The 102266-nt window shown below is 39.1% G+C and overlaps 1 protein-coding gene across 1 annotated transcript; it reads right to left on the reverse strand.

The window, feature by feature from the left end:
* Nucleotides 1-15123: 15123 nt before the first annotated feature.
* Nucleotides 15124-50652, reverse strand: ALKAL1 (ALK and LTK ligand 1). The gene is made up of 5 exons (XM_051612703.1): nucleotides 50310-50652; nucleotides 24994-25047; nucleotides 21155-21235; nucleotides 18864-18940; nucleotides 15124-15773 (listed from the first exon to the last, which is right to left on the reverse strand). Exons 1-4 carry the CDS (start codon nucleotides 50650-50652, stop codon nucleotides 18876-18878), a joined length of 543 nt encoding a protein of 180 aa, XP_051468663.1. The 3' UTR covers nucleotides 15124-15773; nucleotides 18864-18875.
* Nucleotides 50653-102266: the final 51614 nt, after the last annotated feature.

Raw genomic sequence — 102266 nt, forward strand, 5'->3', positions numbered from 1 at the left:
CTCTCCAGGCCTCTGCGAAGACAGCTGAGGTATGAATCTAGTGAGTACGAAGCCTTAACCTTATTCATCTTTCACATTTCTTATATAATCAAATTGAGCTCTGCAATAGCATGTGTGATCTTCAATGTCTATTAACCAAAATAAAGAGAGCCATTGCTTTCCAACTGTGTTTTCCCAATCTCCCTCAGCTCAGCTCTGCACCATCTGTCTTTAAATCATAAATATACTAATAACATTTATCCTTTCAAGTTCTAATCGCCTAGGCTTGTTGATCTTTGTGTTATCTTTGATTATTTTTTGACATAGCATGTCACCCACTCATCAACTGCTGTTGGTGGACTATCACACAGAAAATAAAGAAATGTACATTAAATTAATTAATAGTTCACTGGATCCCTTATAAACTCACATACATTTTTGTATATTGCATATTCTATTGACACCCCACTGGCTTTGAATAACCCTCAGATCATAGACTTGTGCCCAGCACAAGTCCACTGCACAGATCAGGTGCAGCAAGCAGAGATAAGCTCTGCAAGATTTTTTTTTGTGATGAGACCTACTGAAAGCAGAATATGATTCAGAAGCAATGGCTTTTAGGTCAAGAGTGTTCCCTACAATATCCTTTTCTAAGTAGATTTTTTAATTAAAATTTAAATATGCAAGCAGTAAGGCTTCCAGTGTATTTCTTGGGAAATTATTCTACTAAAATCTCTACAAAATGAAAATCTGAATTGACTCAGTTCTCTATTTTCCTTCAGTTTCTATTTTTTCCTCATTCCCCAATTTGAAACAAAAGATGCTCATACAAATGCTAAAAAATGTATGAGGTATCTGTGTCACTCAATGGTTTTAACGATGTGTTTTTAAAACTCTTCACCATCTACTGTAGCTCCAAGCCAGCTTCTGAAAAGAGGAACAAAGCAAGAAAAATAAGAGTCTGAAGAATGTCAAACAGAGAAAATCCTCTTGGCCACTTTATACCCTCCTGTCAATAATTCTAGGGCCAGATTTAACACATGATTGTTCTGAGAAAGGCTGCTCCTCTCATGGTAATATTTCTGTGCAGATACATGTGTAGGGACATACACCTGCATAAGACAGAAAAAAACAGTGTAGATATCCTAAAGTAGAAAGGACAGAACAAGCAGAGAAGCTGGAAAGCTGAAAGAAGACTGAAATAAAAAGCCAGAAGACAGGTTAGCCTTTGCAGAACAGACCCAAATATTTATAGTAACTCTCTATGGAAAAACACATGTTGCATCCTCCTTATTCAAAATGAAGCAAGTGTGTCTTTTTTAGCATATGTGCCCACTTATCATCTCCATGATAGTGTAAGCAAAAGAGATAGCTACACAAAAACAGAAAAGAGAGAGTAAACGCAGGGTAATTCTCTCCCTACTTTTCAAGCAATTCTCTTTTCACCCAGTGAGGCTGCAGTTTCAGCTGTCTTTGCCAGTCCCTGAGCTTGCTTTTGGTGGCAAATGTAGATTGCAAAGAGCACTACCAAAGCTGCTGGCATGTATTCTTCCACTGTTTTCCATAGGTAGTATTTTAGAATTGTTTTAGAAATGTTCATAAGCAGAAAGGCCTATTTAGAAGACCCTGTTATATTAACTAGTGACACAATATTAAGACAAATGAAGAAAAGCACTGATGAGTAAACAGCAATAGAAGAGGTGGAAAATGAAAGAGAGACCATTGCCTGGTATGTGTGAGAGTCTGCTCACATTTACTATGTTTCTTTTGATTGATATTTTATACCTTTTGAATGTTTGAAAAGGAAAACCTTTTTTCCCCAAAAGAAAATGTAAGACCTTAGTTTTATTATATTTGAAAACATTACTGTTATCCCGTTTTCACTGTATTAACTTATTAAATGCTCAAATGCTTATTCTGGTATTATTAATCCCCTGAGAAAGAATTAAAGCCTCTAGTACTTAGGCAGATTTCAGATTTATATTCTTGCCAAAGCAATTATAACAGTATTAATTCAAAGCCTGGTTTCCATGTCTGAATTAGAAGAGAAGACAACCAGTGACATGTGGTTCAAATAAGTCTTGAGATATACACGCTATATTTTGCATCAAAGTCTAAATTTAATTCCTCTGTACAAAATTAAAATTTGAGTGTTCATATATTATTTTCTTATGTTTTTGTTTCATAGTCTGAAAGCTATGGAACCAGATTCAAAACCATTTATCCTGAAATCTAAAACTCTCCAACTTTTAAACATACTTTCAGTACTGAAATTTTAACTTCTGTTTCACAGGTCTAAACTGCCCTTCAGTTTCATTATTTCCTGTTCTCATCAGCCAATTAGGGCCTGACTGATCTGGGCCTCCCTGACCTGACCAGAACAGGCTTTCACATCACTTTTGGGAAAGGTCTGATTTGACACAGTCCTACACAAGGCCTGGGAAAGTGCTGACCTAACACAAAACTTCTTCCCTCCCCAAAGACTATTCCAAACTTGATATGCAGGTCTATGCTTTTCAAATTTGTTAGAGGAAATGGTCCTTATACCAAATAATTATCTTATTTAAAAACTTTGCAGAAGGCAAGAGGACTTTACAACCAAAGCTGGCATTACCAGCTCTGCAATTGTCTTTCCATCACATAAATTGGTTATGACAATAACATAGAAGCTTTTTCCTTCTATATAATGCATGTTGAATTGTTGGCCTATACAGATTACTCTTGAGATTTGCCATACTGTTAACATTATTGAAAACAAATTCTGCATCAGTTCTAAAATATAACATAAACTGAAAGAGTACAGTTATGTGATTTCTTATTCTGCCTACTAATTGAAGCAAGGCTGAGATAACAGGAGTTCAAAAAATGCTCAAGTACCAGGGGTGGCAAATCAACCTTTCTAGATAGGAATACATATTTCTAGTTCAGTCTAGTGATAATAAAATCATGACCAAGGGAAAAAAAAATGAGAAAAGGCAGAAAAAAATGATGGGGTTGTCTCATGAAACAAAAAGTAGTATGTGTCCAAAACCAAATGTATGCAAAAAATCCAAAGTAGAGACATGTAGTTGAGGACAGTGTTTACCAATGACAGTTACATTTCCTCTCCTTCTTCCCTCTACTTCCTTGTGCAGTGTAACATGGGGAATGGCTCAGTCACATGAGAGAAGCAACTGCATGGCTCTATGGCCACCAATCCATACAGTGGCACCCAGTTCTATGGAAAATGGGACCATGAGACAATCTCCATTGTGAGAGCTGGAGTTCAAGTGTCTCATATGTCTATCATATGGTTCAGTCTCCATTTCCCATGAAGCATCATGCTTTTTGTCCTCATTGACCCACTGAAATTCATCATAGAAACCAAGTATGCAAAGTTCAAATAAACACTCGATTTATCCCTGAACTACTGAATTTGCATATTTTAAAAATTATTTTTATAATTCAATATATTTACCATATATGATGTCTATCTGGTGTGTGTATGTATACTATATATAATATATATATATACTTTTGACTCTCCTCAATATGTATTTTTTCAAAATGTTAGCTCAGTAAAATTTAAAGTGGCATGTAGCAAATTTCCAGATGTTTATGAAGTCATTAAGACACACTGGTGATTTACTTTGTAACATTAGGCATGAAATGCCATGGGCCAGTCTCTTTGCACTTCCTCTACAATGGAGAGAAACTGCTCTAAACCAACAATCAGTGGAACTTACCTTTCTCCCTTTACCACTAAGGGAACCTAAGGTAGGTATCAAGGGTTAGGAAGCAGAAAGACTCCCAGTAGACTTCCTACAAAACTGCAGTAAAGCTAAGGGTTGAAAAACTGGACGTTATCAAAAAGCAAGCAAAAGAAAACAAACCAACAGTGATGTCCCACACAAGCCCACTGAAGAACGTGACTGAAACACTATGCTACAATAGAGACTCGAAACCACAGGCCCTTTCCTGGAGTCAGATTTTGCCACCAGCCTATTCCTTTCCGTTACCAAGCACACAGTAGTAAGCAAAGGATACATTTTTATCATGCTCAAATAGATAAAAATGCTGTACTTTATACACAATATGCCTTCCCCTCACCCCCCCCTTCTATATTCCTGATTAATTTTTCTTACTAGATTTTAATCCATTCTTATTGCTCACAGGGATCTTTCAGTGTGGGTAGCTTTCTCTATATATTTGAAGTTACTTCACAACACAATAAACTAAAACAGAGTCATAGACTCAGAATCATAGAATTATGGAATGGTTGGGGTTGGAAGGATGATATAGTTCCAGCCCCCTGCCATGGGCAGGGTTCCATCAGACCAAGTTGTTCAAAGCCCCATGTAACCTGGCTTTGAAATAGTTGAAATAGGCCTTGAATAGGGCTTGAATAGTTCCTCAGGATAAGGAAAAGTAACTATGAGAATTAGCCAACAATCCAGGCAGTTGCTTTGGGTTGAGAAGTGAGATTAGTCCTCCCATTAATGATAATTTAATATACAAGGTACAGCAGAGCCTAGTGACAAAAGCAAGGTACTGGGACATGGGAACTGTTGCTTCAGGTCTGTTTTCCAGATCAGCTCCATCTTTGAGCTACAGATATACAGCATTAATGGAACAGTATTATCATTGCTTGCTACAGGTATTACATTAGGATTTAGGCCTTTTCCAGGCTTAGCAGATTCATTCTAAGTACTATGTGGTTTAGTTCACAGGATAGATGCTATTTGGTCTTGATGGCTATGGAAATATTGTGAGGTGAGATTTTATGTACCTCAGAATTATACTAATTTCCAGGTACGGCAGCAGCTAAAAAGTGACTTTGAGGATTTAAGGATCAAATATAGGCCCTTAACTCCTCATTATTTCTGAATTTCCATTTTTCAGAGGTGTAATACAGTTAACACAGATTTTCTACCTCTAAAATTTAATTATGAGGATGAATAAATTAAAAACTGACTAGTACTCAGATGCCACGGTAAGAAATAAATGTTTCAGTGTGCTGCAAATAGGTTCAGTTTTGTCTTCTCCATTTAATTTAATTTGTAATGAATAAGCATCTGGAGCAGGAAAGCTGGATTGTTCACATGAAAAATGTTAACTGCATTTCTTTGTGAGGAGCTGGACTCTAACAAGAAATACTGTATAAAGTGATGCCTGCAAGATGAAAACTCAGTAAAGTGATGTACATATGGCAATGTAAAAATCACAGAAATATTATCTGGAAGGACCTTCTGTAGGTCTAGTCCAATATCCCAGAGCTGGGCTATTGCCAACAAAAAATCAGATCTGTAAATATACAAGTCAGATCACATAGATCACATACATATCACATAGAGATGTGCATATATATGTATATGCATTTGTACAAAAATAAGCAAGATTACTAATGGAAAAGTATGCAGAAAACACATAGACAAGAAAGGAGTAGGATATGAAGGATGCAAAGGCTACAGGCAGAACCTGTTTTTTCAGCTATTTCCCATGCAGCTCCCATGTGGACAATATGCTGGAACACTCCTGGGTGCCACGGAGTGACATTTCTGCAGCCTCATCATAAGCTGAGATGGGCTGCGGGGGTGGGACAGGATGGTGGCCTTGCCAGCTGCTGTCATCAATAGTGCTCAGTGCTCTCCTTGCTTTTGTCTGTAGGTTCAGATGGCTCTCACATCATCCCCTCACCACCTGTGAAAACTGGACCTATCTTGTGATGCCATCAGCAGCTTTTCCTGGCTTCTTATCTTGTCTGTCATGGCCAGTAGTTTCTCATATCCGATTCAATTGGCTTTCCTTCCAGCAACTTAGCTGCTGCCCAGGAGCCCCAACACAGCAGATTGAAAGAAGCTGTAGTGATGTTCTACTAGTCAAAAGAGATCTCAGAAAATTCTACATGAACCAACTACAGCAGGTTGCTGCAATTTCAAAAAAAACAAATGTGACAGAGGTTGTCTACAGTGTCCTCACTTTAGACTCATGAAAGCCCGACGACCCAGGTGCTTGCCTTCCAGAGACAATAAGGTCAATTGTTTTCTTGAGGAAGCCAAAACCAAACTTCTTATTTTATATATTTTTTCTAAATTATGTTCCATTAAAAAAAAAAAGGAGACTAGTGAATACTATGGCAAAAAGAAATACTAAATTTCAGACAGCCACAAGAATGACATTTGCATTTTCTAGTAATAAAATAGGAATAAAAAGCACAAACAGTATTTTATTTTAAGCTGCTCCATCCTTAAGGAATAATTAACCTTCTGGCTTTGGCAGACTTACCCAGAACAACTGGGTTTGGATATTCCAGGCTAAAATGACCAAGATGCACCATACAGCTTTGCTTGGCTGCTAGAAAAATCAGTGTGTGTAATTCTGTGAGTTTTACATACCCACTTAGCCCAAGCAACCATCCACCATCATTTATTCTATTTAACAATTGACCTAGAGCACACTGATTCTGTTAACGCCAACTCTAATGTGGCCAAGATTGTATTTTACCAATATCATTATGTGTCAGCCATGAATTTTTCACTTAGCAATTAAAAGTTTTACTTGGACATACTAGTGTTTTCTTTTCTGAGTTGTTCACTTAGAAGTATACATTCAGAGTGTCTCCTTACCATAAACTGTGAAAATATCTTCTATCTTCCAGGCTGGCTTCCCAGGCAGGTTCAGCAAGTTCCAAGGCCATCGTCTTGTACTCCTCTTTCCCCTTCCCTGTCCTATGCCATCATCTCATTCCTGTCCCAAAGAGTTTCTGCTTCCGCATTTCCCACCCCACTGGAAACACACCATTTCGAGGCATTTGGTTCTTTCTCACCTGCTTGAAAGCTGATATTTTACTCAGGACAAAAAGAAAAACAACAAAAATAAAAAACAAAGAACCTCCATGAATACCAAAATAGAACATGCCTTACATATACAACTATATCAAATGGCAGCATTAACATAACCTTCTCCTTCAGTTCTCCAAATTGAAACAGTTTGCTCCATTGTTCCATATTTTACAATATATTATATTGTCCCCTACTTCCTTCACTTAGGAGGGAGCACTTCCATAGCAACCCACAAAATGACTTTTTTGATACTGACAGTAACTCTCCTACACAGCTTTAGACTCGGCTCTCCTATACTTCCCTATGAAGATAGGCTGATGAAGTCAGGGTTGTTCAGCCTAGAGAAGAGAAGATTCTTTGGTCACCTTGTAGCAACTTTCCAATATCTGAAGGGGGGCCTACAAGAAGGCTGGGGTAGGGCTTTTTACACAGGTGTATAGTGAGAGGACAAGGGGTAGTGGTCTGAAGCTTAAAGAGCGGAGATTCAGGTTGGATATTAAGAAAAAGTTCTTTCCTGTGAGGGTGGTGAGATGCTGGAACAGTTTGCCCAGGGAGGTTGTGGATGCCCCCTTCCTGGATGTCTTCAAGACCTTGAGCAATCCGATCTGGTAGGAGGTGTCCCTGCTCATGCAGGGGAGTTGGAACTAGATGATCTTTAAGGTCCCTTCCAACCCAAAACATTCTATGATTCTATGATACTTAATTAAAGATACCTCGAGACAAAGTCTCAGGATGTTAAGTTCTGTCAACTGTTCCAGTTAATCTCCTAAACTTCCATACCACTCAAAGTAGACTCTAATCTTTCATGGAATCATAGACAAGATCATCAAGTTCCAACTTCCCCCTGCATGGGCAGGGACACCTCCCACTAGGCCTTGTTCCACAAAGCCCCATCCAATCTGGCCTTGAACACTTCCAGGGGTGGGGCTTCCACAACCTCGCTGGGCAACCTGTGCCAGTGTCTCACCACCCTCACAGTAAAGAATGTCTTCCTAACCTAAATCTCCCCTCTTTCAGTTTAAAACCATTACCCCTTGTCCTATCACTACATGCCCTTTTAAAAAGTTCCTCCCCAGCTTTCTTGTAGGATCTTTCAATTTTCTGCTATGATAAATCAGGAAAGTACTCTGAGCTGACCAGATAAACCTACAACACTTTGAAAGACACATGGTGCCTAATGACAAGAGTTTATTTGGAAATAGCAGCTAGAACACTTAGCATTGTCTAGTCCTACCAGAAGAAGAAAATCCTTCCTATAAAAACAAGGGGGAATACCTAAGCAGGCACAGGACTTCATTTCATGTACTTTACATTCTTTCTAGCAACTCACTAGCATTTCATTGATCTATTCTGATGAAGTAAAAAAATTGCATCATATGAACTGTTGGAAGCAAAAGGCCAGTGGTGATCCTTGCTTGAGAACATCACTACGAATTGTGCTCATATAACTGGTTTGCAATAGCACACAAGGCACAAGTACAACAGAAAAGCACAAGTTCTGTGCAGCTGAGCATAATAGGTAGAACTACTCATATATTACACATAAGGTTCTTAATAATGTGCTAAAATCCACACCATGTTCTCATTTTCAGACTGACTACCTGTTTTTGCAGTTTTCTAGCACGTCAGAGTAACCGTCATAAGGAAAGCAATGCAGTCAACCCTAGTGATCCACTGGAGTGATCTGTGTAACTGGAGTACTTGGTTTCAAGTCACATCTGTGCTACAGAATAGAGCATTTTCCTAAGTGATTATCTAGATGATTATCCTTAAGATCAAAGGGTCAAGATACATGTTTTGCTCTTGCAGAACAGGTCTGGCACAGTGAACGTTGTGGACAAGGGCTGCTGAGTGACAGATGGCATAAACACAATGCTAATGCGATATTCTTCTTCTGCACATGACTGTAGCATCACACTCTTTGAAGACACACACCACCGATGTGAATTAGTGCAAATCTGCCCCCTGCAGCCACAAAGCCCTTGCGAACATGACCTTCATGTCCCTCCTCATGTTTTATATCAGCTGATCCTTGTCATGATTCAGATATACAAAGGATATATGGTGCAGATCTCTGGCATGCAGGGACTCAGATTTGGCCAAATGGGAAGCAGGCCATGCGGGACACAGAGAGAAGGTCACTTTCATCTCAAGCCAAGACTGTGGGAACTGTTCTAGACATTAGCAGACCTTTATGTAGAAGAAGTTCAGCATGGAAGAAGATGCATAGCCTGTTCAAAGACAGCCAAAGTAAACAGTTTTAGCCGGACTCCCTTGTTTCTCTGTTTTTGTACTAGACATCAGAAACATCTGCCCAAGTGATGTTGACATATATAAATTCAGTGCATAAAATACCACCTTGCAATAAAATACCACCATTGACAATATTTTAATATTGCCAGTGATTCTCTCCTGTAGTGATTAGTTGGGTAAAGACTCATACTACTTTTTCACTTATGTTCCATTAGGTGAAAGCAGGTGGTGAAAACAAATCAAAACAAAAAAATCAAAAAACTCCTCTAAAACATGAGAAAGGTTTGGTTTTTTTAAAAAAATATTGGGTTGGCAGTTTTAGTCCTAGCCTGGTTTTTATCCTCAGGCAATTTAATGTCATAGTACAGCAAGAACTCCTGGGTGTTTTGTCGTTTGGATAAGTCTAGAGACCCTGTCATTCCCATTTCTCTCTCCATAGCAATTGTACAGGGCTCACATAGCTGCTCATAGTCAACCAGAAAACACACACATCGAGTGAAGCATTAGAATAATGTTGGGAAAGCATGGGAGTGTTTTAAATATTTTTAAATAAAAAAGAAACATTCACTGTGTTCTGTCAACTTCATTAAAAGTTAAGTTACCCAGAATAGTTGTTTCCTCTATCTGATCTCCCATCACATAGCCACCAAAAGGGAAAGCCAAAACTATATGATGTATCATATACCTATTAAATCAGTCATATAACAGTGATACTTGGCTTGTTTGTGTCTGTTCTGTGCCTAGACCAAAGCTTTCAGGAGAGATTTCATTTTAATAGTTTAGGGAATAGGGAAAGATAAGTATAAATCAAAATACTTTTTATTCTTTACCCTGGAATAACAAAGTGGTTTCCAACAGAAGTGCCTTTGCATCTGAAACTTCAAGTACATCAAGGTTATTTGTATGGTTTCGGTATCAATAAAACTACATTTTCTTGTCTAAAAGGGCAGGCCTTTTCAATGTAATTATAGGGTATAGCCATTGTCAGTCTCCCCTTGAAGTCCTATTTAGACGGTAACAAGCAGAGTGAAAAGCATAGGGTTTAAGGGCAGAAAGGATCTTTAGATTATCCAACTTTTCATGTGCTGCAGGCCAAGACATCTTAATATGTTTAGCTACTTAATAAGCCTAGTAATTTATGAATTAATGTAGCACATATTCTAGAAAAAACTCCATCTTTAATTCTTTCCTGATGTTTGCAGAGAATCCAACATACTTTAGCAGATTAACTTTTTGAACAGATGATTAGTGATTTAGGGCCATTCCAAATTTGAATCTGCATAAAACCAGCTTCCAGCTTTTGGTCTTTATTGTACTTCTCCATATAAATTTATGAAGTCCCTTTGTGCCTTTCCCTTGGGAAAGCAGTTAAACATGGAAATCTATTCATTACTTGGTAGCCTTTAAAAATTAACTAGGCAGACTGAGGACTTTAATTCTCTCATTCTAATATATACTTTCCAACTCCCAGACATTTGTATTCCTTCACCACTCTCCATTTATGCAACAAATCTACATTGGAGCTATGCAGATAAGCTACAGGTACTGATATTTTTGTCTCTCAGTAAAAAGCTTCTTAGCACACCTAATATGAACCTAGAGTTTTTCCTGGATTTTTCAGGATATAGTCTTTAATTCTCACGACAATGAGCCTTAGTTTTGCTAATATTAAAGCAGGTGTCTTAAAAATAGTCATAAAATAGCCCATATAATGATTACATGTTTGTGATTACTTAACATAATTGTTGCCCACAATAGCTTCATATTCCCCAATCATAACTAAAAAATATTGAATAGGCTTTAACAGCATTCATTTCTATGTAGTCCCTTTTCAACAAATCTCCCAAATAATAACAAATTGTCATTGACAATTCCCACAAGAGCAGTTTGCTAGCAGTTTGCAACCTGTCTAAATGTGCCTTTGGATTCTGCACAGGCAAAATACAGAATATATAGAACATGGAAGAGGAAGTGTAAGTGATTTCATTGAAATTATAAAGTTTGTTAAAATGACAAAAAGCACAAACTCTCTTCATCAAGAACAGCTGCTTGAATTGACCCAATAAAACTCATATTGACAAACGTGTCTAAAATTTGGGGGGAAAAAGCATTAGTGAGAGTCCTTACTTCATGTTATGTCCCTAACTCAGTCAGTCTCAGGATCTCGTAGATTGCAAGGCAGTTAAGTGAATAGATTTGGTCTTCTCCCACTTGTAATCTCTATTTTTCCAGACTGGCAGCCTATTAAAACAAGATGCTCTTCTCACCTTTTTCACATATCTGTGTTTGCACCTGGAGATGGTAAACAGGTAGAGAGCATATATTATTTTTAGCAAAGGCTACAGCCAGAGAAACACAGTGCAGCCTGATACTAGAATGCACTTCCTAAGACATGTGGTGGAATTGGAGTATTTTGGCTAAGAGCTGTGATGCTACTGATTTTGCTGTGCCTCAGCAAGTCTCGTATTTTTTTCCCCATTCTCCAGGTCCCTTCTTTCCCATGATTTTATGCCAGAAGGTAAAATAAATTCACCTAACTTTTGCCAGTGAGAGAAAGTGCTAAATCTTGCAGGGAATGAGTCACATCTCAAGATCACTTCCAAGTATTTTTGTTACCATTGCATTTTCTTTAGGTAACAAGTAATAACAGTGATAGAGTTAGCATATAGACAGATTCTTCTACTGGAAGTTTTTACTACAGCTCATGTTTCTTGAGATATTTTGCAAATATCATGTTGCAAGCTATTATTAGACCTTTCATTGATTTAAAAATAAAAATTCCAAATGACAAAAATATTACGGTACATGTGCCTCCTCTGGCTCAAAGCTAGCAATCATCATGATGGAGCAGACATAAGTTATGAGATTTCCATGAAGGAAAGAATACTGGACCAGTGAGAGAATGTTATAATCCAGCTGTAGCAATAATTCCAAGCAGTTTTCGGGCAGTGGAGTCTTAAACTTGAACACTTGTATAAGTTAGATTTACTGAAGCAGCTTCACATATTGTGATTCTGGTTTAGGGCTTTTTATTCTGGGCAGAGCCCCAGCTGGTAAGATGCCTTGGAATACGCAGTTCCTAATCCACTGGAAAGTCTACTAAAGACATCATAGACCCTTTCCTCTGCTCTTACCTGTTCCCCCACTATATGTATTACCAATCTGAAATGATAACATAGTTCACCATCTTATGCTGGAAAAATTGAAATTAAGACAAACAAAAAGGACTGTGTTTTATTCACCTGAAGAGGATGCATGTTACTGAGTCTAAGTCTGAGACAGCTCGTTTCTGACTCTTTCCATGTGGGCTTGCCTTGAATACCTGGAATAGCTTTACAGTCTGGCTTATTTCTTTTTTTTTTTTTTTTTTTTTAATTATGAAAGAGATAAGTATGCTCTAAATTTTGTATCTGCATACTTCATGATACATTTTGTCACATTCATGTTATTTTGGATTCCCCTCTTACTGGTTTAGAACAATTTGCCCTATATTTCTCCCTTCAGAGTTGTAGGATGGCTCCTATTTAGATTTTGTATTTTAGTCATCTCCAGGAGCTTTTGTAATTTCCATGATCACTTGCTCTGTCAAGAACATAGGCTTCTTTCCCCATCCCTGACTTACTCAGAGTTTTTTCCATTGGCATCTGCATTTTATTTCTGTCAAAAATTTAAAGGCATATAATTTCATTTTGAGAGTTCTAAGCATCATTCTCTCCTTTCAAACATACACCAGTCTGGAATTAATCTCTATTTTTTCTAATAATATTTTACACATATGGAAACAAAGCTTACTTTTCTTTCAAAGCACATTAGTCTTCACAATACTGTAGGGTTTGGGGATCTCCTGAGTCCAGGGAGATTCTAGCTCAATTCTTGTCTAATAAACTAGAAGCCATGCCTGAAACACCCTGCTTTTTCTCATGCTGATAAGACTTCAAGTTCCTTGTCTCTTCTCCAAAAATCAGTATTTTGATGAAAAGACAGTGTGACTCAATCATTGCTTCTTGTTGTTATTCAAAGTGAATTGTAATAAAAATTGTAAAGAAAATTCTCTCAGATTGTTACTATTAGTGATGCCTCCAAGTTTGAATGAAAAATAACTAGAAAAATCTTTCAATTCAGCCTTCTCTGAGCAAAGCAGTGACAATAACTCTGCTACTCTCCATTAAATTTGCATTGGGCCAGTAGAACTGCTATCCATCTTAGCCTGAGGATATCAGAAAGCAGAGGACAAGCTCGTTCCCTCAGCAGCGTGGCACTCACTTTGATGTCATCCTTCAGCCGTGTGCATGGATTAACTGCAAGAATTCAAGTGATATCACATGTGCGCTTATTTTACTTGGGAAAATACAATATACCTCCATAAACCTACAAAGTTTCACCAGTCTCACCACGAACAGTTCAGTAAGGCCAAATGTCGGGTTCTGCACTTTGGCCACAACAACCCCTGGCAGCGCTACAGGCTTGCGGATGAGTGGCTGGAGAGCTGCCCAGCAGAGAGGGACCTGGAGGTGCTGATCAACACTGGCTGGCTGAATATGAGGCAGCAGTGTGCCCAGGTGGCCAAGAAGGCCAACAGCATCCTGACTTGTATCAGAAATAGTGTGGCCAAGCGGAACTAGAGAAGTGATTGTTCCTCTGTACACTTGGCACTGGTAAGTCTGCACCTCAAGTAGTGTATTCAGTTTGGTGTCTGGAGAACAAGTCTTATGAGGATCATGAGGGAACTGGGGTTGTTGAGCCTGAAGGAGGCTGAGGGGAGACCTTATTGATGTCTACAACTACCTGAAAGGAGGCTGTAGCAAGGTGGGAGTTGTTCTCCTGAGTAACAAGCCGCACAATGTGTTTCTGTGTGACCTGCCCTAGGTGATCCCGCTCTAGCAGGGGGCTGGACTTGATGATCTCCAGAGCTCCCTTCCAGCCCCTACCATTATGTGATTCTACAATTCTATGACAAGAGGAATTGAACACAAGTCGTGCCAAAGGAGGTTTAGATTAGATACTAGAAGAAACTTCTTCCCTGAAAGGGTAATTAAACACTGAAATAGGTTGCCCAGGGAGCTGGTTGAATCACCATCCCTGGAGGTGTTTGAAAGCCATGTAGATGTGGTGCTTAGGAACATGGCTTAAGCACTGGACTTGAGAGGATTAGTTTAATGGTTGGTAGAGCTAGGTTATGGTTGGACTCGATGATCTTAAAGGTCTTTTCAAACTAGAACAATTCTATGACTCTGTGATTCCATGTTAAAAGTTCAGTTTCTGACCCTTACGAAGCTTTTACACCATCACTTATTGCCTATATGGGTTTAGAGTTGGGTTTTCCGGTTTTTAGAAAAGCTTCCAAGCTTCTCCACTCCAACCAGAGTCTTCATGGTGGGAAGAGTTCCTTATAGCAGGAAACAGCTGTTTTGCTGCTTGCTGTCAAATCTCTGAGTTATGCCTTTAGACAACTCACAACAGAGCTATTATTGTAGAAGTTAAGGGGCTCATGAAGCCCACACTGAGAGAAAGGACAGAAACAACATCTAATCTGAGGAGATTAGTTTGAATAGTCACAAGAATTACCATTTGGGCATAGTAATCAATGTGTGTTGTCAACTCCTCTAGGCCTGACCGCAAAAGCCTCACTGCATACTAGGTTCTTTGTAAAGCAATCATGCAAGCTTGCGATAAAAGAGCTGAGACAAATTGGTACCAAATGTTATCAGCACAATTTGATTTTAAATAAGAAAGATGCAGCAATTGTGCTTTACATTACCTCTAAATAGGTAAATATTATGTGTCACAAACCAAATGCCTGCATTACACCTCTTGGTTTTATGATATTATACTTTAAAGTATTTTATCTTCTACTGGGATATTTTATTACCTTCTCTTCATCCTCACAGGTTTCTGTTTTTCACAGTGGGTGTATAACCACATGAAAATCAAATACTGTAAAAAACTAAATCCACAAATCTGAAGTTCTCAGTGGAAAAATATTTCAAGTTCACCACACACATTAAATTGATATATTAAATAAGTAGTCTCTTAATAAACTTAAATAACCCCTCCTGAAAAATATTTTAATGTTCTTTATTCCACCAAAACTGCATTGCAGTTTTCCAGTCTTTATATTTACATTATTTGCAACTCTTTCCATAAGTGCCAGTACAAATGTAACTGATGAAAATCCAGAATAGTCAAACAAAATGTTCCTGAAAGCAAGGTGCATTTCTGAGCAAAGTTCTTCTGATGCGCAATAATATATACGTATATATTAACAAAGCTTCAAAATATAAAATATCTTCCATGGCAAGTACAACTTCCCCGCATACAGCTTATTCAGATTTCAGTTACACAGACTTCTGCGTTTCAAGTTAGTGCAAATAATGAAAGTAAGAGCCTGAGCAGAACTATGTAAATACAATGGAACAAGAGAAACCGCAAAATTTTACCAACTCCCTGCATATGGTTGTAACATGTAATCAGTTATATCATTAGCATCCTTTATATACAATGTATTTAAATAATTGGCTTGTCTGAGCTATAGGCAACAAATTTACACATTAAAATAAAATAATGTTTCACACAAATATGGAATGTCCGACAAATATATGAAAATAAAATGCATCTAGTAACAAAATGTTGTAAATCAGAAAGGTAAAAGATGTCTTCTCCGTCTTGGAAAATTTCAAGGCACTTTCTTGGCAAATCAGAATTCTCTCCTTAGTAGAAAGTCTGCAAGAGAAAAGGACACGCCATTTCACAACTAGTTTCAAAACACAGAGGCAGACTGCTTAGTATAATTCCATGTATAAATCACAGTTCCCTGTGGATTGCATAAATCTTAAGATTAACTCCGGAGTGCCAGCCGGTCTTGCCCTCCTGTGAACACTGATGAGTTTTGCTGTAGCAAATCCTCGGCGCTGATGCCAAGAGCTTTAGCACACAGCCCTCCGTGAGGCTGCATCTGGCAAGGAAGGTTCCCATGCACGGAGTCACGGGCGTTTGTAGATTCTGGGGTTCATCAAACGCTTTATTTTGATTTGCAAGGATCCCAATTAGGCGGGGGGGGGGGGGTGAGGAGTAAAAAAAAATGAATTAAAAAAAATAAAAAAACTCTCCACACCTAATAAAACAAAAGAAAAGAAAAGAGAAACAAAAGGCTAAGAGCCGTAGGGGCGAGTAAAGGGCTGGGAAGCGTGATTCCCGCACCGTTCCCGCCGCCGCGAGTCCCGGCGGCTCCCGGGGCGCCGCCCCCGCCCCCTCGGTGCCCTCTCCATGGTGCTGAAACCCAGGTCCTGCGGGAAGAGCGGCTTTTCCCGGGCAAGACTTCCCTTCTAACAGCAGACCACGCCTCTTTTTTGTACCCTGCCGCTCACAGGAGAGGGAAGAAAATATTCGCATAATAGCGGTTTGGGGTGGGTTCTTATGTGGTTTTTTTGTGTGTGTTTTGTTTTGTTTTGTTTTTATAAGAAATGCAGCCTATTTTAGTACACGCAGGAGAAAAACTTAAAAATAGTTGTCAAGCCTTCAAGGCAATAGAGAATCTCCAAGACTCTCTCAGATGTTAAAGTCAAGGCAAATTCCCTTAATGGTAAACAAGAATTATGACCTTGTCCTCTCTAAAATACTGTGAGGGTGGTAAGGAAAACACATTCTCAGTGCCAAAAAGTGGAGTAGAAGCAACTAGAGAATCATGCTAGAAATGCATTGTTATTGAGGGATGGACATAAATGACTCTTGTGCTGCCCAGTTCATTTGGAGGGAAGAGAGAGTGAATTCTGCCACCCTTCATTCTTCTCAGGGAAATAGTTCCATTCCAATAAGATATTGGATACGAGTAAACATGAGGGCCTGAGCCCGTCTTATCTCTAGTGGAAACCAGCTTCTCTGTCTACTTTGTGGAGGTAGAGGGTACAGGAGCACAGAGGCAGCTGGGAAACACTTATACCATAGCTCTGCTTTTTCCTATAATGTTTTTTCTCTGTTTTTAACAAAGCAGAGAGAAGTCAGCCTAGATAAAACTTCAGTGCACATAAGCTGCTAACATTGCTTACCATTTAAACCCTCCCTTCCTCACGTGTCAACTCTTTTGAGTGTATTTTTGGCAGGCAAATTAGAACACCTGGATTTGCAAATCATGGGAAATTATTTTTTTGATCCTTTTGTATTTTAAAGATGGAAATAGGATGAGATAGATGCTTCTGTACTGTGGATATGGAGGCAGATCTTTGACTCATCCTCTTTAAAGAAAAGGAATAAAAAAATACTGGAACAACCAGAAATCTTTCTGGAAACCCTGAGCCATGACTCCAGAGGTGTAAAGGGATAAAGATGAGGGAAAACCACAGACCAAAGAGGTGAAAATGCAGGAAATGAGAAAGTGCTGGGATGTTTTAGATAGCTGAGACTGCAGAGAACGTTCAGAAAAGGATTCCTATCTTTCATCATGAAAAGGAGATTCTGGCAAAGTAAGGAGATCTCTAGTCAATTTCTGGATCAGTGTCCTTGATGTATTCACAGAATCACAGAATCTTAGGGGTTGGAAGGGACCTCAAAAGATCATCTAGTCCAACCCCCCTGCCAGAGCAGGGTCACCTAGAGCACATCACACAGGAATGAGTCCAGGTGGGTTTTGAATGTCTCCAGTGAAGGAGACTCCACAACCTCTCTGGGCAGCCTGTTCCAGTGCTCTGTCACTCTCACAGTGACCATCTGCAAGATCTGGAAGGCAAGAGGCTAAACAGACTGAAAAGAGTTAAAAAAAGAAAATAAGAGAAAGAAATTATGTCATTTCTTCTTAGTACTGCAATATTGCCACATTCTTCAAAGCATTTTCTCACAGTCACCAAAATGAATCCCACCTCCACTTGGAAATAAAGTCAGCTAACACTGACTCATATCCTACTCTTCCTTTCTTATTCTTGATTAGTATGAATTGAAGTCTTAAGGCAGGAAGAAGTGACATACAGAACTCCTGCAAACTCCAAGCTTGCAGTATTTGTCAGAAGGAGGTGGTGAAAGCAAACCACCTTTGAAGAAATGTTAGTAACATTAAATTGACTAATTTCATATATTTTATTGGTCAGTAATAACCATTGCAGTTTCTCAAATTACTTTTGGAAGTGTAAACATCTTACTGATATTCAAACAACTGGAGAAAAGAGCTCACTTAAAGATTTTCCTTTTATCAGGGACAACAATGTTTAATTAACAAATTTAACATGCTATTCATAAACAAGAATGGACTTGATCCATTCCTGGGCCTGTTACGTGAAGCTTTTAGCTTTGTTATACCTTTACATTCAGTTTACTTCCAGAACCATGAAGTGGTATTGACTTCAGAGAAATTCTCAGGAGACAATGTGGGAATGAAAAGTGGGCCCAGAGAGCAATAAAGTGACATGGTGTCTATGGAGATCACACTGGCAGACCTGAGACCAAGACATTCTGCTTCTTCCATGGATTAACCACAAAGCCCTCTTCTGAAAGGCCTGAAATGAATGTGTTGATGGAGTTCTCATACATTTTTCTTTCACCAACTAGACTCCTTACCAAAATTTTGAACAATAAGAGGTCATTCAGTCCATAATTATGGACTCTGGTACCACCAGTGACTTGTACAACATTACAGTGGGACCTATTAGAGATATCTGTGCTTCTGTATATTTTCATGAGAAACCAGTCAGTCTTTAGAGTAATGCCAGAGCTGCACTCTGTTAATATCATATTTCTATACACATGCCTGATAACAAAGTACAAGTGTGAAGTAAATCACTAGAGCATTCAACAAATAAGAAAATTAGTGGGAAAAATGATACTTACATAGCAAACATCCTAGGACTGTGTACACAAAGGGCTCATTGCTAATCTCGTTAGCAACCTTGCACACCTTTTATAATCTATAAAACAAAATTATGGACAGCAATAGTGAATCTCAGTTGCCAGATAACCTCAAGAAACTGCGTAAAATTAAATGCAGAATTTTTACTAGAATTCCAGACACTCTGTAAAGTGGAGCCATTCTCTGATAGAAATTCATAAAATTATGTGTGCAAGATGCAAAATTAGATTATACCTCATCCTATGGTTAGGAAGAAGAAAATGTGAGTAATGGTAGCAATTAAATTTCTACCAGGTAGTTTCCTCCTAAGATGTAGAACACCAGGTTTCACTCCCACCTTTACTTGAAAGAATTTAACTCATCAACTGGGAGGCTGCTCTAACCAGCAGACTACGAGGTAGTTTGAGGTCAGGCTCTTTAAAATTTTTTTATTGTTCCACTTAGTATTAACATTGATGAACATCCATGTTTTCCATATAGAAGTATGTCTCCTAATCTTCAGACTAGAGATATTAGTGTCCTGCTTGCTATGTCTCTCTTTGGTGCCCTTGGTTCAAATGGACAAGTGGTTCAAGTAGACCCTGAGCCACTGTCACCTTTTCTGATGGAAAGATCTAACTATTTGGTGACCAGGAATGCTTAGGTGCAATTATCTTTTCTTCCGTTACGAGTATTTTAATAAAACTTAATAGAAATTGTGCCAAACAGCAAGATACTGAATGCTAACCTGGGTTCAGTTCTGCAGGGAATGTTTGTACAGAATATAACCATGTCAGCAGGAGAAGTAGTAACTCAACCTTAGATGGTAGTAAAGGTCAAGGTGTCCCTGAAAGAAAAGATCCTGGCTATGATCAGCTTTTTTTTTCTAAACCCTGAATGCTGGATAAAGTGGAGACATTTCTAAGGATTTAGATTGCCTTTTTAGATCAATAGGTTGAATTTCTTTCTGATTTAATAAAACTCACTGTCTGTTTTTGGTTCGGTTGACACAAAGGAGAAAAAAATTCTGCTTTCATTTTAATTGCACATTTTATCTTCCATTTTGTTTTCATCGTTGAACTTAAAAATCAGTTCCACACACAGTCCTAGCCACAATCTTGTTTTTAAATTTAGAGAAAAGCTATTTCATTAGAAGAGAAGTTAGAAGAGAAGTTCATTAGAAGATAAATATTACAACAGTGTTTCTCCATAAATAAAGTGAAACATCCAGGCAATACAGGGGAGTCCAAATAATATTCATATACTCTGGACCCATGTAGCAAGGTACACAATATGCAACATGTATGGGGGTTTTTTTATGCAGCATGTAATAGATATATGTCTAGCCTACTCACATGTTTACTTACAAAGCTATATGTGTATCTTTTGAGGATCAGCCATGGATTTCTACACTCCAACTTCTGATCAGTGTAAGGGCAAATGGAAACAAGGGCTGCTCCAGCTGCTCACAAAAAAATGTTTACCATCTTTCTAAATGATGCAGACAAGAAGTGTCATTTTTCATGTTAAATCCTGACAAATTTCAGAAGTCCCTTGATCCACAGTTTGTACTTACACATAACTAACAAGATTCAACTCTTCTAATTATTGCTTATCTTCCACACATTTTATTTGAACTGTCCATTACACTAGAGAATGTTGAAGTAAATTCTTTCAAAGGGTTTCCATTTTGCTTGTTGCTTTTTGGGGATTTTTGTTGGTTTGGTTGGTTGGTTGTTTTAGTCATTTAATAACATCTTAGGACAATTTTATTTTTCAATCTCAAACAAAATTACATATCAATAACAGAAATGTTGAATTAATTGATTTCCTGTTCTTTAACAATACGCATATAATAGAGAAATATCATCACAAACTGAAATATACTCAAAAACCTAAGTATAGCCATACTATTGTATGTTAAGAGAATCATGGAATGGTTCAGTTTTTATCTTATTGCACAAGTTAATAAGTAAAGGTAAAGGGAGCAGGAAGGAGCATATGGCTTCATATCTGCCCTCTGCATAGGAATGCCCAGCTGGTTTTTCAGAGTGTAGTTTTAATTTCATTTATGTTAGTGCCAGTTTGAAGAACTCCAATTTAAGCAGCTGGCAGCAAGTGCATTGATAGAAAATCTCTGTATATTAGAAGATCTTGGGTATTTTTTGTAGCATAGTGCTAAAGTAAAAAGCAACAGTTACTAAAGGACCAGCACATCAAACAGTAGGAAAAGTAAGTTGCTTTTAAGCAAGTACCACATCTAGCATTATAAGGTACTTTAATTACTACTTACAGGCTGGTGTTGAGCAGTCCCTTGTGTTGTGATACAGTCGGTGAAAGTGCTTGCTACACTCTGATGAAAATGTGACTGGCCCTGTTTGAAAGTAAGCAGGAGTTAACCACAAGCTTTCAGTGTCACTGCTTTGCATCTTCAATGTATGACATCATCACAAAGAATTCACTTCTATGTGTTTTGAAAAACTTGTGTTTAATTTTTACTACACTTTAAACAACTAGGATGCAACACAAGTATAATAATGCTACTGAAATGACACAAAGAAATACTTTTGCTATGCTGTTATACCCACAACCTGAGTAACAGCAAAATGGCCCTTGGAAACAATGAACTTGCTTAGCTTTGAAATTCCAGTAATTCAAAATTAAAAGTAACATTTCTTATATGGTGAAAATAGAAACTTCATTTCTGAAGATATATAAAAGCAATATTTTGAGCAAATGAATGAAGTACTAATGCTTCGAATTTTCACATAGATGGTTTATGAAGTTCTTAATATACAATATGGGTGTTGAGGGGGAAAAAAATGCCTGGTGAATAGCATCTAGGAACCTTGATGTCCTCTTAAAATAGTACTAGCAGGTAAGGACGTATATGTGCAGAGGGCAGCACGTGTTTCAAAATTTGGGTGAGGCAAAGTCTTGTGTGCTCGGAGTGTAGTGTGCTGTGTCTCCGTTCTTCCAGCCTGTACTTCCTCCTCTGGATATCAGCGTCATCTCTCCACATTGATATTTGATAAGAAGATACAGTTAGTGGTCTCCAAAACATAGGTCAAAGGTAAGAAGTTGCCAAAGAGCCCTTTCATAATTGCTGATGGTCCTGGGAAGGTATTACTGATGGCATCCAAATTGAAAACAGAGAGTAAAAATGTAATATCTGTATCATGTAATCTGCTTAGTAATACTGTCACTGACAACTGGGGATGAGTTTCCTGTGATATGGACAAAAAACACTGACATAAACTGATAAATGACACTAACTGAACAAGACTAAATTTAACTTGTATCCTCTAAATTCAGCATGAAACGGAACCCTGAGTAATAGGTTGTTTCAAGCAGTGCTAGAAAAGGATCCATATGAAGCACGCTGCTTTGACTAACTTCCCTGTCAGAGGAAGACAGTAAGCATTTCTGGGCAAAAAGTATTTATTTCACAACTTGAAAGGTGGTTTATCAGCCTGGTAAACATACCAAGCCAATTCTGTCTGGATAGTGGAGCCAAACTTCCACAAGCTTGAGAGAAGATTCCTCTCCATGACAGTGAACACAGTTGAACATCAGATACATTTTACAGCAGTACGTAGATTTTATGAGATTTTTCCAGCTACAAATAAGCTTTTCAATAAAGTGACAAAGCAGCCTTTGTAACTGTGAACTGGAAGATTGTTGCCATCTTTTATCTACGTGAGCAATTAGGTGCAAGAGAAAGTATGTAATCTGAAATTATCGAAGATATATGGAGATAACCTCAGCTTTTGTCACTAAATAAATTCCATGTCCCTTAGATAACATAGGGTTTTCTAGCTCTCTTCCTTGCCATCAGAAATAGGCTGCCAATTTTATTTGTGCCTTACAGAGCACTCTGTGTCAGCTGGCTTTTCAAGCTGAACTGATAGATAGCTTTATGACTCACAAGATTATTTATGATTTTTCCTATAGTCAAGGACTGTTACATATGGTTCTTATTTGGCTTTAAAATGTGTCTACTATTCTTGGCATACTGGAAGGGTACAGTAATTTTCTTAACCTTGAAGCTGTAAAGATAATGGACTGTAAAGATAATGTTGATTTCACTCTCTCTCCTCTTTTTCACAGTTTCATTAGTTTAGGATGTTCTAACTCTTGATCTATTAAGGTCTGTACCTGAACAGTTTACTTAACTAAGGCTGATAGAAATGTATGATTATGATTTGAACAGAATAAAAAAAGTTAGGCTGTACTTTAAGAAAATGCCTGTGGATTACAGTACCTAATAAAGCTGTGGAAAAGAAAAGGCAGGGAGAAAAATCCACCACTGAAGATGTTAAGAGCATAAAAAAAAATAAGGAAAAAAAAAAAATGTAGGCAGAAATTCTGAGCCAACAAAGAAATAAACATTAAGATTACTGGAATGAACTTGCTTTCCTTATTCATTCCAGCTAATGTTAGTCAAATAATTTCAGCAATTTTTATGGCAACTCCTCATGCAATTAATTCAGTGAATGGCTCCAGAAATAAGCCTTCAAGTATTTTTTGCTCTTTTTCTATGATTTAGTATTCTCAAAATACCTTATTTAAAACTCATGGTTGCTTTTCACTGTTGTTTTTGAGTAATGAGACTTGCTCTGTATTCATTGCTTAGCTTCCCCAGATTCTTACGTTGAGCTTTTTATGGCAGCTAAGCAGTTTCCAAAGTTAAAAATGAAAAGGAAATTGATTATTTATTAATATAAGCAAATCTTTCTTCTCTGTCCTCCCCAGGAGAGTAATTTCCAGTATTCCTGTGCTACATAGGATAGCACAGTTGGATCTATATATTTTTTTCATTTATTTCTCATATGGACTGAAAATGGTAAGGCTTATAATTACTCTTGTTTACTGTACTAGTGAAGGGCCAGCTGGGTGTAGCACGTTTCCTGTAGATGCTGTTAGGCTGCAGTTAGCTGTTGGCAGAAAGATTCTTAAAGCTGTGCTTATCCTGAAGTTTTGAGGACACTTTCCCCATGCAAAAGAGACAACAAATTATTTCCTTTCTTGCCAAGGCCTGTCTGAAATTTCCAGCAAAGAGGAAATGCATAATTATTTCCAATTCTCCTTTTCATGCTCCAACTGCCAACTATTTCTCTAGTTTTTAGTTTTACTAATCTCAATAACATTTAAAAATCAACTACAGATTTGCAGTGTCATACTCTGAAACCTTCAATTACAGAACATTTGAAACCGGAGAGAAAAGAACCAGTGCAAACATCTCACTGTTGACAAATCTTTTTGCTTATTTTCAGAAGGTACCACATGTTTCCAGTTGTTACAAAATAAAATTCCCAAAGGTAAGTGCATTACACAACTCCATCTCAGTTTTTGAGTTCAAGTACTTGATTTTAATCATATTAAACTTTCATATTTGAAATAGCAAATTATTTTCCTGATTTACATTATTTGATCCTTCCTTGTTCTATTTGTTTGCCTTGTTAAAATAAGCATCCATACGTATACATCATGAGGCAGAAGACAGTATTTGTTTCCCTAGTACAGGAAAAACTTACATGGCCACATAAATATGTTTCTGAAAGATATATGCAGACCAACGAGTTGTTTTAAAATTAGTGAACTTGAAAACAAATATAATAGGACTGACAAAAATTATGGAAAAAATACATGTATTTAAAATCTAAAACGTACTGAGTTCTTTCATTAAAATATTACTTGGCAGAGATTGCAGATAGGTGCTCATTTATATTAAATATTTAACACCATACTGCAAATTCTTTGCACATAGATATACAATGCAGTATCTACAGCACATAGACGTATATATTCAGCACCTACAACTATCAAACTTCTAGTGTAGCTGCAAAACCACAAGCAACAAGTGCATGATAAAATGAAACAATAGGTTTTAAACCATGAATGTTTTAACTTATTATGCTTTGAAAGTTATTTTAGGCTAGATTATTCAAAGAAAGATTCAAACCTAAACGCAATCAGAGTTCTTTAAAAACTTCCAGTCCTAAACAATGCAAATTTAACTGCACAAAAGTTAACCTTGGTGCAGAACCTCATAAAAGCTAATGGTTGTGACTTTTGTGGCTATTTTGAATATGCATGTGTAGGTAAATTTAGAGCAAGCAGTTGCCTTACCTGTAAAATGTTTTATGAATTTGTCTTTTAGACTGGAATCTCTTGGAAAAATTTCTGAGGAGAGAAGAAAAAAAACACATGTATGTAATACAGGAATTGGAATAAAAGCTCTGAAAGCATAATATGCTGGGATGTCGGCTGTAAAGAGACCAAATAGCTTCCTAAACTAACTGCAAAATTAGTTTTCAGAGTTTTGTGTGTGTAGACAACATTGTGAGATGTTTCAAGTAATTCACAGATTAACACAAAATGGTCATCCTGCAACACACTCTATCAGATTTTCTGACAATCATTTCTACGCATCTAAAGTCTGACTTGAGTTATAATTTTATAAATACTTATATAAATAAGTTACCAAGTTATGAGAAGTATTTAAGTTCCTGAACAAATAATGTAAATTACCCAGGTAAAAACAAATTAAATACCATGTTTGGGGTTTTGAAATAACAGGTGCTTGAAGAGAAAAGTCTCCTAGAGACTAAGATTTGTATGTTTTCATTGCACTATAAATCAAAAAATAGTACTTCTCTCTGTGAAAATTGCTGTGGATTTTAAATATTCCCTTTCCATATATGGTGTTTCTTCCAATACGTATAAGAGAAAAAACAAGTGTCAGAACAGCCAAAGGAATCACACAGAACAGAAACTGGAGCTAAGACAAAAGCTCTACTCACTGCTTTTTTTTGCCCTTTTTTTTTTTTTCACCTTTTTTTAAATTTTTTTGCAGTGCTGCCTCTGGCTTTCAGCAGAAACCTTTGATAGAAGTAAATACTCTCAGAATGAGCACAGTTCCCTGCAATCTCATAAATTTTCTACTCAAAAACTTAATTTCAAAATTCTTAGGTAACCAAAGTTATTATTGCAGACAATGACTGTATACAATAGTTGTATGTTACGTTAAATACAAAAGAATTGCTTTGCTTAGCACTAATATAAGCAAAGTGATTAACTTACAGCATTAGGACCTGCAGCTAAACATATATATTCACTAAAAATATTTCCCTACCACTAGTCTTTCAAGTCCTTTTATTCTCTGACATTTCTTTTTTTCAATTCCGCATCTGAATTAACTTTTACCTCAGAAGCGAGGTCTCCTTTCATACCACAGGAAGATGTTGTTTATCTGCCAAAATAAATTCTTACTCCTAGCCACAGGCAGTTTCTCAGAGGTCACAAGTGCATTTTAGGCCGTGATTTTAAGCTAAAATGCACAAGTCTTACTGCAACTCAGAAAGGTTATGGGACATAATTTACTTAAAAATTCTCAAAAATCTCAGTTTTAACCAACCTGTTTCCTTATTGCAAATGAAATACCATCCCTTCTCCATTAAACTTAGAATTTTACTGACATGAAGTGTCAGGTAGTTTAAAATTATATGGAATGAAACATATGGAAAACCAAAATAGTGAAATGAGTTTCAAATGAGATGTTTCAAGTGCCCTAGTACTGACAAACAACCAAAGGCTGGTGAAGACTGAACTAAAAACAGGTCATTCTCACTCTGAAAAGAACATTTAGACCCAGGTCCTTTCAAAGTCTATGGAATTTGCTGTGAGAACAGTAGCTGCCTTTTGCCCCGTAAAATTCTTCAGGAAAACTGTAATACAGCACACAGCCAAAATCCTAACCTTAAATGCACAGAAGGCAAAACAGGATAAGGGATTTGATGCTCCCCCAGGGAGCTAGGCATTGCAAGCATAAAATTGGAGATGTAGCTGTGTCAGTAAGCCTGAGCAGGAATGCTGCAGGGTCTGCTTCCCAGGAGCAGGAGCCCAAGGTTCTCACCAGCGCAGCTACGCCTGTCCCAGTAGGGAAAATTGGGTCAGTTGTGCGTTGGAAAGTGGCTGAATTATATTGACTGCTTGCCTGCTCCTCCCCTGCTGCAGCTGCCATCCCTCCAGGCACCAATCAAGCTTTTCAACACGTCCCCTTGTTTCAGCTTTCTTCAAGAGTTCCTTTTCTTAACAGCACAGTGCATTTGTTTGGTAAAACAATCAGTGAGCCCCGAGCCCTCCACAAAGACAACCTAGGCTCATTTGTATGAAAATCACAGGCAGCACAGGTTACTGGAACACTTCTGTTCGCTGACTCTAACAGGAGGGGCAATTCTGCCTCAACTACAAATTGCCCAACACAAGCACAGTGTTTTTCTTCAGTCTTCCAGCAGCGTATCCAAGCCTTCCTATCTGCACACAACTGTGAGGCTCAGGTCTCAAAGGACTTAGTATTTAAATCGAACTCATGAACATCTGTTTTGAAGAGTATGTATCACTGACTCCCAACCAGATCACACAGCAACCAGAAGGATCTCAAGTCCATTCAAGATGCTTTTATAAAGACATTGTAAAATTATCACAACAAAACTTCTAAACTGGCTTCTTATACGCTCTTAGTTACTCCAGTCATATCTCATATGTTATCTATCACTATTAGAACAGATAGCTTGATATCCATTCTCACAACGTACCCTCACATCCTCACAATGCAAGTTAAAACTCCTCCGACAAATTTATTTCCCCAAAGAAAAGCAGAAACATTAATATAGTGAGAGAGATTGGCATGCATGATTAAAATCAAAACACTTGAAAGTCACACTGGGCAAAACCACAAAAGAAACATGAAAATGAAGGAATAAAGACATTTAAGTGTGAAACCCACATGAACAGGAAATGTTGAGTGTAAAGTGTTTATTCAATCCATTCTTGCCTCAAGACCATGTTACATAAAGAAGTCAAATACAGCCAGTATATATCCCATGGGACAGAGTAACTGACTGTTATTAATCAGCTGGGAGAACATTCAGACTGCAGCATTCTTGTGCCCAGGCTTACAAAATCTGCACTGCTCACCAGAGAGTGTACATCTGAGTTAAAAGGCACTTGATGCTATTGACCGTGAGTTCATCCTCGGTATAATCTCAATTTATAACCATAAATAATCTTAGTTCAAAGATTTCTTATGTATTTAGATTGGGACTTCTATGTGTGTCCCTAGACAGTTACTCATCTGGACCAAAATGCTGTCCATTCTACACAGCCCTTCCACAGACAGCAATGGCCAAGCTATTAAAGGGTTCTAGGACAGATCTACTTCTGTTTAAAATACTAGTATTTATGGCAAAAATATAGAGACAAGACAAATTTAGAGGGTTTTCCAGCTCTGATTCACATACAGAATGGAGAAGTTTGTACTGCAAGTTTTGTTCTAAACCATCCATACTTCCCAAGCTGTGAAACTTCACAGATCTTGTGACTTCAGGCAAAAGATGACTCAATCTGCCTGAGTTTTGTCCCTTGCTGGGATAGATTGGATGATGGGGGGAGCTAGCAAGGTCTGAGCTAAGAAGCAGTGAGCAACAGCTGCTCCAGCCACTCTTCAATTTTGTTGGAAACTTCCCAAAGATTATTCAAATCACTATTGTTAAACTAATTCCCTAGAAAATTGTTCTGTGCACTTTTCAGTTGTTTTTCAGCACCTAGTAGCTGACAGGAATGTTTAATTTTTCACTAATTTGGACATGATTACAGACAGGCCAAAGACTAAATAAGCCACAGCCCAAGGCATATGTTTGACCTGCAATATATGACATAGTTTCTTTACCTTGGATCAGTTTTTTCATCTTTCTGTGCTTTCAGTCTCTCTGTCTTTTGTCTGTTCAGACCGCAAAGCTGTGACAGCAGGTGCTGATTTTTACCCTGTGTTTGCACTCTCTCCAGCACCCCATCACCTGGAAAATTCATGTCCTGCTGTAGTATAAAGAACAAGAAGACCTATGCTTGCAACACTGAAATAAGCCAAATCCACACAACAGTTTGTTGACTCGGGGCATGAAAACTCCACAACTTTGGGTGATACCACATCAGTGGAAAAAACTGACATCTCAATTTGCTTATGCTTCCAACAAGCAGCCTTTACTTATATTTAGCTTATGCAGAGAAACAGCGTAAATCAGACAGCAAAAATTACTCCAGATCTTGGCCTACTCGAGGTCTACACCAGAAGGATCTACAATGTCTCACTGCAGGCTGTACTGTGGGCAAGCACAGAAAATCTGAAGTAGAAGACCTCAGGCTGTGCTTCATTGGCAAACTCCTTTATTTTTCTCTATAAGAAAAAAATGTCTTCATCAAGAATCATAATCTTCTCTTTTTACAAGAATATTCACACATCTAAAAACCAAAAACAAACCAAAAAGAAAACCAAAACCAACAGTAAAATCCAATGCAATTTTTCCTCAATTACTGAAAAAATAACAAAAAAAATCAACTTTTAAAACATCTCTGGGAAACTTCTCTGTAACAAGTAAATGTTTCATAAAGACATAAGCACATCCAGCAGAATATAAAACCAGAAATTATGTTAATTATCACTATACCTTTGTCTGCCACCTAAATGGTATTTGTCAGGTTTACATATGGGTGCCAAAGTACTCTACACAATGCACTTCAATTACAGTATTTAAAGCTTGACATCTTTGGCTAGGTTTAATAATTACCTGTTTTCCAGAATATTCATTGTTAATTTGGAATAATCATTGTTAATTCGGACTATCCACCTTTCCTTGAAATGACCTGTCACATGATGGAAAAACAGATGTTTCTTGGTTTTACATTGTTCTGCACTTCAAAAAGTCACTTAACAGAAAGAGGCATTCAAATATTTATACCCTCACAGAATTATTTTTTTTTACCATACAATACATAATCCAAGATACAATCAAAGCAATGGCAAATACATCTTATTATATCACATAATGCTTACATGACCCTGATCTGCTTTTTATTCATTCTGGTAAAGCCATTTTGAGTTAATGAAATTGTCTGTTCTTCAGAAAGGGCAATGTTTTAGAATTATCCTTCTTGCTTTGCTTTTTATTCTTCTTTTTTAGTCATATTTTCTTTTAAGTTATAGGCCTTTTCAGGCCAAATCTATTTTAATACAGAGCATTACATTTCAAAAGGTTTTGCATTACCAACCTTATAAAAAATTTTTCATAGTCTAATATAGATTAACCTAGATTTTGCACAACCATCATATGATCTTATGAAAAACTTAATTTCTACACATTTTGTTTAAGGTTATTTTAAAACTATAGAATTTAGAAAACAAAATTTTTATTGTGTATCTTCTTTTTTGCATCTGTGATACAGTTGACTCTTCTATTATAAACACAAATTGACACTTCTAAAAATGTTTTGGCAGGGAAATAGTATGTGATATCTTTTTTTTTAAGATCGTTTCATGTTGTGAACCTGCTTAAAGCACAGTATCTGTCAATAAAGTTTTAATGAAAGTAACATTTAGAAGAACAAGACTCTTCAAAGTTTCAACTTAAAATCTGTACTTTTTCATAGTAGAGGAATAAATCTTGGTTGAAATAACATGTTTCTACAAATATTGGAACACTGTCAGCAAAGCTGTCTCAAGTACTTGTTAAAACCGACAAGTCCCATTTATTTGGATGGAGCTTTTCTTTACTAGAAACTCCTGATTGTGCCTAAAGCTGGCAACCCTTGTCTCCTGTGCCAGTATTACAAGGTGGACCACCAGTAGTAGTAGGATTTCAGACACTCAGCAATGTCAAGATGGATTTAGTTTAGAGAAAAAAAAATATATATCTGTGGTAAAAGTGACAGTAAAATATTTTGATTGTAAATTCAAAAATAAATGTACAAGGTGTCAGGAGAACTTAAGCAAGAGAGATGAAAACAGGCAGGAAGGAGAGAAAAATACTCAAGCAAAGCAATTTACTAGAAACATGAGTGAATGAAATGACATTGCAAAGCCAGGATGAAAGTATCCTCATAATGATTGTCTTAAAAACACATGAAACATTTACAAAAGCAGTACTTAGAAAAAACCCACACACAAAAGGTATTCAGAAACCTTAATGACCCAAACCATCCTTCCTCTGTATGTCTTAATTTACAGACATAATGATTTCTACAAATGTTAAGAAGACATCTACAGCCTCAGTTAACAAAACAAAACTAAACAACAAGTTTTGCTCAAAATCAACAATTAAAATACGAAGCAGTGCAAAGATAAGGCATCCTAGTGGAGAAAAAAAAAAAGTGAATTTCAATTTTGGTAAGATTATATTATGGTGTTGAGTAATGCATAGGTGTTTGACTACAGTGTGATATATGGCAATCACATGGTAAAATACCCTGTGAATAAATGCCACGCGAAGCATTTAGGGACCTGATTCAGGTATTCCTTCTACATGTAGGCAAAAATATGTGGTCACCACTGTGGGCAGCTGTCACAGGGAGTCAATCCCACTCCCTGGCAAGGGCATTTGCCACATCTCAGTTCCACAGCACTCAGAAGAAAGGCTCTCAGCACAGCCCTCAGTGGCAGGTGATGTTAAGCAGACGTGAAACAATTAACATATCCTTCTTTCTACAGTACCTTGACCAATCAAAAGGTCTGAATTTCCGTCTTTCATTATGATATTCTAGGTGTGACCAGACTGCACAAAACTCTTACTTCTGGTCCCATGGCTGGACAAAGTTCTTGCCTGCAAAACAGAGGATTTCCAGCATCTTTGGTTATTCTGGAAATGCTGGTTTATTAATGCTGCTATTCCATCTCTACCAGAATACTATTCCTTTTTGTTCTGCAAACGATAGCCATCTTATTATAGATTGAAATGTTGCTCTGCATCCTCATGTGGTGTCTGGTACAGCAGTGAAACAGAGTATGCAGTTCTTTGTTGAAAATGTGTGACATTTGTATTCCCTACTCAGGGACCACCAGTTGATTCTGGGCCCTGTCCAAGAGTGCTCAAAATCCTTCAGACAAATTTGTGGTTGTGTTACAACTCTATTCACAGGCTGATATATTTAATGCATTTTCTATTGCAGTTTCCCATAGGGAGGCAAGAAAAAGCATTGCTTTGTGCACAGAGGGCAACTCCTTCCATCATTAACAATAATAAATCTTAATTTTCTATTATTTATTTATTTTTTATTTATGTTAGAAATAACTGCCATATGAGAAAATATCTACTTACATGATGTAATTTAATTATCTTAGCCTCATCATCTGTGGTTTCTACCACATAAACTGTATTTCTGCTTTTGTTTTCTGCTTCTTCTTCCAGTTGTCCATAATTAAAAGCTTTATAATAATTTCTAATTGTCTTACTAATTTCTTAGCTTAGACACCCGCATCCCACTCTCCCCCAACAATTTTTCAATTCATTCCTTTAGACAAGGGAAAATACCTATTTCTGTGCTCAGTATTCTGAGACTTCACTGTGTTATGACTTCTGTTCAGTAACACACACAGTTCCCACTTACTGAATACTTTTATTATGAGACCTTGATGTGTACTCACTAAGTTCCAGGGGGCATGGATGGAAAATGAGTCAATGCTCCAGACAGATGCATTCCTTTCTGTATGCAATGCCACTATTTGAAATTCAAAACTTAACCAGATTATCCCAAGTGCTGTGTAACGAACATTACAATAAATTAGCAATGTATTTATTTATTTATTTATTTTTCATTTTCTATCACTATCTACTCTATCAGGTGAAAAATTATCTGTTATATTAATATTTAAAAAAAAAAAAAAAAGAGCTTCAAATAAGCCCCCATATCAACACTGCTTGGATTCACAGAGATGAGAGCATCTGCTCAAAAGAAAATCCTGAATTAGTCTACAACTGCATACCAGTGCCATCTACTGAATGTAGAATATGCTGAATGTACTCATCCATATCTTTCTACTTTGAGGGGGGAGTTTACTAGGCTCCCCATTTACTTCATCTAACAGGAGCCCTTTCAGTTCTCGCAATACAAAGTGTACTCTAGAGCTTAACGGTTACAAATAGAGTGCAATTAAGAATTCATAATGGATGACTCGGTCAATTTATCTTCTGCCTCTCCATGAGTAGACAAACAGTATTCTAATTTCTTTGGACTTACTTGCTGTCTGTAAAATCTATGTTCAGTATTTAAACTTTATTTATAGACAATATTTGGAACTCACATATTGATATATGATTGTACGTCATTAGTCAATGGTAGTTCTGCTCCCACATCAAATAAATGCTTCCATGCCTGCTTACAGGATTGAAATGGTGCTTCTAAGGACACTTCAACTAGTGACTGTTTACTTTTCCTGATATTCATTCCAGTAGTATTTCTCTGATGTGAGCACAGCAAATAATATCCCTTTTAAATGCTGAGTAATTGATACACTAGCAAATGCTCTAAACTTCAGTTATGAACATCATACCTGGTGTTATATACATAAAATGAAAAGTTTTTATTCTGTAACTTTCATCTGAATCGTCCAAAAAAGAGCTTGATAATGGACATTCTTTTCATAAAAACTATCTGAATCCATAAGATGTTACTTACAGATTTACCATAAGTGCTAGAGATATGGCAGGAACTTGAGACATTTAATTTCTAATCTTTTTTGGATGCTTCAGATTAGAAAACACTGTTGTGTTCATGCAAAGTACTTAAACTTTGGTGCACATCATGAGACAGATAACTTTTGAAACAGGTTTTTTCCTAATTTCTCTTTTCAAAACACCAGAAGCTCAATTGTGATGCTGCCTCAGAAGGCGTTATGTGCTCATTTGTATTCTAAGTATTCTAAATTTGTACTCATTTGGATTCTAAATTTTCTTCACTCCTGCAGTTTTCTTTCCATTCATCCATGGTACACAGTGAATGAAAATGAAGTTTGTCCTCTTTTTTAAGAAAACAAGACCTCTAGTCCCATAATCATTGCACTTCTCTACTGGATCTCACAGGACATAGCGAAAGTAGAGTGTCCATGTCAAAGCTCCTGAGCTATTACTGCTAGTATCATGGTCCCCTTGCCAGCACAGTCCCTCCCAAGTACAATCTGTGGGAGACCTGCCTTCCCTCATGCAACTGAAGGCATGTGAACTGATGCAAACTCCTCTGAGACCTGTGTCTCCAGAATTTTTTTATGCTCCAGGTGAAATCAGTCCTTCAACAGAAATTCACAGGAAATCAAAACTGTAAGAGCAAACAAAGTAGATACACATTAATTTCACTTGAGTTGGCTCTTTTTTATTTTATTATACTGCTACTTGGGAAGGATATGGAAATTATTTCCTTTCTAGTCCAACTTTCTGACTAGAACTTACAGGACCACCTTTGAGACACCACAACTCCTTACGTTCTCTCAGTTTCTCATGTGATCCACATTACCATCTTGTACAAAAGTGAAAGCATCTGTGACAGTACAAGAGAGAAGGCTGGGAAATGCATCCAGAAGTAGGAGAATAAGAGAATAAAAGCAAGAGAAACAGACATGGAAGCATTTGGTGTTCATCTCGTATCACTTGGAGGACCTACACAGGATGCAAGGCACAAGAGGACACCTACATATCATTCCCTCCTTCACCCATACGTAGGTCAATTCTGCAGAAACTATGGAGGAAAACTACTTTTAACTAAGCCCCTCCAGTAGTCTTAGCAGCAGAAAAGATTGACTTGCAGTCATGGGAGGGTGGTAAAGACCTGCTCACATCCAAGGGAACAACCCAGCCAGTCTTTGCTCCCACTCTGCCCGGCTCATGCCCTACTCTTGACCAGCCCTTGCACTTTGCCTTCTCTCCTCCCTTGCAATCCAGTTCGGCTCCTCGCCTTGGCTGGTCTCTGTTGAGCTGCAAATGGGAACAGGGAGTGACAGGAATAGTTAGCAGTGATTGTTGCTATGAAGACAACTAACAGCATGAACAGTAATTCCAGGGAGGCCTTCCTACCTCAACAGAGCAATGACTATTTACAGCCTGAAAGAGGTTGCCAACCCCCAGTTCAACACCCTCTTATGGGCAACAGATTATCCCTAGAGCTGGCTCCTCTGAGCCTGGGCACTGAGCTGTGGGAAGGACATAACCTGAGGCTGGAGGGAGCTAACTCACTTGAGCTACAGAAGAAGCATTTAATCCTGTCTGAAGTGTCAGGACAGGCAGACAGGGGATGGGGAGCATAGTTTTGTCTGCTGTAAACTATTCAGGTTTTTCAACAACGGTTATATTACGTTCTTCCTCTTCCCCTCAAACTTTGATTTTTCCATGCTTATCTCATAATTTGTGAAGGGAAAGTAATTGCTCACTAAGTGCTCAGACACCTAACTTTCATTTCTCAGAAAAAGAAATCACACTTCTTTGCTGCTTAAAAGACTGCAATAATGGTATTATCATCATGAGCTTGGAGAGGCTGAACCCTGGCTGGCCAGGGGACTGAGATGCTTGCCACACTCTCATGCCCTTTGTGATGTGAATGCAGAAACCAGCACCTAAAAACTGTCCTATTTAAATGAGAATATTTCCCACAGTATCTTCCAAGTATGTCCAGAAATACGATACTAAGTATTTTTTCTATGCTCCATTCATTTATGTCATCAGTTACACGCTGTACCAATAGTCATTCATCATCCAGCCAGAATTTGTAGAAATTTGTAGATCTTTCCAAACATTTTTTTTCTGTCACCTGTGTACCAATATTTCACTCTGACAGTAGAATTATGTGAAGACTCTTAGCCAGGTAATAGAAATGTACCTTCAATTGCACATGTGAAGCCTCTCAAAATCTTCTTCCTGAATGTAAGATTGTCTGTCAGCTCCAAGTAATTTAATTTGGGTTATAACTAAAGAATAATTTCATGTTTTCAGCTTCCATTCTCTTTCTTCTGATGGTTTCCTTGCTCTTAGAAAGCCTTCATGATCAAACATGAGTTGTTTTGTTTTCTTTTTTTACTTGAGAGAATTTTAAAATGCTAAAGAAAACATGCATTTGTGTAATAGTACGAGAAAAAAAGTTGCATTGTCTTTTATTCATAAAGGTAACAAGCATCTCTTATATGTTCATTAAGAAAGAAAGAAAGAAAAAAATCACCATAAAATTATAAGGCTTTCAGAACTACAGTTTCTGAAGGGGAAATTTCTAAGCTAATATATTTGAGACAGGGCATAGGTCTAATTCTGAGACTGTCAGAGCTGTAATCTGAGACTGCCTTAAAAGGAGGAAATTACATGTACATCTTGTATCACTTTTTAATTGGCTCCTGTCACAAACCAATGTCTGAACCTGGAGTTCCAATTTCCATGGTTACTCAGATGCCATTGTTTGCATGTCAAACTTTGAAATAACAGCAACTAAGGAAATCTATTCTGTTTAGAGTCTTAGCTTATGTCTACAGTAATAAAACACAAAGCAGTTGTGTACTAGCAGCTCTCTAGATTCCCATCCCAGATAAGAAATTATTCTAGGAGCTGTCATGCTCTCAACTAACAGAGTTTTGAGGGCTAAAATACACTGGAAGGAGAGTATGTTCTGATTCTGTTCTCCCCAATTTCAATAGAAGGAAAAGCAGGTCCTCAATCTGTGTGTAATTCACATGATCTACTTAGCTAAACAATTAAGTCACAGCTCTGACATCTGATATTTATTTTAAGTTCTTTGAGCCAGATTCTCTTCTCTGAGCCAATCCTTTTTTTCTATTCTAGTGGCACAAAGGCTGTAACAACCATGGATTTCCTAGCTGGAGATTCTCCCAGCAGGAATAAGTCTTTACCTGTCTGATAAAACCAGCTTCCATGTTATTTCCTCCTCCTTTGCATCCTCTGAAGCCTCACCATCTTCTTAAGTGAAAGAGTACAAGGCTTGGCTACAGCCCTCATTACCTGATTATCATGCTTCAAATATTCTTAGCCTGAATTCTTGCCTCTTCAAATTAAAGTGATCTGGTTAATTTTAAATAACCCAGAGGCTATTGTAACTAAACTGAAAACACAGTCTGCTATGATGCTCCTTCTGTGATATTCCATGCTCCTTCTGTGGTATTTCAGAAGACACAGAATTAAGGACCTATCCAATGAGACATCTCAAAATCTCTGAACCCTGACACCACAGATCACTCCCATCTGTGCAGGCCATGCTTAAGAATTTCAGCATACTGCAAGGTCAGCCACAAAGAAAAGACCCTCAATACAAGCAAGCCAATTTTTTTAAACCTCCCTTTCCCCACCGTGACAGCAGAGGCTGTCTTAAGGGGTACTCCAAAGAAAAATTCAACTGATAAAACCCACAGTTTGATCAGAGTGTTTGTTGACCATTGCCTGGGTGGGGAGCCTTGTGGTTAATGGCTGCTTTTTTTACGTTATTTTAGGTGATATATCCAATGAAAAGGTCTTTAAATGAAATTAGTTTAATGAAGATTTAAAAAAAACAACAGGATGTAGTTCATCACTGCCCTTATTTGAGTTTACTTTAGGCTATGTCCCAGCGTGGAAATGTTCCACTGGGAAATGCGAATTCTAAGCGAGGGATTTCCCCTTAAGTATGCTGTGGGAAGCAGGAGAAAAATGCTATAATACTGTGAAGACAGCACCAACTACTCTAACTTACTCCACTTCTTTGAATATATATACTGTCAAGGAATTGGTTAATGTGACACCCATCTACATGAAGGGCTGAAAGGAGGATCCGGGGAACTACAAGCCTGTCAGCCCAGCCTTGGTACCGGGAAAGCCCATGGAGGGGCTCATCTTGAGTGAGCTCCCAGGGCAAGTGCAGGGCACCCAGGGGATCAGGGGCAGCCAGCATAGGTTTATGAAAGGGAGGTCTTGCTTGACCAACCTGATCTCTTTCTGTGACCATGTGACCCACTTGTTGGATGAGGGGAAAGCTGTGGATGTTGTCTACCTAAACTTTGTAAAGGCCTTTGACACCATATCCCACAGCATTCTCTTGGACAAACTGGCTAATCACGGCATAGATAAGTATACTCCTCACTTGGTAAAAAACTGGCTGGATGGCTGGACCCAGAGAGTTGTGGTACATGGGGTCAAATCAAGTTGGTGACCTGTCACCAGAGGTGTCCTTCAGGGCTCAGTTTTGGGGCCAGTTTTATTCAATGTCTTTATAAATGATCTGAATGAGAGGCTTTGAGTGCACCCTCAGTAAGTTTGCAGATGATAACAAACTGGGTGGGAGTGTTGATCTGCTAGAGGGTAGGAAGGTTCTGCAGAGGGACCTGGACACGCTGGATCAATGGGCCAAGGCCAGTTGTATGAGGTTGAATAAGGCCAAGTTCCAGGTCCTGCATTTCGGTCACAAGACCAGACAATGCTACAATGCTGGGGAAGAGTGGCTGGAAAGCTGCCTAGCAGAAAGGGACCTGGGGGTGCTGGCTGACAGCCAGCTTAACATGAGCCAGCAGTGTGCCCAGGTGGCCAAGAAGGCCAACAGCATCCTGGCCTGCATCAGGAACAGTATGGCCAGCAGCAGTAGGGAAGATCATGCTCCTGTACTGGCACTGGTGAGGCTGCACCTTGAGTACTGTGCTCAGTTCTGGGCCTCTCACTAAAAGAAGGACATTGAGGTGCTGGAGAGTGTCCAGAGAAGAGCTACCAAGCTGGTGAAGAGTCTAGAGAACAAGTCATACAAGGAGTGGCTGAGGAAACAGGGGTTGCTTAGCCTGAAGAAAAGGAGGCTGAGGGGAGACCTCACTGCCCTCTACAGCTACCTGAAAGGAGGCTGTAGTGAGGTGGGTGCTGGCCTCTTCTCCCAAGTGAATAATGACAGGACTAGAAGAAATGGCCTGAAGCTGCAGAAGGGAAGGTTCAGATTGGATATTAGAAAGAATTTCTATACTGAAAGAGAGGTTAGGCACTGGAACAGCCTGCCCAGGGAGGTGGTTGAGGCACCATCCTTGGAGGTATTCAAGAAGCATGTAGATGTGGCACTTCAGGGCATGCTCTAGTGGCCAAAGTTGTGGGGTTTTGGGGGAGGGTTTGTGGGTGTATTTTGGTGGGGTGTGTGTTTGTGTCCTTTTTTTGGTTGGTTAGTTTTGTGTTTGTGTTTTGTTTTGATTTCATTTTTTTGTGTTGATTGTTGAACTCGTGTCTCAGAAGTCCTTTCCAACCATGATGATCCTGTGATTCTGTGAATTAGTCAAGGATCTAATGCCACTCTCAAGATGAGATGCACCCACATCCTGATCCTTTACACCCCTCCATGTTTTTCATTACCTAAAATTTGGAGCTCTCTGAAAGTGAAAGCTCCAGTATATGCTGATACAGAGTGTAGGCCCAACCTCTCACTCAGCAACCTGCAGTTGCCCAAGTGTCAAAAACAAGTATTTTCACATTACAGTGTATAGACTCTTGCCACGGATAACTGAAGAAGCATTTTGTCCAGAAGCAACTGTAAGCAGGAAGCAAGGAGATCCACGAAACAGAAAAAAAAAAAAAAAAAATAGGGGAGTAAATATGGAAAGTGTGTCTAGACTTAGCCACCCTACTTCTTTCATTGTATCCCCTTTAGCTACAACACAGTTGTGCCCCACTTCTGTACAGAATCCTACTCTAAGGCGTGAGCTTCAATGAACACTTATAACCTTTATTAATTAGCTACCTGTCACATTTGACTTCCAGACAAGCACTGGAATATAATAGCCCAGAAAAGTAGGCTAACAGCTTTGTCTATCCAGATTTTTGGTCAAGGAAATTAGCCAACCTGGGAGGTAAACATCAAAGAGAGTAACATTCAGAATGCAGTGGCCCCTTCTGAGTCAATGCTTTCTAATCAGCCACTTTCCAATAATTCATTAAGACTTGAACAAAGAGATTGAAATATTGGCTTCTCCTAGGGCTTTAGCCAACCATAATGAAATTATAACAGGATGTATTTACAAGGTTGAATATCTTGAACTCAGCTATAATGATGTTTATTAGTAATTCTTCAATAGCTGCTCAGAAAGCATATTTGTATTAGTTAATCCTTGCCTGTGGAGACTTTTGTATTTGTTTGGCAAGAGAACATTAAGAAGCATGGATTTTTTTATTTTCCTCCCTGTAAATCCGTTTCCACCAGAAAATATTTTGGGATCAAGAAATAAGCCAAGCACAGTATATGCCATTAGTTTTCTGCTATTGCTACTACTTATCTCTCTAGGAAACAGAACTAGAATGGATATAGATCTAGATTTACATACTCTGACAAGTTTTACAGTTGAAACAGAAATGTAAAAAAGAATTTAACAACTGTGCCTTGCACTGTGAGCCTGTTGAACAGCACCACACATACACAGATAAGCAGTATGTGCATAATTCAAAAGCACCCTTTTTCTTTTCTCCTCTGTCAGATATGTGAGCGTGAAAACTACTTAAATACATATCTATTTTGAAAATTAAAATTTAAAAAAATCAAAATAATTACAGACCTCAGGTATGAGTTCATGCAAAAGTGCTTTTTATGTGTTTTTTTTTTAATTATTATTTTTTAAAGACATTCTAATCAGGTTAGGATATCCCTGGAGTTATTCAAATGGAAAAATGTATGGCTTTATGAAACCCTCACTGTTTTGAAAACTAAGCTGTTAATATGTACTTCCTTCTTTCCAAGAGGAAAGACGCAGTACAATACTAATTATTCATTAAACTATGAAAGGATAAGTCACTGAAAATAATGAGACACACAGGCAAGACTGGTCAAAATATTCAAGGAATTAATTTACTGAAGCTATCTTATGCTATTCATATTTTTTTTTCTGTAACAGATAACAGTTTCCATTCATTCATCTATCAGCCATTTGAAATCATTAAACTATCAAGGCAGATATTTCAGCTGAATCCAGAGACTCCAAATTATGCCTGGAAAGTTACTGGAGAGCTCTTGACTGAAGGCAAGATATAGAGACTACACATTGATAAACGTGAAGAGGAAATTTACTTCTTGCAATTCTGCAGCACTCTATGCAAGTACTCAGTTCTAGCTATCATGGCTGCTAATAAATGTAGATTCTAGAATATTTGCATAAATTAAACACAAGAACAGCTGCAATACATCAAAAGCAATATATGAACTAGTTGAATCATCTGAATGAAAGCTGATGACATGTGCTTAACTGTACGCAAGCCAAACTCAGCACTGACAAACAGGCAAACTCTATCAGAGTGAAAGGAAATAGAAGTGAGTTTGCCAGAGCTTAATTAGACCCTGCTCTTTTTGAAATATGAATAGACTTCAGGTTGATTGCTGTGCAAATGGTAATGTCTAACTGTACTTTACATTTCCTGTACTTATTTTAGAAATGTTTCTATTTCTTTCTGAATTAGAACAGATTCAGAACTATTGTAGTAGATTAATAATGCACAGTTTCTCCCTTGTAAGTACTTTATTCTAAACTGCTATCTTAAAGTGTTCCCAGTGAACGTATTTCTTGTTTATATTCAGGCTAAGGTCATTATGCCCTATCACCGTTATATCTTATAAATTACAGTTGGGATAAAAATCTTTTCTTTTTAGTGTTACATACAAATGCACCAAACATAGTGAATTATTTCTACTTACTGATATTGGAGGTCATTCTTTGAGGATTACAAGCAGGTGTAAAACGCATGCAAATCATACATTTCAGTGGGCAAAAATATGCTGAGCAGAAAGTGCTGGTCTTAAATAAAAGCCAGAAAACATTTTCCATATCCCATTCATGAGCAGTACATCTGAGTGTTAAATTTGCAGTACCTGTGCAGGTCTTATCCATAAAAATTTCTTATTTTGTAGTATTCCCTTTTCTGAAAGTCTGAAAATTGCCTGATATCTGGAAAAGTGGCTTGTTACTGAATAAAGAGGAGAAATATGTCTATATTAATTTCACATGTAAACTTGAGATTTGATCATTGCATCATGGGAAACACAAACTGTATGGGGTATCAGAATCATAGAATCAAAGGATGATTTGGGTTGGAAGGGACCTTAAAGATCATCTAGTTCCAACCCCCCTGCATGGGCAGAGACACCTCCCACTGGTGGAACAATGAGGATGCATTTCCTAAAATTTCTACAGAAAGACATCTCATAAAGCTTGGTATCATGAGCAGTAAGGGTTAAGGAAAAAAAGGTGTCTGACTGTTTTCCAGTAGGGTTTTATTTTTCTTTTCACCTCCTATTTTACAGACTCAAATAAAAAGGAGAACATAATTTTAATAGCAATGCCCTAATTGGATTTGTGCCATGTTACTCCTGAAGTTGTCCAAAATCTGCAAGGAGCATGACAATAGTTGCTTTACTGATGCAACTTTTTTTTTTTTGTCTTTAAACCAAAGACATATTTTGCAAATCAAGAGAACATGTACTAAAATGAAATCTAACCAATTTACTTGAAATGACAAAGAAAGACCTAAAAATATTTTTTTTAAAAAAACAACAACTTATAAAAGAAGTTTGAATATTCTTAGCATACAAATGTGTGCCTTTACCATAAGTGGTTTTGTTTTGATTACATAACCATTTTAATTGTATTTTTAAAAACAAAATATTAAGACTAAAAAGTAGCTACAATTTGTAACTCCAGACAGTATTTTCCACTGGTCTTACAGCCTATACTAAACAAACACATTTTTATGCAGGGTTTTAGCAAAATCAGTGGAGCATTGCACATCAATGATTTTTTGCCCAGCAGACATAATAAAACATAGGAGAATATAAAAATGGCCACTAACCAATCAAATGCTTGGGTCTTTCATGTGCTAATTTTTCTTTACACCCTAAAGAGTTGCACCCTCAGTATGTAATCAATATTCAATTGATCTTTCACTGAAGCAACTGTTTTCCAATTGACCGACATTAAAAATGCCCCAAACACACATGAATAGCGTGTAGGGACTTCCACTAAAGTAGTAACCTCTATTTCACAAGTGACAAAATTAAGCATTCATCCTTAAATTAACAGAAAAGCGTAACCATCAACTGAGGCTAACACAGGAGATGAGCTGCACTTTTTCTAGTAAAATCTTTTCCATCATGCCTCTTCTCACAGAATCACAAAATCACTGAGTTACTGAGGCTGGAAAAGACCTCTGCAATCATCAAGTCCAGCCTATGACCTAACTAACAACACCACATCAACTAGACCATGGCACTAAGTGCCACATCCAGCCTTTCCTTGAACACATCCAGGGATGGTGCCTCCACCAGTTCCCTGGACAGTCCATTCCAGCATCTAATCACCCTTTCCGTGAGGAAGTGCTTCATAATACCTAGCTTAAGCCTCCCCTGGGGCAGGTTCAGGCCATGCCCTCTTGTCTTGTTGCTAGTTGCCTGGGAGAAGAGCCTGACCCCCACCTGACTACAACCTCCTTTCAGGTAGCTGTAGAGAGTGATAAGGTCCTCCCTGAGTCTCCTCTTCTCCAGGCTAAACAACCCCAACTCCCTCAGCCTATCCCTGTAAGACTTTCCCTCTAGTCCTTTCACCAGCCTCGTTGCTCTCCTCTGGACCTGCTCCAGCACCCCAATAACCTTCTTGAAGTGGGGGACCAAGAACTGGACACAGTACTCAAGGTGAGGTCTCACCAGTGCAAAGTCATTTTGCAAGTTTTGTTTTGACATAATTTCTTCCCCAGAATTAAGTTTAAGGTTGTGGTTTCATGGGCAGGGAGTATTTGCAACTGCGTAAGTGTCAAAACAAAACAAAAAATGTCCCAGATAACACATTTTATTCCAACTAAAAAAATATATATCTCTCTCTGTGTAACACTGTTCATTTCTGCATACATTCACAATCCATTACATTCTTCTCTAACAGTCTGCTTTAATATTCTCCTTTATCATCAAAACCAAATGTAAGCAACGAATTATTGAAGCTGAATGCTTTTACTGAAAAAGAAGATATTAACTCTAGACATGAAGCAGTGTTTTTTTCAAGGCTAACGCCTCTCTATCAAACAATAAACCTGTTGCAAAGCCTTACACCTAGGTACTACCTGTGTACAACCTCTCAGAGGCTTTCCCTAGCAGATGAACACCTGAAATAATAAGCCAGTAAAACATAGGGGCCTGTCATTTTTTCTGAATTGAAAATCAAATTTTCATGTCTACAGTAAAGAAAAAAAATTTAAAAAAATACGTTGACTCTTCAGTTTGGTCTCAGGCTCAGGGCCAAGGCAGACTAATTCAAAATACATGCTGTAGTTCCTGAGTTACAGTTATGCACTTGGATCTACTTTGAAATGAAATTTCTGTTTTACTTGTTACACTTTCCTGAATATTGGAGGAGTTTTGGAGTACTTCAATCCCAATTCAGGTGTAATCCAGTGAAAATTTTTACATTCACTTTTCTGGTGCTAGAACTGTATGTGAGTAATTGTGTCTCTTGCCATGCTAAATATATTTTTTTCAAAATACGAAACAGAACTAAAACAGACGATCATCTCATGTAGAATAAAGATGCTGCTGATTTTTTCTAAGCAATAGCTCTACAAAAAAAGCTTTTCCATTTGCTGACATCGTGTCTTGCTCCTGGCATGGCACACTGCCATCTGAAATGTTTGCTGCCCAGCATACTGCAGTTACACAAGGCTCCTCCCTTCACATGCCAAGTCAGTGGGTAACGTCACCAGTTTGCACTGTGATTAATTGAGTAGCCCCTTGGAGCAGAGCCCCTTGGAGAGCCAGTGTCAAAACTTCATTTGCAGGACTATTCTGATGGACTTCATTATATTTTAAACCTCCATGTATATAGCAACTGTGTTGTCTTTGCTCACTCACTCATCAGCTGGCATGGTTGGTTCACGGGCTTGACATTCTCCACTGCAATAGGGAAGAATTCTGGTGTATCCTAGATTTCAGGTGTCTTCTATTCAGTGGCCCAGCTCTACTGCCTGGCAGTCATATTTGCCAAACACACCATCTTGCTACTACAAGGCATATTGCACAATATACCTAAAAACCCAGTCAAGGAAACAAATGTAGCAGCAGGATCATAAAGGCATCATAACCATGAAAGAGCTGGACATGATGATATATGCAAGCACTTGTGTGGAACTGAAGGCTGAAGGAATATCCACTCTCTGCAGCATTTGGGACTTAAATAAATTCAAAGCTGAGTAAGTCAACATGCAAACTAGAGATCATGGACATCTTACATTTTGAGGAACTGCTACAAAGGTAACACTTTCTGGAAGGAAACGCTGATGATAAATAACAGCTGACCTGAATGCAAGGCAGTAAAGTCAAGACTCATTCAATTAAAAATGGCAAAAGTGGTGGAAAAAACAAAATGTACTTACAGTTACAAATATGTACTTGTCAGAATTAAGCCATTGGTGTGTGGAACAAGATATTTATTATAGAAAACAGTAAAAAGTGGCCAATATCAACTCGTTCCGGAGAATTTACCATGAGAAATTTGAGGATGGCTTTAAGATCAAAATGCCATCAATATATTCAATGAAAAGTAATTATTTCTCCTAACCCAAAATGAAACACTGTAACAAAAATCTATCCTGCCTACTTTGGGTAGGATTCATACCTAATCTTGGTATGAGCAGAGATAACGGGTATTTCCACTGAACTCACTGGGACTGTTCATATTTCTGTATCATGGCGTGGTGAGATTCTTGCAGTCCCCTCCTCAGTAATCCTTGCAGACCGCCTTGCATCCTGCCTCAGTAACCATTGGCCTGGGCAGCATATTGCTCTATGGGATCTCTACTGCTTCCAGTACCCAAGCTAGTTGCAGTCTCCCATGCAGACTGCTGTATAGATGTTCTGTTGAGATAAATATTTTCTGATGATTCACCAATTTCTTAGTTTATGAGTATATACATTCTCTTTTAACCACTAGAGCTTGATTATGCAGAGTCATAAATTATGGTCCATCATGTCCACCTCAAAAAAAAAAAAAAAAAAAAAAGAAAAAAAGAAAAACAAGTCCTAGAAACATTTGGAATATGGATTCTATTAAGCCTCTGAAAGCAGAATATAATTGCCTGGTTCTGTTCCAGAAACGCCTACCCACCAACTTCACTGCAAAAATAATGAAATAAAAACTTTGGATGTGGAATCAGGAATAATCGCTACAAGCCACCAAAGTTTGATTTTTTAATGTAACAGTTACTCTTCTTTTAAATCAATTTCATTCACTACTACTTTGCTAATTTCTGAAATGTCTGTTTTGGTAATTGTGATTTTAGAGAATGTCACTTTTAGTAACTTTTGTCTTCTTTTTAGCCTCCTGAATGCCAGCAATTCCTATTAATATAACATACTGGGGGGAAAAAAAACACAGCAACAAAACCAAACCAAAACACAAAAAAAGCCAAACACCACCAAACCATTTTACTAGTAGGAATAATAATTGGACAAGATGGAAGTATTACAAAGAACTCTTTGCTATACTGTACCATACATTTTCGTTTCCTATAGACACGGTTTACATTCCTCTGTGTTCTCTTTTCTTTATTCCAGATCTGTAATTACATTCACTGAAGTAGTTTCATATTAGGCATAGCAGGTCTTGCGGAATTAGGGGCTTCCAGCTTCAACTATCACTACACTTAGAGATTTTTTAAAGTGAGCAAAAAGATCAAAACTTTTCTTATGCCTTACACAAGGTTACATGCTTCTGATTCAACCATAAACTAAAATAAACCTCAAACATATCTTTCAAATCTAGCTCATTATGAAGAATGGTTAAATTAGTACCGCATCATGGGACAACTTGCAGTTTTCTTTAGCTGATGTGTAAGAAATGTTGGCCAAAAAGTGAACTCTTACGTTTAACTTCAAAGTTTAAATAGTTTGAGGGCCAAATTCTCTTCTCTGATATGTTATTCTAAATCTCAAGTAGATATGCTCAGGAGGCTAATTTGGACCTACTGGTAAATTGAGAGCAATATTTATCTTCATTCTTTCATGCTTGAAAAATAACTAAACAAAATATTTTAAAATGTCTTGCTAGTCTCCCAGTACAATGACAAATTTCAGCTCCCCTACCCCTTGTAAGTTTAGATAGCTTATTTCTACACTGTCATAAGGAATATGTAAGGAAAGAGCAGTTGATGAAGACTTTGTTACTTCTTTAAATCTAATCACATGGAATCTACTTTGGTTCTCCAGAAAAGTTTTTTTTAAAAGGCAATAAAGAGAATTACAAACTATTCTAGCTCCCCAAACCTGACATTCAAAAATAACCTGATGCTCAAGCTTCTCTTTGTGAAAATAAATATTTGGATTCTTCAATAAATTAATTAACATGGTTAGGTATTAGAAACAGGGTAGTTATGAAAAAGATTGCCCATTGAGAAGCTTTTATAACCAAGCTTAAAAACTTTATGAGACACTTCTTAGCACAAAAAGAAACCCACACTCAAGCATCATATATTCATGGAAATCAGGCAAGTAAAGGATGTTGTGACAGAAAATTTAATCTTGCTAGATATAATAATTCCAAGGAACAACTTGTATTTTTAGTGACATCCTACCAGAAAGCCTAGCAAAAGATGAAGATTGCTTTTTAGTTAGTTGGAATATGTTATTTCTTCTGAATATACTCTTTGGAGTAAATGCTCACTCTCGTTAATCAGATCACTGAGAAAAACAGGGACAGATCCGTGTGAGATAAGACTTTTGAACATGTAAGGATAAAAGAGCTAAGAACTTAAGACAGCTAAAGTGATCGTGAAACTGGTATCGTTATTCCGTATGTGGGTGACCTTCTGGGATCTACAAGATACATGACACAAATCTTCATGTGCCTCTTGCATTTACATCTTATTTATGTATCTATAGCTGAGTGGTACATGTAGGATATGTCTGACAGTAGCTCACCTTCTTCCAGCCTCGTTGAAGACGCTCTATGATGCTGTGCTCTTCTGTTACAGCCTGAGGTAAATGAGCAGGTCTCCACTGCAGTAAGAAGGAGGTCACATCCCCTCTCAGCCTTTGTCCCTGGCCATGTGCTCCAGCTATTTGCCTTTTGCTGCTGCTAAAATTCACCCAATGGCACTCCAGGCCAGCTTTCCTTATTATGCAAACAGTCAAGTCCGCAAATGAAATAAAATAAAGGTGTGTGTGGAGCTGCTACTCAGTAAGGTTAGACTAAAGATGAAACCAGTCCTAAGAGTGAGGGAAAGAGAAAAATGGGAGGGGAAGCACATTTCAGCCGTCCTGCTATTAAACTCATTGCTAATACCATGTAGCATCCTCAGAAAAGGAAAACAAGAAAACACACAGAAATTATGCTTCTTGCATGCTCTGGTCTGTATGTTCCGCTGTTGTGAATGCTGTTAGTTTCAAACAAAAGAAGCAATTGGGCTGCTCAGTTTTCTTTTAAATCAGACACTTGGGTTTGATTTTCAGCAGTAACAGATAATCTAAATTTATAGCTCCGTTTTTAAATGCCTGAGTACTCAGCTGAATGCAAGACCTTTCCTGACTGAGGGAAGATGAGCCATTCTTAAACATAGGTACTAATTTGTACCTTTGTTGTTTGCTAGTAAAAATAAATTAATTAATTAATATGAAAACTTGATTACTATTATTTAAACTGTAGGTCTGTTCTTTCTAGGCTGGAGAGAAAGCTACCTTTGTGGATGCTCACAGGGCACTGAACCTATGCCAGGGGCAACTGGAGAACTTCTCTAAGGATGTTCAGCAGTTTCACCCCTTCTGTATCCAATATAGTTACTAAAAGTAACCATTAATAGGAAAAATAGTTTCATTATGCATAATCCTGATTAATCAAAGAAAAGTCTCCTTCAAAGTTATATAAATATTATGGAATTCTTACGCTTTCTATTTTATAGCTCAATACAATTATTTAGTTAGGAGTAAACATCTCAAATGGGAGATACTGCTGTCCACGATGAACTTTCTTCCTTAAGCCACCTGATACTAGTAACTATTACTCTCAAGTTTATACTTTTCTTTGCCGCATTCTCTTGAAAATAAGACATATGTAAGTATTGTGTATTATGTCTTAAAAAGACCCTTTTACACTTTTTCCTGGAGAAGTGTATACACTGAGGGTTTGGTCACAGCACATGAAGAATTCAAGCCACAGTTAAGTATTCACTCATGACCAGTCATGTTGATACCAGCAGCATCTTTTCCAGTCAGCAAACCAATCTGTGGCAATATGGTTTGGGCTGGCTTTCCCTTTACTACCAGAGACTTAATGCTCTGAAAAAGCAAAAATATTTCAAAGTTCACTGGGACACTACAACCACTTACTGATGGACCACTCAGTACTTGCAGCAGATCACATTCGATAGAAGCTTCCAAGGCCAGAACATTTATTACTTTTCGCTTGATTTATCTTTTTCTAGTCCGGTTTCCTTAGATGCTGTAGCTATCTCACTGTGCAAGTGTCTACCCTACTGATCACTCACCTATGAACTTCTGAACTTGTTACCCAACTTCTAGTTTTTTCAAAATGGGGTTTAATTTCCTTTAAAATTGACCACTGCGCAGCCGCATCTCAACTTCACCTGTTACCAGCCATCAGCCATAAGGGCACTGGTCTCCAGGGACACATATCCCTAAGACACCAAACTTCCCTAGTTTCCCTCAACTTGGTTTCTTTCTAGGAGGGTCTGTGGCAGGCAACAAGAGAAAAACCTGGGCTACAGCCAAGAGACAGTCACTATAACTTCCTTCTTGCTGAACTGCACCATCCTAACCCATGCAAACCCCTCAGGCAGCTCCACTCCAGTAGGAACTGTTTTATGTGGCTCTGCATCAAACCTAGCTGCAGCAGAGGTGACCCGCTGCCCAGTGTCCTGGCCGAGCAGAGTCTGTGAACGTCACCAGGCAGCTGTGTTTGGCCCTGAACCGCCCTCACTTGTCACTGCCAGGCTTGACCTGTGCCAGCACCGGGGATGGCTCCCTGCCCCTGCCTGAGCATCTTCCGGAAGGTGGATCAAGCTCCCATGCCCAGCACAGCCTGAACTTCCCGCACTTGTACCAGCAAACTTAGAAAAATGTATCACATGGGACCACTCAAGTTGAAGAGAAAGTTTAAAAGAGTAAGTCCAGACATCTGTCTCTCACATCAGCCATTTGTCCTCTTTGTGCAAATCAGAGGAGCAGTCCCAAGCTGGGGGTAAAGCAGGACTTCCTCAGAACAGGCTGCACTGTGACATAGGGAAGTTGGGAGACTTGCTCAGAAAAGTTGTAGGTAACTGTCCACAACTGACCTCCCGGCAGAAGGTGATGAAGCACCCTCCCCTCCCTTGTGTCCCGTATTCCCCCACCGCTGAACTCCTGTCGGGGAGCCGGGCCAGGGCACCACGCTGCTGCTCCCCTTCTCTGTCCCCTGCCATGCCGGGTCCCGCACTGGAGCGGGACTGGGCTGCGCTGCCCTCAGAACCTCCCCGGGGGCTGCCGCTCGGAGATGGGGAGCGCGGCCCCGCCCGCCCGCAGCGGGGCTGCCCCGGCCGAGGCGCCACCGGAGGCGGCGGCGGGGCCGGTCCCCGGAGGGCGCTGCACCCCCGGCTCGTGGCGCGGGGCAGCGCGGCGGCTCTTACCTCCGTGGCGGGCAGCGGCGAACAGCCGGGGCGGCGGCGGGGCGGCGGCGGCGGCGGCGGCCGGGGACGACCGGGGGGCGGCGGCGGCGACGGAGCGGGGTTCGGGCGGCGGGACACCGCCGCCGCTGTACCGCCGGGAGATCACCCGGTCCCGCCGCGGCGGGCGGGGCGGCAGCGGGCGGCCGCCGTCGCCCAGGGCTTGGAGGAGGAGGTCGAGGAGCGTCCCCTTCTCGTCTCCCGCGGCGGGCATGTCCCTGCCCTCTGCGCCGGGCGGCGGCGGGGCCGAGGCCAGCAGCAGGAGCACGATGGCAGGCAGCGCCTGGCGCTTCTTCGCCCCTCGCATCTCTGAGGCGCTGGGAGGAGGCAGAGAGCGAAGACGGTCAGCGCCGGCCCCGGCCCGCAGCCCGCCCGCCCACCCCCCATGCTCCGGGGCAGCCCCGCCGGCGCGGAGGCGGTGCACGCCAGCCCGCCGCTCCCGCACGCCCGGGGCCGGGCGCAGTCCCGCGGAGCGCCGGCGGAGGCGGAGACCCGACGGGCCACCATCGGCTGGCCCCGTCGCACCTCCCCGCCAGCCCCCGAGCAGCCCCGGAGGGCGCTTTTAAAGACACGGATTAGGGGAAGGGTATTAACCCCGCCGCACGTATTTGCGGTCCAGGGCTTTGCGGGGGATGTGCTCGGCTCCCCTTCTCCCCGGCGATCCCGCGCCTGCGGTTGCCTCCTTCCTTCCCCCGCCGGAGGAGCGCAGTGCCGCACGGCGGGTCTCGGGCGAGAGAGAACGGACGGGCAAGCGGACAGAGTTCAGCTACGGGCGAGTTACACGGGGAACTGCTGCAAATCAGAGTGCAAAGGGCAAAAACAATTACAGCAGTCCGAGGCTTCGAAAGCAGCGCTTAATGCCCCTAAGTAAGCTATTCTAATTAGAGCAACCGTTTAGGATTAAGGAGGAGGGAGGCAAACTCTGTTATTTACCAACTGTTTTATACTTGGCCTCCCTTGCAAATCCTCTTGGGCGAAAGAGTTAATCGGAGCCGCAAGGCAGCCGGCTCTCCCCGACGCCTCCGGGCTCTCCCTCCCCCCGCTGCCGCCGGGGCTCACGGCAAACCCGGGGAGTAACCGGGGAACGACCCAGGCATCGCTGCGGGGGCAGCGACAGCCCCTCGCTCCACGCCAAAGGCCCCTTCCGAGGGGCTACTTACCTTCAAGCGGAGGCAAGTCTCGCCGAGTGCCTGCGGGCTGCGGAGAGCCGTCGTCTGCCCTCACGGAACAACCCGTGTGCCCGCGGAGCCTCCGCCGGGCGCGGAGCGGGGCGGTCGGTGCTGCGCCCGGAGAGGGGGATGCGCCCTCCAGAGCCATGCGCTTCTCTTATATAGTCCGCACTGGCGTACTCATTTGAGTACTATCGACTTTAGGTGGGTGGCAGTCGATGGAGACACCTCTGGTAATCACTCTTGGGCTCAAAGAAGGTCTTTTCTGACAAACTTCCTCCTCCCCGTTTGTCCCCCGGTGGATGGCAACTGAAAGCTGCGTTTGAAGTGGCTCTGATCTATTTGTGAAATTAGATTTCCCTGCAGTCTGGGAAATGCTTACTAATAAAGCTGCCGGCTCAACGGATTAAAATGTCCTTTAACTTAGTGGGATTCCCTAGGGAATACTGCAAGATAACTATTTTCCTCCCCTTTTCATACTGAACAAAGAAGCCGTAAGCGAAGTCTGAAGAGTGTACACATTTGTTTCTGTTTTGATGACAGGGGAAGTTGCAGACTCTCTTTAGCGGATGAACTTATAAACTAGGGACTGTGTAAAAGTTGTGGGTTTTTTCCAAAATAGGTTTTAATTTTTGACATGAGACTTAACGGAAAGCTAGCAAGAAAGGTACTGACCTCATGAAACTATTAATCCCGCAGGTTAAAAAACTTGCCTTCTGGAATCCTTAATATGTCAGCAAATAATTAGTGAATAAGATCTCAGCTTTCAGAGAGCAGTGTCTACAGGTGATCTGGGTGTAGACTGAAAAGCAATCCAAATTTTAAAAATTATACCAGACAATAGTTCACATTATGACAGAATCTGTAAGTAGGAGTCGTCAAAAGGTACCACTGAGATATTTGGGTGGGAGAAAAAGAAAAAGAATTTGAGATATCCTTCAATATTTGAAAATCAGAAATTTATATTTGAAAGAGATTTAAACTATTTTACATCTGTCTGACATAGGATGTTTCCCTGCAAACTGTCTCGTTCCCAAAACTCCATTGCTCGTAACCTTCCCTGGTTGTCTCAGGCAGAGCACACTCAGGGCTGTATCTCACAGAGGCCATGCAATTGCTGGTGGTGGGAAGCCAGCTTCTCCCAGGATAAGAGAAGTGTCTATCCCATTCTCACTGCAAGATTTTCCTGCTTTTACCTCTTTATTTGGGGCATGTAAAGAGTTTTCTTTAGCCAAGCTGATGGATAAATTGAGTGAAGAGGAAAAGCTGAGTGAAAGCGGAGAAATAAAGCAGCATTAATTTACCAAGTCCAAAAAAATTCCCAAAGCTTCTCCCAATTTTTGTTGGGTCTTTTGTTTGTTTGGTTGGTTGGTTTTTTTTTCTTTTTACTTTTATTTTGTTCTCCAAGACACATTGCCACCATGTAATGGGACTGAATTCTCACCTAGAAATAACCAAAGTGTTTCCTTGACTCAGGCTCCTCTGGCCACCTCCATAACTAGTCATGGATTAGGTTTACATCTTCTTCTAGCCCTGGGGGCAGGTCACATGAGAAGGAAATCTATGTGGCACCATTAAAACAGAATATTTTTTCTGCTCATAAAAAAAAATCCAAGTCTTGATTGGGTGTCTGTTTGAGGCAGCTAGTAGAATATTCCCAAGAATTCTAAGCAATACCACAAAAGGCAAGCAAATAGGCCATCTTCAGTCCCCTACATCACAAAAAAAAAAAAAAAAAGAAAAGATCTAAGAGGTCTGCAAATTGCTGCAACAGACTATGCAATCTTGATAGACAACATCCTGGAATTGCTAGTTTAGGAAAGTTTGTGACTCCTTGAGCAAAGATTGTCAAATATGTCACCCACATTCAGTGGGTTTCTAAGCTACAAATACCATTCCAAAAAAGGCCACTGAATTTTGTTCTTTAACTTACATGTTGAGGATTCTGGGTTTTAAAGCTTTGTACTGGAACACATTTAGGCCCTTTCCCATTATGAGCCACTGTCACTTGTTTCCATTCTTTGGAAGAGCTGAATCCTTCTTTCCTTGGATTGACATTATACCCATCCAGAGTACAATAACATTTTTAAATTGCTGTTATAAATTAAACCTAACTGACAGGTTAGTTGTTTCATTTGTTACCAGGACTTCTTTTTTTTTTTTTTATGTTATCCTTTGTGTATTTTTGAAAGAATAAACAAGAAGTCAAAGAAACAAGAGAGTGGGAGTCCCTGCAGAGCAGCTTGAGAGGCAAATCTCTTAGGCCCTGAAGTTACTGCAATGATTCCCATTCACTGCTGTGGGAGTTGGAGCAAGCCTCAAAATGAAAAGAACCAATTAGAGGCATAGCACCATCGAAGTCACAAGTTTTAAGTAGCTTTTTCAGATTCTTTCTATGCCCAAGAGCCTTAAAGACTTATTAAAAAATAAACAAAAAATATGTTTGTTTTCTATGATTGTGAAAAGCCTTGTCTCTTTTAAAATTGTTTTGATATTTTAATTCTTCAGAGAACATTTGAAACAATGGCAACCAGAGAGCAGCCAGAGGAAGACAGACTGTTTTACTAATCCCCGGCAATTCTGGGGGGTTGAAAACCCTTTCTCAGGTCACAGTTACGTTGGCCCTTTTGTTAGTAGCTGTAATGTGCCTTCTCATCATTCTGTGGAGAAAGAACCTCAGCATGAGATTTACATCAAAGAGAGCATCTTAAGACTGCACTCAGTATCTTATTTAGGAACTGAAAACCTCTTCGTATTGAGCTTAAATAAGTCTGGTTGTTTGCTTCCAGTAGGCAATGGATTTAAACAAGTACATTATATTTGTTTCCTGTGGCATGTTCTTTTTATTTTCTGATCTGCTTTAGCCACAAGTCTGTGTCTGATTGAAGTTAAAAGCAAACTAGTTAAATCAAAGTATCATAGGGCTGACAGGGACTTGGAGAGATGATGTAGTGCTTTCCACTGCCCAAGGCAGAGCCAACTGTACCTCTGTCATCAGGGCTCAGAAAGAAACCTAACTTTTAATTTTTCCCGTCAAGCTCAACACTTCAACCCAAATCCATTAAATGAACATTTGGTAAATGTTGGGTTAGCAGTGATATTTTACCATGGGATTTACGCTGAAAGATAAAAATTATCTAAATGTATTCCCAAAACACACACTCAAATAAAAGACAGGCTAAAGCAAAGATTTAAAATTTAGGTGTCTCACTGTTTCTAAATAAATCTGTCAGCCAAAGATTTCCATGGCCGCTCAGCTAAATCAAGAAGAAAAACAGGGCGAAAACCTGGTTCTGTTGAAGTCCATGGGAATTTTCCTGTTGACTTTGTTGAGCTGGGATTTAGTGCAGGGTTGTTACTAAAGGAGAGGTGAGGAAGTGAAAAATTACCTCAGAAATATGAGTGTATTAGCCAAGGCAGTAATGTATAGATAGCTGCTGTGATTTCTGATAAGTAACAGAGAATTCCAGCTGGTTTACAGATCAGACTGTTTCCTTAAAATCAGAGTTTCTAAACAGCCACATACATATATATATATATATGCCTGTTGAGGTACATATAAACATACTGGATCCTGCCTCAGTGCAGAAGACTTGATCTGGTGATCTCCTGAGCACCTTTTGCAGCTCTTTATATTTCTAAATCTATGGCTGGATCCATAGATTTTTTGCAAGAATCATAGAATCATAGAATCCTAGGGGTTGGAAGGGACCTCGAAAGATCATCTAGTCCAACCCCCCCTGCCAGAGCAGGGTCACCTAGAGTACATCGCATAGGAACGCATCCAGGTGGGTTTTGAATGTCTCCAGTGAAGGAGACTCCACAACCTCCCTGGGCAGCCTGTTCCAGCCTTTAAAGCATAGGGCATGCTAATGAACTGGCTGATAATGGAAGGCTGTACAGTTAAAGAAGTAAAACAGTATTAATAAAAGAAATGTAAGAATCAGAGTGCCATATATGTATATATATGCATATAGATATATATATATATATATATCTCACAACTTGAAACACTGCATCTTGTAATGATGCTATTTTTTCAGCATTTTTCATAGAAATTTGAGGGAGGATGTCATTAACTGAATTTTAGATAGTGACTTCAAATATTTATTCCATTAAAAGACAATTATCTTTCAAATTGAAAAATAGCAGATTAGTTTTATTATTACAAATATATTTAATATTTTTACTATAGAGATATAATTACCTTTACTGGCTTTATAAACTACAAGTTGTACTCTGAAGTCAGCACCATTTGGGTTTGGGGGGCGTTTTACACCTGTAGTTAAGGAGAAATCATTTTTGGAGGACATTTAGCTCCTTGTGCTCTGGAAGGCTCAGGTGGAAAGAGGAAGCAGCTTCTGACTGCGATACTTCAAGCAAAAACCTGAAAACTAACCTGTAAGTTTTTCAGCAGGAAGCAAAGAGAGAATAGGGGAGAAAGCCAGGAGGGGCAGAGACCAGTAGGACTATGAAGTACATCCTTCTTCCTCCTCTTATTTTTCCTGAAAGAGTTTCAGTAGTGATGGTTTTATACCTGCACCGTGTGACTGTCTGACTGCAGCTGGGACTACTCACCTGAGGGAAACAAATGGAAAAAACTGCCACATTCAAAAGTAAAATTTGGGTCTAGAGATGTTATTTCACAAGAATCCAATCCAACTAGTTTCTCTCTTAGGCCAATTGTTATTTGGAACTTGAAGGCAAGAATTTAACATTGCTTGCCTTTTAAATTGTTCCCGGACAAGACCTTCTGCAACCTTTCAAAAATAAAGAAAAATATAAAAACTTCAAAACCCCTGCAGATTATGCAGTCGTGAACTGAGGAGAGCAGATATTGAGGGCTAAGCAATAACCAGTCTGACCAAAGGACCCTTTTGAACTGCTTACAGTCTTTCAGAGACCTTGTAGCATGGATGATTTGAAACCAATCATTTCTATTATCACAAATCTGAAGACTGACAGTTTATCTTAGGAAACTGCCAATAGTTGCTCCATTCATTGTCAGGTTCTGATTTTGACCAGAATTCCATTTAAGAAGGAAGTAGCAGACTCCCCCAAGAGTCCTGCAGCAATCACCTGCTGTTACCTTACACCATCGTCAAATCAAAAAGTGGTACCAGATATTCTCATTGGTTTTAGTCTTTCTTTTTTGAACCCAATCCTGGATTCTCAGCTCTGTCAGATGTACTGCAGAAGATGAATTCCTGTTTCTACGTTATTGACAGCTTATTACACATGTGATTAGAGCTGTTAAAATAATTAATTTACAGATGTAGTAGGTCAAATATAAATCTCTTCCCTGACACCATGTACCCTTCATGGCAGCAGACAGGAACTTACTGACTCCACCAGAAAGCTGACTGGTGACAAGAATAACTGTGCACATGAAACAGGTTCCTTGAAGAGCTCTGCCTGGTCAGCATGAGGACCATCATCTAAACAAAACAAAAAATGGAGTGAAATTTTCAGGGCTTGGCAGCTGGGGCGATACCAAGCAGAGAACCTAACATTCAAACCCTGGAGAGACTCCAGAGATTCAGAAAAAATGTTTAATTTCCTCTCACAATGAGAGCCTTTAATCAGGGGAACCTGAACCTAGGGATTTTTTGGAGGGAAAGGTTCAGTGGCAGCCTTCACTGCAGATGGAATTGTGCTGCCTCAGTGTCCTGAGTGTAGAGTTCACTGTCCCCCTCTGCTCAGGTAACCATTTTTCAAAGAAAGAATATTTTGATGGAAGTGTGTTGTCAGTGATGAAAGAGGAGACTTGAAAAGTTTTAGAAAAAACTAGTTGTAGGGATCACCCCAAATGAGAAGTCAGCCAGCTCATTCCACATCCAGAGCAGAAGTTCAGACCTTCAATATCATTCCTACAGCACAGACATTTCCTGATGATGTATTACATCAAGGATATGTTCCTACAGTAGTCCCTTGTGGACGACCTCTGATTTCTTGTCTGATTTCTCAGTAGGCTGGCAAAGTTTACAGACCTACTGCATGCTGGTGGTGCCAGTGCAAGAGATTCCTAAGAAGCATTTGCCTTTGCATCACATCACAGTTTAGTCAAGAACTTCTAAAGTTAATGTTTCCTGGAATCAGTGAATTAACTAGTTCACATAGCAGGTCCATAATAAAAATGTTAGTGGAGTATCATGAGTTAGATGAAAAGCACAAACATCAGTGTCAATTTGTGAAGAGGATTTCAGCAGGAATTGATCTTTAGACTAGAAAATGGTAAAGAAAACTGGTCTCTGTTGCAGGCCAATATGGATGCTGGGACTAAGAGAGCACAATCTATCAGGGTACAGCTAAATGCCAAGAGTTAAGCCATCTGAGTGTGGATTCCTACCTGAGAAACAGTTGCTTTGCAAAAAAAAAAAAAAAATTAAAAATAAATAGTAATTGACAAGAATGATACTGTTGATGTCCAGAAAGAAGAATCTTAACCTATACTATTTCCCTGTGAGGAGACTGCTGCTCAAATCTTGTGCTTGAATGAGTAATTCACACCTCAGCAAGAACAACAAAAACTGGATTAAAATAAGGAACATGCTTTTAGGTTTTGATAAAATACGTTAAAACAAAAGACTCAAGTCTTTGTGCAGCCTGGTCTAGTAGGACATGTCCCTGCTCATAGGAGGGAGGTTGGAACCTGATGATCTTTAAGGTCCCTTCCAACCTTAACAATTCTTTGATTGTATGATTCTATAAGTTTATCAGAGAAAATCTTAGCTTAGCCAAAAATTATCTACCCAGAAAACAGAAATTTTATGCTAGGGAACTCTTTAATTTAAGAACATGAATTTGGAAATTCATGGTTGTTAGACATCCTGGTCATTTAGTCTGCAAACCTGAAATTGCCAGTAAGATTGCAATAGAAGCTACTTCAAACAAAGTGTCAAACATATACGCCACATGCCCTTACAGACTTTGAATGACGTAATATTTTTTAATAGGCTAGAGCAAATTCAAAATGCCTGCAAAGACCAAAAGACAAATCTATAATATCTGAAGGAACATCAGAGAAAAAGACCAAGAACAATGCCAAACCCTTAGCCTTGCAGAAGTAGGGAATTTTAAAAATAAACGGCTGGAGGAAACAGGTCATCCCCTTGCTATGAATGTCAAAATGTTTCTGCTTACCTGACCCAGAGAAAAAAATTCATGGTGACTCCAGCCCTAGTGACTGATTTATATTTGAGCCTGTGATTATGATACACTAGCCAAGCAGCTGAGAATTTAATTAATTACTAATGGTTCTTTTTTGACATACTGTCTCCAGCTGTGAAAGTCTCCACTGACTCAAAGGAAAGGAAAACTACCAATCCTTTCCTCCTCTCCCCCTCCTGAAAGAAATGAAGCATCAAAGGGATGCCTAAGGAATGGTTCCTATTTTAATCAGGTGACTAGAGAAAACATGGGGTTAAAGCAGTGGAAATGGAATAAGCGAGTAGGCATCCTGTAACTTCCAAATACACTTGGATACAGTGCCTGGTTATTTTTAACAGACTACTAGGTGCAGCACAGTTCCATTAACAGAGGCAGTGGGACCAATGACTTTACCTTTTTTTTTTTTTTTTTCTCCCCATCTTTCTTATTAATTCTTCAAAATTAAACAGTTTGAAGAAAGACTTTTATGTTGTGAATCCTTTAACAGAAGTTAATTTGTAAAAGTCCATAGCCAATGACAGAGAAAATGACCTTGTATCAAATTGTATTAATGTATTTGGGCCTTGTAAATAAAATAAATTAACTGTTTAATTTGTTAACATCAGGTTTAAAACCTTTTAAAGACCTTGCATATCCTTGGTACCAACTGAAGCTTTTGTCGATCACGAGTGGCACTAAAAAATTACACATTATGTACACGTCTTCTTCTCAAGTTTGAAAAGAACAAGCATTTCATTTTGGTTTCCCTTTTCCTCCTATATGGCAAGATTGGATCATGGCAGAACCCAGCTCCAAAATCACACCAAAAAAAGAGCTAGATATTCCTAACTCTTTGCAACTGTGTCTCTTCTTTGTCCTCTTTTCTTATACCCTTTCTGCCATGATAACCCTAGGTCTGAAATACTCACCTTTCCTATTCCTTCAGCTGCCTCCTTGTTACACACTGGTTGATCCTGGCTTGCTCTTTTCAGCCACCCGTCACCCACGTTGTTCTTTCTTTTTTCATTTAAAGTGACACTTGACACTACAGTAAATATCAAACATGTCCGCTCATGCAGGTTTTTTGCTCATCCTTTCTACTTTTAACAAACAGAAAGTCATACATTAAGTTCTGTGTTACCAAGGAGAAGAAGAAGAAACCATACTAAACACAAACAAAATTTCTGCTAAACATTAATTTCTTGGAACCTGAACTATGACAATTTAATAAACAAGGTAAGTAACACGTTTTATATTTTTGTGGTTCCATTTTAACAATTTTTTTTTTATTGTTGGCATTTTTTCTGTGGGGTTCTGTTCTCAAATTGACTTGGACATTTTTAAGGGAGTAAGGATTGACTGACAGAAAATCAAGCTGTGTTAATTCCACACTGTATTGTTGTTGGAGATTATTTTCAGTTTAGCTGAAACCAATATTAAAACTGGAAGTTGTGCTGAGGTTGTACATTCCTTGTTCTGAATTATAGAATCTTTTGCCACAAATCCTGGGAGTGGTACCTTTTGGGAGCTAAGCTGTGCCTATCTAATAGATTTCACTGCCTCCCTTTCTGTGCACCACTGAAGAGGCTTCTCGGTTCACGTAACCTGCTTTACATGAGTCATCTCTCTGTTAAAACTGTGGATCCTGCAACTAAGACGGAACTCCACTGGTGTAGAAAGGACCAAATGGAGCAGAAAAAAAATAAAAAAGATGTATCAACCCTTCCCGGTCACTGGCAGGATTACTACAAGGCACACCATGATGCTGCACAGGAGTTGTTAAGGCAGCCTTGATGATGCTCCTTTGGCTGCTTGGAAGCAGGGTTGCCTGTCGCGGTGCATACGGCCCCTTCCCAGGCTCGGGGAAGCTGCTGACTTTGCTCCAACAGACTGCAAAGTGCAGGTGCTGGCAAGAGGCCAGGGAATCTGATTCCCAGATGATCAATCAAAGGTGCAGTGAGTGGGGAGGTTTGGCCTGTCTAATGGAACATCCCAGGGCACTGGGGAAGGATATTTGTTTTGGTTTTTGGCTGCTTTTTGGATGATAAATTTGGAGAGGTGTTTTTACCAGAATGGCCATGGCAGTTAAGTGCCTGACCTGAAAGAACAGCATACAAAGTCTACCTACAGTGATTTACCCATTGCTCAGTTTTGCCTCTCAACACTACTTCACTCTTCATAACTGGAAAGTAACATGGACATTTATTATACCTTGTTAAAATCTTTCTTTGCTTGGCCTGTTTTCCTGCGGTGGTGAATTCTCACCCAAATAAAATTTTGTATGCAGCTTCATGCCCAACTTAAACCTATGTTATTTGGAATGGCTGACAAAAAGATCATTGCCATATGCTGCATGGCTCTGGCCACCAAATTTCTGCCCTTGAGCTGCAACCTCTGTTAGGCTGGCACGGGAGTTCAGGTGGTTGCATGCTGAAATAGGTCAAGATACTGATTCAAGTTGAAATTTGTTCCTAATGGCTAGTTTTCCCATGCAGCCCACTGTGTAGCCCACACTCCTTTTGCAGACATGAAGAAGCAAATAGCATGGAGATGTCAATGAGGAGCTGGGAGCAAGTGAGAGGCAGGACTGCATCTTCCAGAAGCAATGTTCACTTGCAGTGGTCACAAATACGTGTCTACAGATAAGACTGTGATACCCTCTGCCCATCCTAACAGCATTTCGGTGCACTTGCTCTCAGCTCCTCACTGTGTTTGTTACTGCTCCATATATCATGCCTCATCTACTGTTTTCCCTCCTCCACAATTCTCATTTAATTATTGTTGCAAGAATTTGAATGTGCTGCTGAGCAAACTGCACAAAGCTCCTGCAGCAGCTCTGAAACTCACCTGCTCGGCAGCACCAAGACATGTGTCACGGTTTGACTCAGATTGACAATTAAACCAATGACAACAATGCTCTTGATCCCCTCCCCCCTCCCACCCAGGCAGGCAAAGGAGAGAGAAAAATAGGAGACTTTCCGGATTGAAAACTAAACTAGACAGCTTTAATTAAACACTGATTATGAAAGAAAATATGTACAAATATATACAAGTATGTGCAGGAATGTGCAAAACCCTATTTCCTTCCCCTACGCTCAACAGCTCCCAGGGCATCTCCTGAGTTGTGAGCAGTTCTGAAATGCCCCAGAGCTGCTGGAGAGAGCGGCAGAGCAGACGAGAGCTGTGGGGAGAGTGATGAGGGTCAGGAATACACAGGCCTAGAGATCAACAGTGATGGATGGACGGAGTCCTTCCCAGAGACTGGCCATGGACAGCAGAGAAGGGCAGAAGAAGCAGGAAGGAGCTTGACTTCTGTGATCCCTAACCTTACACAGATCTTACGTAGGTACATGGATTTGAATACTTTGGTCAATGTTACTGTCCATCTACTCCACTCCTCCCTATGGAAGGGTCACAGATAAGACCCTTCTGCTCTCTTAGCATCTAGGGCTGCAGATTCAACAAGCAGAGCAAAGCATCCTTGATGTCTCAGCAATAACAAAAACATTCCAGCATTATCCATCATTAGCTGGAAAACTTGCTGCTAGTTAAAAGAGAGCTCACTCAAGAAAAAACTGAAGGCTAACAAAGCCTACATTCTCCAAGCCCTTTCTTCCCTCTCCTTCTAAATAAATAAACAAAAAACAACAACAACAACCTAGAAAAAAATATTTCAGCTGCCAGACATGCTGCTTTAGTGGGTTTATAAATGACTGAAAAAAATGTGTTACTAAAGCTTGTCAACCTCAGATAAGGAGATCTTCTTGGCCCAAAGACCCTTAGCTGTTTGAGGAGGAAGACTAGGAGTAGGGAAGGCCTCTCACAATGCCAGCCTGTAACATATGGACCTTTACTAAATCTAATTCAATCAGGTTAAACTTACTTGGATGTAAACCCTACTAAATATTTGGAAAGTAATTCAGATTTTTAAAAAAGACACCCCACCCTTTTTCTTCCATATGACACAGTGTGAGCTCTGTAGGGCAGAAGAGTAAATACTGCAGACAATGCTGGAAAAGAAAGAAGAATATAGATATCCTTGACAAAAGTCTCCAGTGACACGAAGCACTCCCACTCAGTTATCTGTTGCAGCTACCTATCTAATATGAGCTTTGCAGATGATTTAAACCATAGGTGAATTTCTTTTCTAGTAGAAGATTACTTAAGTGGCAAAATTACAGAGAACTAAACAACAAGGACATCATTGTCCCATTAGGTGTCATTGCCTTTTTCAGCCTTGTTCACCTGACTTTTGTCTCTATAGTATCTTTTTATACTGTTGAGTTCATTGGCAGAGACCTTCACTTTTGCTCTTGGTGGAATCCTTCTACTATTATTATTAACAATAATAACACAAAATGAGTCAAGGAGAAAATTTAAGTAGGAAAGATGAGCTGTGTGGAGGAGGTAGAGAAATTGTTGAAAGGACTGTTGAGTGAGAGCAGAAGCAGCGATGCAGGGAGGAGGAAAGTTGCGAGGTACTAAAGGGTTAAGAGAAGAGGAAAAGAAAGTCTGAGTCAGTGCAGAGTAGGAGGAGATGATTAATAAGAAATCAAAAAGTTGAATGTTAAAAGGAAGGAAGAATTTTCTTACAGTGAAATCAGAAGGGTAAGGAGAAAGAAAAGATAGAGAAAATCCTTAATAGGCTGAAGGAAGGAAGTTGTACTCCACACCTTTTCTATAATGCAAAGAAGCTGGGGCAAATGAAGGAGAAATTAAAGAATTGGATTAGACTAGGTAGAGAAGAAGAAAAGGATAGTGAGCTGGGGTAGGAGATGAGAAAGTAAAAAATATGTTTGATATATGGAGGGAAGGAAACCAAGGGATATAGGTAGTAGTCTAAATATTATATTAAACTTATTTTCTTGGAAAATGAAGGAGTTTTTCCACATGAAGAGTTAATCTGGAGTTTAACAACAGAAAAGGGAAGTTAAAAAAAATGACGACATTTTTTTATAAACTGGGGGAGGGGTATTTACAAGAGAAATACTGCTTTAAATATATACATTTATGGAGAAAGACCCCTGTCAAAATGTCATCAAACACATACCTGCAACACATACAGATAAGTCAGATACATTTTATACACTCTTCTCAAATATGAATTGTCTTAAATAGATTTTGTTCGGTGTGTTAGTTGAGTTTTATGCTGTTTACTAGCTGAAAAAATCCCAAAGCAAAACATTTTCTCTGCCATAGGGAATTATACTGGCATTTGGCTTGCTGCTGAGGTAAGTGAAAGACGATGAACTTGGCTTTGCTGTTGCATAACCAGAGATGATGTTCTTTAGCTATTATCTACTCATACAACAATCTCAAGCTTTTATAAAGTCACTCTGAGCATTTCTAAAGCATGACACATTCATAGCTTTCTAATGTCTAAAAGCTAAAGACACTGGCTCGTCAGGAAGACCCAAAAAATTCCTCTTGTTCTATTAGATCATCCTTATCCTTCTGAAATGCCCTGCATGCTGCTTTTTTGTAATACCTGAATGCCTTTCACTGTTATCAGCTTCCAGTACCTCCATGGTTCTCTTTTCATGTTTCTTGAGCCCTGTTTGAATAGTGTTCCAATACATCTGCACATCTCCAAAGTGTGTTGAACGTGCATTAGTGCAGTCCTTAGCTAAAGGAAACATTTGAGGAGAGCACTTCTACACACCACAGAAACACTGAAGCTCGTTAGCTTTTGTCCATGAAGGAATACTTCTCCATCAGAAAGTACTGATTAAACAGGACATATGGATCCTGCAGGAGTCCATAAAAAAAAATAAAAAATAAAAAATAAAAAAAATAAACAGAAATAATACAGGTTTCCTGGCCTCCTGCCTTGACAAGACACTAGCCAGTTGGCTGGCAGCAGGGTGGGCAGGTTGCCGGCTCCCTGGGATCCTCCACTTCCCCGTCAGAGCAGCTGGCTTCTCAGGCAGCCAACAAGCCAGCACAGCAGCTGGGCAGCTGAGCATCCAGGAAAGCAATCAGAGACGTGGGAAGCAAAGGAGTTTGGCAGCTGGCAAATCATGAGAGACATTACAGGAATCTCATTCCCATGGAAAGTGTCAAGTTTCTGACTTTTCATCCTGATCCAGGAGGAAAGATATAGGCGTGTGTCTATATCTACGTGTAAAAAAAACCAAATATATATGTATGCCTATGTATATGTACACCTATTTTAAAATGTTGTTTCTTGCAAGAAACTAAATCCTTCTTCCAGCTGGCTGTAATGAATTGTTGCTGTTCTCTGCCATGAAGTTTCTAAGTAGGCAACTAGAGGCCAAAATTAGGGAAGATAATTTCAGGGAGCCCAGCTGATTCAAGGAAATGCCATGACATTGTCACTGCACATTATTAAAATTAAATTTGACCCTGGGGATGGGGTTAAACTGAGAGAGTACAGCTTTTTAAACCTGCATTAAACAACCATCACTAAATGCTTTTAAAAGCTTTATTAAGTGTGAAGAAAATAGGAAGGCAAGAGGATATAAGTAATATATTTATATTTACAAATACCTGTATGTGAAATAGGCCTTCTGTGTCAGCAATATTTGTTCTTACATTTCTCCTGCTCTTATTCTTTATAAGAAAATTTTCCTCAGTTTGACAATCTTCAGAAATAAAGTTAAAACATAAGCTGAGAGGATGCTGAGCTCTTTCTGGGGACTTTCTGATCCTGGTTGTCTAACCAAAGGTCAATTTAAGGAAAAGATTAAAGAAAAAACTAGCAAAGGCAGGAAATGCTGTTGTCTGTGTCTAGTACAGACATCACCACTTCAGAGAGAGGAGCAAGATTTCTGTCTCAGCATCTGCTGAACTGCTGGGGATGTTGCTTTCAGCTGGTCAAAAGCTCAAGTATGGTGTTGAAGGATGTAGTCCTGGCTGGCTGGACCAACCTTCTCTGTTTTGTCTGGGCAATGCATGGAGCAGGGGAGAGAGAGCAGAATGAGGAAGAGACACACAAGTCTCTTGGAAGGACATCGAGGTGACCAGAAGGACAAACTATACAAAGCCACAGATAACGCTTCTTAAAAACTGTATTCTTCCTTTGTATGTAAAACAAGGAGAAGTTATAACAAGAAAGAAGTGAAGTATAAAAGAAGCAGGAAACCTCCTCATTTCAATATTTGTTTTTCTCAGGTGTGGAAACCACTCATTCCCTTAAGCTTTAAACAAGTACAGGAAAAAAAAAATTCTTTTACAGAAATTATTTTTCAAATCTTATTTATTAGATAATGGCCAATTAAAGACACTCTCCTGATAGAAAAGAAATATGTTTAAAGTAAAGTTAGCAATATAATATTTATTGTATTGATAGTGAAATGTTTCTTCTCTTCTAAAATACCTAAATGATTTAATATGGTAAACCTGCAACATAAATATAGTTATTGATGCCAGCATGCTTTGATCTTCTTAATACTGGCAGGCCTCTGTTGCCTCCCACTCTTGATTTTGTTAACAGTAATTTAAGCAGCAGTCCTTTTCAGATAAAAGGATTACAACTTTAAGAAAATATTCCTTTACAAAATTCAAACACACATTCATAAAGCTTGTCAGGCAGCTTTGCTTGCCTTGTACATCCACGACTCTGAAATCCTTGGTCTGTTCCCTGACAAGAGTGAGTAGAAGTCCCTGGTGACAGCTGAGGCCATTTGTGAGATGATGCCAAAATCTCTTGTCTGCTAAACCATGAACATGACATCACCTCCTGAGCTGATTTTGCCGCTGTGGATGTCCAAGCCCGTCTCAGCCAGTAGCTCCAACAAATGGCCCAGTCCCATGCCTAGGCTGACGATGGTTCCCAGAGTCGGGGTAGGAGCTTAGCATGCTTCTACATGGACACAAAAAAAAGAGTCAAGCATGTCCCAGACACATGGAAGTAGCCTGTTAGTCTTTTCAGAAGAGACTTGCCTATATTAAAAATAATTAAATAATTATTCCCCAATAATTTCGTATGTGCTCCTATGGCACAGAACTGCTTAATATGGCCAGAAACAACTTTTTTCATCCATTTAGCTTTTTAAACTCTAAAGCAGCACATTTTATTTCTCATTATTGGTCTCCACCCTCTTTTTTTTCCTTCTTTTTTTTTTTTTGGGAAGGGGGGTTTAAGTTTCCCATATTTTGTTTATTGCTCCAACAACTTGGGAAACATTAACTTTAACGAATGGAAAATGAAATTTTAGGTTGTCTATTTGAATCAACTTTCTCCTTTTACATAGAATATTAGTTTTCATCTTACTTGGCAAATCTAGATTATACACTGATTATTTATAGAAGAAAAAAAAAGGTTAGTTTAAGTAATTCAAAATAACAACAAAAACATAATGGATGAAATGTGAAGGTTTTGAAAAAATTACATCAGTTAATTTGTAAGAGGACCCAACTTCTCTTCATATGTTTGAGAAGGTTTATAAGCCATTTACTAAAAATAAAAAAAATACTTTTTGTCTTCCATATTTGTTATGCTTAATTCCTTAATCTAGAGTCCAAATAATGTAATTGATGTATAAACTTGCAAACAGAAAAAAAACTTTATTTTTGTGTTAGTTATAACAGCTGCAATTATGGTATCATTCATGTGCTATCACCTTTCTAGCATAAATAGGTACAAGTTTTAATACAGCTAGTGACATTGAACCAGTGAAGTTGTGTTTAAAATTAGTTTTGAATTTTTTATTTGTAGGTACGCAGGTCTTCTGAATGCCCTATAACCCCTAACCACTAAACCGTCTCCCAAAACACCACGTCTACCTGCTTTTTTAACACCTCCAGGAAAGGTGCCTCTACCACCTCCTTGGGCAGCCTGTTCCAATGCCTCACCAACCTTTCTGTGAAGAAATTTTTCCTAATATCCAATCTAAGCCTCCCCCGGTGCAACATGACTCCCTTTCCTTTTGTCCTGTCACTAGTCACTAGGGGGAAGAGGCCAACACTCACCTCACTACAACTCACTCTCAGGTAGTTGTAGAGAGCAATGATGCTTACCTCTTCTCAAGGCTGAACAGGCCCAGCTCCCACAGCCTCTCCTCATGAGACCTGTTCTCAGAACCCTAACCAGCCCTTCTCTGCACCCTTTCTAGCACCTCAGTGTCCTTCCTATGCTTCCTATGTGGTGCCCAAATCTGCACACAGTGCTTGAGGTGCAGCCTCACCAAGGCCAAGTAGAGGAGCAGGATCACCTCCCTGGTCCTGCTGGTCACACCATTCCTGATGCAGGCCAGGATGCTGTTGGCCTTCTTGGCCACCTGGGCACACTGATGACTCATATTCAGCCAGCTGTTGATCAACACCTCCAGGTCCCCCTCTGCTGTGCAGCTCTCCAGCCACTCCTCACCAAGCCTGTAATGCTGCTGGGGGTTCTTGTGGTCAAAGTGCAGGACCCAACATTTGACCTTATTGAAACTCATGCCGTTGGCCTCAGCCCATCAATCAAGCCTCTCCAGATCCCTCTGCAGAGCCTCTCTGCCTTCAGGCAGATTGACACTCCCACCCAGCTCAGGGTTGTCTGCAAACTTACTGAGGGTGCACTCTGTCCCCTCAATAAAAATGTTGAGCAGGAGTTCTGTACATTTAGTACCTTAATTAAAGGATATTCAGACACTGGATATAAATGTTTTAGATATCAATGAGAGCTTAGTGACTTATTTTGCTTTGCCTTTTATTAATTTCATAGGTGCTGGTAGGGACAATTCTCCTTTATACATTTTTACGAGTAGAACTCATACACAGCAAATGTTTCCCTGGATTGATTTTTTATCAAGGCCAGTGTGATAATGACAAATAAAATTGTGGCAATCATGGAAAAGATCTTACAGTACTTCTTCTCACAAGGTTTGTGCCATGAGCAAGGAATTTTTCCCTCAGGCAACCAAGTTATCTCATACTTGGGAATTCCAATTTGTTAATCCCCTGGAGCTCTCCCAGCAAGGTGTTTTCTGTTGAAAACATGAGCGCAGTCTCGCATGAATCCTATAAATGGAGAGCTGTGTTGTAACAGACAAAAACATTTAAGCAATAAAAAGAAAAGTCACCTTAAAAGCTAGCCCATGTCATGTGTTGCAATACTCTCATCTTAAAAAAAAAAAGGTCATCCTGAGACTCAGGCTGAGAAGATATAGCATCATCTTTAACAGCATAGCATGCTCAGTTTCAGGTAGATGATGTAATTTCTAGTGCATTATTTTAGTGGGACAGAAATGTGAGCTTATTTGTTGCCAATAGATGGCAGTGATCACTCAGTTTCCTGCAGTAATAAAAATTGTGGCACAGAAGTCAGGTGTTAGGAGATGGGTAGCTATTCAGGCAGATCCTTCCATAAATCCTGGAGTTATTGATATTAGTCTTGTGCTTTTAATCAGAAAATTACCATCATTTCATATATTCCATTATTCCATAGTCCTTGGATTAAGGAAGCCTCTTTTGACCCCTACTTTCAAACCAATTCCATGTCCTGGTATGAGCCTCCTGGATTGAAGCCTTCCCAGTGAGCTATTCATCCCTTCTCTAGAGGCAAGCAGGCAAATGCACTTCCTTTGCTACCATATTTTACATGGTTTGTAGCCATCTCTTCTCTGCCACCTTCCGTTTCTGCTTTCTGTCGTGTCTCTCATGGTTAATGGGCACCTACCAAGGGTGACTCAGCAGGCAGTCATGGCTCTGATCATTGGAATGATACACTTAAAAGCAGAGCTGATGGACAATAAACTTTAGGGAATGAGGATGGGGAATGGTCTGAATAAATGGGTTTGTGTCACTGGTGATCCAAAGAATAGCCTCAGCTGGTGTCTGAGACAGATACAGAATTTCTCCTTTTACTTCCTGTGAGTAAACCAGAAATCAGCTAGGGCTGCTGTACCATCACTGTGAAAGCAACAGAAAAGAAAAGCAAATCTTCACCAAGTTGCTGCTAGTCTTTTTTTTTTTTTTTTTTTTCTGATCCAGGTGCTGCTTACTGGGTTTGAGTCCTGCACAGCTCTCAGCAACGTGGCAGCGTTTTCTTGAGTGACTCAGAACATGCAGATATTCGTGTTCACTACTCACAAAGATCAGCTAGCTCCTTTAAGGCTCTGAGTATGCAAATGGTGAAATATACAACACACTCAAAAAATTTCTCTTCCAGCACTTGCACGGCTTGTTGAAACACAAGGTGACTAAGCTCAAATCTAATCTCTGACAGCTTTGTCTTCCCCTACATGTTCCAGTCCATATCAAATAATCTCATTAGCTTTGGTAGTGGAGTTAACTACTTTCTTTAACTACTTCCATGGCCATTCTCAGTTAACTACTGTCCACTGTGTTAAAGGAAAATGGACCCTTCTCAACCATTTCTTGAGTTTTTGGGAGTATTTGAATTGACTTATCACCCTAGATCTTTTAAAGGATTTAGACATTTAACTCCTGCTTTAAGTACCCAAGCCCAAACTGTAGATCCTCAAAGTATCACAGTTATTTGTCACTTAGTCATAGTTCCATCTGTGGTCTGGAGGCACATCTGTTTCTAAAGACTTCTAAATACTTGGTGATCAGCCAGACATCAGTATTGTACCCAAGCTCCAGCAAGATTAACAAATGAAGACTTTCCTTGCTGAGGCAACTCTTAAAACAGTATTTACACACACACACACACACTCCAAAAAGGAGAAGCAACAGCAGAAGTACATTTTCTGTCGTTAGCACAGTGGTTACAAATTTACCTGGAATGGAGAAAATAAAGTCTAATTCCCTTTGCTACCTGAGAACTGTTCAGTAAAAGTTTGAAACCATTTATGCTCACATAAATGACACATGTTAAAAAGCACCAAAAGTTAAAAGTTATTCATGGCATCTCGCCCGCTCAGAGAAACTAAGTCAACTCCATTTTATTCTTTCACTCACTAAACCCCAAATCATGAAATTCAAACCGTTTAGATGTGAACATATAAAATGTGATATGTAACTGAATAACTTCAAATAAAACCTCCCTGATTCAGTTTTTCAGTAGAAACAGACATCATCTGATATTATTTCTTTTATAAACCTGGCTGTGCTCAGCAGAACTAATAATTATTTTTAAAAAGCCTATGTAAGACAAAAGGAAAATGACAATCTGTTGTATCTTTCTCTTTAGGATGCCTCCAGCATGGGATGCTTGTGCTTAACTGAGTAAAACCTGTACCCAAAAAACAGTACTTGCAGCCAATGTCCTTTGTAATTAATTATTTGATTGCACCTGTTTGGTAGCTGGTACTAATGTCTCATGCAACATTATTCCTCCTTCAAAACTATTCAAAGGAAGAAGAGAATGGAAAAGAAAGCATAGAATGTGAGACAGAAGAGACAAACAAAACAAGTGATATTTTCTCTGCTCTCCTACTTTATCTTACATGATTATCAGTCAGGGAACTTTTAAAAATGAGTGTGTATTTATTGCCTGTTTCACTTCATATGTAAATCTCTGTTTAACTTGACATTAGATTTGTTTTCTGCTTTAAGTCTAAAGTATCAACTGGGACTCCATAAGAACAGATAAATTTTTGGCATGTATTTCACTAGATTTTATTCTAGTATAAAATTTTACCTTGGCCATGGGCCAGACTTCCACAGCTGAGTCAGTGTACAACATCCATAAATAACGTCATCTATGACACAGAACTTGATGCCACCAAGACAAGGTGGCAGGAAGATCTCCCAGATCAGAACAGCTTTTTTCATGTGAGCCTTTATAAGTGTTAACAATTTCTTTTTGACCTTTTTGGAAAGGAATTCAGACTTCTCGCTCCTGAACTCCAGCTACAGACTGCCTTGATGATTTCTTGATTCTCCAGTCAATGCCATAACAGTTGCCAGAACAACGTTATTGCTGTTTATTTATTAACTTCATTGGCTTCTCATTCACTTCAGAATAAATCCAGAGTAATTACAGCTTACCTTAAATCTGCATGAGTTTTTCATTTCAGAAACATAAGAATCTCTTTTTTTTTTTTTTTTCCCCATCTGTTACAGTAGCTCTGAAACATTTAAGCTCTTAATCTAATAGTCTTCAAAGGAATTTTTATGGTTCTAGGTCACAGTGGCACATTCATTGCTGTCCTCAAAGGTAAGTCTGAAATGAGCAGAAGCTATTAAGAGGCTGAAAATACACCTTTTTATTTTGTATTCTTGGAAAAGCAAGAAAACATTATTAGATATTTAATTCCATACTAAGATTTATAACAAGCATACTTCATAATGAAATGAATATATTAGAATCAATCTGTTCATAATAAATAATAGTAAATCAAGATTATTTCTTGAGCTCAGGTGTCAAACAATCTGTTGTTCTAACCATTCCTTTCTTGGTCTAGTGAGAGATTTCTAGAGAGAATACATACATAACCTACATTTGGATAAGGAACAACATCCTAATTAATGAGGCCCCATGCATAATATGCAGACCATTAAAAGATAAAATCAACCCAGACTGTCTGTCAGAATTGTATTTCAGTACTTGGTTGGTTGCTCTCTTTAGAAAAGCAAATAATTCCATGGGTTTCAAAGATCAGAGCTCCTCTGTCCACTGATTCTTCTCTCTGTTTCATAAGAGAGATTGTATTTGAGTTGGCAAAATACTTAATTTAAGCATTAGTTGTGTTAAGATATGGAAGTTATAGTCTGTTACCAAATGCACTGGGATGGGAAGGAGCGAGGGAGGCAGGCAGGGAGAGAGAGGTGATACAACCGAGGCTGGTGCTATCACCACTTGGCAAGTCACCATCATTTCCAAGTCACACAGAGAAGCTGCAGTGGATGCTGACCCTGTTAAATGTAGGTAGTTTAGTTCCTTGGGTGGCTATTTTTAAGTTTCCTTCACTCTGGTGTGTCGCCCTCACTGTCATAACTAGAAGAAAATCTGCAGAAGACTTTGAGGCTAGGTTTAAATCTCTTAATTTCAAAAGCAAGGCTGTGTTAAAGTAAAAAATCAAAATCAACATGCCATAAAGCAAGAAATGCATTGTAATATCTAATCCATAGTTTACAACTGTTGTATTCTGGAATAGTTATCTCAGTGATAACAAAGATCTGTTGGATTATGACAGATAAATAATATCTTTCTTTCTAATCTCTGACTGAATTGCTATGATGCTGATTAGAAAAAAATATTCTTAAAACCCAAACATTTCATAATAACACATAAGTATTAAAAGACAACACAATCTCTCAGTAAACAAGAATTAAATCTTAGAAGAATAAACATGTTCTCAGGCATATAAACAAGAGCAACAAATTCAAAGTATTTTCTATTAAAACACTGTGCAGAGTTCTAACCTACAAAATTTAGAAAGGGTAAATGTAATAAAGTGCAAACTTCCAAGGCAAGAATCTCAACTGAGAAAAAGAATTCATCACCAGTTCTAACTAAATTTTGAAATTACTGTATCTAGAGTTTACCAAGTTATCACGAGTATGAGTCACTGCAAATAGATAAAAGGTGGTCAAAACAGTAAAGTTACAGACACAGACCTTAGAGATATACAACTTGATGGCAAAAAAAAAGGAACGGTTTACATGGCTCACATACCAGCATTCACTTGAGAAGCCAAATGCCCTAAATAGGACCTTGGGAGAAAAAGTAGTTCCCTAGTAGGCAATATGTGTATTCTCTTCGAGACACAACATCCCTGATCCACTGCCTTTTGAACTCTGTCTCAGCCTGATAGAGGAGCGTAACGTCAGATGATCCTCATTTCAGGAAGATGTTGAGAAAATAAGCTTCACAACCCTCCTGTTCCCTCTAACTCACTTATTTTGCCACTTTTCTTTCTAAAGGGACTTACAGAAGGTCTTCTCAGCAGTTATCCATCATAGTTGGTAGAGACACGTAAAATTCAAGAGCAGGAAAGGCTTTACACCCATTTAACTACCTGTTGTACGACAGGCACAGAGATAGCACAGGCAGCTGGCACCTAATGAAACAAAGGTTTGATTCACCTCAGAAAGGAAGGGATCTGAAGTAACACCCAAGGGAAAAATGGGACTTCTGCTAACTGAAACTCTAACTTCAGGCTGGACTCACAGAGTGAACTTTTCTGTAAACTTCATAGTTTTCCATTTCATCAAAAGCTTTTAGTGCAGCTCTAGTTTAAAGGTGATATTCATCTTAACATCACTCTATTGTACTCAGTATTTACTTATTGACTCTAATATCTCACAGGTAGATGAATAAACTAAGTCAGATCTATTTGATGATGAAAAGTCATTACCATATAAAAACTTTCTACTGTGTTTCCACTTACAGGTTATTCTTTATGAGATTCTAACCCCAAGCTGTCCCATCTGATACTGCAGATCCTCAGAGAGTACATGTATTCTCAAGACAAATAAAATTATCTTTAATTTTATGTGATTCAGAGAAGACTTGCCATATAAGCTTGGAATAATTGTGTAGTTACACTTTCATTTGCTGATGATTTGGTGATTTTTACACATACTTTGTTACCAGGCTTTGAAGTCACTGTTTCTGTTAGCTGCTACTCTACTCAAGTGAACTTGAATACTCAGCCTTTCAATGTTGTCATATTCTTCCTTGCTTGTGTGACTGTGAATTATTTGCTGTTGCCCAGACTTATTCATGGTGACATGAAACTGAAAATGCTTCAACTAAAGTGTTTGGTTGTTTTTTTTCCTGTGTTTCTGTTTTCCTTTGGTGTTATTCTGGCTTGTTACCTAGCAGATTGAGAGACAGAGCATGGAATAAAGTGGTTAAGTCAATGGGTTTTGGGAAGTATAGTCTGGGTATCACTAGAGTTGAGCTGAATTTGTTAGTTTGAGGGTAGAAGACAGCAAATGCAAGATATTTCAGCCATATGCTCTAGCACGACTTGTGTTTCAGATAGAAAATACCTTTCTGGAAGGTTACTAGAATGATTTTTGTTGTTCTGAGTTTATTAGGACTGAAATTAATTGACTCATCTGAGGAATGCTCAAAGTTGAAGACATCTCTTTGACTCACTTTGAGGGTCTCCTGGGAACACAGTGCCTGTCTATTCAGCAGTAGGGATGACAGAATGTTCCATTCAGTTAAGAACTACTGAGAGGATTCCTATGTTTTATCTAAGGTTGACAGGGAGCTCTGAGTACCTGACTGCTTTTGTGGGATCTTGAACTGCCACTCAGCCACTCTGTGACCCATTTTCTTTATCTGCAAAATGGGGTAGACTTGCGTGAGTAGCACCCTGAGATTCTCAGCTGAGACACTTTATATAAGTGCACTTGAGCAGTTCTTGTATGCTTAGGCCAAACGGTAACTGCTGAAAGTCCAAAGCAATAGCTGAGCTCTCAGAGCCTGGTGCCTGCAGGAATCACACTGTATACAAGGGAACTGTGTCAGCGTCCTCTCTGGAGGAAGCCTGCAGCTCCTAAATTCTTCCTCTTCTGTTAGCCAAGATGAAAGCAGAGCAAGCTTACACCTTTCAGGTGCAGCAGAGAAATGGCACTGCCTTCCCCATCATCCTTCCATTACAGATCATACTGCCATTCTTATACTTGCCTTCTATACAGGTTGGTGGTCTAGCGTTGGCGCCATGGAAAGCATGCTCTCCACTGCCTACTTTTAGATGAGATCAGTGTTACTATTTCTGCTTGCAGTTGTCAAGCTCCCTCTTCTAGTCTCTCACCTTTCTCCAAAACACAATGCTGTGACAGACACTTGTCCAGTCTGTTCTGAAGACCCTACAGTAGCAGAAGACTCTTCCACCTCTATAAGCAAACTACCTCAATGCTATAAGAAAGTTTTCTTCCTATGTAATTTATTGTCACTTAATATAATTTAAACCAGTTATTCCTAGTCCCAATTAAAACCGGGTAAGTGGGTTTATTCTTCCATATCTACCCTTAACATAACTGAAGACGATTATCAAATCTTCCTCAAACCTTCACGTCCTTTAAGTAACAGCCATCTTTGGGGAAGACTAGTGATTGTGCTGGTTAATTGTTTTCTGAGGGCCAATGGCATAGCGAGAGCCAAGGAGAAGCTTTCTGCCTTTTTATTGTTTTCTCCTGCAAGAGAATTGTCCTGACCATTGCTCCAGGCTTGACTCTGGATATGACTGGTACAACAACAAAGCCTGCACTGCCTACTGTAATATGTTGGTTTAGATTTTAAAGGCAAAAGTTATTTGCTGGAAATATTAAATCATATCACTAGGAATTACCTAACCCTTGAACCAGGTTTTAAATTGTGATTCACTGAAGACATCAATCAATTATAGAAATAAGCACTTTTCCAGGAAGGCAGAAACTACTTAATAGAAGACTAAGGCCAATAAAAATAGATCTGTCTCTTAAATCATAGTTTACCTTACAGAAAAGCCAAGAATCTATAGCAGTGCTGCATTACTGGAATTGCCTATTAGAGTCTTTAGAGAATTTCACTGAAGGCTTTTGAAACATTCAGACTGAGAAAGGAACAGGAAGAAAACTAGTCTTGATTTTCATCTTGAGTTATTTAACTTGAAAGCAGAGATAAAGCAAGGCAGGGAATTCAGCTGGAGGCATTATCTGTTGGAGGATGTAGTTACTTTAAATATTCTGACACCAGCAGTTAGAAAAAAAGGAAATTTTACTGTAAAAGTATCAGCATTTTCACAGATCTGGGGCTCTTCTTACTGTTGCTTTGCCTTAGTTTAGCAAATCTGTCCCTAGCTTCATGAAGAAACATACTGGAAGGGGTCATCTGAAAACTAGTGTCTCAGAATCCCCTTCCTTTTCCTTTCCTCTTCTGTCCAAACTGTATTAGACATCAATCCCAAGCATGATTTTTTCAGTACATGTCCATCTACAAACAATACACTTGTGTAGTAGACAGATATGAAGAGTCATTACTTCGTGCCCAAACCCCCATTCTGCTGTATGCTGAAAAAACAGATGAAAAGCACAGTGTTCTCTCTAGAAAGCTCTAAATGAGGTATCTGTCACTAGAGGAGGAAAGGGATTGAGTTTTTCCCATAGAAATGGTACCTCCCCATTCATGCAAGCCGAACTGAAATGAAAGATTGCCCTCACTCCGTAGATGATGTACTACCCACAGAAGATGGATTTTCTCTCTTTTACTTACTAAATACTCAGAAGTCCATAGAGAAAGGTGATATGATCACAGTAATAAATTTTACAGCTCTTTTGCTCTGATTTTCTGTCTGGCAATTGTAAATCACTTTTAAAATAGAAGCTTATCACAGAAGAAAAGTCAGTTCCCATTGGTACCTCTCTGTGAGCTGACAGATTATGAAATAGACTCATGGAACAAATTTGTGTAATATGTCTAGAAAAGGCATTTTGTTACATAGTATAAATTCCTCCTGGATAACCTGTAAGAAAGGCTAAAACCCCTTAAGTGCTCAGTGAACTTCTTAAGCCTACTCAAGAAAAAGCACTGGGGAGGCAGGAGAGAGGTGCGACTTTCCTCCTCCATCATCTTACAGTGCTTATGAAACAGCCCAAACTCTTTAAAAAGAACAAATCAATCCTCCTGGTTTCTTCAGCTTTTTCCTGAGATGAAGCATTGAAATAACAGGGTGCAGCACCTTCCTAGGCCCAGCTGGGAAGCAGAATCTAACTCTGGCAGTTCTCACTCTTCAAGGGCTGTGAGCCACAGCAGTATGTTCAGTGCACACCACCATGATTTTTTTTGTCTTTAAAAATATGGTTTGTGTTTTGTGCCTCTTTTCCTTCCAAACCATTGCTCCTTTTCTGTGTCTTGCAATTAGATACTGTGCCTGGGAAAGGGCTATAGGGACCATTTCTCCAGGGTCCCCTTAGGCTCATATCCTGAGTACTGAGTACTAACTGGGAAAAGTTGGAGAGCAACTCCTGTAATTACATATATATATATATATTTATAAAAAGAGGTCAAAACAAGTAAGATTTTCTCTTCTAGTCTAACCTGCCCCAAACCTGATGTCAATGCCTAAGGCCAAAGTTTTCACGGATGGATTTGTAAAGGTGGACAATAAAAGTTATGCTTATGTATCTGAAATCAAGGCAAATATTCACTAAATCTGGAAAGGTAAAAATAATTGAAGCCATTATTTAGGTACTCATGTTTACAAATATTGGGCTTTAACTACTGCATCTTGTAGTCAAGAAAAACAAGAATACCCTCACTGAATTTCTCCTCAAAATGAGTGATGCATCTTCACTCACAAGCAGTTCTGAAACATTTCCTGATCTTCAGTGTTTTGCAAATAATCCCAAATATGTAATAAATTAGGATACTACTTGTTTGGTTTTTTTTTTAAATCACAAAGGCAGTAACTCCAACAGTGAAACAGGTAGGTCAGGCTTTATACAAATACCCATGATGTGTAATCCTTCTCCTTAAAAAGCCTGAGTGCTTCATTTAAACAATGAAATATAATTTCCTTCCCCAAAAAAATCAAACTATTTTACTTCACAGAAATGAAAGTTTTACCAGTGCAAGAAGCAAAGTGTAAAGAAACTCAAATCTGGAAAGCAAGTTCTATCTCCATAACATATTTACTAGTTTTGAAGGCTAACCCTCATCAGTATAATTTCTGCCCAAGGATATGCTTATGAAAACTTTTTCAAAAGAACACTTCTCTTCAAGCAACAATCTTCCCTTTCTGTGTGCCAGATTCTATTTTCTGTGACTAACAAGTTAACTCAATTACAAAGACTCATTCAGCAGTACTGAGTATTACAACTCAGTTTGCAGTATGAGCTGTAAATAAACACTTCAACATGACAGCCAGAAGTTTTAAGCCCATCATCAAAAATTCAATCAAGTAACACCGGGACAGGAGCTGGCTGCAGGTGTAACTCTCTCTCCCTTGATGACTCATTTCATTGACTCATTTTAATTATTTTAATGACTCATTGTGATGATTCCAGCAACATAAATTTAGTTTGTTTTGTCAGCAACATACAGATACCTGCTAAGTGCTCCAGAGAGAATGAAATAACATAAGCAGCTAAAATGAAATAATTTGTTTATTTTTGTTTACAATACCCCTCATCTGCTTGTGGCATTCCTCCCAGAAGAAAGTAGCTGTTCACTTGTTGAAAAGTGTTACTCAGATCATACTTTTGCATTTCTGTTGATCTTGATTGATGAAGGCAAAGCTCAGAAAGCTCTAGGCCACGACAGTCTAGCTACTGTGAGCCTCAGCATGTAATTTCAAAGCATTTGTTACATCTGATTTGTTCACGCCAGAGCATTTTTACTCAACTGACTACACTAACTGCCCCCTTCCTTTGGGACAGGAGTGACAGGGCAGAATGGAAGAAGAAATCAACTCCCTTCTCAAGGCTGCCCATGGAAGCTGCCGGATATATACCTATTTTTCTTGAACTGCCTGGGCCTGCAGCACCCAGTTTCCTTAAGGGCTCAGTAAAACGCCAAACCAGTCGGTATCACCAATTCCTGCTGGAGCTGAGAACTGTTAAGATGGGAAATATTTCAGTCACGCATCAGCTTACGGCATGTTACCAAGTGGCTGGGCTGGAGGACACCAACCTCATTTCCCTGGTGTTCACAGAGGTCTCCTCTGATGGGAGTGCCAGAGGAGAAGTGATTTCCATACTTAAGACACAGAGCAGTATTTCCTAAATCCCAGGCTATCAGGCAATTTGGGTATCTACGCACACATTCAACCATAACTATCAATAAGCTAAAAACTTACAAACAAATTCATGGACTTCATCATAGTAAAGGTTTTTGCCAACCAAAATGATCCTATGATTCTATGAACCAAATTAAAGACATGAGTCATTTACCAGCAAACAAGAACTGTAGGCAAAATGCCCGCAACTAAGCCATACATCAGTCCTCTTTTAAATTTTCAGTAGTCAAAACCTCAATTAAGATCAGCTTTAAGTTCACTTTAGAAAAAGCAGGCTAGTGTGAAGTATTTTCAGATATGTACCATGCTGGAGATTAACTGTCATCCACGTCACTGAAATAAAAAAAAAAAGCTGATACTGTGCTGATGACAAGTACATTCTAATTGCTTATTAATCTACAGTCTTAATACGCAGACTGTAGCCTCCAGATATGCAGGCGTTATGTAGCCCAACTGGGAAATTTTGCAAGTCTCTTATTTCCAAACTGACTTTGTCATCCAACATACCCTTTAAAAAGGTGACAAAAAGTTAAAATAATAATGGTGTGAATAAAATGTAATTTCTTGATTTAGGGTCTAAAACAGAAGTTTCACCAAAAATCCTTTGCTTGTCAAAGAATACTTGAATTGTCATTTCAAAGTAAGAGTTCACTTACGTACAGTAAGAAGATTTATGTAGCACCAAGACAAATCACATTAGCAACAGCAATTAAAATTCCCTCTTTCTTCTGTTAGTTCTTAGTACGTGGACAAGGGGCATTTTTCCTCTGTTGCAAGAAATACAGGTTTTGGTATATTTCTGTTCTCTTACTACTTTATTTGTTCTAACAATTAGGATCAAGAGGGTTTTCAAAGAAGCATAATTTTACAAACACCTTTATGATAAATAATTGAATGTCTCCCATATGAAAAGAAACTTATTTTTTACATGTCAATTTAGTCAGTTCAGTCATTAATCTAAAGTGTGTAATTGCTTTAGTCAGAGAACTCAGAAGCTTATACCAACCAAGACTATGGCAGGAAATTACCCAGTTTATTATGATTTATAAGAGAGATGAAAGCTTTTACATACTGAAGGATTGCCTGGGAAAGGCTGTATTTTCAATCAAGTGCAAGTACACAGACCTCAGCTGTAATCACTCCTACTAAACTTCCTTTAATCACTCACACTTTACTATTTTTTTTCTGTAAATTGTTTGTTCCTGTTTGATTTTTTTTCACTTGTGCATAAAACCAGCCAATATTTCTGAAGAATTTGCCCCTCATAGTAGAATTCTGGTTCCCAGTGTCAATAAATATTTTAATTCCACTGGAAGAATAGTTTAAAGTGTTTAGAAGGGGGATGTTTTCAACAGCACCAAAACATGTAGTGAAAGAAGCAGAGTGATTTTTATTCAATTAAGAATATATTGCTGAATTTTAACTTCGTCTGCCTGCTACTACCACAACTGAAAAAAACATTAATCAGAACTAACTGAGGTTTGATTCTAGCCTTTGCATGAATATAAAGAAGTCTTAAATCACTGTTTCACAGAATCACAGAATCTTAGTGGTTGGAAGGGACCTGGAAAGATCATCTAGTCCAACCCCCCCGCCAGTGCAGGATCACCTAGAGCACATCACACAGGAACTTGTCCAGGAGGGTTTTGAATGTCTCCAGCGAAGGAGACTCCACAACCTCTCTGGGCAGCCTGTTCCAGGGCTCTGTCACTCTCACAGGAAAGAAGTTTTTTCTGATGTTTACGTGGAACTTCCTATGTTCCAGTTTGCACCCATTGCCCCTTGTCCTATCACTAGACATCACTGAAAAAAGCCTGGCTCTGTCCTCCTGACACTCACCCTTTACATATTTGTAAACATTGATGGGGTCACCCTTCAGCCTCCTCTTCTCCAAGCTAAAGAGACCCAGCTCTCTCAGCCTTTCCTCATCAGGGAGATGTTCCACTCCCTTAATCATCTTCGTGGCTCTGCGCTGGACTCTTTCAAGCAGTTCCCTGCCCTTCTTGAATTGAAGGACCCATAACTGGATACATTTAAAGGTGAGCAACAAACCTGCAAGTTTCTGAAATACCATCTCCAGTGCCCAGAAGGGTAATAATTAAAGGTTGCCTACTTGCTTAAAGTCCATTCATAAATCATAAGGCTTAAGCACTGGATCTGCACAGCATTTATAGAAGAGCTTGAACAGTCCTACAGAAAATGCTGTATCACAACAAGTAAACAGGCAGCCAGCTAAAGAAGAATATTAAACACTTAATCAAACAGCAGTATAGGCTGTATTGCAGATCTCAAACAATTACATAATTACTTTCATTTGTGTTGGATTTTCTAAAAAATTGGGGTCAATCAGAGGAAATGTTTTGCTCTGTGTTAAAGGGTGGAGGCAGCTTAAAAGGCAGAATTGTTCTGAGCTTCACTTTTTCAAGTTACCATAAAGTTTAGGTTTAGAATACTGGGAACACAGTATAAAAATTTGAGCATTCTTATAGATATTGCTAAGTCCTTTAGATTTTAATAGCTTCTGGCACATAGTGATTTCTCTATTTGTAAAAACTGGTCCACAATATATGTAAAAATACACCACAGGGAAAAAAATAGAACAGCCTGTTCAAATACCTTTCCCTCATGAGCCCATTGTGATCCAAAATTAATTTCAATAGAATCTGCAGTGAAACCAGAAGGTCACTAACACAGACCCACATCTTAACAGGGGTGCTGGTGCTGCTATGTTTGATATCAAGTGGGGAGAAACAGTGCACATGGTCCAGGCTGACTGAGACAACCTGAAGATTGGCTTTTGACTGAAGGAACGCTCCTGGTTTCGGCCCTCTAAATATTAAGGCCATCTCAGGCTACTTTGTCCCCTGCCACATGCTTCAACCTTTTGTGACATTGGGCCTTAGCTCTCTTTATACTCCCAAGATAAGTAGGTGGAAATCAAGCTCTGTTCCTCTCAACACAACTAAATTCTAACAGCTTTTTTGGACAGTATGATGCTACCAGTGTGTGCTGGTTTGGGCTGGGGTAGAGTTAATTTCTTCATAGTAGCTGGTATGTGACTATGTTTTGGATTTAGTATGAGAACAATATTGGTAACACAGTGATATTTTAGTTGCTGCTAAGTAGTGCTTGCACTACTCAAGGACTTCTCAGATTCTCATATCTTGCCAGCAAGGAGTGGGGAGGGGACAGTTGGGAGAGCTGACCCCAACTGACCAAAGGGATATTCCATACCATATGATGTCATGCTCAGCATATAAAGCTGGGGGGAGAAGAAAGAAGGGGGTACATTCAGAGTGATGGAGTTTGTGTTCCCAACTAATGATTATATGTGATACAGCCCTGCTCTCCAGGAGATGGCTGAACACCTGCCTGCCCACGGGAAGTAGTGAATTAATTTCTTATTTTGTGTTGCTTGCATGAGCAGCTTTTGCTTTGCTTACTAAACTGTCTTTATCTCAACCTACAAGATTCTCACTTTTATTCTTCCAATTCTCTCCCTTGTCCCACCAGGAAAGAATGGGTGAATGGCTTTTTAGGGCTTAGTTGGTGGCTGGGGTTAAACCTCAACACAGTATTTGCAGGAGGAAAGCCCAGTGAAGTTGCTGGTCTTGCCTTCATTCTTCAACATCTTTCTGAGGTCCCCCACCACAGCTCCTTCTGTACTGGGAAGCCCTCCTTGAGGCTTCCCAGTCTGCAAATGCCCAAGGACTGAAAATCTGCCCACATGATCTAACATACAAACAAAAATATTCACAGACATCAGAAAAAAAAAAAAATAAAATCACAAATTAGTAATAAAGGGCTTTCTTATGTGTTTTATGTGTAAAGAACAATTATAACACTTCTAGCTAGTGAATCAGTATACCAGCAGTTATTATCCAACAATTTTATCATTCAGTTTATCGCACCTCAGAAGTCATCTCTGTGTGTTGAAGAATCAGCGTGACTGAGATGAACAAGAAAGACTGAAAGGCTTTTCCAATACTCAAAGTCCTAATTCAAGAAAAAACTCTACTTAATATATGTTCTTTCCTTCAATATAACATTAGCCTTCCCTAATGTGGGCCTAAAAGCCTCAGGGCTTTTTCCTTGGGGGGAAAAAAAAAAATAAAAATAGAAATCTGTTCTCTTGCTTTGAAGATTCAGGGAAAAGGGTCATGTGCAATATGAACTTCAAGGCTTTCTTTGCTGATCTGAAAACCTTTGGCTTACACTGGTTTCAGTCAATAGACATAAACTCAGCCCATCTCATTGCTGACTGGAGCCTTACAGAATCAGACCTGCTTTGTTCTGAAAGTCCTGAACACATTTCTGATGTGCCATTGCTCTAGCTGCCTCACAACTGACTCTGAAGGAAAAGCAAGACATTTGATGAGCATATGGATGCAGTAATTTTCACACTGAGAGTAATCTGAAAAATGCCATAAAAGCAATAGATCAGAAAAAAACACCACACTTTATTTTACTGTTGAAGCAATTCCATTTTTTTCTCTTCTTGTTATTAAAGGGATGCTAAACAGACAAAAAGTTTCCACTTTAAAATGGCTGGTACTGAATTGTTTCCAGATAAAGCATGAGACTTGGTTGGGTACCTGAGAAAAATCACAAATTTTAAGCTCCAAATTTTCACTTCTAATATTTAAATATATCTAAAGCACATGCTTTAACACTTTGAAAACACCTGGTACTGTCAGATGAGCAGTTCCTTTTGTGCCTATAGTGTCACTGCAACACAAGAGAGATGTTTGAGGTACTGCTGCAGCTGCAGGTTTGGAGGGCAAGACCACAGGTACTTAGCTGATGGAACACTTGTGAAAAATTGGAGTAACCAATAATAATTCTTGAGCTCCTGCATGCCAGAGAGTTAAATTCCTGCAAACCTCCACCTCCTCAAGCTAAGAAAGTGGGAATGGCCATATGGTCTAGACAAAGGTCCTTAGCTCAGCTGCTCTGCCCTGACTAGTTCTCATGGTGTCCAGTAACAAAAGTGAAGGGAAGGAGTTTAAGCATGAACAGTGTCGGTGTCCAGTTCTCAGCACCCCAAGGTTTAGAGTCTTCCTGAGTCAGCAGTTACATCGGTACCTTCATGTCCAGATATATCATATGGCAGTAAGCAACACAATTTTATTATGTTTTGTGTAAAAGAACATACTATCTTTTGCCTTACATTTGCTGCTCAACAATTCCACTTGATTGTCCCACTTTCTATATCAAGTAAAAGTACAGCAGCCTTTGAAACAGGCTGCTCTCACCCACAGGCACAATATCACACAACAGTTAGCAAAGTAATTAGACCTTCAAAGCAATTACCCCCACTTGACAGGCATGACTATTGTTTCAGACACAGCAAATGCATTGTTAAGAATAGCTTTCTTCTGTTGTGGAAGAGTAAAGGAAGTATTCAAAACAAACCAACCGATATTTCGGATATCCAGATACTCACCTGTGACTCTTTGAAAGAGATAGAAACACAGATGGTTACCTATCAATTTATGCCTCTGTCTTTCACAGACATTCAGAATATCAGAGTTTCAAAGCAAAAAAACCCCCAGACCTCTTGGTATATAGCACCAGCTGAAACAATATTAAAAGCATTGCCAAAGTAATGGTGCAGATGCACAGTAGGATATCCAGAAGCAGGGGTATTACTTCGTATTTACAAGGTCTGTATCTCAAACCAGCAATTCATAATCCCATAACATCTGCAAGAGTCTAAGACCTTCCCAGCTTACAAAGCCCAGTAAGACAAGATTGGTACATTTAGTCTCCCAGGCAGACATGATCCCTCCTTGGTTTTAGTTGACTGATGCTTCTGTTTTTAAGCAGATAATGAAAGCTCTTTTCTACAACTGAATAGAACACAGATAAACTCTGACACAGAACAAAGCACAAATGCTCCCCAAACGCCCGTCGTCTTCATGGCAAAGATGCTATTTACCAAATTGGCTGCCTCCAAATCAACCAAAAGCGGTTGCATCTGACAATACCATATTTAAAAACTATGGCAGTAAAGCTCATGCAGTAGTTTTATAAATAGTTTTTCCTGTAACTGGTGATCTGTAGTCATCTAACACTTGTTGATAGTGTAAAATATTACACTATTTATAGAGTTCATTTGCTCTCGGAAAACCGGGGGGTAAATTTTTCATTACAAAATTGGACTGTTATAAGAGGAGGAAAGTAAGGTATATGAAAATTTATTTCAGCATCACACATTTTAATAATTTATTCTCAGATGTTTCAGTACTTCACCCCAGATGGGGGAAGGCTGCAAACTTTTCTGCTTGCTGTGTCTCTCCCAGCAGTTGAGACATTCTTTCTCTGAGCTCTTCTCACTGCTGTCGTCAATGACAAAATTACCTCACTCTCCCATCTCTCTCTTTTTGAGACTTTATTTGCTGCTCTTTACCCCAATTAATGAAAAAGCCTTGGAAGTTTCTCCAAATTCATTGTCTGCAATGTTTCTGGCTTAATATATTCCGTCCTGAACATCAGTGTCAGAGATGCAACCAAACATAGGAAGTCTAAGAGGAGCCCTGAGAATGATCAAACATGAAAACAAACAAACAAAACAAACCACCTCAATCATATGAAACATGATTGTAAAACATAGCCTAGAAATGAGATGAAAACTCGGTGCTGTGATAACAGCATATTAAATAAAACCATAGAAATAACCAGTGCCCCAGAGAATGTAGACAAGAAATTCCTGTGCTACTTCCTTGTTAATACAGGAATAAAGTAGACTTTCAATTCTGTTTTCACCCCAAGTGCAATTAAAGTGTGGATAACATACTGCCACAAAAAGCTGTGAAGGTGAAGAAATTTGTGAACTTCGTCATTTCTGTGGATGACAGGAACATCCACAGTATCGTCATTCATTACATCTAATTCAGTGCAAGAGACGTTAAACCTCAGCCTTCCGGATTTAAGCTAATTTCAAATCTTTAAAACTCAGAATGAGCCTTCCGTTTCTGTGGAGAAGCAAAGGCCAGGTAATCACATTTACATCTGAAGTTGCTGGAGACACGGTATAGGATTAGGCAGGTTTTGGACCTAATCCAGAATGGTCTTTCCCATATGCCTGCTCTTTTCTACTTTTAGCTTTTCTGCTTCCCCCCTTCAAGGGGCTCAGAAGCAAAGCAACTGCTGCCTGCATTTGTCTTAGCTGGCAGCCTTGAGACTAAAACATTCTCAAGGACACAGTGCATCATATAAGGGTTAGGAAATGAATGCCACTCCTCAAGGAAGGAACACTATCAAAATATCTCCCAGTTTCCATAATTATGAGCACTAGAAAGGGAGAAGCACAGGGAATGCACAGAACTGAGCAAAATATACTAGAAGTTGAAATGTGTTGTCTGAACTATAATTTTCTATTTAATGACTTCTGTTTATCTACTGTTTTTTTCATGCTGGATTTGGATGGAAAAGACAAAGGCCTCCAGCTCACTTTTGCAGAGTTAAGAAAGTTGGCTTGAAATACATCAGGATTTGAGAAACCAGGGAGATCCAGGACTGGCTATTGCAAGCATTTCAGTACTTCAGGTCAGATCCCAAAGCATCACCTGATAGGCTTAAAAGCACAACAAAAATAAATAAATAAATAAATAAATAAATAACTTTCGATCTATTTGTCATACAAAATTAGAACATTTAGTTGAGCTATTTTTCCAAGTTTACATATACACGTAAAGCATTAAATTCCATGGTTCAAGGCTTAAAAAAAAAATAATTACTGGATTACAAGGGCTAGGAGTTCTCCATTCTAATGCCACTAAAAAACAGCCAGCATGCCAACATTTTTTTCTTTTTTTCTTCTGTTCTGATCAGGCTGTGAAAAAAATGAAAAAATTCCCAATATATATTTAAAAAAGCCTCCTATTTGATTTCCTTGAGCTAGACTTTCATCTCATAAATTGTTAAAATGTGGCCAAGAATTATACCCAGCTATTGTCCTACTAATCCAACATCCCCCTGATAGCAAACCCATGAGGTTCAGTATAAATCAGCATCCAGAACTATGAAAGGATTCCTGGGAAACCCCTGAGTCATCAACACTGTTATAAATAAGGAATGTAATTAAAGAAAACAAAAGCTTAAGCAGGCCCTCACAACTTTTCTTCCTGGAGCTTTTCTTTATCGTTCCAAATTAAACAATTCACATGATATCTTTTTACTTCTTTCACATGCCCTATTTGCAAGCACATATTGCATCTGTCTTCTGTTCCAATTTTCTTGCTGCCTCTGGAGCTGCTGAAGACTCATCCTCACCTTTTTGATATTTCCCAACTGCTAGAATACTTCACACAACTGTTTTTCCAGATGTTGTTGCTCAATGAAGACAACAGTCTATATATTTAGGCTAGGAAGTGCAGGAAAAAAAGCATTTAGAGATAGTTTCTGCTTTTTCTCATGTTTCAACAATATAGATTCTGTAAATGTAAGTGTAATTCCAGTGTATTTGCTCAGGGTTTACAAAGCAGACCAAACTGAAATGAAATTCTTGCTGCTCCAGTAGGCAAAAGGCAGCATCTATCTCATGTATATAAAATAATAAGAATAATTAAGGCTTTAGCTCTCAAGCAGCCATTAAATAAATGCAAATAAATCTGCTACAATTATTTATTTTGAACAAGATATTAATATAAGAGGTATACATGCATACTAATTACATTAATGCAATTCTGCTCTATTCTTTTGTTCTGGGTTCTGGTTCTGGGCCTTGTTGCTCACCAACATACTGCGCCACTTCACAACATGGTATCTCAGAACTGAGACAGGGAAAAAAGATTTCAGCTGACATCTGGCAACCCGACTAGGACTCTGAGATTACCGTTCTGCACATTATTGTTATTCTCCTTCATGGAAGTTATTTTCCTGTGTTAAATGAATGTTTCCTTTCCTGAGATTTTAGTACTGTTGTAACTTAATCCATTAATTACTATTATTATTTTTAAATTACAGGCCTGTCTTATGTGCTTGCAGTATAGCTTGAAAGCTACATGGTACCACAGAAGAGTTATTAAGTTCTGCTGAAGTGACATGACCATGATAGAAGTTGACATAGACATTGCTACTCAGTAAGACAGAGGACTGTGAGGGCCAGCAATGTCTTTCCCACCACTAAAATTTTGATACACAGTAAGTCTGAGGAAGCAAATGCATCTCTGGTCCTATAAGAATCCACCAAGTTGTCTGTTAGCAGATGGCTGACATGTTCTGAGTCCTGACAATCATAATCTTCTGTTTTGGGTTGTTGGGTTTTTTTTCCTTTTAATTGTGAAAACTATAGTTATGATATAACCATATGTATAAAATATAAATATGCTTATCAAATTCACAGGATCACAGAATCGCCTCTTCAGTGACCTCTGAAGGTCATCCCATCCAGTCCCCTGCTTGAGTAGACAGGCCATCTCCATCCAGCACTAGAGGTCAGGTCAGCCACAGCTTTGTCTCTTTGTCTAGCAGAATACTGAAGGCCTCCAAGAGCGTCGATCCTACCTCCTCTGGACAACCTGATCGAGTGTTGCACCACTCTCCTAACCAAGAAAGGTCACTATGAACTTCCCAAGTTGTGTTTTGTGCCTTGCTTTATCATCTTTCACTATCCAAGAAAGCCTGGCTTTACTGTGCTTGTAATTCCCTTCAAGTGATCTGAGGCTGCCACCATGTCCCCCCTTACCCTCCTCTCCAGTAGCTGTCTTCTGCCATTAACAACCTCTCTCTCCCCACCATAGTCCCTGAGCACCCTTAGCCCGTCCTCACAGGTCAGGTACCTCTGACTATCTTGGAAGCTCTCTGAAAGAGCTTCTTTTGGTCAATCATCCTTCTTAAACCACAGGACTCAGAAGAAGAAACATAGCAGCAGCCTCAGCAGTGCCAAGCAGACAGAATAAAACCTTCCTGCTTGAAATGCTTCTCCCAAGGTAGCTCGGCATGTTTGCCTTACTGGTGAAGAGAGAACACTATCAACTCGTATTAGTCTGGTTTCTGCTGTAACACCTGGTCCTTTTTTTTATCAGAGCTGTTCAGCTGGTCATGCCACAGGCTGTGCTCATGCACAGAGTTACACTTCAGAGCATCAGAAAGGCACAGAATCTGGAGACTCGTGGCTTTGCACATCTTCCTGCTGAAACTTATGAGTGGGGTTTTCAGCCAAAATTTCCGTTTTCTCAAGGTCCACCCTAATTCAGTGCTATCCACACATTCGCTGAGGGTGTGCTCTGCCTCATTATGTGACACACATCGTTCACAATCTTTCCAAGAATGGGGGCAAGGCAGCCTAAGGCTCCTCTGATCCTCCATTTACATATTCTGTCTGCTTTCCATAGACTATCCTCTGCTGCTCTCAGTGATAGCTCTCCCTCTTCTTCACAAACCACGGCAGAGTTGATTTTCCTATGAAGACTAAGTGGGAGTGCATGTGTGTAAGTGTAGAGTACTTCAGCTTCCTCTGTGTTGCCACTCCCTCAGTTCTCACTGTTCACCCAAAGCCCACATTTTCTCTGACCTTTGTGACCAAACTTGTAAAATGCTTCCTTTATGCCCCTTTACCACTCTTATGCCCAGCTGGGCTTTAGTTCACCCAATTTCATACTGGCATGTCCAAGCAATGCTTTTATACTACACCTTTGCAACCTCTCATTGTTTCCCTTTTTCACGTACCCCCATTTTATGTTTCAGTTCACCAAAAAGCTCCCTGCTTGGCCAAGTAGGCCTTTTGCCAGAATTATTTGTATTCCTGTAAAATGGGATGATTTACTCCTGAGATTTCAGGTCATTTTCTTTGAAAATCAACTGTTTTCCTGGGCACCATGGCAGGTTTTCAGTAGATTTTTGACTGGCCACCCCCTAAACAAGACAAAGTTTGGTCTCTTATAAGGGGCAGTGGAAGAACAGACAGATTGCACACACCCCCCCCCCGGCCCCGTTTCTGATATCTTTCCATAGCAATAAATTTCCTGAGTTCTGTGTTGACAGAGAAGTTCCTCACATACCACTTCACTTTATTTGCTTCTTTGTGTATCTTCCCCTTTACAGAACTTTACAACTAAAATCCCATTAGTATTTCCCACTTCTTTATTGTTTCCCCCCAAACATGGAGCTTGTGTTCCTTCCTGTAGCCTTGGCTATTTACAAAATATTATGTGGAACTGTCTTAAATTTCTACAGAGAAATAGAATAAATTGCTCTTACTGTGAATATTCCCTCACTGGTACTTTATCTAATTTATTAGAGCAAAATAAGGAGAAATGTATTACTTGGATGACTGCAGTATTTCTTGTAGTGACCACCAGGTAGCATTTCCTGATGTTCAATAGCATCAGATGCTGAATGTGTGGGAATTCTGGACACACAGGCACATCACTGGGCATCAGGGGCATGACTGCACAGTACAAATGCACCTGGTACCACAGCGCAGGGCCTGACCCACATGCACCCTAAGCCCAGAGCATCAGGAAGGCACAGAGCCCAGAGACCCCTTGCTTTCCCCAGAATGCTTTCAGGCATTGAAAGACATCACTCAGCATCCCACTCCCGATACATCCTGACTGCTTCTTGGACCACACTGCATGTTAAACAGCAGATTTTATTGCATGGTCTACAGACATAGGCCAGCTGTCTCTTAAGTAGAGACGTTAAAATAGTATAAACATAGAAATGCAGTAAAATGCTCTTTAAGACTTCAAGAAGTAAATGTCTGTAATCCCATAACTTAATAATCTCATTTTCTCAGAACTTTGCTCTTTGTCACTAGAGTTTGCATTCACTTGGAAAACACCGATTGCCCGTTTGGGCTTGTTCAACAGCTATAAGAAGGATTGGAATTTCTGTACTCCTTCTGTGGAAAAGGTGTCACCAGCACTCAACTGAAAATAAATATAATTACAGACAGTTGTGGGCTTTTCTGTTTATAGAAACTTGCTGATATTCTAGTCATCACATTTTGAAGGCTGCAAGTCTTTTCCCATAATACACTTTGGAAAAGTTTTTCCCCACTTATGATATTTCTAATTCATTCTGATAAGTATCCACTTTAGGAATACTATTCTAAATTGACCCTCAACATTCTCTTCCATTCACTAATAGGGTGACTTTCTCCTATGTATTAGTTGCTGCAGATCTGCTGCAGCACTGCTTTTTTGCCTGTCACTCTCATTTTCAAGAGGGGAAAAAAAGGCTGAGAAAGGTACACGAGAATCACCAAAATGATGCACAGATTTCATTTTGGTAAAAGGTAATGTAGCTCCAAATACCTGATACTACTTTTTCATATCAACTCAGCACTTACACTGTTTACACAAGGCCTCAAAGTCAGATTCTATTTAATTAATACATATTCACTTTTGAGGACTATCATTATTCAAGGAGAAAATTGCTTTAAAGCAATTAAGCAAGGCCAACAATTCCTGTGATATAGTCATATTTAAAAGGTAGGTATGCTGCACCTGCATGTTACTTAATCATCAGTAATTTCATCCCTTGCATTTATTAACAATCCTAATGTCAGACACTCAGTGCACATAAAGTCCTCATGCCATCCTCTGAAAATATGTCCTCATGCTTGTAGCATAGAAAAGCTGCACCTTTCACCTGAATATAACAAAATGGAAACACAATTCTGCCCTCCATCTGCAGACTCTCATGGCTCCCAGCAGAGCCCAGCCATGCACTGGTAAACCACAGATTTCTAACATAACACCATGCTGTATTAGTCAAAGGTTTTTTATAAATATGGGTCATGTCTGTGCTATGATGCACTTCACAACTGTGATGCACTTGCCTCTAATGTGATAAAACTATCAAAGCTGAAACTTTCTTGCAGACAGTTTACATTTTGTGATGATATTCCTTGAATCTTAAATGTAGCAGCCTTTCTTGTTTGTGGGCTTAGAGCTCTCCCCTGGGAATGGAAACATTAGCTACTGTTGAAAATATTCGTGAACTCTTTGTCGTGCTGTTTTTATGGAAGGAAATTCCACCTATATCATGATCCTGAACTGACAAGTAAACTAATCTTTGCTCTTATGTATTAGTCATATTTTCCCTTATGTTCTTTGTAGAACAAGTAGCACATGCGTATTTAATTCAATTCTGTATAAATATTCAACAGGACCTTTATCATATCACCTTGATAGCTCATTTGGGCTAATAGCATTTAGCCTTAGAGCCAGAAATACATTACATTTTTTACAGTTAATATAACAGCATGATGTTTACCAGCACTCAGCCTTGCAGAAGGGGATGCTGATTTCAGAATAAATAATCCTAAATCTACACATCTTATTAAGGAACTGCCCAAATGACAGCTAGGATTTCCACTTTGTCGTTCACTTTTAACTACAGTATTCATCAATTTACCTGCAGATTTTACTCTTTATTGTGTGCAAGCATTATTCACAGAAGTTTTCAAGCAATGATACACAAATGCATTTAATTCTTCAGTTAGCACAGCAGGTGGTTTTCTGCATATTGTTAAATGGTTGATAGTGGAGAGCATGGATACATTCTGTGTACTATGATAATTATTATTTAATATTATAACAACTTTGTGACACAAAACAAATAAACCAAAACATCCCTAATATGGTTATCGCCCTAAGAACAGTGCCTGCAGCTTTCTGAAGGGATTTGTTGTTTCAGCTCACCAAAGACCTCTAAGAAATTTGCCTGTTTTTCCTTTTATACAGTGCAGAAAAAACTTCTAACTTTCATCTTCGCCTACAGGACATGTTTGTGCATCACTATTAACATTGCACGTGCTGTTAAAGGTGTAGGGCAAGCACCTTCACTGCATGTTAGCTGCACAGTTTTCCTAGGAAGTGTTGAGGGGAAAGCTTCCCACCTAGTCGGCCTCTTCTTTAGAGGATATGGCCCCTCCAAATGCAATAACTAAGGGGGATGAGAGGGGAAACACATGACCATGCAGCTGCACTGACTGCATGTTGCATGGGGCATAGAGAAGCAGCCTAGGAGCTGTGTGCATGAACCTGAAATCCTTGGCCCTACTCCTGCTTACCATTGCTAATGTTACATCATTCCACTAAGAACAGTCACACCAGTTTTCAAACTGCCATTGCAATGGAAGGAAACTGAGTTCCTCTTTCCCACCTGTACTATTTATAGGCAAGATTTTCAGGAAAAAGTTTGTTGCATGCTGCTCTATTTCTGACCCAAACACACGCTTGCAAGGCAACCTACCATCACATACAGCTTAGAAATACAGTGTGACGTAGGAAGGAAAATAAAATTCTTATGTAAGCTCCAGCATCACTTAGAGTGTAACACCAATTGAATTAGCCCTACAAGCCACTGACAGGGAGATCAGAGTTATCAAATGTGAGTTCAGCCATCCGAGGAACGTGCCCGGGCAGCCCAGTGCCATAATTACCCATTCTGCTCCCCATTGCCGTTCTTACGTGGGAAGATGCTCTAGCTGCTTAACTTTGTCTCACTGGAATGTGTTTTGCAAATGTTTTAATAAGTTATGACCCTACTTGTCTATGTAATGCAGTTCCTCAAATACTTCTGCTGCGCTCCTCTCCTCTCAGCTATTTAAGCTGCAAATGCCATAACGCCTGGGATGTTTAGGAAAAAAGGGAAGTTTATACCTTGCTAAATAGGGCTGTTGCTACCCCAGTGACAAATTCTCTCACTGGAGTTATATCTGAGAGGACTTTTTTTTAAAGCACATTTATTATCTTTCATGATTTCTGGGAACCCTTCAGTAGTGCTGGATGTTTTTTACAGCATGAGCATTGCAGGAGATGTAACCTATTTGATGATCTCTCCACATCTGGCAACTGCAACAGCTGAAGAGATGCTCACAGAGAAAGACTACAGTGCCACCAGCTGAACTGCTTGTTCGCAGCATTGTCATCATGTCCTATAGGCACAATGACAACTTTCTGACTCAGGCTCCTAAGGTTCATTGGCTATCAAGGGGCCTCTGCCTCCTGGAGCAGCTGTCAGAGACACACCATTAGTGTTTGAATGAACCTTGATATTACCATACCTTCAAAATGCTTAGGTAAGAATTTTATTTAACAAATCCAGATCAGAGAAAGACCAAAAGACTAAAAGTGGCTTCAAATCAAGTCAAGGAAAAAACACAACCCAACACCAAATATATCGTGCTCATCACATTTCAAGAAAGTCAGCCTGAAGAGACTGTTAAATACTGTTTTGAAAGATGAAAGCAAATCAGGTTTTGGTTTACTGAGCCAAGAGCAACAAATTTACAAAATGCTGAAAGTGTAAGTTAAGAAATTATACTTATCATTAACTGTTATTGCTTTAATCCCTCTGATGTTTTCCCCCTTGTTGAGGCCTCGAGAGGCTACATAAACTGCTTTTTATAGGATTGAAAACATTTTCTTGTTCTGTATTCTGAGCAACTCAGCCTCATTCCCTCAAACCAGCCTGACCTCTGCAGCTTTCAGCCAGTCCACACAGTTAGTGGGTGCTCACTGCATGCTCACTACAGCCCATCACTGCAAATGAGATGTCAGCATGGGATGTGGAAGCAAGGTCTGTCAGTAGGGCTTAGGTTCTCATAATTATTTTATTGCAAACTAAGCACTTTGCAACCTAAACAAATCTGAGAGCCAGTGACATGGGTATGATAAAATAGATTCACAGAAGCCAACTCATGTAGTGGAGATTGACACGTATTCAGAAGGAAAAGTGGAGGAAAAGCATGAGGCATCTCAGGGAATTGGGTTTTCCTCAGACAACACCTCCAGCCATCCTGCTAGGCAAACCTAGGACTTCTCCCAAAGCCTCACATCAACCAACTATTCCCATTTCTGTGGGAACTAGGATAGTGAAACCAACAACTGTTCACATATCAACTGTGAAAGTGCTACCCTCCTCCTGTGTAGAGGTTTAAATCACAGGCCTTTGTAATAGGAGCTGAAGCTGGCTCTTTCAGGTGACTCAAGAGATCTGAACAACAGCTTTTATAAACTGTTATTTACTGAAAATAATCTAGCATTCCTTTGAGAAGAAAGGCCATCACAGACCAGCAGTTGACAGCACATCAAATACCTCAAGGAGATCTTGGTCAAGAACAAGCCTGGAGTTAAATCAAATGGTTGAACAGTTTCAGGTTGGGGGAATAGAAGGGGCACACAAAACCCCCACAACTTGATATAAAAATGCAGGTGCCCATGTCCATGCAGAGGGGTTGGAACTAGATTATCTTTAAGGTCTTTCCTAACCCAAACCATTCTGTGAGAGTTAGTCTGATCAGTCTAGATGGCAGGTATTTCAGACTCTGACCACCAGAGGCAGAAAAAGCCCCCAAAAATCCACAAAAAACTTAAAGACTTCTAGAGATGAATCTATGCAAGTCAGTCAAAAAAATAACACAAGTATCTTCAGGAGGGAAAGATTAATCCATATAGCCCAGCAGACAGAGGGCCTCTCAAGCATTTTTGCATACAACATACCCCCTGGGCCCTGTCTACTATGCCCTGGGCCAGTGACCAGCAAGACAAGAACATGGGCTAGAAACTAAGCCATGTGCATAAGAGTTAAGTCTGGCCCTTTTTTTTCTGTTGTTGTACTTTTTTTTTTTTTTAGAAAGACAAATCACTGTACAAATACCTAGGAATTAGGAGGAGTCTTGACACCAAGACGAAGTGTCCTTGTGGAAGACAGGCTTCTGTTAAATTTCTTTTCTTATTTAGGCAAGTTCTGCTCAATTCAGTCCTAATGCTGAAAAATATAATGGCCTGTAGTGTGCCAATCTAAGTTCAAATTGAGTGATCTTTCTGCCTTTAATACTATAAAATTACAAAAAAAAAACCCCACCCCACATCAAAACCCAAAAAACTCCCACAACAACCCAAGCAAAACACAAGAAAATGCTCAGAAAAACAGCAGCAAGAGAAGTAATCCTCAGTTTTCCAGGCAGATGGAAGAATTGCTCATGCGGGCTGAACATGCAGTTACTCTAAGCCTGTCCTTGGCACTGTAGACATTGGTCTAAACAAAACCTATTTACTTTTTAATATAAGAATCTTTACTGAATTACTTAAATTTGTATTTGTCTATAACTGTCACTTTCTCACTATGAAAATTACCCTAAGAACATACTTGCTAGCTAAATTTCACAGCTCAATGGAGGATTTTGGTGTTTTAAGGCATTTTATCTAGTTTATAGTGGAAGACCACTCTAAAGGGCCAACTCCCAAAATAGTTACCTAGATGTTTACGCTCATTATAATGAATGTAGATTTGCTTAGTCTCACAGCACAATGTCAAGAGATTTTTAACATGACTATTTTAGTTTTCCCAAGATAAATTAGCATCAGCTTTTTCCTTTCCTTTCCCCCCCCCCCTCCTGCTATTACTTTCCCCACTCTTTTCAATAGCTTTATTTTCCTCAAGTACCAAAGGTACAGAATGATTTCTTAAGAACACATCTGGAATAAACCTGTAAAAATAAACTATTTTAAATTACAGTAGATTTTTGTTAACTGTTGAAAAAACCCCCCAGTAAATTAGAACAGATATTGAAAACTTTAGCTCATATATTATTAAAAAAAAAAAAAGCCTTTATCTGCCTATACCTTAAATGAAATCCCAAAAGGCAGCCTTTCTCATTAAATGTATTTATGTTTTGACAGATGTATTTCTTTGTAGATGTTAGCTAATTCCTTTTATGATTTTAAAGATGTTAGAGGAAGGCTCAAACATTTTTCTGACCAAGCTGGCCACTGCATGATCCTGCAACACTTCCCACGGTGTGTTTAATATCTAGTACTGCTTGAATTCTTGCAAAACACTCCGTATCAGTTACTAGACTACCTTGTCCATAGTATTGCAGATGTTAGAGGAGTCAAAGGTTCATCTCAGCAAGACAATAATAGAAACCATTCTTATTAAGATTAGGCTTTCATGAATAATGAAAAAAAAAAATCAAAGGAAATTTCATCAGTTGTCTTTTGGCTTGTATTTCCTGTCACAGATGACTTTTTCCTAATTTGGAATAAAATAATACTTCAAAGAAGCAGCAGGTTTTTTATTATTTTCATAACTTCATAGGAATTTCCCACTGTTGTGGCTGTGACTTTCAGGGATTCAAAGTACCAAAATATACCTGTTTTCCTCATGGACACCCATCTAGTTGCCACCACTTTCTCTAGCAGAAAAATCTTTACTCCTTTCTCCTGCCAGTCAAGAAACTCAGCTGTCTAAAGTTACAAATTCCTACTACAAGCAAAAAGAAAAAAAGAAAAAAAACCTCAAACTACACCTCCTAAAAATGAGCAAAAACCATTCCAGATTCTGAAGGGTTAGGACCAGTCCCCTAAGCTCAGTTTAAGGGAGATGTTTTTCTGTTGCCTGGACTTGTAGACGTCCATTCACATAACACTGCTCTGCTATCAGGATGCATTACTTTCATTTCATCAGGCATCACTGGGCCTCAAAGCAAGAGAGATGCTTTCCTCCAGCAGGATGGAAGATCTGGCATTTTTAATTCACTTTTTCATGTGTCTCAAAGTCACTTAATCCTCTATTTGCCCATCTCTGAAGATACCTTCATTTTCTTATGAGATTATCTTATTCATACACTTATCAGAAAGCACCAGCTTTCTCCCTGCACACATCATGCTATTGCTGCAGTGTCAGCTGCTGGCATGCTAAATAACCACATATTTTGATTTATTTTTAACCATTGTCTGTTTTGACACGATGTTACAGGAACTGCAGAGAGGTTGGTTTCTAACCTGGTAATTCTGGATTTTCTATTAAACAACTCAGAAAAGGGCAAAATAACTCAATAATCACTTACGGGTAGAAGTGTAAGTAAGTTAAATACCTATTTTTTTTCCCCAGTGTAACACAAATGAATCAGAATAATTTTCATCTTCCCTAAGCCACCAGCTTTGGCTTGCTTGCTTGTCTTGGCCTTTATTTTTAGCATATACAGCAGAGCCTTGGCTGTTTCTTTAGTGCTTCTAGTCAAAGCAGATTGAAAAGACCTTCTCAAATCTCTGAACTGGTCAGAGACTCCCATGGATTCTTTTATTATATCTTCATGTAACACAAGGGATTGTAATTCTGCTATGGAAATAAGGCCCCACACAGGCTCAGATGTCTTTCATTAATTACTTCATATATTTGCATCTTATGAACAGCAAGTATTACAGGAACCTTTTCCTATGCTAGAAAACCAGCAATACTGGGAAACCAGGATGCATTGGAGCATTTGGTGAAGCACATGGGAGCCTTCCATATTCCTCAGCACAAAAAGCAGCACAGCTCACACCGAGCCACACTACAGCAGTGTATGGACCAGGTACACACACAATCTGTTCCCTGGTAGGAAATGCACGTCAGCAGATGCTGCTCTGCAGATGTCACTGGGTCCCTGGAGCCCCACTGGGTTTCTTTGGGGTCGCAGCCACCACCAGGCTTGCTCCTCCCAGCAGTCTGCACCCAGTGATCTTCCCCAGTCGTCCTTTTGTCTGTGGCAAAATACATCAAAATTGCCTTCCCCCTTCAAATCTGGTAACTGTTTCTCCTATGAAGATGCCTAATGTATGAACTTTCAGGATTATTGTAAAATCCATATCGTGCTGCTGATTTCCACCTCAAACCTGAATAATATAATTTCCACTCTGATATTTCTTAAAAGTACTGAAGCTTTTTTAAACAGCTAATACCACAAAACATCCATTTTTAATTTTACCCTGAAGACAGCAAAATTTTTCTTGCCTTTTCATAGTTCTAATATCTTCCTGAAGTGGAAGCAGCCATTTCCTCCTTAAAATTGCCATCAAAGAGGCACTCAAAGTGTGAGAAGGCTTCAGGTCAGAAACAAAGTATTAGCAGATGAGCTTTAGCTGCCTAGCATGGCACTGCTCCTCTTCTTTCACAGTTCAGGACTTTGAAGTAGGAAATGATGCAATCTCCTTAAGGCAAAAAGTATCAAAAAAATTAGATGAGCCATCAGGAGACAGGGAATAGAACAAGGGCTAAATATACAGTGCAGAAAGTGAAAAAACCTCACAAAGGGGACAAAAGGAAAAGATGCAGAGCAGCTGCAGGTCGTAAGGCTTAGTCTATGTGAAACATGGACCTGGAGAAGCAACTCAGATGAGATCATTATTTCCATCAATGCTTTAGAGAGAAGTGAGTGGAATTCTGAGTAACAGCTATTACTAAGTGGACTACAGTACAATAAAGCATTGTTACTAATCCTTGAGAAAGTATCCTCTAGTCCAATGGCTAGTGAGTTACTTTATCCATTAGCTGTGATTCTTCTGTCATGATTTGTTCTAAAACTGTTATATCTCAAACATTTGCAGGTATTTTGCAAACCATAAGTAGCCTGTAGTCCCACACTTCCCTTATATGTTATTTATTTATTAACAAAAGATAAGTTCAGTCATAATCAAAATTTAGTGGAAAGAGAAGAAACCTTGCAGAAAATTTCCCTTTTTTGATGTCTGTCTTCAACACAAGAAACTTTAAAAGCAGGCCTAGAGGAAGTTGGTCTAATGAAAAGACGAATCTCAAATCAGACAGAAAGGCAGCAGAAATTATCCACTTTACATCAGGCACATTCAAAATATCACAAAGTCATATAAGCTAGCAACATTGCATTGCTGCATTCATGCTACATATCCTGTAAAGAAACACAGGCTAGACACAGAACACTAACAGCTCAGTTGCAATTGTTTTCTAAAGGATGAAACACAGAAGGGAGCAAGTAATTCCATTGCAGCTGTTACCGTATTTACTGTCTCCTTTTATCATTCATCAAATAAACACACATGAAAAGTTTCTTGAAACCACAAAATAACTGTGTAACTACCCTGCATACGTAATTGGATGCAATGCAACAAAAAAGAACCTTGATTTTTTTAAATCTAGTTTTAAAATAGGAAAGAATCTAATTCTGTAACTTCAAAACTAGATTTAAGCACTACTTATGTCAAAGAAGTGTATGAGAATAATAGTTTGCTTTTTCCCTTTACATTGAAGTAACCCACAGATTTTGTGTTATAAAAAGATTCCTGGATTCCTGGGACATACTTGAAATAGTAACTTACCGAGATACATTTTACACTTTCAAAAATTTAATAACAGACCTCCCCTGCACTGGAATTTCATCACATTTTTTTTACATACAGAACAGATTTTAAATGAAAATAACTACTAAATCAACTACTTCAACTTTAATGTTATAATCACATACTTGTTTAAAAAGGAATAACTAAGCATGCAGAAATAGAAGTGCTACTATTGCAATGTAATTTGTCTAATAACTGTTCATAGACTTAACAAAAATATTCTCTCAGAGAGAACCCAAAGAAGGTTATGCAATAGTGACAGACATCGTCCTGTAGAAACTCTCTATTTTAAGAAGCTAAAAATGCAAAGATTGTACTTTCTGAAGGTGTTTTAAAGAGATATAAATGCTACAGCTACAAGTCGTTTAAACTGTGAACGTCTGTCATTGGGAAGTTAGAGATAGCAAAGCAAGAAACTAAATTTTTGAGGGGGCTTGTGAACCACTACTTCATGCACCATCACATTTGTAGAAAAAGGGGTACACTTCAGACACTTTCCTGAGGTTAATTTCTTTGAGAACAACATGCAGAACTGCTTCATCACTGATCCTGCAGACACCCTTAACATCAGTTAAGGGTTAAGTTTCAAGGACAGTTTCAGAAATGACTTTTTGTTCTGCTAGCCAAGGATCTAAAACTTTTGCTAAAACAGTCTGAACTATACAAGTACTGATTCCCAGGATTTATGCCAAAAGGAATCACAGGAAGCTTCTGGCAGGGCTTCTTTAACCCCCCCCACTGCCCTCCTCTTCCTCACACCTACAGCCAAGGGTCAACATAGCTGCAGCAGCCTGGCTCCATGCAAGGAAAGATATGAGGCAAACCAACATCCTAAAGACCCTGCATCATGAGCATGGCCATAGGCCAACAACAGTCAGATCTCTGGTCTCAGCATGGTCTACTGCTCCTAGGCATATATTCAAATATCCACTCTCCTTTGCTCCTTTAATCTGGCTCCATTACCTTCACCTAAAACACTAGGATCTTGCAAGCAGGTCAGAGTGTTACAGGGAAGGAGCATTTTGTTAGAAACAAACATTTATTTCACCACAAGACTAATGGAAGCAGTGGCATAATTGCAGCATGAGGCAGGCAACCTCAACATCCAACTAATAACCTGCTGTGAAAATTAGTCACCGAGGCAGCAGAACTGGCCACAAATTGCAGGGACATTGCTCCCCTGGAACGTACACGAGGTGCCATTGACAAAGAAAGCCGAAACAGTGTAAAACCAGTGCAGAGCAGCTGGAGAGCTGAGACCATTATGCTGGGCCTTTCCATTGCAACCCAGCCCAAAGTAAATGTGCTTGGGTTTACAGCAGAGCTGTGCTCCCACTGTGCTTCCCACCTGTAAATTCAGCAAGAGGATCACAAGCATAAACAGTGCATTCAGGGAGGCTGACACTGTATTTACTGAAGGTGAGAAGGTATGAGCATGAAGGGAAACATTCAGACTGTGGCAAAGGTATTCAGCTTCTGCAGTATCTCCCTGTGGAGAAAATAAAAGGTAAGCAAACATACAGAGCAATTGAAAACATGAAGAGCAGGTGAAGAGTATTGATGGAAGATGGCTTCAATTCTGTGGCAAGTAGAAAGCAAAAGGATGCTGTTTCTTCCCCACTTTTCCTTTTTACACTGGCATAAATTTCTACTCCCTGGTCATCAAGCAGTGTTCCTGTATTCAGCACATGTGGGTATGAGCTCTCAGCCAAGGCTCTCTGTTCTTTAGGCTGTATAAATCAATTTTAATCAGAAACTTCTTTTAAAAGTAATCACTAGTGAAGATGGCAACCATAAACTCTTAAGAATACTCATTTGACACTGGTCAATGTGTAAAGTTCAGCAAAAGAGAAATGTAGCCATCAGTGCAATGTAGCAGATTTGTGATTTTTCTCATCTCATTTACTGGGC

Source organism: Apus apus, chromosome 2 (genome assembly GCF_020740795.1).
Source record: "Apus apus isolate bApuApu2 chromosome 2, bApuApu2.pri.cur, whole genome shotgun sequence".
NCBI classification, from domain to species: Eukaryota; Metazoa; Chordata; class Aves; order Apodiformes; family Apodidae; genus Apus; species Apus apus.

What these genes read in the sequence shown, in the direction of transcription:
- ALKAL1 (XM_051612703.1), bottom strand. Translation starts at nt 50,652, where the DNA reads ATGCGAGGGGCGAAGAAGCGCCAGGCGCTGCCTGCCATCGTGCTCCTG. An exon ending in CGCCGCTGCCCGCCACGGAG is followed by an intron (nt 25,048 to 50,309) that starts GTAAGAGCCGCC and finishes TTCTCTCCTCAG; the next exon opens with AAATTTTTCCAAGAGATTCC. An exon ending in ATTCATAAAACATTTTACAG is followed by an intron (nt 21,236 to 24,993) that starts GTAAGGCAACTG and finishes ACTTTCAAACAG; the next exon opens with GGCCAGTCACATTTTCATCA.